This window comes from Tasmannia lanceolata, unplaced genomic scaffold (assembly GCF_043159265.1).
Source record: "Tasmannia lanceolata isolate RefF3 unplaced genomic scaffold, GAP_Taslan_0.1 ptg000019l, whole genome shotgun sequence".
Classification (NCBI taxonomy): Eukaryota; Viridiplantae; Streptophyta; class Magnoliopsida; order Canellales; family Winteraceae; genus Tasmannia; species Tasmannia lanceolata.
The window spans coordinates 6,313,471-6,443,397 of record NW_027518696.1 but is presented as its reverse complement, the minus strand read 5'-3'; the positions used below and the strand labels follow the sequence as shown (position 1 = coordinate 6,443,397).

The window sequence follows — 129,927 nt, the reverse complement described above, 5'->3', positions numbered from 1 at the left end:
TTAGTCGCAGCCAAAAACATGTTAGTCGAAGCAAAAAAACCAGATATTCGAAGCCTAAAAAAATTTAGTCGAAGCGAAAAACACAACGGTGAATGTTACAAGAAACACATTTTTCACTTCGACCATGTAAATTTTGGCTTAGAATATCCTGTTTTGGCTTCGAGTACCTGTTTTTGCGTTGAGAAGAAGAGGGGGAGATCTCGAAACCCTTCGACAAATTTTCTTTGGCTTCGACTAAATTTTTTAATTCCAGTAACATTCAGAACTCTTTTTGCCTTCGGTCAAGTAGACCTCGTTCAAATATCAGACGGTGATAAACATCACCTACCTTGGACCGACCACTCTAGCAATCAAAACAGGGTAGTTCTACAAATTCTAGCATAAAGATTTTGTCCTCTCTGAAAATAACTAATCATTTGATGTCTATTGGATAGCACGATAATGACAAACATATGACATTGCCATAGCATCTCTTTTACAAGTTTAGAAGTTAAGGGAGGTAGTGGAGTTTTCCATTAGCCACAGTAGCACAACAAAAAATTATAAAATGGGGTTTCTCAATATGTCCATAATCCAATTTCTCCTTCTCATCTTCCCATTCTATTTTATTCCTCTGCTCACATGACGATATAAACACTGATAGATCGGTGCTCTTGGCTTTCAAGAAAGGCATAGTTGTTGATCCTCAGAATCCCTCAGGACAAAGGAGCATCTGCTGCCAGAGAAATGAGATGTTTCGCCGGAGAAGAAGGCTTCTATCGCCTGGAAGTAAAAGAGTAAAACGGTAAAACCAAGAAGAGAAAGATTAAAGTAAGTTGAGAGTTATTTTCGTCCCTAGCAACATTTCTTTTAATAAAACAGCATTTCTTAGTGTTTTTTCAGAAAGCAACATTTTCTCTTCATTTTTTCAAATTTGCAGCATGTAACAGTAATTGATCCATAACATTATTACAATCTCTATTTTAGTCTTTTCTTCTTCTTAACCTTGTCTCCTCGATGGATTTGGTTTTCAGTACTTTTAAAGGTGAATCTTATTTGTTAAGATCTTTACTCTCTGAGAGTGTCAGACAATAATCTTCTTAATTAGATAAGTCAAATAAAAAGCCATTAATGGACCCACTTTTAGATTTTCGAGTGGGGAAGTGATATATTCGCCCCCACCCCACACACCCACCTTTCTTCCCGAGCCACCCACTCTAGTGCATTTATGACCACGGTTTTAAATTTCCACTCCTGAAGACCCATCACCATTTGACGGATTTATTTATACGTACGCTTCTTCTTCCATGGACAATTGATCTCTCCGTTCAAAGTTTTCACAGCAATCAATGAATCCGATTCAATCCTGGCCCCCGCCTAAAGTTTTTTGAGATGGCCAGAGTAAGCCCTTGATGGATAGCATCAATCTCCAACTCGTTGATTGGTGCAGGTGGAACATTTATGGAGAACAAGGCCAGAGCTACGCCTTCATAATTTCGTATGAGACCTCCAATGGCAGCCAATTCATTTGATAAGTAGCGTTTTCTTGTCAATTGAAGTAGTTTCCTAGTGCGGTGTCATTACCAAAATAGGGGGCAGCATGGGTGTCATTACTAATATAGAAAGAGGGAAGGGAGAGAAAGAAAATGATTTCTATACTTGTAGTTTCCTAATATGCCACATGGGCACACAAGGAAGACTAGAAGAGACAATGTGGTTGCAAGGCAAGTAGTCTTCTAATAGATTGAATTTAAACATGCAACCAAACACTATTAATAATGACGTGGGATTTCAATTTCAAACGTCTACTAAACCCTAGAAATTGTGCAACCAAACTGAACTGACCCAATGTGTTTCACCGCAATCTTTGTTGCAGGTGTTTCAATGTTGAGTGGCAGGTAGAGATTTCATTGCTTAGATTAGGCCACGTTTGGATACCCACAAGATTTAGATTTGGATTTCTCACATTTGGCAGTTGGGATTTGGATCCGGAACAAATCCTTAAATTTCCGAATCACCTACAACCGTGAAAAAAGATCTGATTTTCAAATCTATTCTGCAAGACATTATTTGGAAATCCATATTTTTGTCAAGTACCTTCACCCTCACTGCTCCTCGACCTTGCTGCAGCAGTAGCAAGACGTCCATCTCTCGTACAACATAAGCATGAAGATGAATGATGTATTTTGTATCCAAAATTAATCAAATCCAAATATAAATACAAAAACATGAGGGATCCAAATGTGGCCTTATTTCATTTAACAAAGCATTATTGGGCAAAAGTATCAGAGAAGGCTGCTTCTTCGATGATCTAGAACATATACTTCGTGTGTGTGTGTGTGTTTGTGTGTGTGTGTGAGAGAGAGAGAGAAGGCTGCTTCTTCGATGATCTAGAACATATACTTCGTGTGTGTGTGTGTGTTTGTGTGTGTGTGTGAGAGAGAGAGAGAGAGAGGTAAAAACTCGCACCATTAGCCAATCCTAACAGTCCGATTAAGAGAAACTTATGTCGATTCTTCTTTTAATTAAACTATGCATTTGTAGGCAATTAAGGGTTGGTGAACCATTGAGACATTTTGGATCATGATCGGGCCCATCAGAATCTGTAAACACCCATGCAAATAATGTCATGCAGATGTTTCTAGTTGTGGGTCCACCCTCTTAATGACAAAGCACATTCCAAATCCGACACAGTGGGTCCAGCTAACGCGTCACGCGTGGGTGACTACTGACTATTAGAAAATGCATTGCACGTAACTGGTGTGCTTTATGTTCAGACGTCTGTCGGTTGTGCAAACATTGGAAATGCTAAGCCTAGTCACAGGACAAAAATAAGTGCCATTATCAGATATTACATAATCGATTGGACCACTTCGATAGTGGGACACAATGATGGCATAATAATCAAGCGTGGTGTTCCATTGAAACACCTTTCTTTTTAATATGGTGAAAGAGCAAAACAAAGCAAAAAGAGTGTAATCACCCCTTTGACAAGGATAAGATTAAGATAATCTGCATGGATTTAACTAAGGATTCCAAGTAGGATCCCTCGTGCTAAAGAAGGAAGCATCAACCTTAGAATCAAGCAAATGAAGGGCGGATCCAGATTTGATGCATCTCGGCGTCTTATACTGGTTGATCGAACCCCCCTGCCCGATGCATAAATCCATCAATGCCTCAAACGTGCCCGGCCTCACCACCCGTATCTCTAGTGGCCCCACCGACTTATCATACGATCGACACCGTCTATATACGTAATCCAATGATTCCTCTACGGCCGAACAACACTCCTGTAGGACCCGCTCATCGAGTGGGGCCGCCACATCTACGGATGTGTACACAATCTCCCAGTAGAGTACGTAGTGACCCGGTACGGATGAAGTGTCCGCGTTGCTGGTGTATTCTACGAGTAGGGCATCGTGTGCTTCTAAGAGCTTCTTGGCTATGGTGACACTCTTATGGAGATCTTCCTCGTTCGTCTTGTCGGTGTCTATGCTGAGAATGACGTTCCGACGGCAGATGAATCGGAATTGTGGGGCCCGATTGTAGAATCCGACGACTTGGAGCACGTCCCCAATGCGATACCGATATAGGCCTGCATGGGAAATTTTTTTTTTAAATTTCCATGGATTTTTCATGAGGAAAAGAACCATATTTCCCTTCAATTTCTGATCTACTCTGCCTAAATTCATCCGATAAGAGCGCCCCCTTTCTTATTTTCATAATGAAAATTTCCTTAATTACCATTGAGTTTTCAAGATAATTAAAGAAGAAAAAAAGAATAGATGTTCTTATAAGAAAACATGTGATAGGTAACCGTTATTAGCTTTTGTAATTGAAAGCAATATGAAGACATGGGCTTAAATAAAACAAATGAAGACTCGCTTGTGTCACGGTTGTCCCAAACAGCCCTCCTAATATGACCACATGTACCAATGAAGAGGTGTATTTGTCATTTTAGGACACACGCGCGTCTTTCTAGCAGCTTTCTTTTTAATTATGCATGCAGCTACCTACAATGTAATCACCCACGTAGCGTAGGTTTACTAAACGCACCCCTCAAGACTCACATTAGACACTTACCAGCAAAGGTAGTAACCACAAGCTCGTAATAACAGCCGAGCTTAACGTTCACCAAGTCCAAAAGCTTATCCTTCGCCACATCTTCTTCCTCTCCTTCTTCCCCAACCTGCACCACGTTCTCCAACGGTATAAATTCAAAATACGCCATATTCGGAAGTATGGTGTATGCGACCTCATCTGGAGAACACAAAGGCTTCAAATTCAACCCAAAATAACATTCCGAAGAAGCATACATAGTGCACACTAGTGGCAGCTTTCGACCACTATAGAACTCTAATGAAGGAATATATTGTGCCATGGACCCCGTTACTACCACTTCAATGTACTTAGCCCTAGGCCACAAACGACCCAATATACCCTTCCATGACCCGCGGCCACCGCAGATGGTCTCGATCGCATCCGCAAGTTGTGGGTCCGGCGACGTTAAGATGTTCGAGATGGCGGTCCGGCAACCAGAATCCGTGATGTCCGAGCTGAGCTGGCCGGATCGGATATCGTCGCATAGGTGGGCCCAATTTCGCTCGAGAAAGGTGATGGCTCGGAGGAATGCGGATCCGAATACAGCACCAAGGCGGAGGACTTTGCTCCTGTTGTTGAAGTATAAATGATTAAATAACACCAACTCTAACAGTTTAAGCTTTTGGAGTAATTAGTTGTTTCACATGGTATCAGAGGTAAGGTCCTTTGTTCAAAACTCAAGAACTCCTTGAAGTTAGAAAAAAAAATTTCATGTGTGCAGCCAACCGAAAAGAGGGGCCACATGTGCCACGTGTTTGGCCAGCTCAAAAAAAAAAAAAGGAGGGGCCACACATGAGGGGGAGTGTTGAAGTATAAATGTTTAAATTACACCAACTCTAACAGCTTAAGCTTTTGGAGTAATTGGTTGTTTGACACCTGTGGATTAAGCCGGCAAGGAGTTGGCAATACATGCTTTGGCGGCTATCGAAGCAAAGAATTGCCTCAATGGGGCTTGTTAAGTCGTTGAAAGGGTCGTATGGGCGACACTTGAAGTGCTTGCTCTTGTAGTAGCTGGTGAGTACCGGACGGGCGGGCAAGCCCGAGGGGGTCGGCATCTCCGCCTTGGTGAAGTAGAGGTACATGGCCTTCCCCTCATCGAGGCCCGGAACATACCTGAAAAGAGATGAAAATATTACAACCCAATTCACCACTAGAATTAATGTAAGATCCCACATCGGAAAGGGAGAGAAAGTTTATGGGCTATAATTGCGGGCTCTTTCTCTGTGTAGACGCGTTTTCGGCATCCTCATGGGCGGGTCCTCCTACTTGGTGGATCGGCCACGGTAGTGCTTCTGGAGAACAAAACCGAGGCGGATAGAAGAACCAGAACCAAACATAATGAGGAATGATAAAGTTAAGGGTGCCCTTGCAAAAATTAGATAAAAGGTAGTCCCCATTGGTGGCATGTCACCAAAGTGCATGGACCTGATCAGCATAACTTACCCACTGATTTAATTATTGAATTCATTGAATCAATAAAACCCTTGGAAGATGGTGAGTTCTTGATCCAATTAAGTACACATCCCAACGCACTCAGCTGAGTCAACTCGGACTAGTCACAACTCATTAAGAGCTTGAGTCATGGCTCTTCATGTATTAAAATGGTTAACTCGCGCGTGGGGCAATAAGGGTGGGGACACAATCCCTCACAGGTGCATGCATGCCGACGTGTTATGTTCTTTTTAAGAAGATGCTCTACACGCCATCTTCCACCAACAGTGCATCCTTTTATTTCTCTTTCAGAAAATATCCAACTGGAAACCTTAAAGAGTGTGTGCAGCCGAAAGGTTGAGACTGAAAGTAGTGTGTGCTTTGTCACCTAGCTTTAGCAGGGCATGGGCATTTTGGTCATTTAACCTTTAGGGTTTGAGTTTCCAATACTACCCTTTATTGGATGAGCTTGTTACTTGTACATTACAAAATAAACAAGTACTCAAAAAACATATAGGAGTATCATAAAACCTCAACTTACTGATTCATTATTGGCATGATAAGGTTGTAGAGATAGGTCCGACGGTCGAGATCTTCCGCGATCGACGGCATCAACTTAGGCTCCCCACCTGAAGTCCCTGAGCTGTTGATTGGTACGCCGTTAGACTCCGAATTAATGAATGAATTGCATAGAAGATTTGTTAGTAGTAATATTAAGCCAAAATCAGTTTTGTAAGTAGTAATGTTAAGCCAAACTCACGGCATTCAAAAAATAATGTTAAGTCAAAGCTACGATGTGAAATAGGGGTGTTTTTGTCATTTCATGTATGCTGAGACAGCCGATATTTGCACTCCCTCATCTCTTTTTTTCATGATAGGTTATCTAAATTCGCATGTAGTAGCATTTGCCAACCATATCATTTATCATTTTATCTTATCTTATTTTCTTTGACTTTTGTAATGGCATTTCCCATTCTAACCTTCTTCTGTTGTTTAAGCTCGATGGTAGAGGGTGTGAATATTTTTCCACAAGAAAATGTTTCTTTCTTGGGATTGAGCCACTTGCTCAACGGTAAAGGCTTTGGCCTTCAACCTTGAGGTCGGAGGTTCGATCCCAGCTTACCTACCAGAAGAAGAAGAAGAAGAAGAAGGAGAAGAAGAAGAAGAAGGAGAAGTTTCTTTTGTGAAAAATATATTTCATAATACACTTGCCCAACAGGTCCTTCAGCCTAATTCTGTTTTTTGTGTATATAAATATTTAACAGCAATCAAGATCATTTCAGAACCTGATTCTTGATAGATTTATCTTGTGCTTTAAAAATAAAAAATAAAAATGGGAGAAAAGCAGATTTTTCACAAAAGAGTAAAAAATGTCGACATATACAAAAAAGGGTTGCCAAATCAGAAAAAGCTGCCCAAAAGAAGCAGAACCAAAATTAGATTTCTCAAGAAAAGCTTACAAAATAATCAAAAATCAGGAAAGGGTTAGTGAAGAAAAAGGCAGTTGCTTTTGCAGAAGAAAGAAAAAACTAGAAAGAGATTTTCTCTACAAATTCTTGCAAAACCTATCCCTAAAAACTAAATTCCAGAAAAATTTGTCTGAAGAGTATTACTAGAGGCAGCACAGCGAAAGAAATGTGAAACAACCAATTACTCCAAAAGCTTAAGGTGTTATAGTTAATCTTTTATATTTCAACACTCCCCCTCACATGTGACTCCTCTTTTTTGTGTTGGCGTGAGGCAAGCGCCCTGATACCATGTGAAAGAACCAATTTCTCCAAAAGCTTAAGCTTTTAGAGCTGGTGTTATTTAATCAATTATACTACATATAAATTATATGGTGAATGCGGACGTAGATGGGTATTGGTGGTACAACAGAAGTGCCACCCTTGATATTTGATCGAACAGCAGCACTTTAAAAAGTGCATTGTTGTTGGATCAAATATCAAGGGCAGTACTGCCAGTACTGATTTACATGCGCACCACCATGTAAAATCTCTATAATACAACAACAAACTTTGTCGTTAAGTTTTCAAAAAGTACAACCAGAAGCCATTACCGAAGTTTTAGTCACCATTTTACTAGGGGTTTAGAGAATAAAAGCAGGAATCACGAAAGAGAGAGAGAGAGAGAGAGAGAGAGAGGGAGAGGACCTGATTATCATTTCCGTAATGGGGTGGGCAGATATGAGTGAAGAATCCTCCCCATTGCCGATTCTTTGTATGTATGGACGGATTCCGGCATATGTTATCACCGGAATCTGATGCTTGAACGACGATATATCGGTGGACCCACCAAGATACTTGTTCAAGTACTCAGTTCCCCCATTCCTGGTCAAGATCTCCTTGAGAATCTTCTCTTGAACCTCATCAGCTTTCTCAGTCAACTTCTCAAGCTCCTTCAATGCCTCCTCTCCCTTATATTCTAGCTTCTTCCCATCCATACCCACCACAAAAATACCCAACTCTCTCTGCTCAAACAGAAGAAGAAGAAGAAGAGGACAGACAAAGAAACCCAACTGCTTGAATAGGTTTTGAGCCCCAGGTGGGTGTTTATATAAGAATGGCTGTGTATAGATAACTGGTGTCAAAAAAGAAGACTCCTTTGGACGTCATTTCTGCCGGGTTGGGGCCAACTGGAGGGACAACTTTTCACGATGCGACATTTGGACCTTGACCTTTTGGCTTCTTCCCCATATCTTAAATTATTCTTTTGCTTGCATATAATATGAGTAGATGTGATCTTTGTTCTTATGTTCCCAACCCTTTTCTATCACACACAGTTGGGTCGATCTCTAGTAATTACTACGGTTGGTACTTGGTAGCCACATTCTATATATATGTATTAGAAAATTAACTATCAGGTAGGTATTGTCTATCACCACTAGGGCTGCAACTCGGGTCGGGCGGGTCGGGTTTTGGAGAACGCAACCCTACCCGAGAAATATCTCGGGTCGGGTCGGGTTGGGTTTTTCTTTTTGGAAAACCCACGATTCCCAAACCCGGCCCTACCCATGATAAATCTCGGGTCGGGTCGGGTTTTTTCACGTTGACGCAATTTTTTAAGGAAAATTCTTGTTTGGCAAGGCAACTTAACTCATAGAAGTAGAAATTACACTCACAGTACACTTGAATCAAACAATGATGTAATTACACTCACATTATACTTGAATCAAATAATGCTGTAATCAAACAATGTTGTAATTACAATCAAACAATGCTGAGTCAAACACTTGAATCAACTCAACTCATAGAAGCAGAAATTACACTCACATACAATAACAGTGGTGCGTGGGCTTTCTCTTTTAACTTTTAACTAACAATAGAAAAAATGTACATACTATAACTTATGTAACTCGGGTCGGGTCGGGTCGGGCCCCTTCAAACCCGGCTCGACCCGAGATTCATGCGGGCTTTTGAATGCTGAACCCGGCTCGACCCGAAACCCATGAAACCTGAACCCAACCCAGGCTATTTTCGGGTCGGGTCAATGCGGGTCGGGTAAAACCCGGCTCGAGTTGCAGCCCTAATCACCACCCCTTACACCTAATTATGTAATACTTACTATCAGGTAGGAATTGTCTATCACCACCCCTTACCCCTAGTGATGTAATACTTCTTTTATGTAACTCTTTTGCCGCTGCCCACAATTTTGGTGCACCAGGTTTTGTAATTGTCTATCCGGCAAAAAAAACACCCGATAACCTCAATCATGCGGCCCACGGCCAGCAGATAGTAGTTTAGTGCTGCTATCATGCCCATTTGTCACTATTGTCACCACGCTAGTCTATAACTGTTGTGATCCCCACAACAAATTTCTTTGAAAAAGTTTTCTAGCATACAACATATGCTTTGAACAATATTATTGTTCACTTGTATGTACTTTAAAAAATGTTTCCTCGGAAGGTACTCTCTTTTATATTCTATCATTGAATTTTTGTGATTAGTATTAGAAATAGAAAAGCATAAATTATTAGCATTAGAACAGTATTAGTTCCTAGTCCGAGCAATAAGATAGAAGAGATTATAAACTTAAGCATTAATTATTAGAGCCCCAACTATAAAGAATTCGGCTTAGTAGCATACAATTAAGGGAAATGATATTTCTACCCCTTTCTATAGGTTTTGTCCAAAAATAACTGCATTTTCACCTCATTTGGTTTATTTTTTCTACCTTTTCAGGCAAAGTCAAACAAAAAGCGATGGAAATATCATTACTTGTGGGTGTGAATGGTTTTGTTACCTGTCTGCAGATAATACATTTTTAAGTGGTTGGGTGAAGCCCATGATTTTACTACAAACAAACTCTTTTTAGAGGCATTTTGCTAGTGGTTTACTTGAGGTTAAAATGTATGCCACCTGGGCTAGCTAGGTAAGTAGTCTTCTAGGAATTATCAGCTGTTGTTTGACAAGCAGAATCCCTCAGTAGCCGATGTAACAGCACTAAAACCAAGAATAATATGTGGTAAAGCCGAGCTCTTAAGCAACCAAACGGACGCCGATGGTTACTTGGTGGGAATTCTATGTAGTTTAAGTGGACACACGTTGTGGGGCCACACTATAATGGCTGTCCCCAAAACTCCAAATCATGTCAGCCTATCTAAGTAGAAAAGATAAGGGACTCTTATCTGCACCCTATTGGTTTATTAATGACACTGCTGCTTTCTGTAGAGCAATGCTTCATTAGGGAACATCCTCATTGCAATACAATGAGTGCCTATTATGTGGAAATATGAGGCCCACCTTTGATTTTTCTAAACCATCTACCTGATAGACCTTGCTTTCTATCTCCTAAGGTCAAAAAATCACGTCAATCATGTGATCCAATAGGATCAATTAATGTTACATGCTGCAAATTTGAAAAAATGACAAGAAAATGTTGCTTTTTGAAAAAACACTAAGAAATGTTGTTTTATTAAAAAAATGTTGCTAGGGATGAAAATACCCCTCAACTTACTTTAATCTTTCTCTTCTTGGTTTTATGGTTTTACTCTTTTACTTCCAGGCGATAGAAGCCTTCTTCTCCGGCGAAACATCTCATTTCTCTGGCAGCAGATGTTCCTTTGTCCTGAGGGATTCTAAGGATCAACAACTATGCCTTTCTTGAAAGCCAAGAGCACCGATCTATCAGTGTTTATATCGTCATGTGAGCAGAGGAATAAAATAGAATGGGAAGATGAGAATGAGAAATTGGATTATGGACATGTTGAGAAACCCCATTTGATAATTTTTTGTTGTGTTACTGTGGCTAATGGAAAACTCCACCACCTCTCTTAACTTCTAAACTTGTAAAAGAGATGCTATGGCAAAGTCATATGTTCATCATTTTCGTGCTATCCAATGGACATCAAATGATTAGTTATTTTCAGAGAGGACAAAATCTTTATGTTAGAATTTGTAGAACTACCCTGTTTTGATTACTAGAGTCGTCGGTCCAAGGTAGGTGATTACCACCGTCTGATATTTGAACGAGATCTACTTGACCGAAGGCAAAAAGAGTTCTGAATGTTACTGGAATTAAAAAATTTAGTCAAAGCCAAAGAAAATTTGTCGAAGGGTTTCGAGATCTCCCCCTCTTCTTCTCAACGCAAAAACAGGTACTCGAAGCCAAAACAGGATATTCGAAGCCAAAATTTAATTGGTCGGAGCCAAAAATTACTTGGTCAAAGTGAAAAATGTGTTTCCTGTAACATTCGCCGTTGTGTTTTTCGCTTCAACTAAATTTTTTTAGGCTTCGAATAACTAGTTTTTTTGCTTCGACTAACATGTTTTTGGCTGCGACTAAAACTTTTGAATTCCAGTAACATTTGGAACTTTTTTCGTCTTTAACTAATATATTTTAGCTTCGAGAAATATTTGTTGTCTTCAACTATCATTTTTGGCTTGGAGTAACTTTTTTTTTTTGCTTCAACTAACATTTTTTGGCCTTCGACTATCATTTTTGCCTAACTTACATTTTGCTTCGAGTGCCTTGCTTTTTATTTTGGCTTCGACTATCACTTTATGGGTTTGAGCTATCGATTTTTTATTCGAGTTACATTTTTTTAGCTTCAAGTAACCTATTTTTTGGCTATGAGTAACCCGTGCGAGTACCATTTTGGCTTACACTATCCTTTTGCCTAGTGAAAGCTCTTTGAGCAACTGATTTTGGCTACAGCCACTAGAAAAGGGAAAATACTTACAAAGATAATGAGATTTTGGATATTTGGAGGAGGAAAAAGAAAATGAGAAAGGGGCATCTCTAGAGAACTCTTTCTAACCTCTCAAGACAAATGAGCATATGCCGGAGAAATGAAGATGTTTCGCCGGAGAAGAAGGCTTCTATCACCGGAAAGATAAAGTGTAAAAACAAAGAAGAGAAAGATAAAGTAAGGTTAGGGGTATTTTCGTCCTAAAAAGTCATTTTTTAATAAAATAGCATTTCTTAGTGTTTTTTCAAAACTCAACATTTTCTCGTCATTTTTTCAATTGTCCAGCATGTAACAGTAATTGATCCTTATCTTTACTTCTGTTGTTAAAATGGACTGCCAAAAAGTACATATAGGCAACTGTTCAAATTGAACGACAAAGTATACACATTTGGCTCTTAGGAGTACATGATTGGCCTTTGGGCCATAGGACATTGAAAGCAAGGCCTGCCAAATGCATATATAGCTTCTCAGATCACCCACTATGTAGAAGTTTGTGGTAGGTGCACCTCGGAATACCGGATACCTCTTTCCCCTTGGCTATAATTGCTAGTCTATGCTTTGAATGCCTTAATATGGGTCTAGCCATCTTATGCTTCTGGAAAAAAAAAAAGAGTTTTGGGTTCAGGTAGTTGACCTCGCCATAACCTTTCTCCGTCGGTGATCGACGTAATCGGAAAGGTCACTTCGAAGTCCTCTGCTAGCCAAGAATACTTCTTAGTTGCCATCAGCTACTTCACCAAATGGGTAGAAACTTTTACAAACAAGCTAAAGTTTTCAAGCCTCTTAGTTTTATATATTGTTGGAGTTCTAATAATTAATAGTGCCGTTGGCCGCATTTTATATATGTTATTATAGAGAATTTTATATACGGTACTAGAGAGTATTAATTAATAGATATATGTGGTCTACAACCCCATACCCCTAGCCGCGTGACACTCTCTCTATCCAATTCTTTCTCCTTGCCCGGCCTCTGCTAAGGTTTTTGGTGCACTGGGTTTTATATCTGTCTATCTAGCATCAAGAAAACCATGCGACCTACTGTCACTACCAGGAGAGAGTCCGTTGTTGTTGCACTGCCAGCATCTGTCATTAGTGTCTCCACCATTGAAATGTGAGAAGTCATGGCTTCCACGATCACCACATTGGAATATTCCACTGAAGAAACATAAGAATCTTTCGGATCATATACCTACATATAGTATGTACTTAGCTACAATATGTATTTTGAAAAATACTAATGTTCAATTGTATGTACTTTGAACAATGTCTCCTAAGAAAGGACTCTCTTATATTGTATATGACAGGATACCTGTATTCACTAATAGATATAAGAGTTTAAATTACCAGCAGAGGAACCGTATTGGTAACTAGTCTGACAAAACGTATGGACCAATTATTATTCCCTCTATTATTAGTCCCAAATGTATATAGTTTCCACTTTGAGGTTATTCTTTACAAATACAAATCTATAATGTAACCTCATTTTTATAATGACCGTACACTGAGTTTTGGTGTAATCTCTGAAGTTGGGTGGTGCGATGACTTACAAGCCTTTAATTTACTTGCATCTCCTGATAGACCAACAAAGTTTTTATGGAGTTGGAGCTCTCAGGTCGCCACATCACCAATTATTAGATAAGAAGCAAAGAGACAATATTGCTTTCATTTCCAATAGTCGTACCAAATATTCTCCTTTTCTACGGAAAGATTGATAGTATCTGGTTCGACATCATGGATTTCTTAAGATATTGGGGCTATTTGGAGCTTTCTGCGAGTCCACTTTTCTTTGGGAATATCAAATGATATGTTCACTCTTTCTAAATTATCATATAGGCAGGAAAATATAAACACCCTCCAATGAAAATCAATCTCTTCTGTGTGATTTTTCTTTCTTTTTTGCATGTGGGTATTTGTTCTTCCTGTCCAAAATGAGAATAATGCAGATGATTGAGATGACATGTAGAAGAAATCCTTCATTCCTTCCTGATAACAAAGTAAATTTTGATGTTGTTAAGAACTTAATTAAGAAAAAACCACTGCACCAAGGCATCTCCCAGTCTAAACAAAGTTGGTAGTGTCAAAAGGTCACTTAAAAAAAGGAACCCATTACACATAAAAGTTATTCCAACTCCCATCTATAGTTGATACCCATTCTAAGACTACTAAACAAACAAGAAAAGGGATTTTTCTTTTGATAAAGTTAAAATTGTCGGATTGCCTCGATATTCTCGAGGAACGTGTATAGATGCACCCCTAAACCCAATTAGTGATCCATGTCAGAAGTCGCCTTCGCCATCTTTAACATGCGGCGCACCGGAGTAGGCCGATACTCGCCGCATCCCATTTAATCATTTTTTGGTAGTGCAACCTCCAAATGTCTGTACCCCCACATCCTATGGTGGTTCTAACAAGACATAGTGTTAGCACTTTAGTCACCATATACTACCCTTGTAAGGAATTTTCCTAATGCACGAGGAAAAAATGTGTGCCAGAGCTCCCCTTTCTCCCTTCCTCTGTGGTCCTAACATACCTTTTGCTTTCATCCCTATATGGAGCACGTTTGATTCCCCCTCCCACTTCAAAATAATGATGCCCTCTATCATCCACTTACTATCCACTTTAGGAGGTTGACACGTCAGCGCCCAAGTCGGTTGAGATAAGCACATGGACACTTGGCATCGATCGGAGCGACGAGAATCCGAGATCTTATCTACACAATATAGCAATTGGGTTTTCATGATCAATGTCTTCACAAGGTGTCAGGGCACTATCAAGTGCTCCATTTATCAAGCTTGACCATAGTGGTGACCTTTTTTTTCTGGTTTTGGCTTCAGGGTCTTACATGCTCAAGTGCCCTAACCCTAACTAGTCTCTGATAGCAACATTCTTAGGTGTGCTGCAAAAACAAAAAGAGCAAAGAGAGCTTTCAATAAAGGTAAGTGAGGGAGCATCATGGAGGCAAACCTTCGGACACAAGAGAGGAGAATTTCGCATATGATATGCTTCCCTTTCTCATAAAGTTGCTCTCTCTAGGCATGACTTGTACTGTCCCAAGTGCACTTTGGACTTTCTTCATTTATTAAGATTAACCTACCTTTGCCTGTCCTCTATGCTTTGCTTTTTATTTTCACGAATGGATACGTAGCGACATGCATTGAATTAGTGCATTACCCCATTGGTCCTAACTTCTCTATAGGGTCTCTCTCTCTCTCAAGCAAAATAAGTTTAGGATTGTGTCTCATCTTCCACTAGAGAGAAGTAGGGCCATCCCAATTTGATTAGGAGCTTCCTTTTTCTTTGGGGTTTCCTTATTTGACCTTAGCAATATAAGGTAAAGCTAGAACGTGCAATAAGCAAGAGTAATTTTTTTTATGTTGGTTGCTCTTGTGTTTCATCTTATAGATTATGAGCTTCGCGATTATTATCTCCTCATAATCTCTTGTACTTGTCGATTATAGTGGAATATGGTTTCTCTCCAGGGGATGCAGGGATTCTTGGCAAACCACATAAATGCGTACCTATACTTTTTTGAAAATGCGTACCTATACCGTGTGTAGCTTATAGTTTGGTTGTGTTTTTTTTCTTTTTTTTCACTCTTTCAATCGTGTAAGCATCGTGTAGAACATATTAGGCTTATCAAATTTCAACAGAGTGATCTTCATCAAAGAAAGATGAAAAGCGATGGAGTTGTAAAAGTTGGACGAAAATTCTAGTGGGAGGTAGAGTTTCATCACAAGGCAACCTTCTTTTAAAGTTGATTTTGATTTCAGAACTGCGAGGATAAGATCATAAGATATTTTGATTGATGAAGGGGAAAAACGAGTCGACTTTGGTTGAATTTTTTAACTATTTTTTCGTGTAAAAGGGTGATTGCCTAGTTCTAGAGGCTACCCACCCTTGTTGAGATAGATCAAATAAGAAAGGGGTGATTAACCTTGAGAAAAGGCAATCAAATTTTTTAACTATTTTTTCGTGTAAAGGGTGATCGCCTAGTTGTAGAGGCGACCACCCTCATTTGGTACTGCTGACTTTATTTAATAAACACGGGGCTGATTGGATGTTGATGGCCTTTAAATCTTTAATGAATTTCAACAGCCATGAACAAAATGTAGAAGTATTAAGAGTATGGTCATTAAAACAAGGGAGTGTGGATATCAATTCCCAAAATAAGTGGTTCATTTATCAGTAGGTAATGTGATGAACCTAGTTGTTTCTGCCATGAGAGTTACACCTCTGTAGACATCTCATAATTATTTATATTCATTCTCAGTGTATCATTCTCCTTACAATCGTTGTTGTAATTGAATGTGAAGAACAATGCCAATTTCTTCTCCTCCCATTCTCAAGAAGATGTCTATGGTCACTGATAGCAAAGATGAGGAAAAGGATTGTGAGCTTGAGCGTTGGAACATATTCGTGAGCTTGAGCTCAAAAACCATTGAGGCCCACATTGTTAGGATGATCCAAAGCATTCACTAGAAGAGGGCCTTACATAGATAGGGTGTGTACAAAAAATCAGCTCCATAGGATCATCCTAACCCATCCATTTGTGGAGGTCAAAATGGACAGACCACAAATCTGCCCATTTTTGCCCTCCACTTTTGGAGGGGTTAGGATGATTCAATGGAGCTGATTTTTGGCACACACCCTGTCTATGATAGGCCCTTGCAAATGAATGGTTTGGATCCTCACAGAAATTGTGGGACCCATGTGATTGGTGCACTCAAGCGCACCATTCCTTATTAGAGCTTGAGCGCACGAACATATTCTTCAGCAAAGATATAAATATAATTTTACTGATGCTAACAAGCAATACACAGAATTTTAGTCTAATTCAATTCATCTGGATTCCATGTTTAGAATAGTAGCAAGTATAATGACATCTGATTTTTTAAACCTCTTGTTTTGATAATTGCATTCATTAATTTATCTAACCACTCTGATTGTAACCCACACACCCTTTAAAGCCCAACCATAATGACATCCGATTTTTTAAAACTCTAGTTCTGATAATTGCACTCATTAATTTGTCTAACCACTCCTCCGATTGTGACCAACACACCCTTTAAAAGCCCAACCAAATCTATAGTTGTACAGTTTATTTCCAAGACGGCCTTCCCTAGACCTCAAAGTTAGAAGGATCAATCAGAGACTGGTGGACTTTACATGCCATTCACCATTTCATAGGGTTCAAAAGAGCTAAAAAGGTCTGGTCTTTAAATTTCCAAAACCTCTGATGTCCACACAACAGGCATGAAATCGTTGAAGAAACATGTTACTAAAATAATAAAGATGTTCAGAAAACTAAAGTAGATTTTTTGCTGAAGCAGAAACCAAAACAAAGTGGTAGACTACTGACGGATTTCGACTCTCTTCTTCTGCCAGAGACGATCGACGGCACTGTCAGCATCTCCCTGAAAAGCATATCAATATTTTGATCAGCATAAGCGTACTTAATGGATTTTGAATCAAATCTAATGAAGAATTAAGGAATCTAGGAAATGGAAGTAAAAACAGAAGCATATCACACTTAAGAAGATGAACGGAAGCATGATAACGGAACAGGTAAAATCCTCCAAATGCTTGCAGCAGCGGGAAGACATCTAGAAAAGTTAATCTGGATGCATAAATTATCTTATAGGGGCTACGCACCTCATTGCTACAATTTTTAGATGCACATATATCTTTGTTTTACAATAGTGTGTCAAAGACTGCTCAATTATTAACAGCACATACCGATATCTCTAGCTAAGTCTGCACATGGAAACAAGTTTGGTTTGTAATAACCATAATTTAAAACCAGATGAGGTTGTGAGCGTTATGCGTCACATGAGGCCCCTTGGTTGGGGAAAATTGAAAAGAACAACATCCAGCTAGGATTTCAAGTATATTAGCAAAGACGGAGGCACCCCGTCACCTCCTGTTGGTTTGATGACAGATTTCCTAGATGTGAATATGTGATCGAGAAGGATTCAAACCCCAGAGCGCAGATTGAGTATAATCTCAGAGATGTTTAGATTATTAGGTATTTTGTGCAAGGCTACTACTAGGATACCGTGGGGTGTAATCAGGGGCGGAGGCACATAGAGCTTGAGGGGGGCCATGGCCCCCCCATGACTTGCTAAATTCTTTTATATGGTGCATGACTATGCATGCATGCCAAGCTAGTTTAGTGGCCATGGCCCCCCCAATGACCAATGAAGACAAGTGTAAATTAATCCGGCCCCCCCAACTGTAAATTCCTGGCTCCGCCCCTGGGTGTAATGTTTTTTTTTTAGGGAGTTGCTAGGGACCATCGCAGAAGGCATTTCTCCGACCGGATGTTGCATGAGAGAGCAGCCACCTCAGATGAATCAAATAAACGAGACAAAATCTGAGCCCCATTCAAAAAAGAATCAAATGAACGAGACAAAATCTGACCCTATGTGGCTGCTCTCTCATGCAACAGGGGGTCCACGAAATGCCTTATGCGATGGTCCCTAGCAAATACCTTTTTTTTATGTCATATGTGCTTATTTATGTTGTTAGTTTGTAATACTGGATTGAGACAATTATAGGGTGTCATGTGTCTCTCTTTTAAAGGGAGAGTCCTACGTAGTTACATCTTACAAAAAACACCTTTTGTCATGTGTCATTCTCTCTTTTAAAGAGAGTCCCAAGTAGTGCCCCTAGTTATGCCCTACAAAAATCACCTTTGTCACATGTCATTATCTCTTTTAAAGAGTCCAAGTAGATGTCCTACTAAAACCACCCATAAACATGTGTCATTATTTGTTTTAAAGAGAGGGTCCTGGGTAGTTATGTAACTATCATAGCATCCCATATCCTAAAAGATAAAGGCTTGTACATTTCTTTGAAAGATGACAAATATTCATTGATACCATGAAAGTTACATTAGGGACCAGGAGTCCCAAGTATCATTACATAGCATCAGTTAAGGCAAATTCAGGGCATACCCTGGATCACCAAGAAACAGTGATATAGGTTATTGAATCCTACACATTCGTAGAGCATATCTAACTCTACAGTTTAACCAAGATATACTCTTCCCCAAGAGCACCCAGAGATCTATCCAGTACTACTACTGACTCTCCTTATCTCTATCATCAATTCTTCTCAAACGTCCAACCCCCAAGTATCCATATTATCATCTCCTCACTCCTTTAAACCTAGGAGAGTTATACGGTCCAGTTGCACCTGCTGTTTCACCCGCATATTTACATTACCATTTTGAACTATAAACAAACCTAGATTTGTATATACTATACTTCGACCACCATCCTTATCTTCCCAAAAGTCACATTCTTTTTCCAAAGAAACCAGAACTAACATTCCCCAAAAAGTCCCATCCATATATATTATTCCCCAAAAGTCACATTCTACTTCCTTACAATCTTAAACTTTCTCCAACCATCAAAAACTAAATTCAACCTTCCCAACAAGCCGTCTTTCAAAAACCTTTTTTTTTAAAAAAAAAACCGAACACCAAAACTAACTCTGGTTTGGAACTTTCACGCACACTTGCTCAACTCCATCAATAGGATCCCAATCTGTAATTCTAATTCCATATCTTTGGAGAAAAAGTCTAAGGCATACTGCGCATAAGGAACCTCTTCCATTGGATTCAACCGGATAGCTATCAGCTCTGATATCTTTTGAATGCAAAGAATTTGCTTCGCCTCCCATTCTAGCCGACGCAATTTATTTGCATTCTCCATACAACCACGGAAAAAACGAAGCTTGTAAACCTGGATTCAGATATCCTTTACGTTATAAGTACTTATTAAAGTTAAAGTGCTTCCGCGTTGAGCCTGTAATCCTCCTGGAATTACTTCCATTGCCGATTGATGATTCCTCTTACTAGTTCAGGTACGGTGGAAGCCATTGCCGATTGATGATTCCTCTTACTAGTTTAGGTACGGTGGGTGCTTCCACCGATGCTTTTGCAACATTGTATTTCAGGTTCCTAGCCCACCGGCGATGTTGAAACCATTCCGAACAATCGGGTACCTCCCTTCGTAATCTCTTATATGTTCAAATATTTGAAGAAGAAGGAGAAGAGGCCATTCTCTTAAACACAAACAGGAGTTTTTACTTGCCTTTTCCTGATGAATACCAACAGACTGGTTAATCTTGTCTTCATTACCCATTATTTATATATAATAGAGTGAAACCGCCCATAACTTCTTATACTTGGGCCCACAACCTAACCTCGAATGAAGCAGCAGTTATTAAGAGCTTGGATTTCTTTTCCAACAAGGCTAATCATAATAACGTCAGAAAAACAGGTGCCGTCACCAACCTGACCTTGCACTAGAAAGGCGCTAGTCATCCCAGGCACCAACCCCGAGGAGACTAGATTAATCTTTCCTTTCCTTCAGATATTCTTAGTTCTAAGATCTTTCCTTATCTTCCTTGAGCCAAGAGCTAACCAAAGAACATCCCTTTTTCCTTCCTCACTCTACTAGTAAATAAAAACAACAAACATAACCATATCTATAATCAGCACTTCATTGAAAACAAGTATTTGAAGCCCTCAGTACCGCACCTACTATTAACCCAAGAAGCCAAAAATTACAATCGTCCAGGGGTCAACTACTGGATTAACCATAAATAGGGCCTATCCTACCAGATTTGGAGTAGAATTTTAGGAGGTTCACCAATCTGCTTTTTTTCTTTGACCCTAAATTTGTAACTAAAATATTCTCCAATATATTCATAAGGACATTTTCTTGAGATCTTGGCCCCCTAGCCAAGGGAATTGACCCATCATAATATCCGCCAGGGGTTCGATAGTGAAAACTCTTCCTTGCTTTTGGGTGAAAGCCAAATGACTTAATAATTTTAGCGGGTGCACCCAGGCACGCCACTTTCGGCCTAGGTGCAAGGTATTTTGGCTTAGATGTTTCGGGCCTAGCAAACGGGAAGCCTGATTGATCGCTTTCAGGACCCACCACTCCTTTATCGAGGCGAGCCATCGGCACATCCTTGGGCGGCAAAACCAGAAGATTCGATTGGTTATATTTGAAATTTGAAATCCAAACGGGATCCAGAGACTCACCAGGAGACCGCCTCTAACTCGACGGCGGTTGATACGCCTGCGATTGAAAATCCGAACCTGGAAGGCCGAAGGAGGATGTGGGCATAGGAGACCTTTCTTCCCCCGGGAGCTCAACCCCAATAATATAGGCCTGGTCAAGAACTTTGATTTTAAAACAAGATCTAGGGAGATGCCAACGTGGGGCTAAGGTTTTGGCCGAGACATAACTCATACAGTTCTGGTGATTGCCTTCCATCTTGGTTTCTACAACCTTACCAAAGAGACCACCAATAGCCTCCACCGTTGAAATAGCCCAAGCGTGTAAAAGGATGCCATAAAAATGAACCCAGTGAGCTTCCTCACCTTGAATAAACTCCCTTTTCCATGGTGAGAGGGAGAGCAAATGATTGCCCAAGGCACCGGATCCCTTAGCAAGGATCTGTGAAGCCTGTGATTCTGTTTCAAACATAAAGAGAATTTCATTCTTCGCCAATATAGAAGGACAATGTAAAGATGGGATATCCCAAGACTTTTGTGCCCATTCCCTGAGCTCCTGCAAGGTCTCATTATGATCTTTCTTTTTTCCCTATTAGGCAAGCTCTTAGTAAACCCATTCGAGTGTCCACCTCCTTGCCCGAGACAAATAAAAATGGACTTCCTGAACTTCTGTGGTGATAAATATTGTCCGAATCAGGCCAACAATCATCCTCACCACCATTGGAATCTACCCTAAAAGGTGAGTTAGAACGAGGAACCCACTTCGAGGGGATTCTAGCCCAATGACACCAGCGACATTCATTCTGCCATCTGAAATTAAGATATTGACAGGGAGAGCAGAACCATACACCAAATTTGTTACCTTGATTGTAGCTTAGAAATCCCTGTAGGCCTTCTCCCACCGTCCAGAGGCGAACAAGGTGAAGGGGTCAATTTCGCTCTAACTTTCGAGCACCTCCTACATTTCTCCCGCCAGCCGAAGTTGTGGTAGAAACAATAGGGGCATTGCCAATCCTCCGCCTTTTTCATCGGAGAAAGTTCACCCATTGTTCCTGTAAGGCTTGTACATTTTGAAAGATCAAATAAATACAGAACTTTAGGTGTCTCCCACTTTCTTGCAGGGTATGACTCTTTGCGGAATCTTTGGTGTGAAATCAGGGATCCTTGGTGTGAGACTAAGGATTTTTTGCTTGAAGCAATATATTTTTCAATCACTTCTCTCTTTTCTTTTAATCTGCTTTCTCTTTCTTGAACTTTTAATTTTAAACTCACAACTTGATCAAAATCCATTCCAACATCCTTGAATCAGCTTTTTCTTCCTAATCTTCAGTCTCCCCTTTTTTCCAAAAAAAGACCAAAATGGCCTACTGCCCCAATTTGTCAAATCCACCCCAAAATGAAACTAGATTTAAAAATTAAAATTTCGACAGTCATTTTAGCCTTCTTAAAGGCTTATTGTTAATTTTAATTGATTGCATTAAGCTTAAATCCATAAAACCTCTCAAATTTAACGCGTTCCCTTTAATTTTCCTTTCAAAGGTCAAATCCTCCGTATCGGGGTGTTGATTGCACCCCATTTGAGGTTATGGACAACAAGCCTAATCTGGTTTAACTATTTAAAGGGAGGCAGTTATAGAACGGCAATGAAAATTCTAATCGATTTCTATTTGAGGCTTCTTTGCCTCTTTGATGCTCTTAAGGTGTCAATTTTAGATGTTAATTTTAATTGGTTCTTTTGTAACGATTAATTGCTTGTATGATTAAATTCTATGGTTCTAGCATGCTATTTGTGTATGATTATAATAGCTGCACTTGTTAGACATTCCTTTTAGGACCCTCAAACCATAAGATACAACCTTCTAAACATCAGTCCTACTCAGGCCCTCGGTGTCAAAAGTTCTAGGATTAGTCAATTTGTAACATGTCCTACATCATCTTTAGTATCTGAGATGCAGGTTTTTCCCGAGTTTAGGGTAACTACCTGCCCATCTTAAGACTCTATTTAGTACCCCACTTGCATGCCCACTCGTGATGGAACTCACTACCACATGTGATCACCATCAGGACCCCCAAAACCCGACCAATGGGTTGAGATCCTAGCTAGTATCAATGCTAAACTAGTCCATATGATCACGCCCCAAGAAAAATTTTGAGGCACGTGTAGTAGTGTTAGAGAATGGCGCCGACAGGGAAGCATGAGAATGCCAACAATGGCAGGTCCCCTAGTTTAGAGATCAAGAGGAGAAACTCAACCCAAAGGAATGAAATTCCACATTTTCCTTACCATTCATTTGAGCATGAGAAGTAGGCTAGACATCCCCGTCAGACCCGCTCCCCAGGGTTTCACAACCACCACTTCATGAGGAAGACGGCTGGGATGCACATAATCATGAGTTTGCGCGATCATGTGCGTGATATCACATGAAACGTTAAAGTTAATGCCCCTTCCTTTGATGGTAAACTTGACCCCAAGGTTTTCCTAGGTTGTATATTAGACATGTACAACCATTACTTTGAATGGTATGAAATAGCTGATACATACCTGGTGGATTAGGTTGATAACATGAAACTTACCGGTCATGGAAGACCTGAAGTTGACTCTGCCAAGGTTTCACACTAAGTTAGACCTGAGATTAGGAGAGATGATTCCCGATCTTGTAGAGTTGGTGGAGCAAGCTTTCCAATTGGCCTTAGAGTTAGAGCAATAACTGAAGCCCCCAACGGCCCAACTGTTAGAAAGTTTGACTCCCAAGCCAAGAGAGTTTTCAAGTAAGATTTTTCGAGGGCGACCAACAGCCCAAGTCTAACCCACTCCCACGCATCTAGAGCTAGTAATACTCCCCAATCCCAACAAAGAGACACCAAAGGGAAAGGAGTGGTTCCTGACAGGTCCAAGGGTAATAGCAAACAAGTGTGCTATAAGTGTGGAGACACTCTTTCTTCAAACTACTGTTGAATGAAGAAAGGGCTGCGAGAAGACAAATTTGGGAAGCTAATAAGGCGGTGGATATCCGGCTGGTGGAAGAACGGATTGCTAGCAGAAAAAACCCTGGATTTTTGGATCGGGTTTCGGAGGACCTCCTCATTGATATGCCGGATTTCCACATCCAGCATATTATGGAGGAGTTGGAAAAGTGTTCGGCATAGGCGAGTCTTCTAAAGGTACAAACTTACAAACTGAATGACTATCTAGATGGTGATGACAAGTCTGTTTTGATGGATGCCACGCTTTTCCCCGAAATGCAAAGTTGGGATCGGGACCTCAAGAAATAAAGGATCTTGCAAAGGCTTCTAAAGGTTTCAGAAGGGGATTGGTGCTAAGAGAAGACAATCTTTTTAAGGGTTTCATAAGGGAATTGAGTTTTTGATCTGAGTGTAGTGTAAGTTCTGCCCTTAGCATGGTGCGGGAAGAAAGGGCCTAGATTTCTTTGGTTTTTGTTCGACTTGTGGCTCAGGGTATGTCCTGGCCAGCTTTACCTGTTGCTATGTAATGGCAGGAGGGGACTCCTGGTCCCCAGTGCAATTTTTAGAGTATTAATGAAATTTCTTCATCTTTCAAAAAAAAAAAGTGTGGACACATTGGTCACTATGCTTGTCAGTGTCCTACCCGGAAGTAGTTTGCAAGAGTAGACAAAGATGAAGACGACAAAGAAGATGTTGAATAGATGGTCCATGACCCAGAAGAAGGGGCACATGATGCGGATACCCAGGAGTTGGATAAGAACACCCCTAAAATGAGAGTTGTGAGTTGTATGCTTTCTCAACCTAATAATGAGGATGATTGGAGAGGGACAATCATCTTCCATGCTTACACCAAGTGTGGAGATAAGTATTGCAGTGTCATCATTGACGACAGAAGTTGGATGAATATTGTGTCCCAACTCACTATCACAAGATTAAGACTCAAACCCAAGTCACATCCCCACTCTATAAGGTGCCGGGGTAGATAAGACAATCATACCAGTGTCACAAAGGCACCGTTTACCATTGCAATTTTCTATCTATAAGGACCTCATATGGTGTGATGTCTTACCAATGGCTGTAAGCATGCATCCTCCTTCTTAGGCCTTGGTTGTTTGATCTAGATGTCACATATTTTGGGAGATCAAACACAAATGTGTTTAAACATGATGGGAACATAATCAAGTTGAATTGCATTGATGTGATCCGGCCATGGCTACATGTTATTTTAGACTTTGCATTAACTTAGTTGCTATTTTGTCTCGAGGACTTTTTATTTGTCTTTTCCATGTCAACTAGAGCCAACACCACCTACCATTACCCTTGTCCCACTTATGCCGTACTTGTGATCCCCATAATCACAATATTAACCTTGAGTGACTGTTTTTACTTGACCCTTAAGTAAGGGCATTTAAGTCATTAGCTAATGACTTAAATGAATATAGCATATTCTCTAACAGGGAAGGATCATCAGCGACCCACTTAAATGCACTATAAAATGAGGCTTAAGGGGAGGGAGGCCCTAAATTTTTAGTGGGATTTTTGTGCAGCCCCCAAGGATGCAACCACAAGTGGAGTTTCTCCACCCCCTTGGACGCAAAAAGGAGAAAAATCTCTCATTTGCACAAGATATCCTTTCCCCTCCTGTTTGTCCTCTCATCTATCTCTTCCCATTTTCTTCTCCTACTACTCTTCTTTTTTTCCCTTCCTCCTCTTTACTTCCCCTCCAATCTCTCTGATTTTTCCCACCAAACCAATCCCTTGACTGTTTTTGTGCAACCGTCCCCTCCCCCCCCCCCTCCCCCCCCCCAACACACAACCACCACCACCCGGTTGCTGTCCTCTCCTTCCATATTGACCCAACAGTCCATAGAGCTATTTCAGGGACTGTTCGTCATAAAAGGTAACCCATCTTTTCATTGACTCCATTGTTTCCCCTTGACTTCCCCTACATCTATTTTCCTTCTAATGACTGTAACCTCGCTGACTACAATCCCAAGTTCCCAACCTCCTCTATTATCTCTTTTTCCTTGAATTTCCTGCACCTAACCTACACTTCACCAAACTATACGGGGGTTTGCACGAGCCTAACTACATCATATTTCCCCTCTTTGCCCGTACGATTAGTGGCGGTTGCAGTTTCTTGGACTATTCGACGTCTCGACTTTTCCACCACTCTTCGACCTCCGGCATACGAGAATTGGGCTGATGTGCTGACCTTTCCTGGCGAGATCTTTCTTACCACTTTTTTAGCCACATTTGGCCATATTTTGACCAACCGATACACTTAGGACTGTCATTTGTGCATATACGTCATCCTTGAGCCTGTCTTCTCTAGATTGGCGGTTATTTTGGGCCCTAGTTTTCCCCTTGATATTCAAATAATTGTATTCAGACCCTATATCTATTGCTACCCATATGTATATATCGATTTCTTTGGAGTGAGCTATTATTGCAAATGCACGCTTGGATAAGACTTTAATCTTATTGAAGATTATCTCAATGACAAACTCAAAGTCAACACCCTAACGTGTTTCGATTAACTCTTCAATGCATGAACTGATTTGTGGGAATGATTTGTGCTATTTCAATTTGAAGACTAACTCGATGAGCTTCATAATTCTCCGAAATCACCTTGCAAACCCAAGGTTTGCATTAGTTGGTATCAGAGCTCAGAGATTAGATCCATTGTAGGGTTCCGTCACTTTCAGCCCACCAAGTGCTCTGTGAAATTCACATTAGAGTTCCTCTTATTTGTTGGCTTTAGGTAGCTCGTCTATCGCACACCAAGAGTTCGGTTATATTTCCGTTAGAGTCTAGATTAGTCAATCTTGTCTATTAGGGCATCTTTAGGTGTTAGGGGAACTGTCCTAGGTCAGTTACGTGTCAATTTTGTAGTGTAGCATCGTCTTATTTCTTTTTTTGACGTCCTAGTACCTCTTATTCTCTGTAGGGATGTCTTGCACATTCTTGCACATACTTGCACATAGAGCATACACACCCAAGCTATTTCTTACCAGGCCAATGCTCCACATCAAGGCCAAGGTTGAGTCCAGCCTCGAGGGGCATGGCAACGAAACACTCAAGGTGCATTGAATGAACACTAGGATATGATAGCTGAAAGTAGTTACCCCAAATTGCATTAAAAACCATTTTGGACTTAAGGCTCCAAGCAATGCCATGACAGAAACCCTAACCATTTTGGGCTTAAGCCCCACTTGGATTCAGAAAAATACCAGATTTCGTTCGAAATTTTGGGATTTCACCCAAATTTTAGAAATTCCGTTAATGTTTCGGTTGCGAAACATGCAACTTTTCAAATAAAAAACAAAGTCTCTATCGAAATATCAACATTTCGACAAAAACCCTAACAAAAAATTAACTCCACTCACGAAAAAGAGGAGCAACAGGATTGCTTTATGACATTTTTTAAAAATGACATACGATAAAAAGAAAAACCAGTGGTGAATAATCTTACCTAGATTTTGGCTGTGATTTGTACCGAAATGTTTCCGTGATTTAACAAGATTTCGGCAGAAATTTCACCGAAACCGAAATGTTTCCCCATTTGGTTGATGACCAAAACCGAAACTGAAATTTAAAACATTGACCACATCAAACATGCTCACTCGCTTGCCATCGCTACCCCCCATCTAGTTTACCACATCTACCCCCACTCCCCAATAAAATAGAGTAAATTGAGGACATCCTTGATGAGCAAATATCCACCATCCGTGCTGGAGGTTATCGGAAATTCCTATTGAAGTGACATAAAAACGACTAGAGACAGTGCACTTGGATCGTGTAAGAGGAGCTTAAGCGGTTCAACCACAATTTGTACAAGCAATACAAGACTTTTACATCACCAGAGGCGAGTCTCTCCAAGCAGGGTAGAGTTGAAGGAGACTGGCAGCTAGTATTTCGAGTGTACCAACATAGATGGCAGTGCAAACAGCCAGTCATCACCTCCATTATGGGGGTGTCTGTCATGTGCCAATCTCTAATTTAAAGGGAGAGTCCCAAGTAGTTATGTCCTACCAAAACCACGTGTCATTCTCTCTTTTAAAGAGAGTCCCAAGTAATTACCAAAGAAGTTATGTCCTACAAAAACTACCATTTGGCATGGGTCACTCTCTTTTGAGTCCCAAGTACTTGCATCCTTAAAAAACCATCTTTTGTCATGTGTCATTTTCTCTTTCAAAAAGAGAGTCCCAAGTAGTTACCAAAGTAGTTATGTCCTACAAAACCACCTTTTATCATGTGTCATTATCTCTTTCAAAGAGATAATCCCAAGTAGTTACGCCCAACTAAAACCACCTATACCCTTTTGTCATTCTCAAAGAGAGGGTCCCAATAAGTTAAGTAACTACTAACTACCAGAGCCCCTCGTCTTTTAAAAGATAAAGCCTTGTACATTTTGGAAGGATCAAATGAATATCGTATTCTAGGTGTGCCTCACTTTAATGCAGTATGTGACTTTATATATTCTTCGGTGTGAAAATTAAGGACTCCTTGGAGTGAGATCAAGGATTTTTTGAACGAAGTAATGAACTTTTCAATCACTTCTCTCTTCCCTTTCATTCTGGTTTCTCTTTCTTGAACTTTTGATTTCAAACTCAAAACTTGATGAAAATCCATTCCCACACCCTTGAATATTGGTTTCCCAATCTTCTCAATCCTCCTTCCTTTTTTTAACAAAAAAAAAAAATTGTGCTCCAACCCTGATTTGTCCAATCCACCCTAAATTGAAACCAAATTTCAAAATTAAATTTTGGACTACTTTCTTAGTTTTCTTAAAGCCTGTTGCTATTTTTAATTGATTGTGTTAAAGCCTAAATCTCTAAAAACCAAATAATTTGACTTTGTTCCCTTGGAATTTGCTCGAAAAGATCAATCCTCCATATTGGGGTGTTGGCACCTCATTTGAGGTTCTGGACAGCAAGGCTAATCTGTCTTAACTATTTTAAGTGGCTGCACTTTTAGAATAGCAATGAAGGTTCCAATCTATTTCTATTTAAGCCTTCTTTGGTGCTCTTAAGGTGCCAATTGTTGGTGTTAATTTTCAGCAATTATTTTGCAATTATCAGTTGCTTGTTTGATTAAATTCAATAGTTCCAACATGTTATTTATGTATGATTATCATTGCCACACCTGTTAGACATTCCCTTCAGGAGCTTCAAACCAAAGATTGACCAATAGTAGACAAATGTCCAACTTAGGTTCTTAGAGTCAAAAACTGTAGGATTAGTGATGGGACTTGTCCTACGACAAAAATATTAGGGACCATTTGGATAACGTGGATTTTACAATCCAACTTCTAGCTTGAAAGTAATGTTTGGATAGCAAAAGCTTGAAAGTAGTGTTTGGATAGCTAAAATCCTGGATTTTATAATCAACCAACCTAGATTTTACGTAAGAAGTCCAGGTTTTAGAAATCTTTCTCCTAAAATATCCCCATGCCATTGAAAATGACAAAAAAAAATCCATATTTTATAAGGAATACCACACAATAACCCTATCTCCTAGAAAATGACAAAAATACAAGCATGTCATCAAAATAACAAAAATACCCATATGTCATAGAAAATGATACAGATACCTCTCCCTATTAGAAACTAACCAACATATCCCTCCTTACAAAAATGACCAAAATACCCTTATCTTCTGAAAAAATTGACTAAAAAAAAAAAACCCTACGTCATACAAAATGACCATAAATACCTTTACACAAAGTTCGTATCATGAGAAAGTTTTAGAAAAAAAAAGGAAAAAAGAGATAGGAAATTACCAAAATACTCGTCTCACAAAAATACCAAAATATAATTATCTAATAGAAAATTACCAAAATACTCTATCTCATGAAAAATGACCAAAATGCCCTAGCTCATCAAAAATGAAACATACCTATATACGTAGAAAATTATCAAATTACATATATCTTGTCAAAACTGACCAAAACACACACACACACACTATTTCATATGAATTTACCAAAATACCCATATATTTTAATAAATTACCAAAATACCGTCATCTTTTATTCAGCCATAGGAATTAGTGGTATTTTGGTAGATAAAGACATTTTCTTTGAGATAGGGGTATTTTGGTCATTGGAATTCCTAACTTTAATTAATAATGCTAATATTGTTTAAAAAATTAAAAATCAAAACCAATGTTTTTGAATCCAAGGTTGCATCCAAACAAAATAATATCGAAATAACCATATATTTTAATAAATTACCAGAATACCGTCATCTTTTATTCAACCATAGGAATTAGTGGTATTTTGGTAGACAAAGACATTTTCTTTGAGATAGGGGTCTTTTGGTCATTGGAATTCCTAACTAATGCTATTAATTAATAATGCTAATACTGTTTAAAAAATTAAAAATAAAACCAAGGTTGCATCCAAACAACATAATATCGAATCCTTGGGGTCTATTTGGAGGCACAATTTCTCAGCTTTACTAGACATGTCCGGTTTTGGGGGTGCAACGCCATCTACAAGTAGTGTGTGGTAGCATGTTGACATTTAAACTACTAGTCGACTACTTGGCTTGTCTCCTCCTTGTCTGCCCACGTGGCATACTAGCAAACTACTAGCAAAAAAACCACCAAGATGGTGAGTTTTTTGCTAGTAGGGTCAATTTGGTTTCACACACTTTCCTCGTAGAGTAGTGGAGAATTAGATTTAGGTAGTCAACATCAAGTAATCTCCTAGTAGAGTAGTGGTAAGTTGGTGTTAGGTTGTCAACTGAAGTAGTTATTTGGTGCAATGCCATTACCAAAATATAGGGACAGCAAGGGTGTCATTACCGATATAAAGAGAGGTGGGAGAGAGACCAGCAAAAAATACCTTTTGTTGGTTTTTGCTTGTAGTTTGCTAGTATGTCACATGGACAGACAAGGAGGAGACAAGTCAAGTAGTATCTAATAGTTTAAATGGTAAAATGCAACCAAACACTACTTGTAGATGATGTGACACTCCCAAAACTGGTCAAAATGCATAACAAATCTAGTACATTATGCAACCAACCAGACCCAGTCTCCCGGTCTCCGGATTTTAGCATCTCTCTCTCTCTCTCTCTCTCTCTCTCTCTCTCTCTCTCTCTCTCTCTCTCTATATATATATATATATATATATATATATATATATAGAGGAAAGTGTTGGTGAGCTTAACCGCCCCAATCACATGGGTCCCACACTTTCTGTGGTGATCCAAACCATTCATTTGCAAGGCCCTATCATAGATAGGGTGTGTACCAAAAATCAGCTCGATAGGATCATCCTAGCCCCTCCATTTGTGGAGGACAAAAATGGGCAGATTTGTGGACAAATAATGTCTGTCCATTTTGACCTCCACAAATGGATGGGTTAGGATGATCCTATGGAGCTGATTTTTGGTACACACCCCATCTATGTAAGGGCCTTTCAAATGAATGCTTTGGATCACACACACACACACACACACACACACACACACACACATATAATATGACACCCTACTGCCCCATTCTTTTGGTAATGACATTCTGCACCAGGAAACTACTTAAGTTGACAACCAAATACCTACCTACCAATACGAGGAACACGATTTCACTGGTATTGCACTTGATGACTAAAGTTCTAATTCACCACTGCTCCACGATGTAACTACATGGAACCAAACTCCAAACTGACCCTTGGAAATTACATGATGTTATCCAGACATTATGTTTTAAAATCAGGGATTTAATAATCAAGATTTCTTCAATTATAGATTTTGAAGAAATCCATGATTTTAAAATGATGCTATCTAGACGGACTCTCACATATTTTATAAGAATCGTCACCCATCTTTTTACAGGTGAACAACCCACGAGCACATGAAGCTCCTTCTTAGACTATTTTAACCATTGACTTTATAGATTCTCTTTGTAGAGAGCCAGAGATGTGGATCATGCCACAATTACGATTAGGAGGAGCCGAGGGGAGGTTAACACACCCTAACAGTCCCAGAAGTTTCTAAATGCACTTAGATGCTCAAATGGAACAAGAAAGAGGAAAAGAAGACGGAGCGGGACTTTTCTATTTTTTTAATGGACGGGAATTTTTTATTAAATGAAATAAAAAAATAAAAGAGAAATCCACTTGATTAGTTCTTGGCCACAAATGCAATCACCTCCATAAACTAACTTTGGCCCTTCAAGTTGGATGGTCATCATTTTTTTGTTATCTTTGATCTTCACTCTTCATCGTTGATGATTTGATCCCCTATGAAGGTTGATTTGCAAGCTCAATGTCCACATGGATAGATGGATTTGGTCTGGAAAACGGTGGAAGAGAAAGTGTGTACTTGCCAAACTAGAAGGTTGTTGCCTGATGTCCATACTCTCGAGTGACACATATATAATGATAATCCACTCAAATATGCTCAGTGCGCTCATGAAACACTAGAAGGGTGACAATCTTAACCATACTCCTATTATCTTCATAAAGAAATGCTGGCAGAGGAAGCAAAGCACCGGTAAAAGATGAGTGCTCAAAGCAAGACCACATCGTTAGATTTTGAGGACATGGATCATTGTTTTGCATCAACGAAATATTTAGAACCAACCTCTTCTTACAATTCCATAAGATTAGATAAGCACCCAATAACATGCAGCAACCAGCACTGCAACGTGTGTTTTGAAAGCCTACCCAACCAGCATCAACATAGGCAGTTAACTCAACCAGTGATTTTCCATTCATGAGCTCCTTTCGCACACTGTTTTGCTTTGAGTCGTAGCTTGGCTTGTTCCCGACAAAATGACTTTCCCTCACTCTTTCTTATCCTCTATTCAGTTGCATTCCTTGAGTTGGAATCCTTTGGAAAATGACGTGGCAAAAAGAAAAGAAAGTGGAAATGGAAAATTAATAAAAAATTGTTGTTTTGTTGTCAAGAAAAAAAAAAAGAATCAATGCTCAAAAGTTGTTGAAAATGAAATAAATAAAAAATTGTCGTTTTGTTATAAAGAAGAAGAAAAGAATCCAAGCCCAAAAGTAGTTTTCCTTTTTCCAAGCCAAAAACATATCTTCACATCCAGATTTTGAAAGCGAGAAAATGCGCCCAACAAAGAATCCACATGGCCCAACATTGCCGCCAAGTTATTTTCTCACTCCACTAAAGTGGCTCAACAAAACACCCGGATTTCTATCTTTTAGAGTGCGTTATGTGGTCCAACTTTGGTGGGAAAGGAAAGGGAAAGCACCTCTTTTATCCTAAAAGACAGAAATCAGGGTGTTTTGTTGAACCACTTTAATGGAGTGAGAAAATGACGCGACAACAATGTCGGCCCACGTGGATTCTTAGTCGAGCGCGTTTCTCGTTTTCAAAATTCGGCTAAGAAAAGAGGATTTTGGGCTTCAGTCTTAGGAAAAGGAAAACAACTTTTGCGCTTGGATTCTTTTCTTCTTCTTGACAACAAACGACATTTTTTTATTCATTTTCCATTTTCAACAACTTTTGGGCTTCAATTCTTTTCTTTTTCTTGACAACAAAACGACAGTTTTTTATTCATTTTCCATTTCCATTTTCTTTTCTTTTCTTTTCTTTTTTGCAACATCATTTTAAAAGGATTACAACCCAAGGAATGCAACTGAACAGGACGGAAAAAATATGTGCTTTCCCTTTCCTTTCCCACCAAAGTTGGACGATAGAACACTCTTAGTAGAAAAAGACATTCCTTATCATAAGAATTGCAAATGAACTTCCAATTCACCAAGTTAATGCATTCAATGGTATCATACCCCGATCAAAGCAATGGCAATTGCAATGGCTGCAAAAAGAATATACTCATCCCCAAATTGCCAAATAAACCAAATTGCCCACAAATTGTATATATACAATCAAAACATCAAGAAAGTGATTCACTCTTAAATCTTAAATTGTTGATATTTGACATTATGCTCATGGGGTGTGTGAACTGCATTCTCATTTGTCAGATAGGCAGGTGCAATTTAACCCTTTGTGTATATACTCTGACTCACAAGAATGCCTTTTTCCAGACCGTGATACTTCCAGTCCAAGAAAGAGGTGAAATGGCCCAAGTTTTTCATTCTAAAGGATTGCAGAAAAGATTTTAGATCGTACAATTCCTTTAGGATCATCACCAAAAATAAAAATATCATCAACTAGGCAATATAGTGATTCCAAATTTCCTAGCATCCCTCTCATGGATACACATTACCAAGTATGTGTGATATAGTTGCTCTTTATTGGCTTCCTTTAATTCTTTGTCTTTCTCCTCTCCTGGCTTCCTGTTCTCCTCAGTTCTCCAAAAGTGGGGTGATTGTGGGATTTTGTGGATATGGTATTGGTATGCGTTTTGGAAAAATGACTAAATCACTTTCAAGATTTTTTTTTAATGATAATCACTAGCAATGCTGACAACTAACATATGAGATTTGGAAACCATATATGGGGAGTTCAAGAATCTGAGGCCCCCGATTTTATGAGAGAAAATAAGTGTGGTCGTTAAAAGGTAAAATACCAACATGTTTATAAAGAATATAAGTACTTCAAGCCAAATCAAACAATAATACAAGTCATTTAAACAACATTAATTTAAAAGACATGCTTGTGTATGAGCGAACATGCATTAATTTTTGTCTGCATGGATGTTTGCATATGGGTGTGTGTATATATAGAAATCTAAAAGATACGCTTGTGAATAAGCAAAACATGCATTAATTGTTGGCTACTGGATGTTTGTAAATGGGGATGTGTGCCCATATATATTGCTACTATTTGAATGCCTAGGCATCCAAATATGCAATGAGGAGGTCAACTAATTGGGTGCCATCTAGTACCTTTGACTAAACGATCTTATCCTATGATACTCAGATCCTTCAAGCATTGGACTATTCGAGAATCCAATAAGAATAATCAGATAAAAGTACAGCTATCAGATTCATCATAAGAAATTAAGAATGTATTGTAAACCATACTTGGGGTGTCTACACACAATAGTATCAAACCAATGGAGAGTGAAAACTCTACGTATGGAAGGTCACATTATCAATTTTGGGATAACTGGGATGAAACAGACTCTAAAGAGACATAAGGATGCTAAAGCAACCCAAATTTTTTCAAACCCTGACTTCGTCTCTTAAAACATTCACTTATTTGCCACTAACAAGTGAATTAAAATAATGTTAAGATGCCGAATCACAAATTAACTGTACAGAATATGAGTAACACAAAATTAACATTTTTTACTTTACTTATCATTCGTAAAAAAAAACATATTAACCACTAAACAATTCAAATGCATCTCAAAACACAACAAATACTCAAATAGATAGAACAACATCAACTATCAGAGCATAAATCAATAGGTAAAACAAAGTAAAAAATGACAGAGAACAAAAATACCTGAGCTCGAACGAAGCCACAGAGGGCAAACGTCGTGAACTGCCCGGTGTACATTCCACTCTCATCGAAATGACCAACGTTTATCTGAACGGATGCGTGATCCTTCGAAGTAATGAGCCTGTTCGTCGCCGAACTGCCAAAAATATAAAAATCAGCCTCGATCAAAAGCCAAAAAATAAAAACATCAACCTATATCAAGTCAAAAGCAGTACTAAAAACAAGAACAAACTACAGCGTGTTAGATTGGATAATACCATTTCCTGGGGATGTATAAATCCATGTTCTGACCCTCCTCGTTCTGCATTTTGACAAGCGCTTAGATGGAAGAAGGTCAAACCAACTGAAAAACATGAACATTTCCCATCAAAGAGTGAAAAAAAAAAAAAATTTGTGTTAGAATAAGGGAAAAAAACGCCTCTTGAAATTAAGCACGGGAACGATTCAGAGAGAAAAACTGAATTTTCAGTAGAGGCATTCACTAGATCTAAGAACGAAATGCTCGCAGAGAGGAAAACACAGAACCCTAGCTGCGGTAGCAAATGGATAGAACCAGAGAAGGAAGAAACCCTAATTTCTTAAAGTTGGGTTTTTGAAAGGGGCGAAGAAACCCTAATTTCTCAATAGTGGAGCGAATGGAGTAAACAATTAATTAAATAAACAATTCAAAATACAGAAAGAGGGAAAATAAAAGAGAGAGAACCAGAAAAGGAAGCCGATCTTCCGATGAGAGAACCTTGCCAAAGGGGAACGAGATAAGGTTATGGGCTTTTAAAGACAAACCCTAAGATCGTGTGGTGGACTTTACACGTGCTGTATCATTGCATTACATGAGTTTTTTTGGGTATTGGCACGTATTTTTAAAAAAAAAATACAGTAGGGCCTACTTCATAGGACGATTTAAACCATTCATTTGTTGAGCCCCACCAGACATGCCCCAGAAATTATCTTCATATGATGATCTAACCCTTTGATCTGTAGAGGGACACGACACGTTAGAGAAGCCTCCAAAAAATAGAGGGTTAGGATCATCCTAACTTTGACCCCCAACAAAAGAATGGTTTGGATCATTGGTTTCCATCGTTCTATAAAGTGAGTCATGTATACATACCAAAGCTGTGACTTGTGAGAGATGGATAGGCAGTGGCAGAAGGATAGAGATTTGAGAGGGCATGGTTGATATAAGTCTGGGAAGCGGCTACAAATCAGGAAAAAGTCGATCATATCTTAAGTATAGTTTTTTTGTTTCCTAATCTGGATAATACACTGGTTTCTTGTATTTTTAGGCAATTCACCCTCATCTCCACTTGGAGACATAGTAATAAATAAATAAAATCACGGTAGCCAGAGGTGCTTGAAATGTAATATGATACAATATCAGTATCATTATCATATTGAAGCCAAACCATGAATATGATTGCCTTGATCAGTTGGAATATAATTGGACACAATTTTATCAAATTCTCATTCATATCCTATGAATGCAACATGGTATGTTTTGATGTTTTTTTAGTGAAATGATATATACATATAGGGGGCGAAGTTTCTGAGCTCTAACTCAGCTTGAACTAGAGCACTATAAATACACCATCGCTATGTTGTTTGACTCTTCAAATTCATTCATTCTATAGGATCTTACATAGATAGGGTGTTCTTAACAAACCATCTCCATACTATAATCTTAACCATTTGATCTATAGAAATCCATCTTCTAGCCATCCATTTTAAACCTCCACAAATCATAACCTATAATCCCAACCATAACCAGAATTCATAATCCTAATCATAACCTATCAAATGAATGGTTTGGATCACTCAAACAATATGCTTTCCACTGTATTTTAAGCTAGTGTGTAGATAACTTATCCACACTTGTGTGTAGAATCCGTTTTCTCATATATCTATATCTGGACTATCCAAATGAATACTTTGGATCATTCAAACAATGTAGGCTCATATGTTTTTTTGAGCTCTTCCTCAGATAACTTATCTGAGGTATCATGCAAAAACATTTTCTTATATATATATATATATATATATATATATATATATATATATATAGGAAAGTGAAGCTACACAGCCGGTGTAGCTAACTTAGCTACACCGTCGGCTTAAAATACAGTGGGCCCACATTATTTGGGTGATCCAAACCATTCATTTGATAGGACCTCACATAGATAGGGTGTCCACCAAAAATCAACTCCATAGGATCATCCCAACCCTACGATTTGTGGAGGCAAAAATGAACGTGTAAAAACCTTCACAAATTTGTCCATTTTTGCGTCCACAGTTTGAAGGGTTGGGATGATCCTATGGAGCTAATTTTTTGTGAACACCCTATCTATGTGAGGGCCAATCAAATGAATGGTTTGGATCACCAAAACAATGTGGGCCCATTGTATTTTAAGCTGGCAGTGTAGCTTCACTTTCCTCATATATATATATATATATATATATATATATATATATATATATATATATATATAGGAGAGAGAGAGAACATTTCCTACACACTTGTGTAGGTAAGTTACCTACACACTAGCTTAAAATACAGTGGGGGCCCACATTGTTTGGGTGATCCAAACCATTCATTTGAATGGTCCTCACATAGATAGGGTGTCCACAAAAAATCAGATCCATAGGATCATCCCAACCATTCAAACTATGGAGGCAAAAAATGGACTAATTTGTGAAGGTTTATACACGTCCATTTTACCTCCACAAATCGTAGGCTTGGGATGATCCTATGGATCTGACTTTTCGTGGACACCCTATCTCTGTGAGGACCATTCAAATGAATGGTTTGGATCACCCAAACAATGTGGGCCCCCACTGTATTTTAAGCTAGTGTGTAGGTAACTTACCTACTCAAGTGTGTAGGAAATGTTTTCTTATATATATATATATAGGGAAAGTGTTTCTAAGCACGTGTTTAGATAAGCTTATCTAAGCACGTGCTCAAAAACACATGTGGCCCACATTTTTTGGGGGATCCAAAGCATTCATTTGGAAGGCCCTTCCATGGATAGAGTGCGTACAAAAAATCAGCCCTATAAGATTATCCTAACCCCTGCCATTTGTGGAGGGGAAAATGGGCAGAAACATGGACACACAGTGTCTGTCCATTTTCCACTCCAACTTTGATTGGGTTAAGATGATCTTATAGGGCTGATTTTTGGTACACCCTATCCATGGAAGGGCCTTCCAAATGAATGCTTTGGACCCAAAAAAATGTGGGCCGCATGTGTTTTTTGAGCACGTGCTTAGATAAGCTTATCTAAGCAGCACGTGCTTATATCATTTATTTTGACGAGACAAGGTATCCCCACGCCATTTTGGGGCTTTTTGGAAACACAACACTAGCCTGTTTTTTATGACCCTAGAAAAGTACATTGATTGAAGGATTGGAACATTTGATCAACGAGATCTGTCTTTGATGACCCAACACGGTCTTTGACGGTCTGGATTTGATCAGCGATATCTGTTCTTATGACCTCCAAAAAAAGGATCAATTACCAATGGGAGACAAAAATTAGATGAAATTATCAACAGAACCCATGCTTTTCAGAAATTATCAACGAGGGACAAAATATGTCTTGTCATTAAAAGCTGGACGAAAATGCTCTTTTCTTAAGCAACACGTTTTGCTTTTCCACTTTTCCCTCTTCTCCCTTCTTTCCCTCTTTTTTTTTTCACTTTTTTCATTTTCAACTTTGTTTTTTTCTACATTACCAGTCATCTTCTTCATCATTCAGCCACCATTAGAGGTGGGAAAACTCAAAATTTTGAAATGTGAGTTCATTCTCATTTATCTTTCAATATCTAGGTTTTATTTTTCATTTATTTTAGGGTTTTGCATTTCTCCTTATCCCTTTCAATGGAGGATGAGGAAGATGAATCGTACGGTAGAAAGAAAAAAATGTGAAAATGAATGAGTGAAAAAAAAACAGGAAGTAAAAACGTGTTCATAAGGGACTTGATAAGCCCATTCGGAATTTGGTAACCCCATTTTAATACTGGATAACCCCAACCCCAGAGACTTGACAACCCCCTTCCAAAACTCCAGTGCCCTTGGGCAATTTTAAGGAACTTGATGAGCCCATTCGTAAATTGGTAACCCCATTTTGATACTAGATAACCCCAATCCCAAATACTTGAAAACCCCCTTCCAAAACTCTAGTACCCTCGGCCAATTTTCAGGGACTTGATAAGCCCATTCTGAAATTGGTAACCCCATTTTGATACCTGATAACCCCAATCCTAAAGACTTGAAAACCCCCTTCCAAAACTCCAGTACCCTCAGCCAATTTTCAAGGACTTGATAAGCCAACTCAGAAATTGGTAACCCCATTTTTATGCTAGATAACCCCAATCCTAGAGACTTGAAAACCCCATTCCAAAACTCTAGTACGCTTGGCCAATTTTTAGGGACTTGATCACCCCATTCGGAAATTGGTGACCCCATTTTTTATACTAGATAACTCCAATCCTAGAAACTTGAAAACCCTCTTCCAAAACTTTAGTACCCTCTGCCAATTTTCAAGCACTTGATAAGCCCATTTTGATACTAGATAACCTCAATCCCAAATACTTGAAAACCCCCTACCAAAACTCTAGTACCCTCGGCCAATTTTCAGGGACTTGATAAGCCCATTCTGAAATTGGTAACCCCATTTTGATACCTGATAACCCCAATCGTAGAGACTTGAAAACCCCCTTCCAAAGTCAAAACGTGTTGTATATGTTAAAGGGTATTTTCGTCTAGCTTTTACTGACAAGACCTCTTTTGTCGCCCGTTAGATAATTTTTGAAAAGCATAGGTCTGTTGATAATTTGCCTAATGTTTGTTCCCCATTGGTAATTGGTCCAAAAAAAAAAAAAAACACGGTATATCTAAAACACACACCTCACTACCTCAGACGCTCAGACTACCTCTGATTTTTTTCAATGGCCATCGCTCCTTTTGCACTCCATCATCAGTTGTTATGCTTCCCGAAGCCAACAGCATGGATTCCCAACAAAATTCATTTAAAATCTCAAAAAGGTCTTCGAATTTTTCTCACTTCTTCTTCATCACCTTCCCAATCAGAAACAGAGCCTCAAACTGCAGAATCATGCGTTAATTTGGGTCTCTCCCTCTTCTCCAAAGGAAGGGTAATTCAGCGTCTTCCATGTATAAAATTTTATTCTAATAGTTTATTTATTTTTCTATGCGATTCCTTCTGAAATTGATGCTTTCCTAATGTGTATATAATACTGTGCGTACGATTCCTATATTTAATCTATGTATTGTGAAATGGGTAGCCATGATCTTCTTTTTTTTGTCCATTTTTCCGTTCAAATTGTTCCTGGAATCAATGATTGATCAAATTGTGTGGTTAGAATTATCGCGTTTTTTTTTAATTTTTATATTGTTAATCAGTGGTATTCAATATTTATCAATTAGATAAGTCATGATGTTTACCATATGTTTTGGGTTTTCCATTCCAATTCTTTTAAATTAAGCTTCACAAAAATGGATGTTTAATATTCTTGCCGTCACGCCGATATTCTTGTTCATTACAGGAATTGTAGTTCCAACATTTAATTCATGTCCTATGAATGGGTGGCCATGATTTTTTTAAACGCCTAGGGATGAATTTTCGATTATTCAGTCCATCAAATCGTGTATCCACATCAGAATCACTTGATGATCTGTCAACGAGATCACGACGAGGAGAGCCCGATCCACTAGAGCGTGTAAGCTAGCTCAACATGAATGTTGTGACAGACCACATGGATAAACGCCGGGCTAAGGAGATGGGAATCATTTGGAAGAGGATAAAGAAGCAGAACCAGGGAGAAGTGGTCTTGGTGTTTCAAAGTAAGGACCAAATTGTGATGGAGTTTTGGGAGACAGGGGTAGAGAGATGGGTGGGTCTTATAGTCTATCACTAATAACCTTAGAAGCAGGAACCTTCTCTCGGGGTGCTGCTCCCACCTCGGAACCTCAATTCGGCGCTCCTTAGGAAGAGAGCTTCCAGGGAGCGCGACCCTAGAGAGACAGGAACCGCTCTAATGACGCTCCCATCCTGCTTCTATTACTCTATAGGTCCCACCATCACCAACTTCCTTACATGAAACTCCTCCAACTCTTCACAGTACTTCATTGGAGCAAGTACAAAGGCTTGTCCATCTTCGAAAGCACGAGGAGCGAGTGCACACAAATGAAGATGGTGAAGATGGTTAGAAATTAGCTTGTAGATGTACTTAAATTTTGAAAGATACATATGAAAATGGTTAGAAACTATTATTTTTTGATGTACTTGAATTTTGAAAGATATATAAAGAAAATATTACATACACGCTCCCACGGCGCTCCCAAACTTAGACTCTTCTAGACCCCACGCTTCCCCGCCCCCGCACCCGCTTCGTGGTTCTAAGCTAATAACTTCTATCTAATTAGCCTCTCATTTTTGCGTGGGTTTCTTCCCCTTAATTGATGTTGTTTACCATTTGGAGTGTTATTAACTATTAAGAGTACGCCACGACAAAAATACCCCAATAATCTCTACATCTAACAAAACTACAAAACATAATAGAACCCATTAATTCATTACATTACAAGTTTGCTACTTACTACTGAATTAATTAACATAGGGCTTAACTTGTATATATTTATGAAATTTTCTCTGTGTCAAATTTTTGGTTGTGACTAGTTAAATGATCATATCACCATTGTGCATTGCTGATTGGTTCAACAGTCAAACTGATTGTTTTTTTGAATGGAAACAGTCAAACTGATTGTTGTAACTACCTTTCTTTCATCTCATTTAATCCATATTCCATCCCACAAATACTATCATACGTCTCAGATCAAAGCTTGCAACATCTGAAAATCCACCTTTATTTGTTTGAGAATAACTATAGTACATCTTCATCTAACAAGTTAGAACATCCTTAATATTTACATGCCTTCCCTAGAGCTGCATGATTCATACGAGGTTGAGTAAATCCCGATCCTTTCATGAGCCATAGGTTTATTGCCTCCACTCTTCCTTGAATACACGTCCACTTTAGTAATACAGATACTTTCACATACTCGTCTTCATCAAGTAATATGCTACAAGTATAATTAAAGAACATTTGTCAAATAATTATATCAAACTGGATAATATGTTGCGGCAAATAAGTAGTTGTAATGCGTACATCATCTGTCAGTCAATGTCAAATTCCTATTGGAACAAGTGTAACTAATAGATCGCGATTTAGCATCTCAAGCTCTTCCCTCTTTGCATAAAAGCCACTTGGCATTACTGCATTAGTCTCTCTACCTTCTTAGTAATATCGCCTCCTGCTGCATAACTCATGACCATAGGATAGGACACTAAAGGAGAGATTGATAAATATTAACCTTGTAAGTCGTAACAAGATGGTGGTAATAAAGGCACCAAATGACTAGAGTCGCCAACAAAATTCTGTCGTCCTGTAATAGCAGGGATCTACCTTTTGTCTTCTGCTTGTAAGTAAGTTGACTCTAGAACACGTATTATGATACACAGGTCACAATGTCATAAGTAGACATGCCCATGCAACACCTCCCTACTAGAAATTTTATCGGATACTCCAAACTGCATAGGTTGTCGTCCAGTGACTTAATGAAAATTCGAGATATCCCCAGCCATCTTAAATAGTTCCATACTTCTGAGTCACTCATGAGTAAGGAAATGATGCCATAGGAGCAAAGTCACATCTCAAAACCTTAGGATTTGAGACGATCAACATTGCGTGAGAAGATGATTGTACTTGTTTGTGAATAACAACTCACGCACACATACAAAGATCATCACATATCCATAAATGTCCTAATACAAGCATGTTTTCGAATAGTAACAAAGCTTTATTAAGAAAGGAAAAAAAAACAGACTTCTGACCGAGAAGGTCATCAAAGGAACAACAAGCTACAAGAACAAGCTATATGGGAATCCCTAGAAAGATCATCTGTAAAGTCGGCCTCTTTCCAAACAGGGTGGAAAAAATGTGGAATGACAAGGCATTGGGGTTGGGCCTGTAGCGCAACGGTCTAGGCTTTGTACTTCAACCTTGAGGTCGCAGGTTCGATCTCAGGTTACCTACCGAAAAACTGACGAGGCGATGCCATTGGCTTTCTCAAGAATGTTGGCCACTCTCCAGGGAAAGGGGTGTTCACTGGAGGTCCACTTATTGACATTGCTTGAATCACCCTCCACCTTCAAAGAACCAAAGGTCATATCTTTAGCCAGCCTAAGACCTTGGAGAAGGGCAAGGTCTCCGCTTCACTGTGTCAAATTACTACCACAAAACACTCATAAAATTAAATGATCTCCTTGTTCACTGCTTGACCAAAGTGTGCACAAGCTCCTATTTATGAACCAAAGTAGACAAAACACAAAAACACAACTTGAACATAAGTACGTAATTCCAGTCAAGATATCTACTAAGATTTAAACTTTTAATTTTAAGAAATTAAAATAAACCGAACTAAAACTCAATTAAATATTCCACCAATCAGGCTGCATCACTTTGTTAGTGGTTTCTCTTTCGAGTAGTCAAGATGTTCATCTCTTGAACTAAGTACAGGACTGAACTGGAGTAGCAAGTCACGAGCAACCCGCATTATCTTTCTTTAGATATATTCCCGACATGAAAAGGAAAAAGGACAATCCATTAAAAAAGAGTGATATGTTGTATTAGTAGCCAACATGTTGGCAAATTATTTGAGTATTAATAGCCAACATGGTAGCATATTATTCGAGTAATGTAAGTGTTCAAGTTTCTTATGTCACTTGCTGTGGTTTTTGTTTTTCTACATCAGTAGCTTATTATTGAGGTCTGGGCTATATCCTTTTCTAGTTTTCCTGTGTTGTGAGGTGTAATGTCAGTTTCCATGTCCATATATCTCTCATTACAAGTTTAACATCCTTTCAAAACTTCCCATTCGAAACTCTTTTATAATTTCTTTAATCTCAGGAGTGAAAGTAATCTAAATCTTTGACTAGGTCAAGGGCTAAGCATGCTTAAATCAGCTTAAGAGACACTGCTAAAATTTGGGCATCTGTGGTTATGGGTTTCAATTAACATATTCATAACTATGAAACAAATTGATACAGGATTAGTGAAACAAATAACAGTGCTATTCACTCAATACAAGATTCTTTAGCTGTTTTTGTGGTTTCCTTCAATGCCAACTGATGTCCTGACAGCTTAGGGTGAGCCAAGCTATATCATGTCTTACACCCCATACATTTGGTTGTTTATTAATGATTATCATGTATAACCTTTTACCTTCCAGGTTCTTTGGCTATGTTCAATAACAGTTAGCAGTTCGATTTATGGACACCAGTTGTATTCAAAAATTTCCAATGAAGTTATCAACACGGATGACATGTTCTTCTTATAACTATCGTGTTCACTTGAAGTGATAATTATCCATGTTTATGAATGATCCAGGTAAAAGATGCTCTTACTCAGTTTGAAAGTGCTCTTGCTTTAGATCCAAATCCAATCGAAACCCAAGCTGCACTGTATAACAAAGCTTGCTGTCATGCATACCGGTAGGAACCATTTTCAAGCTATTGTTTGGTCTCTTTGCTGTTGTGGAAATTTTGTACAGCTCTACTTTGGCATATAACGATGGCTTCATGTTTCAACTTTATTTAAAAGACTATGAAAGTTTCACTTGTTTTTCAAAGTTAAGATTGTTTTGCTTTCAATCTTCACACCTAGGCTCAACTCAATTATGTGTCAGTTTTTTTGTTAGAATTCTTTTACCTAAATTTCTCAAGATAACCATTCTGTTCTTGTATTTTGAATTTGTGCTGTTGTCCATAAATTGTTTGCTTAAAAGACCAAAATCTGCTCGAGGTTGTGGATTCCCAGTAATAGTTGGGTGTGTGACCATGGAAATACAACTTTGCTTCTGATCGATAACTAGATTATCATAATTTGTGTGCTCAGTATACATCTTTGTTTAGGCTAACAAGTTCTCAGAAGCATGTAGATTATAGTATTTACTAAGTAGTTCCATACGTGTCTATTGGCCTTTTTTCTGCTTTTTTTTATGATGCTCTTATGCATCCTACATGCCTTATGATTTGATTTTCTTGGCACTACAGCCAAAGACTGAAATAATTTGACATTCTGTAGAGGAGTTTAATCACATCATTTTTTGTGTTCTCTTTTGAGTTAATTTTAGCAAAGGCGATACTTCGTTACCCTTCTTCATGTCAAGTAAATGGCTGGAAGAAGCAAATTGAACCTTTTGGCTTTAAGTTGGTTTTATCTGAATGATTTACATTTCTGTGTGAACATCAGCTCTGGATTTTTCGTGGGTATCAATCTGAGTGGAAGACACCATTACTTGGAACATTAGAGCTGTTAATAGAAATTGATGAATTTTCTTAATTTTTTCTTTTCACAGAGGGGAAGGAAAGAAAGCTGCAGAATGTTTACGGACTGCTCTGCGAGAGTATAATCTCAAATTTAGCACTATTCTTAATGATCCAGACTTAGCCTCCTTCAGAGCATTGCCAGAATTTAAAGAATTGCAAGAAGAGGTTAACTTCTGCTGCTTTCTATGTCATTAATTTTTGTCTTAATGGAGTCTCGAAGGATATTGAGTTTATTTAGTCAGACTTTTCTTCTGCAAGAGGCAATCCCATCTTCATTTGTGAAGTAGTTTTCTCCATTATTTAAAAACTCAGACATGGATAAAAAGTCAAAAAGGTAAAAAGGAGTCGACTTGGGCAAGTCAATAATTGATGCAGTCAATTTTTCATTAACTTGGACAAGTCAAAAGTGTTTTTGATTGACTTGGTAGGGCAAAACTAGGAAAGACCTCCGCCAAGGCGTGAAACCTACTCGCCTCGGACAAGTTGATGATTGACGCGGGGTGTTTTTAAACAGTGTCTCTCTCTCTCTCTCTCTCTCTCTTCTAAAATAGAAGAATTGAAACTTTATTTATCCGCTTTATTGATCTCTACTCTCATTAGCTTTGAGTTTATTTACTAACTCCAATCTTAATTTTCTTTCATGTCAAGCCTCAAATATTAAGTCTCATATCTAGTAACTTCTTTTACCATTCAAAAAACAAAATCTAGTAACTTCTTTTGCTTTGACAGGCAAGGCTGGGAGGTGAAGACATTGGATACAGTTTCAGGAGGGATCTCAAGCTCATTAGTGAAGTCCAAGCACCATTCCGTGGTGTCAGGAGATTCTTTTATGTGGCTTTTTCTGCAGCAGCAGGAATCTCAACCTTTTTTACCATACCCAGATTAGTACGTGCAGTTCAAGGTGGTGATGGTGCTCCTGACATCTGGGAGACTGCTGGAAATGCCGCCATCAACATTGGAGGTAAATGGGGAGATATACCATATAACTATTTTCAGCCACGTACTCTATCTACAACTTGACAAGTTAGTGAAGTTTTCTCTTATAACCAGATACTTAGTGGTACGGCCTTGAAAAGATAATGGGCACACTTAAAATGCTTAGCACATAAGCTAGATAATATGGGTTCTTGCTGGCTTATGCATTGCTTGTAAAATTGCTTATGAAGGGAATTTAATTTAAAAAGGAATATGTGATTTATCCCTTTTCTTTTTTATGGTAACATTTTCTGATTGAAATTGCTTTAACATTTCTCTGCATCTTGATTTTCTAAAGTCCACGTTATTCACCCTTATAGGTATTCAAAACCGATGCATGCAGCTGTGTTTATAGAAAGGCAATTGTCAGTTGACTATATTAAACTAATTTATCAAACCTGTTTGGTTAATTAAAAGTAACCAATGAGAACAATAACATCTGCTCCATATTTCATACAATGATTTTTTACTTAGTTGATGTCCTCCACACCATGGGATTAGCAAAAATAAAGCCATTAATTTTTGGTCAAATAACCTCTAAAACTGACCTTGACAGCAAAAATGTGTCGATCCCAAATTTGTCAATTTTCTTTTATGAAAGGCTAAACAACACGAGAGTTATATTTACCAGGTGCATCAATAAAAAAATTGTTTTGGTGTTTAGGGAACTCACATTTGTTCTTTATCTTTATCTCACCTCTTTAATATCTTTGTCAAGGATAGATGTTTTAGTTGTTGTGCAATTCTCAGTTTGTGAACTCTGTTTGGTGGCTGTTGTCCATATTGTCACCAGTTGTGTAGCTTTACCAGTTCATATTCAGATAAGAAATCAATTATAGAGAGAACAATGCTGTTGAGTGATCTACTACCGTAGAATGCTTGATCTTGCTTCTTGTGGTTATGATGAACCTAGAAAGCCATTATTTTCCTTTCCAAAAAAGTCATTTACTCATGAGCTATAGGTGGCCTTTGGCAGGAACGATCTACGACATGATCAATTTAATGCTGGTTGCTGGCATTGCCCACATGAGTGAAGGCATTCACTGATGCATATTGATTCACGAAACAAGGATTTATTGGAACTTGTGGAGCATATGAGAATTGAGGGAAAGCGCAGGAATTCCTAATAAGTTAAATCTCTATTACCACCATTTTCATATCAACTATCCTTGTTCATTTTGGCGGAAGCATCCCTTATAATTCCAAGAAACATAGAAAAGAACCCCCTTCATCTAAAACCAAAAGCATGAGTGATTGTTGTGTTACCTTGGTTTTAGCATTTAGGAACACAAGTTCGGACCAGAATTTGGCGACTGTAAATAGTAGTTGACTTGAGTGAGCCAATGATTGACATGGTCAATTTTTCATTATTCTGGTGAGTCCAAAGTTTTCGAGTGACTTGGTAGGGAAAAACTTGGAATTCGATAAGAATTAGGCTGAGTTGACTCGGGTTCATTGTTCTTAGAGACTGGTCTACCCCAGTCTGTAAGGTAAAGGACATTGCTAGACTGTGGAAGGAGAGGAATGCACATCTCTTTAAGAATGCATCCGGAAGTGCTAACCTCGTCTATATGAACATTGTATGTCTTGTCACCTCTTGGGCGAGAATCATTCCCTGCTTCAACTTGTATTCTAGTTCGGATATCCGGCACTGCTGGATGGAGTTATGCAACACTGGCAAAAGGGAGGCCCAAATGACCCCTAGATGGTCTTCCCCAGACCCGGGTTGGCTCAAGTTCAACTTTGACAGATCCAGTTTAAGCAATTTGGGCCCGGTTGGCATTGGAGGCCTCCTAAGAGACGATGAGGGAGGCACTAGATGAGCCTTTTCTAGTCCGATTTGGTTTAATGACTCCAATGAGGTGGAAGTGAGTGTGTTGGTTCATGGAGTCCGTATCTTTGAGAGAAACGAGGTTGAGCACCTTTTGATTGAGGGAGATTCCCTCAATGTCATCAGATGGCTGGATGGTTCTCTCCCTCCTCCATGGCGTTTTTCGGCCCTATTTGATGAGATCCATGATCGGCTAGCCGAATTCCTAGTTAATGCCCGCCATGTCAGAAGATCGGCTAATAGCAAGGCGGATCAGCTGGGGGACTACCCGTTCTACCCTAGAGTTGTTTGACTATCTCCCCTCGGCTGGGGGGCTACCCGTCCTACCCTGGAGTTGTTTGACTATCTCCCCCCTGATTCGGATTGCTTTATTTATATCTTCTCTCATTTTGATTGTATTTTTCCTTGTTATCTTTGTTCCGATCTCCTTGATCAGGCGTTTTCTCTTTTTATTAATAAAATATCACCATTAAAAATGGACATTGCTGGACTCCTTAGTGGGCTCTCATATCTAGTAGGTGACAAGATTAACACTAGTAGGCAATTAGGGATTGGAAAAAGTTGAAGGAAAGATCTTGAGAGTGTAATCCTCCCTCTCACATCTCTAATCTTTGCTCATGAGAGATACTATTACAAAACCACCCTTGGTTAGTCAACTCAAATAAAGGGTAATGAAGGTAAATACACATGAGCAAAAAAAGGTAAAACAAGAAACAAATAAATCTTGTACATCTATGCCCAACCATTCAACAATTAACAATGAAATAGGGATTGAGTTAAGGGCAAACTTGTATCGAGAGACTGGAGAGACGTGGCATGGAGCTCAGGCAATCATGGAGACAAAAGATAGAGAAGATGGGTCAGTCATCATCACGGGAAGCAAAGTGGAGGTAAGGGGTGACCTTAAGAGACAGAAACCCCCCATTGCAGCTTGGTTGTCCTCTCCAGTCCATGGGAAGAGATTATGGCAGGAGTTGTGGTCGCTGGCCTGCATCCCCAAGAGTGCCAAGAAGGGGGTTGATTTGAAGGGTACTGAAGGAATCTAAGCTCGCATCAATTGTAGTCACGGCGAGTGGTTTTGCAACTAATGCAGTGTAGAATCCCACATCGGAAAGGGAGAGTCAGTTCCTGGTCTATATATGTAGACCCTTTCTTTTCCTTTGTAGATGCGTTTTAAAACCCAGGAGGGTTTTGACCTAGAACCAGACAATATCTACACAGTGGCCGGGGCGTTACATGCGGCAGGTATCGTAGTTTTAGATTCATTCATCTTCTAGTTAAGTTTATCTAGAGAATTAAATGTTTGGTTTGGAAACCAGTCCTCCAGTTTGTACCAATGACCCATATAAGAGTTTTATCTATCTTTCATGTCCTTTCACATACTTTTCAAAGCATTGGAATCTGGTCTGCATGTTTATGGACCATTCTTTACTTTGCTTGTCTGGAAGTAAGTAGAGCTTTCATACAATGCTACTTTGGTTCGTTTAGATTTGTTCATAACTGATAAGAACAGAACAGGAAAGTGCATTGATGCTAGTAATTTGATTGTAAAACTGACAAAGATTTTGAATTAGCACTGTACAGGTTTTATTGTTCTCGTGGCATTATTTTTATGGGACAACAAGAAAGAAGAGGAACAACTTGGACAAATATCTCGGGACGAAATTCTGTCAAGGTTGCCTTTGCGCCTTTCTACCAATCGGATTGTCGAACTTGTTCAGCTGCGAGACACTGTTAGGCCAGTTAGTATCGTTGATTCTTCTCTTTTTATGCCTGCAAATTACTTTGTGATTTGGTTTTTCCTTTTTCTTGTACTTAATGGAGTTCGGAGTGATTCATTATTTGCAATGATACTAGGTTATTTACTTCTCTGACTCTTATTTACATCCATTATTCATCATTTGTATCATCTTGTTGTACATATTGCGGTTCTAATTGATGTTTTTAGGTTATTTTGGCTGGGAGAAAGGAGACTGTTTCTTTAGCTATTCAGAAGGCTGAAAGGTTCCGAACTGACCTCATTAAACGAGGCGTTCTTCTTATCCCTGTTGTCTTTGGTGAAGATAGAAGGCCGCCTATGGAGAAGAAAGGCTTTGGTGTCCCTGCAAAGGGAGCCTCATCTCTTCCTTCTATTGGGGTAAGATGTAAAGTTCCCATCTACATTATTACTGAAAGTCATCATCCGCAGCTAACAATAATTGTCATTGAACTTAATATCCACTGATGATGGCCAATTCATAGGGAATTAATGTGTTGTGTAGTCATATTTTCTATATAGGGCATAGATGCCTCATATTTTCTATCTAGGGCTATAAATTTTCAGAAGCTTTGTGATGCACAGTATAACCAATTCACATTGGTTGATTTTGTCAAAGAAACCGATTTCTTCCTTGAATTGCATTTTTTTTTGGTTTGTTCTTCAAATGACATTGCTTATCTATTGCTTCATTCCAAGCTTGTTTTCCTGACCTTATTGTGTCAACGTTGCAACTCTAGTTGACTGTTTTTAACTTTCTTCTTTCTTCATTTATTTGTATATGATGATCTTTATTCATTTCTTTATATATGATGATCTACGGTGCAACTTTCATAAAAGTATGAATAGATACTCTTCGGGTGGATGATAGCAGTCAGTGTTTCCTTTTGCATTTGCTGTTGAACCATCCTTTCTTGTATTCATCAATGCAATATTTCTAAACTTTTAATAGCACTCTAGTTTAACCTAAACTTTTTCCACTCTAATAGTCCTAGAGAAGCTTGCAATTAATATGTTTAAGTAAGAATATGTAAATTTTAACATGCTTTCACTGTTGAGAAAGAAAATTGTTAACATGCCTTGGACTTGAAATGGCCTGTTTGTTTGTTGAAGCTTTATTTTATGGCATCATGGACTTGAAATTTTATGTTTGTTTGTTGAAGCTTAATGTGATGGCATCATGGTAGGAAGATTTTGAGAAACGGACTCAGTCTATAACTGCAAAGTCACGCTTGAAAGCAGAGGTGCGGTCTAAGGCCGAGATTGTATCGCCTAATGAATGGGAAAGGTCGTGTCCTGTTTCACCTCATCTACATGTCCTTTAAAATGGTTGCTGTATCTTGCAGAAATTAGATTTTTCTTCTTATTACTGAGATCTTTTACATTCAATTCTAGTTATTTACTTGGCAAAAACTCAAAAGATGAAAAGAATTTCAACGGTATTTTTGTATCATACATTTTTCACTTTATTGTCGTTGGAAGGTGGTATTTTATAATATAAAAAATGTTTATGCATGCTCTATAGCTTTCCAACTTCTGGTGAAAACCAAAGGCATAAATATATTTCTCATCTTGTTACTCTGGTTGTATTTAATTTGTTTGAGCCCTTTTTATTTTTCTATGTGATTTTTTTAATGGTATTTTTCTATGTGATTGCATTTGAACTTTGAACATCTATATCACTTGGTGAATGACATGTCTTGATGGGCTGCAAGTAATACCATAAAGTAAATAAACATTAGTTGGATGATTGTAGCATTGCTCGCCTTTGGTTGAGTAGTTGAGAGTTGGAATTAACAACCAAAGAGTCGTCACCTAGGTTAGGGCGTTGGACCCAAAATTTGACTCTGATCACAATGGATTGATCTTTGATTCCGGAGGGGGTTTACAAATCAGGTTATGGCTTTGGAAGGTGTTAGACGCCATTCCCGTCCAATGGACGTCGGTCTTTACTAATATCTATAAGCTTCTTATGTGATCTTTAGCAAGCTTGATTAATTGGTAATGATTCTTTTAATTATCAAGTCATGCTGACGATGAAACCTAGGTCGTACTTCAATATTAAGGAACACACCATATAAATATATGTAAACATGTCTAATCATATGCATATATGATAGAAGAAACACTAAAGGATGAATGGGAACTGATATGAATGATCAATCCATCAAATTGACATGAATCGATAGACTAACATACGTTCTAACATGGGAATGGGGTAAAATGTATAAAACAGTCAAACAAACATGAAAATGGGGCCCATAAAGAAAACATGAAAATGGTGACTAATACATGGTGTTTCCATAGACTGCTTAGGAACAAAATCGATTGATGGTCATTCCTGTCAATTGATGTGTCAAATCATCGATCAACATGTCGGCCTTTTGATCAACTTTAGACACACAGTCAGCTCTTTTGTTTTTAGTATGGACACATTGATCGACAGGTCGGTCTGCTGATTGACAGACTGGTCCATCGATCAACTCCAGACATAGTCAAATCTGTCGTTTTTAATCCAGGATTTTAGAAGAAACCTTTTGAATGTAAATAAGTGATTTAAAGGGGCAAAGTTATGATATGTTCTTAAGAGATTTGAAATTTAAAAGGAAGTCGAATGGATATGCTAATGAAGCTAGCTCAAACTATATTGCATCATGTAGATTGAAAGAAACTAATCTGAAACATGAAAGGACATTAAACTATTGGAAAGAAACTAGGTACAGCCTAAGCATTCAAGAAAAATATCCATTGAAAAGACGTAAAACAAGAAATTATGAAACTAAAACATGAAATTACCAACTTGAATGAAGAAGGTGGTGGGGATGTGTATAGCGGTAGAGCCTCTTGCTGGGAAGTTTTAGAACTTGTCGTGAGCTTTAGTGAAGCTTTCCTGAAAGCTCTTGTACTCTCTTGGATGATTTTTGTGTTGTCCTTGAATAGAGCCTTATCACCCCTTTTACAGAATCTAGGGCTTAGGGAATTGACCTGAAGAAGCAATATGTGCATAGATTCATTTGGAAAAGTTTGGAAGTCGTTCGAGTGACTTTTGAGTTGTTTGGATGGTGGAGATTGAGTTTTATGGAAAAAAGATTGTATTGTTACTAAGTTTTGAATGATGAGGATCATAGCTAAGGTCTTGCATGAATTCTAGTCTTCCTAGAGGTTTATTTTCAACAGTAATTGTGTTTGGTAAGAATCCCATGTGGAAACAATGGCTTTGGAGGTGGTTTGAGGGTTTCTAAAACTGAGGTTCTGTAACTCACAAGCTCTGTCATCAATCGAGAGGTCAAATCATTCTTCGAGATGCAAGCCCATCGATTGATAAATGTGTCTTTCGATCGATTATTTGCCAATTTGACATCGTAGTTCTCATCCAGTTCTTTCAAGGACGTAAGAATCACCTCAATCCTAACCCTAAGTCTCTGGACACTTTTGGACTTAGATAAAAAGGAAAGGATTTTGCAAAGCACATTGAAATAACATATTTCAAAACTCCGTATAGCTTCTGGGAAAAGGTATTTGACACTATTAAAATATTTTGAAGAGTATTTCAAATCTTATTAACTAAACATCTTTAGGCTTGGATCTCTATGGTTGCTTTCAAAATAGCTATCCTTTTGGTATTTTGACTCTATTTAACAGATGTTTTGGCTCATTCAAAGAAACACAACAGATATTTATTGACATAAACGACCTTTGACTAATGTTAGGTTATGCAAAACAAAATGAGGTGTCTACAGTGATTTATAAACAAAGGCCAATTGTAACGGGTCATTCCAAGAGTATGGTGTCGACTAAAAGAGGAGTATTCTTCTATTTCTGAAATAAACAATGTACTCTCTTTGTGGTTGCGTATTCCAATTGGATGCAAGTATGTAACAAATGCAAATAAATTACAAGGAATCCTAGAAAAGTAGAAAACTTGTTAGATAATTGAATGAACACCACAAAGAAACATATAGATCTTTGCAAGGTATGCTAGAGATAGATCAGTAGATTTGATCAAAACATGATCAAAGTACTGCTAGACCAAAATCTACTGATAGATCAGTAGATTTTTTATTTTCCATTTCCAAAACGCAAATAGGCTTCTTTCCTGAGCACTGGGTGCACAAGATTGTTGGAAGCCATTATTCATGATTCTCTCGTGGCATACACTGCCTTATATTGGTGCTTTAGTTAAATCTGGATCTGTTTTCTGAAGGATGTTTAAAGAGGAAGACCTTTCAACGTTTAGCTGGGCTTTTGTACCTTATTCTGCTTCCAAAAATTTCTAGGCATATTTTCTCTCTCCAGAACCCAATATTATGTTATATGTTATTATGTTCCTTAAATTCTGTCAACTTGGAATAAAGCTTTTCTGGAGAGAAGCAGCAAACTTTTCTCCCTGCTTCAACGATAAGTTTTGTGATGGTTTACCCTCTCAGAGAAATTCCTCTTGTCAACTCTTTGTTATTTAACATAATGAGTTTCTTCAGGTATGGACTTTATTAAAAAAAATATTTGTTAGTACGATATCTTTGTCCTTACGTCTGAGTCTATACTCTTCACAACCTCACCTTAATAGCTTGACATGTATAATTGTCAGTACATATATTTTTGACATGCTTGCTGTTGCCATAAATGAGGGAAATTTTGATTTTAGAAGTTTCCAGTGTAATATAAAGTTAGAAATAATTGGCATATAAGTATAGAAATAATTGGCACTGTAGTAGGTAGCTTGGGATTCAAACTCCATAACCAGTTGGAAGTAAACTAGTCGCTTTCTTCAATTGATATAACCTTTAACCTTATGATAATGCTTTTCCATAGCCATAAATGGTTGCCACAATCACTTTATCATGGGGCCCAGCTTGCTTCACCATTCGCTGTGGTTTTTTCAGTTTTTGATGATTTTTTTTCAGGTGGATATATGATCAACAGAAGTCTGAAGGCGTCAATCCAGGTGAGGACGTGTACATAATATTGCGCTTGGATGGTCGTATCCGAAGATCAGGAAAGGTAAAAATAGGGAATTCCAAAAATAGGGAAGGAGTATCCACTATTTTTTAATTTTTATAGAGCATTTCCTTTCACTATTATTCATACACATTTCTTCTTTATAGGGGATGCCTGATTGGCAACAAATTATTAAGGAGTTGCCCCCAATGGATGCATTGCTCAGCAAGCTAGAAAAATAAACTTTAAAAACCTGCAGGGAAGGATGCTAATAGAACAAATGACAAAAAAAAGCTTCCGCAATTGTTGTAATATCTGTAAATTCATTTGAAGTTGGCAATGTAAGTAACATCTTCTTCTTTGTAGAACTCTTTGATTCCTCTTTTATGCAATCAATTTTGGGAAGGGTGTTTTTGGGTTCATGATACAGAACTCCCTGTCAAAACCATAAATGATCTTATTAAACAAGCAGATTCCACAAAATTTTCACTCAAACTAATTCCATTGTTATCACTAAAGTGAGAAATCCCAATTTCCATCTAGTGGGTAATCAAAGTGCAATATGTTTGAACAAGTGCATCCAAACATACCCAAGGTGATTTAGTAGAAAACCGTTAAAAACATAGAAGAATTGTGGCACTCTTCAGTACCCACATTTCATTGAATCAAACGTGCAAGGGTTAAAGATTGAAGAAGAAAAGAAGCCAATGAAGAACAATATAAAGGGGATTCGACCAGATTGATCTGCTTTCCAATCCTCTACGGAGGAATCTGCCAACAGTGAATGTGGATTGCTTGTGTTGCCTCTGTTATAATATCTTGAGAAGCTGTTTGGGTTGTGATCAATAGTTAATCTCTAATATCTTTTAAATAAAGAATAGTTTTTGGATGCTTAATACAGTATTAGATACTGGGATGTTGTAATTATCAAATTAAAGAGATGACCCTGGTCCAATTTTGATTAGACCCCTTGGGTTTCTAAGAGCCCAATAATCAACAGCTTAAACATCTTAAAAGACATCTTTCAAAAATTGCTTAGATAATCCCATTTCACTCCTCAACTCAACTCAACTCAACTAAGCCTTTGTCCCAAACAAGTTGGGGTCGGCTAATGAATCCTTTAGAAAATTTCCATGAAGAAGGTGAAAGAATCTATCGAGCTCAAATTAAATAAGTCTAATCCTGACACTAGGGTTCGTCTACATGGATCAAACAATTGGAAAGGAAATCAGTCGTTTTGAAGAAAAGAAGAACAAAAGGAGGTAAAAAAGCTTGGAAGGAGGGTGGAAATATCATGTCCCTTTTTTTAAAAGCTCTAATCACATCTTGATTAAGTCAAGAACTACAGACAAAATTTCACTCAACAATATGGTTTATTATATCAAACATTTGCAAATTCAATGGAGTGATTTCGGTTTGTTAGGTGATATGACGACTCATTGAGATCGTTTGGTAGAAGTCATCGGCTGTTGAACAAACTAAAGAAATTTTTGTGTTGATTTTTAGGGTCTGTTTTTCTATGCAAACCGATTGATTTTTTTATTGTGATTTGATTTGCAAACTTAGAATTTAAAATTTCTTTCGATCAAATGATTTGGACCCAAAATGCAATTGGGTTGTAGAATAGCCTAAAAATGCACCAACTGTATAATATCAGATAAATTTGCATAAACATTCCTTTGATTTAGCCATGAATTTGAAAAACAATTACCAAACACAGTTTCCTCTAAGATTATTGGCCAACAACTTATTCACATGGTTCAGGTTAAGACATTGTATAAATAATTAATTTAAAATTCCATTTCCAAATGGTATTGACTAACAAATGTCGTATTTTGCAGAAGGAAAATGATATGGTAACCGAGAGTAAGACCGATAGGAGAGACCAACAATGAGAATATGCCATGTGTGCCAAAAAAAAAAAAAAAAAAAAAAAAACTACTTTTGGTTGATTCTCCTATCATTATACTTTGCTAATTTTTTTTCATTTCTAAAAGCCAATCAAAGGAATTAATTTTTATCAAGTCCAGGTTGTTTCACATCCGCCGCGACTAACTTTGTCCCCCCAAAATTGAACTGCTTTTGGCTGAATGACAACAACTTCTTGGGTTTTTTTCTTATTTCCAAATCTACATGGGTTTCTCCTTATGTTAGTTGCGTGATGTAACCAAGGTTTAAAATTTCGGTTTCGGTACTGGTTTTGGACCCTGAAATTTCAAAATTTCGGTCGAAATCTGGTACAAAACCCGAAACCAATATTTTATTCAATATTAAATTTCGGTAATTTCGGTGAAATATTAAATTAATATTAAAAAAAAAACAGATTTTTTAGGTCAAATTTTGGAAATTCCAAAATTTCGGCCGAAATAAATGACCGTTTAGGTTTTGATCGATTTCGGTGTCGGTCTCCACCTAAATCCGAAATTTAAAACCATGGATGTAACTAGGATTTGTTGTGAAGCATAGTATCTAATTGGTCTAGAAGAGAGTTACTCTATGGGTCTCCTAGTTAGATTAATGTGGGAGGGGCATTTTTAATAGTTATTACGAAATTGACATTTACAAGATATTCAATACCGAACTGATATCCGCACTACCATATTTTGATAATGGTATTATTCATTTTGTTTTATACTTTTTTTTTAATTCGATTTTGACAGCTATTACAAAACTCAAGACTATCAACATCCAATAAAAAAAAAAGTGGGTTGTGCCATTATCAAAATATGGTAGTTTAGATATCAGTGGGCTATTTAATAATTAAAGAAAATTTCATATTTATAAAGTCTTATATAACCTCTGGGGCATCAGAATTCAGAAGTATTCCCAAAATACACATCAAATTCCTAAAACCTAAAGCTGTTGGCATGGTTTTGAAAAATGAAGAGTGATGATGTTTGGTTGGTATGAAAAATGAAGGGAATATGTGATTTTTTCTTTAAGAGTGGTTAGAACTGTTTTGAAATGGCCAAAGTGACTAAAAAAATGGGCTTCTTTTAGGAAATATAACTAAGAGATGCATTTTTTATTAATATACCTTTCTTGAGAGAGTGAATGAATGGGCATTGAAGCTGTTCTTATCTAGAAGCTGTGCTTTTATGAGGACTGTTTCGACATTTTAGAAATGAGAGGGGTATTTTCGTCCGTTGAGAGAGAATGTCTTTCCTTTAATTTGGTATCTTAGTAGAGAGACAGAGAGAGCTGGCATGAGGAAGGTTTTTCATTTTGGTGAGTAAGTGGGCCCTACGCCTCCGCTCGTAACGGTAACGTCCGTCTCTTGCTGACATGGCTAACGTCGTTAATTCCAAATTCCTGGCGCGAGCATCTATTGATGGGCGATGATAAATTCGCACCCCCTGTAAGATAATTCGCACCACTTTAAAGGAGCGTATGTGGCAGACTTTTTGGCGTCAATTCATGTTCATTCGAGCCCTTCACGATGACACTTTTCGAAGAAAGCTACTAGTATTTGGCACTACCATGTTTTAATAACTGCACAACTCAGTTTGTCTATTCTGTTTTAAGCTTTTAATTAGCTTCTGATAGCCTTTTGGGAATGTAAGCCTAACCAAACCCGCTTCTAAACTCTGAACCCTAGCCTACCTCACCACTTGAAGAAGCTAATTTATCATGAAAATAAATTCATGGTAGCCAAATGTGCCCTAAGATTTTAAAAATTGTAATAAAATTACAATTAAATTAGGGGAACATGGGTAGGGTCAGAGTGCCCAGGGCCTCGGCCCTAGCCCCAACCCAAAATTAAATCAAATTAGCTTTACCAATCCCAACTCAATCCAACACGAGTCAATTCCGACCCAAACCGACCCAAAATTGGGAGATAGAGTGATAAATTATAGGGATAAATACATTTACCTCCCCTCTAGTTTCTGACACATCCACTTCAACCCCTATGATTTAAAAATTGACAAAGACATCCTCTCTAGTTTCGTTTTGTTATAAGTATACCCCTTCCATCAACTGGCCGTTACGTTAACCCGACGGAACCGTAGAAAGTAATCAGGGTTAATATTTTATGGACCAATATACCCCTGTATCTGTGTTCTCTGAAACACCACCTCCTCCAAATCCTCCACCACCACCAACACCACCCCCGGCACCACCTCCTACACCACCACCCGCACCGAATCCGCCACTCTGTCCGGACCCACCACCACCTCCACCACTGCCCCTCCACCGCCACCCCCAATGCCTCCTCCTGCACCACCTCCTACACCACCACCCGCACCGAATCCTCCACCCTCGTCCTGCATCACCTCCTACACCACCACCCGCACCAAATCCTCCACCCTTGTCCTGCATCACCTCCTACACCACCACCCGCACCGAATCCACCACCGTGTCCTGACCCATCACCAACTCCACCACCACCACCACCTCCCAAACCACTGCCAGCACCACCCGCACCAAATCCAGTTCCGTCGAGTAAAAACCCAAAGATAAAAAACCCAACGGTTGTTTTCTTCATTTCCAGTCAACTTAAAACAGAGGGCAAATGGGTCATTTCACGAGCGCTGTTTGCACCGTCCAGTGAAAAAAACCCAACGAAACTAGAGTGGATGTCTTTGTCAATTTTTAAACCATAGGGGTTGAAGTGGATGTGTTAGAAACTAGAGGGGAGGTAAATGTATTTATCCCTAAATTATATGGTATAAATATTTGTTTTCTAAGAAAAGAAAGTGGTCCAATTAAACCGTTCATCTGGTGTGCCCTACAATAGATGGGCCACAGACAAAAAATCTTAGGCAGGTAACAATTCTAATCAAGCTATGGTCTAAGACTAGACCTTCTGGTACGGCCATGGTAGCTTTGAAGATCAACAATCATAATCAGAGTAGAGAATTTATATGATGCCCGACCGTCAAAATCAGACGGGGGCTAGGTGGCAAACCACCTGCCCTTGGATTTTGAAGGTCGGGCACCATATAAAAACTCATCAGAGTAATCATGTATCACATGTCTAGTTGGCCGTCGGTGCCAGATAAATCCTGGTCATTTGAAAATAACTAGCAACTAATATTTCGCTTTCTAGATGTCGCTTTGCCTAAACAAAAATTAGTAGGGACATGAGTTCAAAATTTTGAAATTAAACTAAAATTTTGATGGTTAAAAAAGCATATTAAAATGTCATGAAGGAATGAAAAAATCATTGGAGAGGAAGCAATAAAACGAGTAGGCAACATTGAAGTGATTTGAGTAGGGTTTAAATTTTACCAAAATTGAGCCTCTTGAATAGTCATAAATGAACCAAAATATGAAGGATTTTTTTTTTTTGGTACATTGGGAGTTTTTTATGACCTCGTCTGGGTCACTATCTGAAATAATTCCACGCCTTGAGAAATGGATCCAATGAATACATTCAGATCTAGTACGGGGCCCAAATTTTTCCCATTAATGTTGGGATTGGATCCATTAGAACGTCTGGATCCATTACAACCCTAGATTGGGAAGTGATACATTTGCCCCTTTTTTTACTCGGGAAACCCCTTATAGTGTATTTATGACCATGGTTTTAAATTTCGACCAAAATCCTAAATTTCGGTCCAAAATTCGGATTTTGGGTCAACACCGAAACCGAAACATTCCAAAACCGAAATCGCCGCAATGTACCAAATTTCGGGACAAAAAACCGACATTTCGTGAGCTTCTACCGAATTTCGGCTGGAATTTTGGTTTCGGTGAATACTGAAATTATACTTGAAACTGAAATTTGAAACCATATTTATGAATTATGACTACACTTTTACACTAGAGGTGGCTGTCCCAAGTAAAAAGAAGAGGTGAATATATCATTTCCCCCTAATTTTAGCCCCATTTTACTGCTGGGGATTAATACATGTACTAATAATGGCCCTTTTCACTTTGTTTTACAGTTTTTTAATGAGAAAATGACCAAATAGAAGGGGTTTCTACTGACTATGACATTTGAAGAGGGGTGTTTTGTAAATCACCAATCAAGAGTGCATATGACTAAAATGCCCTTGATTCTCTCTCTCTCTCCCCCTATCAAATCACCTTTTTGAAATGATTACATTTAGAATACAAATCCCAAAACCTACCTTTTTCTCTCTTCTTCTTCTTCCTCCCACCTACGTACGTATGAAAAATCCAAAAACCTCCATTTTTGAAACCCAAAAACCTCCATTGTTTGATGCCAAAAGCTCCATTCTATTGAAAACCTCATTTTTAGATGTCAAAGCCTCCCTAACCCTTCATTGCATTGGAAAACGCCTCCATTTACAACAACTATTGCAAAAAAATGTTATTAGATTTCAAAATCGCAAAAATCTTCATTAGAAACCATTATTCCATTGCACAAAGCCTCCATTCAATGGAAATGTGTGTATTTCTAGCCCTCCATTCTCTTTCAATTATAAGACATGTTTATAAACTTGAATGAAAGTTTTCCATGTTAAACTACTGTTTTCCACTTTATAATCATTGTTATTTTACTATAAACCACTAATTTCTTAAGTTAAACTACTATTTCACTACGATAAACCACTACTGAAGTGGGTGTTTATAAGTGGTTTATATAGCTTCTTTGGTTACGAATCCTCAGTAGTGGTTTATAATCATAAGTAGTGGTTTATTATGGCTTACCAGTGGTTTAGAGTTTTTATAATTGGTTTATAAGGATTAACAATGGTTTAAAGTGTTTATAAGTGATTTATACAGGGTGAGCAATAGTTTATAGTGTTTATAAGTGGTTTATACAGGCTTATCAGTGGTTTAGAGTGTTTACAACTGGTTTATATAGGGTAAATAGTGGTTTATATAAGCATATCAGTGATTTAGAGTGTTTATAAGTGGTTTATATAGGCTTATCAGTGGTTTAGAGTGTTTATACATGGTTTATACATGGTAAGAAGTAGTTTATAGTGTTTATAAGTGATTTATATAGGCTTATCAGTGGTTTAGAGTATTTACAACTCGTTTATATAGGGTAAACAGTGGTTTATCTAAGACTATCAGTGGTTTAGAGTGTTTATAAGTGGTTTATATTGGCTTATTAGTGGTTTAGAGTGTTTATACATGGTTTATATAGGGTAAGAAGTAGTTTATAGTGTTTATAAGTGGTTTATATAGGCTTATCAGTGGTTTAGAGTGTTTACAACTGGTTTATATAGGGTAAATAATGGTTTATATAAGCGTATCAGTGATTTAGAGTGTTTATAAGTGGTTTATATAGGTTTATCAGTGGTTTAGAGTGTTTATACATGGTTTATACAGGGTAAGAAGTAGTTTATAGTGTTTATAAGTGGTTAATATAGGCTTAGCAGTGGTTTATATAGGCTTATCAGTGGTTTAGAGTGTTTACAAGTGGTTTATATAGGGTAAACAGTGGTTTATCTAAGCCTATAAGTGGTTTAGAGTGTTTATAAGTGGTTTATATAGGCTTATCAGTGGTTTATAGGTTTATACATGGTTTATACAGGGTAAACAATGGTTTAGAGTGTTCATAAGTATTTTATATAAGCCTGACAGTGGTTTAGAGGATTTATAAGTGTATAATATATGGTAAACAATGGTTTAGAGTGTTTATAAGTTGTTTATATAAGCCTAACAGTGGTTTAGATTGTTTATAACTGGTTTATATAGGCTTAACAGTGGTTTAGAGTGTTTATAAGTTGTTTATACAGTATAAGCAGTGGTTTATATAGGGGTAAGCAATAGTTTAGAGTATTTACAAGTGGTTTATATAGGGTAAACAGTTGTTTAGAGTGTTTATAAGTTATTTATACAGTGTAAGCACTGTGTTAGAGTGTTTATAAGTGGTTCATGTAAGCCTAGCAGTGGTTTAGAGTGTTTATAAGTTGTTTATATAAGCCTAACAGTGGTTTATAGTGTTTATAAGTGGTTTATATAGGCTTAACAGTGGTTTAGAGTGTTTATAAGTTGTTTATACAGTGTAAGCAATGATTTAGTGTTTGTAAGTGGTTTATATAGGGGTAAGCAGTGGTTTAGAGTTTTTACAAGTGGTTCATATAGAGTAAACAATGGTTTAGAGTGTTTATAATTTGTTTATACAGTGTGAGCAATGATTTATATAGGGGTAAGCAGTGGTTTAGAGTATTTACAAGTGATTTATATAGGGTAAACAGTTGTTTAGAGTGTTTATAAGTTGTTTATACAGTGTAAGCAGTGGTTTAGAGTGTTTATAAATGGTTCATGTAAGCCTAACAGCAGTTTATAGTATTTATAAGTGGTTTATATAGGGTAAACAGTGGTTTGGAGTATTTACAAGTGGTTTATATAGGGTAAACAATGGTTTAGAGTGTTTATAAGTGTTTTATATAAGCCTATGAGTGGTTTAGTGTATTTACAAGTGTTTAATATAGGGTAATCAGGGGCTTAAAGTGTTTATAAGTGGTTTATATAAGCCTATCAGTGGTTTAGAGTGCTTATAAGTGGTTTATATAGACTTAGCAGTGGTTTTAGAGTGTTTATAAGTTGTTTATTTAGGATTACCAATGGTTTAAACAACTGAGAGGGAGAGACTACCAACCTGTGAGAGGAGGTTCATTCAGAATCAGAGGATACTGGAGAGAGGTACACGAACCTGCGGGGCATTGTGACCCTCTAATGGACGGTTGGGATCATCCCATGAGAGAAAGAGGGCATTGTGGCCCTCTAATGGACGGTTGTGATCATCCCATGAGAGAAAGAGGGCATTGTGGCCCTCTAATGGACGGTTGGGATCATCCCATGAGAGAGAAAGGGGCATTGTGGCCCTCTAATGGAAGGTTGGGATCATCCCATGAGAGAGAGGGGGGCATTGTGGCCCTTTAATGGACGGTTGGGATCATCCCATGAGAGATAGAGGGGGGCATTGGGGCCCTCTAATGGACGGTTGGGATCATTCCATGAGAGAGAAAGAGAGAGGAATTGTGGCCCTCTAATTGATGGTTGGGATCATCCCATGAGAGAGAGGGGGGCATTGTGGCCCTTTAATGGACGGTTGGGATCATCCCATGAGAGAGAGAGGGGGGCATTGGGGCCCTCTAATGGACGGTTGGGATCATCCCATGAGAGAGAAAGAGAGAGGAATTGTGGCCCTCTAATTGATGGTTGGGATCATCCCATGAGAGAGAGAGAGAGAGAGAGAGAGAGAGAGAGAGAGAGAGGTGACGGTATTTTAAAAATGAGGGTATTTTTGTCCTAAACCCTTGCAAACCAGTCACCATCACTCTAGATTGGTTATTTCCAAGTCTCCCCTCTTCAAATGTCATAGTCAGTAGAAAGCCCTTTCATTTGGTCATTTTCCCTTTTTTAATTGGATGATGAGTACTGTATCACATAATTAAAAAAAGTTTAAAACAAAGTGACGAGTGCCGTTATCAAAATATGAAAGTGCAGATTTAGTCCATTTTAACGGTGACGGGAGAGCGAAGGAAACGTGTTTGTTAACAGATTCTTTGACGGACTTGGGAACAGGTTCAAAGTTCAAACCCTAGTCCCTTTTTTTTATTTTTTATTCCCAAAAATTATTCAACCCAGTCAACTTGATGCCTCTTCAAACGAGCTTCCAAGCACCAATTCACCCACACTCTCAGTCTATATTACGAATTTGCCCTCTCTTGTCTAGAAAACTCAAAATCCCTATTAACATTAGAAAATTGAGTTTTGATTCAAGAAATGATATATTTGCTTCCTTTTCTTCTCTGTGTCATCCCCTCCAGTGTATTTATGACTACCTTTTACACCAAAATGTTGGGCTTTCCCAAGAGAAAAAAGGGGCTAATATATCATTTCCCTTACTAAATTATGCGCGGTAGATGAAAATTTGTGTGGAAATTCTAAATAAGAAGACATTGAACCACTTAATTGATCACAACTGTTCATTGTTTTTTTTTTCCTTTTTTTTATAGGAGTTTTAGGGTGCAGAAGATCCACTTGGGATTGGATCCACCAATATCTTTGGTCATGATCCATTCAAATCCCTTATCGGTCAGATATTTTTCGAAGTGCCTTTCGGATTGTACTTTTTGAATCTTGACTAGAACCCATTTTGAATTAGACGTCCATCAGAGTATACCTGGTCCTACTTACACCCGATTCGGATCTAGTTGTTGTGCCCAAATCCTATCCATTAACATTCGAATCCTTAGGATCCATCAGACCATTAGTCCATGGACATCTATAAATGCCTACATCAGCTTCTTGCTTAATTAAATATTTATCTTTTAACCCACTCTTAAACAAATGAAGTGGCTCTTTTGTAGTTTTCAAAAACCCCAAGGCTAGTTTCTTACACCCACGTGCCTTAAAACAGCCACCCCATTCTTCTCACTTCTAACATACCAGATAGAAGAACGAAAAAAGAAAACAAAAATGGGAACTCCATCTGGGTTTCTTTCATTAATCTTTCTCCTCTTCCTCATCGTCTCTTCCTCCGGCACTGTCCATTCCTCCGGCGCCAACCATCTGGGTTGGATCCCAACTCAATCCTCCTGCACCGGTCCATTCTCCGAGTGCCTCTCCGGCGAAGAATTCGCCATGGATTCCGAGATCAATCGTAGGGTTTTGGCCACAACCCAATACATAAGCTACCAAGCTCTGAGGGCCAACAGTGTACCATGCTCTCGTAGCGGGGCCTCCTACTACAATTGCCAGGCTGGAGCTCAGGCCAACCCTTATGGCCGAGGTTGTACTGCAATCACCCAGTGCCGGAGTAGTTAATTCTCTATCTCCTTTATTTTTTTTTCCTATATGATCTTCATTTTAGTTTTCTGTTCTTGTTTTTCATGTGGGTACGTTCTTGTTATACATGGAGGAGGTTGGGCTTTTTTCTTGCTTTGAACAAATGTTGGTTGGATACTTTGTTGTTGATGATTTAATTATTAATGGAGATTGGAGTTGTATTGTTTAAAACATTCATTTTTTACTACTAGATGTGTTTTTTGAGTTTTCTTTTTCTTTTTGGTGCTGATATTGGCACTACCATGTTTTGATAATTACACTAACTCTTCTTGTCTTTTATAGTTTAAACAGCTGTCAATGGTTATTATATTTCACAAAAAGCACTCAGTAGCCAATTTAAAAAGAAAAGACAAGCTGAGTTTGTGCAATTATTAAAACATGGTAGTACCGATATCACTAGCCTTTTTTTTTAATTTTTTTTTTTTTTGGAGTTTTGAAGTTGTTAATTGCTAATAACCTTGAATGTCTTTGTTGAGCTGTAAACTGTCATATTTTCAGCTATATTTTGAGCTTTCTTTTGGTTTTTTGTTGATGGGTTTCTTGGAATTTTCGTTATAGATCATATCCAGGCCCTTCTTTTTTTTTTTTTGAAGTGGTTGGAGATACTTTGCTCTGTCATTTTTCCTTTAATGGTTCTGAAATATATGAGTTTAGTGGTGGGAAATGTTAGATAGTGTATTAACAGGCGAATTTAGCATTATGTTAGTGATTATTTGGCTTAATCCTTGGTTTTTCATTCAAAATTATTGGTTGTAAGTCTTTGAATTAGTTTCAAATGGATGCCATGTTTTCAAGGAAAAGGCGAAAGGTGAAAGATTATGAAGAATGAAAAGAAAAGATGGGTATAGAAGGAAGCCCTGATGTGCAAAATTCCCTCAAATGTGATGACAATTTGCAATTTGTCAAAGTAGAAGAGTTCTTTTGCAAAAAAACCATAAGTAAATATTGCACCCATGTCTTCCTTTTTAATTTCAAATTTCTTGATTTTTAGTCTTTGAATTTCTTTGATTCAATTTCAAACTGATACCCTCTTTCCAAGGAAAAGGTGAAAGGAGATGGATTAAGAAGAAAGAAAAGAAGAAAAGATGGGTACAGAAGGAAGACTTGGGTGCACTTTACACTTTTGGGATTTTTGGAAATGAAGTCTTCTACTTTTGCTTGCAATTGAAAATAAAGGGAAAAACATATTTTCAAACTTTTATCTTTGTTACCATACAGTTTTTACTATGTTGTCTAATGTAAAAATTAAAAAAAGAGAACATTATAAGCCAAAAACTAGTTTTTAGCTGTGCTATTGTGGCCCGATGATCGAGACTGTTGATCTGGTGGGCCACACTAAAAAACCGTAGAAATTAGTCTGCTACTTTCACTATTTCAAAATTTAAGAGCAACTTGTTTGGAGAAATAAAAAAAAAATCAAGGAGTCATATTCAATAAAAAAAGAAGTTAATTAGCTAATTATTATAAAGACTAAAAGCAAAAAAAAAGTTTATAAAATAATAATAATTATAGGAAAATGCTATTTCAGTGCACCCACCATCTCGACTTTGTCGACAACATGGTTGGTGGTGCTGAATGATAAAATAAGTGGTGCTGAATGATAAAATAATAGGAAAAATGATATTTCCACCCTCTTATCTAACATTTCCTAATTGAAGAATTCATCATTGGGCTCTGATAATTTCACCCCCTTCTAGGATGAATTCACCTGTATTTTTCAAAATAGACTGTACAGCCCACACCGTCAGATAATCCAAACTGTCCATTTGATGGGCCACAATGTAAATAGGTTGTGCCCCAAAAATCACTTCCATAGGATGATCCCAACCATTCAATCTAAAGAGGTTTGATTATGGAGCTTCTCTATAGATCGGAGGGCTAAGATCATCCTATGGAAATGACTTTTTTGGGGCACAACCTATTTACGTTGTGGCCCATCAAATGACCAGTTTGGATCGTCCTATGATGTGGGCTGTACAGTTCATTTTGAAAAATACGGGGTGAATTCATCCTAGAAGGGGGTGAATTCATCACCGCCCTTCATCATATCCTACACTTATGTTTGAATCCAACTCCGTTCAGATTCGGACAATTCTCGGATCCTACCTTATGTTTGAATCCAACTCTGTTGGGATTCAGACAGTCCATCCAGGGGCGGAACTACGTATAGCTTTGGGGGGGCCACGGCCCCCCCAAAGATTTGCAAAATCATTAAAAAAATCAATTGTTTCCCACTTTCCCCATTTCCCTATGTTAAAAAAAATCCCAAGGGGTGAAAATATCAATTCCCCATCTCCCTGTGTTAAAAAAAATCATGTAGAAAGCTTCCTTTTTGGTTGGACGAAACCCTACCTGCAAAATATTTTTTTTTACAACTAGTCCGGCCCCCGGGTGTAAATTCCTGGTTCCGCCCCTGAGTCCATCAAACTTGTTCGTATCCAAGAATAAAAATAAAAGAGTAATTTACTATGAGAAAAGCGTTCCTGCACTGCAGCGAAGTTACGCTCCCTGCGCTTCAGTGGTTATAAAGCCTCCCATACGTCACTTCTTGTGGACCCGCTATTCGTTTCAAAGGGTACCTGCTATATGAACCAGTAGGAAATCTTATAAACTACACAATTAGTAAATGTATAGTACCACCTAGTGCAATGAATGAATATTTATAAGGATTGTCTGGGCAATTTCTCAAAAAGCCATTTCACACATCACTTTTTCAGTTGAGAACAGCCACCTCCTAAGAGATTTTGTCTTATTCATTTGATTCATCCGGGTGGACTGTTCTCTCCTGCTAAAGTGAGATATGAAATGGCTTTTTTGCAAAAAAGTTTTTAACAATCCCATATTTATATATTTGCTATAAAGAATTAGTAAAAAATCCTTATTATTTATACCATATTGTGTTATAAAAAACTACTAAACCAGCCTTGTAACATATAATAAAAAATATGTTAGGGTGTTTTTGCACCCCTATCCCAAATGTAATTTTTCATATCCTAATTGGATTTCAAAATATGGGTCCTTAAGGCCACGTTTGCATACCCACAAGATTTAGATTTGGATTTTTCAACTTTACAGCTGAGATTTGGAACTGGATCAGACCCTTAGATTTCCAAATCAGCTACAATTGTGAAAAAAAAAAAAAAAAAAAAAAAACCGATTTTCAAATCTGTTTGGAAATCAATATTTGTGGCAATTACCATTCACCCTCGCTGCTCATCGACCTTGCTGCAGTAGCAGCCCTCCCTCCCTCTCATACAACATGAGCATCAGGATGATTGATGTATTTTCTATCCAAAACTCAAATCCAAATACAAAAACCTGAGGTATCCAAACGTGGCCTAAAGGACCCATGGGACTAAAAGTAGTGTCCAAATCCATTTTAGTAGGATCAGATCTTGAAGGAGGGGGGGTGGGGGGGGGGGGGGGGGGGGCCCATTAGAATTCCTATTTTGTACAAACAAAGGGCTTTTATTACTAACCAGTGGCTTCAATGTTGTAAGGCCTGGAACTTAAAAGATCCAGAGCTTTTAGGGAACCATGTCATATCATTTATAAGATGCCATCTAATCAATGGTTGTGATTTCATTCAGAGGAGCGGATTTAAAAATCAATGGCATTAAATTTCATATGATTTAATGATATTAACACTTACATGTGGGTTGCACGTGCATTGCATGACACATAATGAGAGAGAAGAAAAGGTGCATTTATGCAAACTTCTGTTTCGTATTTCCTCCATGGGAAATGTTATCAGTATGGCCCGCCCCATAAGATGATCCAAACCGTCCATTAGATGGGCCACAGCCTAAATAGGTTGTGTGTCAAAAATTATCTCCATAGGTTGATACTAACCCTCCGATCTACTAACATTCAGATCGGAGGGTTAGGATCAACCTATGGAAATGATTTTTGAGGCACAACCTATTTAGGCTGTGACCCATCTAATGGACGATTTGGATCATCCTATAGTGCGGGCCATGCCTTATTTTTAATAAAGTGAGGAGTGCCCTCATCAAAATACAGTAGTGCTGATAACATTTCCCTTCCTCCATTTCTTTAAATGGTATTGGTAAATGGTAGTCATACACATATCACACACGCCTGGGTCCGCGGCAGAAGCTAACTAGGGATATTAATTAACCCAGACGGTCAGATGGATTCACAGGATCTGAACTGAATGGACAGGATTTGGATACAACAGCTAGATCTGAATCATGTCCATTGGATCTATACTGTAAGGTCTGAAATTATTTTCACTAAAATCCGATGGAGCATCCTAGATTCGAATGCAGGGCGCCAGTGTACAAAAAATACCCTCCATTTATGCATCTATGGATGGACAGTTTGATTCAGAATCTATCAGGATTGAGTTTCATAAATAAAGTAAGAAAGTAAAAGCACTCTCAAAATGATCCAACTGATGGGTATATGGATGGCCGTCGATCATGACCGTCCATGTGATATAGGCCCTACCTTTGATGACTCATGGCCCATTATTAGATGATTCAAAATGTATAATCAAGGGGAGCGTTAGCCCTTTCGGCCAAGTCGCCCCTTCCGCGACTAAACACGTGACATGGTGACTGTGACTAAACCCGGGACATGGTGACTGCTCTGAGACCAAATGTTAGGCACTTAACCAATGCGCCTTTCATCTTGGTTAATTTTCCAGGTAGCCCTTTCCACAAGTTGCCCCTTCTGTGGCTCAAACATGTGAAGTGGTGACTGCTCAGATACCAAATGTTAGGCACTTAATCAATACACCAAAAGCCCCAAGACTGCTGTTACACATTAGGCTAGACCCTTTAAACCTGTCCCTTAGTCCCGTACCTAGGCAGGACCCCACTTAGGACTGTAACATAGTCATGTTCAAAAATAGACATCTTCTTTTCAAATCGGATAACATCGCCCTGAGACCTGATTTTCAGAGCCTTCAAGACCCTTGTAAAACCATTGCACCAAGAAAAACCACAGGGTGCCAAGAACGAGAGAAATCAAAAGAAAGCCAGAGGAATCACTATGGGAAATTTACATGATTTCACTCATTTCCCTTGTGAAATATTAGATGTTTACCATCAGATATACAACAAAGATGAACAAATAATTCAGGCTCTAACTATTAGGAGATAACAAGATTAGTCCACTTTTGTTTGAGGTGGATTAGTTTCTACATAGGGGTATTCACAGGGGGCAGTCCAGAGCCCCCATAATATCGCTAGATGAATACAAAACAGCAAGCAAGATGAATAGAAATTTGAGGGATAGATGTTCCAACAAAATTCCACCCCTCCAAAGAGAATCAATCTGCATTGGGAAAATAAGTGAATGTGAAAAAAGAAGGATCACCTAAGCTGCATAAAAAATGTGAGTGCAAGAAATCTAAGAACTTGGTGCAAAAGGGGCGATGAGCAGCATACCGTAGTGGAGTAGGAAAAGAAGTCTTCCACAAAAGAAATGGTAAGCTGTAGAAAAACCTGCAACAGAACACACCCATAATAAAACAATATTTCTATCATCTTTAATGGAAACACCTAAATGATGTAGGATTGAGCCTCGAGCTCAAAGGTCAAGGCTTTGGCCCTCAACCTTAAGGTGGGAGGTTCAATCCCAGCTTACCTACGAAAAAAAACCCCAAAGGAAGCAAACAGAAATAATGTCAAGAAAAATTAGACATGGAAGTCTTCAAGGAATTAGTTTATCTCAACAAGATTTAAACACTAATAGTGTTTAGAAACTTGTAACAAATATGGCACTACTATACAGTAGACAGCTGTCATTAACAAAATATTGGCGATGAAGATTAGGGCATATCGATGCTTGTAGGGATAGGAAGGAGGCCAAATGAGGTACTGGATTTATATGGTGTCCGTTCGTTGTTGCACGTGACTCTTGATATTTGACCCTACAACAGCCTCTGAAAAAGTTGGCTGGGTGTCGTTAAATATCAAGGACGGCGACCTGATACAACACAATGCTGTTCGGACACAATATAAAGAACTCATATGGCTCATTTCAAGATCTCCAGATGTATAGAAATGAAGCAATAAAAAAGGTTTCATCTTGATTCCCATACCAATACAATGTCGAATGGCAATGTCAAACAAACAAATCGAGAGTGCATTAAGTACTGATATGCCTGTAAGTGCCTCAGAGATTGGAAGATGATTTCATGTGCTCCCTTTTTATGATGAAATCAAATTGGCATAGTTGAGTTCAGGTCAAGGCCTACTTTGACGTCAAAGATCATTTAAATATATAACCGTTAGATTCATGTGGATCACACACTATTAGAAATAGTGCAGAGCACATATGCTATTGAAACCCAACAAGACATCATTCCAAAAATCATGACATGCATTCTGACAAAACGCACTTATCAAATTGAAGTACTAGCAGAAACACAAAAAACAACAGTAGCATAACTGCACAAGTAAATGAGAAAATTGAAGTACTAGCAGAAAAAATAAAGAGGAAGCATTGATAGACATTATGTCCAAATGGGTCCTCTTTGTATTACTCATCGACGAATTATAGAAGCCCAAGAACGTGAATGCACTCGTCAAAGTAATCGTTCTACCTTTGGCTGTTCTTTTAGCAGTTAAGACTTAAGACTACTTCATTGATTAGCCAAAAAAAAAAAAAATCGTCTGCTAAATACATTAGTCATGAATCGCATCAGAGACCGCATGTGAATAAATCCGTGATGTATACACACAACTACTTAGTTCAAAAAGCGTACCATGAATAGAACTGATAATGCAGCGATCTGGCACATACGATTCCAATGAAGTTACCAACAAACATAGATGTTGCAATATCTGAGTTAATGCCAAAATCATATTAATCTTCAATTTAATGAGGAATAGGACATACAAAAAGTAACAGACAAAAGGACGGCAGACTTTCACAAATTAAACCTTGAATAGTTCAAACTTACGTTCTTTAGTGAGGATCTTAGAGGCTGAATCACAAATGAAAAATTGACGAAGAGAGAAGGATCTTGAAACGGTATTCCTCAGTTTCTCATAGGAAAATCTAGAACGCAAGAAGTGAACAAGTCCTCCTTCATGCCTGCAAACATATGACACTATGAGAAGAAAGTTTCATACCAAGGTTTAAAATTTAGGTTTTAGTTTCGGTTTCGGACATAGCCAAAACCGAAATTTGGTAAAAAAAACAAATTTCATTATTGTGCCGAAATTTCAGAAAAAAATTTAAAAAATACATTTTCCCGATATTTCAGCCGAAATTTTTGGATTCTGACCGAAATTTCGGTATTTCGGCTGAAATTTAAAACCATGTTTCATACTGGCCCAAATATCTTTTGGTGATGCATGCAGTAGTAGGATTGAAAACCCTCAATAAAAGCAAAAAGAAATCCCAACGAAATATTTCAGCATAAAAACATCAAGATAATTCTCTCCTTGACGAGCATCTTGCATCGTGACTACTCTAAATTATTTATACTACAGTAAACCATTTATTTTCAAGTCATTGGAGATAAGAAGTGATATAACAGCATTTATCAATATTGAAAAACTATATACGATGAAGGAACATAGGATAATTATCTGGAAAGAAAAAATTAATTATAAATAGAAACAAAATTTCCAAATACTCACTTGCACCACTTATAATGAGCAAAGACTGCTAGAAGAACAAGATGTACAACCAACAGAGTGCTAGCAAATCCTTTTGACACAAAAATCACTTCAGGAATGAATTTGAAGTTCACAGACCTGATACAGAAATGAGAAAATTAAATTTTATTTAAGAACTAAACAAAAAATGTTAGGCCAATGACCCTAGCATTTATGGTAACCTTGAGCCCACATGTATGCATGTCACATGTTGGCGGAAGGCCAGGCCCCATTGCATCAGACTGTCACAGTACGGCATGTAGGCCGGTGCTTAAATGCAAAGCTTGTTTGACTGAGATTAGGTAAAATTTCACACAACTGAAGAAATATACTAGTGGAAGAAAATAAAATAAACAGCATTGAAATAAAACATGGGGATACAACCTATACAAAAGAAAACAGCATACAGACCTGTACAAATGAAACAAGAAGCCAAAAGAAATGCATAATAAACCTCGAATTTGCAAAACAAATTTGAGCAAGGGAAACAACACCCAGAAAGGCTATTTAGTAAAAGAAAAGTTCAGCAAGAACTTGTTAGTTCTCTTGGACTGAGATTAGGTACAATTTCACACAACCGTAGCAATTTCCCTTTCACCTTCTTCAACTTCTTGTGGCGTACCATATAGATTGCCAACCTAAGCCATAACAATATTTTTTCTAGATTTTTTCTTTTGAATTCTTCTAAAAGTTTAAAAATTATCCATTTTACATTTGATGGAACCTTATTACATGTCGTTACTTTGCCTGGGACACCCACTAGATGTTCTCTTAATCAAGTAATACCTCCACCCCATATAAGTTTATTACAAAATATGCATACTATTTTATTCCGTTGAGCTGACACTAGTATACCATAAGCTCATGCCGTTTTGAAGAAAGGCAAGTAAAACATAAAATGTAGTATGTATAATGTATACAAGGTATATCTTTCAAATATAACATTTTGAAGAAATACATACTCCACTTCCAAACCTTCCCTTCATGCAGAAGTAGAATTAGAATCCTTTGGAAGAAAATACCATTTGGAAATAGAAGAAATGCCCTTTGGAATTAGAAGAAGCACTAATGGCTTGTTTGGTTGCTAGTAAAACATAGATTCCATTGGAATTTTGTGGAAAAAGGGAGGGGACAAGCATTTATTAAACAAGAGTGTCATTAGGAGTGGAGAGAGAGGGAAGAGAGAGATAGAGATAGAGATAGAGATAGAGCACAATTCCTTAGAAAAGTACATCAGAGACTTCCAAGGTAAAGCTGATGTCACCTCCCTTTTTCCACAAAAATCCAATGGATTTCTAGCAACCAAACGAAACATAAAGAATGCAAATAAACCCAATATAAGGACAATAGATAAATATCGGGTTCGAGGAATAAGTGACTCGTGCCAAGTTGATGGAGTAAAACGAGGTATGGGCGGGCCAACAACAACTTGGGTAGAAACAGTGAGGAAAGACTTGAGGGCTAGGAACATAACAGAGGACATGACCTTGGATAGGAGAGAATGGAGGAAAATGATCCATGTAGACGAACCCAACTAGTGTCAGGATTAGACTTAGTCAATTTGAGCGGGGTAGATCCTTTCACCTTCTTCATGAAAATTTTCTGAAGGATTCATTAGCCGACCCCAACTAGTTTGGGACAAAGGCCTAGTTGAGTTGAGCAGAAGGTTTGAGGAAGATAGAAGTGTTCAAGAAGTGAAGAAACTGTAGGATTTTGGAGGATTTGATGGGTTTTTATAACCCTCATCTGTTTAGGGAGGTAAAAAGACACAAAATTCCCTTCAAATGGCTATAAAATAGTCAAAACAAAGGGTAAGAAAAAAAAAAGAGCCGTTGGAGGATATTTTTTAGAAAATTTCAAAATTAATAAATAACTACGGTTCACCCTATTTCGCCATCTTTCATTTGGTATGGACGAATTGGAATGAAAGGGACCAATACAAAACAGATTTCTGACCGGAATCTATCATTCCTGCTTTCTTTACCGGTTTGTTTTGCATTTGGTACGGAATGTTTTGTTCATTCCGGACAAAATGGAATGGTATCAAGTATTAACGGCTATGAGTCCAGGTAACAAATGGATTTTTCCTGCAATTGAATTGCACGCCTCCAAACAACCCCAAAAATAAAAGCATCCATCATCTGTCCAAATGTCACAAAGCTGCAAGCATCCACCAAACTGCTAAAATATGCATATGGTGAAAATATGCATGTAGTGAAAATATGAAATCTAATTGTGGCATCCAAGTGATCCCTAAATAAAACAAGCACCCATCAGCCTTCCAGGTTGCCATAGCTGCAAGCATCCAAACTGCTAAACATATACTGAATCAACAATAATTAGGTAAGTTAAACATTCACTGGGAATGGAAAATAATTGGTCACAACAATAAATAGGTAAGTTGAACATTCATTGGGCATTGGAAAAATGTCAAGTCCCAAAAGAATTTTGTGGCAAAAAATATTTTTTTGTAAACACTGATATTAAATAGTGGGAAAGAGTAATCATCAGGACATATCACTCAGTATAAGATTGTATCCACACCAAAGAGGTCACCGATTCTTCTATCAAAAACAACAGTTGGTACTAAGCTAGAACGCACGTTTGACTTCACCCTTAATTTTAAATCCTTTTTGCTGATCTCAGACATTCACTCGCAGGGACAAAGAAGTGAGTTTGCAATTTTTGCTAGTTCAACAGGCAACCATTTATAATGTACTATGAAGTCCAGTGTTCACAGTGTCTGTATCAATGCATTTGAGATATAAAATAAGCAAAACTAGAATATTCCAAGCTTCTAAATGCCATAATGATCATTCCTTGAACAAAACAACTTCTTTTGAAAAAAAATTTATATCATGCCAAATATCCCTACATATTGAATCTGTTAGAGCTTTGAGTCAGAAGATTCACCAGAAGTGGATGAAGACGCGCCCAAGATTGAAAGCTCTTGATATATATCCAATTGGATGTGATAACAAAAAGGGTAAACCCAACAAGATCTGTGGAACATTTTTCCGAAATAAATAAGGATGCAAAGAATCAAGACGTACAAGTAACTCACTCCAGTCAAGTAACATTAATATTCTACTACTACAAAATAGAAATTAAATAAAAATCAATTTTCAACCTACAGAAAGAAAGGAAATGATGCATGCAGAAAACAAAGAGCCGTGTGCAGTTACAGATTGCTGAATATGTGGAAAGGAACCTTCTAACTTCTAAGACCATCTCAAGTAAGGATCTGAACCACTTATTTCTGTTATTTTTCAAAACAAAAAATTCAGAAAAAGTCCTTAATGCTTCAGTTACTGAGGGCAAGGTAACATTTATTTACAATAAGTCAATAACACAAACTACAAATAAAAAGCAATAAAAATTGCTTTGAAGTGCTGGTTTCAGAACTGGGTCAAGAACACTTCAGCGGGACCATCTATCCAGTATACACCAATGTTATCAAAGTCATAATGAATATGGAGTTTGGGTTCGCATCTCGTGTCATTGATAAACCAATGGCAGTTTCTTGATAGCAAATTTGAAATTTTAACGACTGATCTCAACATCATATGCTTGAGCTCATCACCATTAAAGCTAAGGCTAAGCATTACATCAAAACTGATTTCCCAGAAATACAACAATTAATTCCTTCTTTTTTTAATCTTTTGAGAGTTGACAAATTTTATTAAGAAAGCATTTAGAGTTGCATCACATTTGTCATTAAATAGTATATAGTTGTTGGAACAGTCAAAGGAGTTACAATGTACGTACCTGGAGTAATGCTGCACACGACAAAGCAGATAACACCCCACTTATACTCATACCCTACATCAGCAATTTTACAGAAACAATAATACAGGGCCGATTACATAAATCTGAGTTTTATAACCAAGAAACCAGACCAACTGAAGCGCCGGAGCAACAAAGCTTGAATAGCAACTGTAAAACTACAGGAACCAAGTTTACCTTCAACATGAGCAGTAATAGAGGCGGAGCATAAAGGAGCACATTCATCTTGATTGAAACTGCCCCACTATTTCCAGAAAAAAAAATGTCAAAACAAACTCTTGTTATAAAGCTTGAATTGTGGTTTGAAATTTCAGCCGACACCGAAAGTACATGAATCCAAAATTTCGGCGAAATTTCCACCGAAATCTTGTAAAAAACCGAAATTGTTTTCCGAAATTTTACAATATTTTGGCCGAAATTTCGTCCGAAACCGAAATTTAAAACCTTGGCTTGAATGTGCACCATGAGATTTGATTACCACCTGAAAATAATCAGTGCCAGATGCCATCTTTGATAAAGAAGTGATGCCATTGCAGCATGGAGCATGGTCATAGCTAAACAGTCATTAAAGAGACGAAGTACGAAGATGGAATGAACTCGTTTTGACAAACAAAGCAAGCAAAGTGCCCACCATGGAAGCTGCAAAACACTTCAAGATCAATGCATGCAAATGTAAAAAAGTGTGTCTTATTACTTTTCCATACTTTTTGTATCTACGAATTGGCCTTGGGTATGCCCATGCCTTTACTCTTTAATATTTTGTAAAGCAGGGTGGGATTCCTGGTCCCGAATGCCTTCTTAATATTAATGAAATATGTCATTTTTCAAAAAAATAAAATAAAAAAAAAAAATTTGTGTGCACATGTTGAAGCAAAGTGCTGGAAACATGATTCAAGTGTATCGAAAGGTGTGAACTTCCATGTGTAAGTGAAGACAATAGATAAGTTGAAGTATGATTCCCACAAGTCGTGTGTGATTCCCTCCTTGTTATAGTAAGCGATTTAATTTTCTACATCAAATGGACAGTAAAATGATGATAGAATTGTTGATGCAGGAGCACGAGAAGGTGCACTAACAGGCCAGCCCTGTTTTTCTTCTCGTTGTTTGGGTTGTAGCGACTTAAAATGGTGGGGACCATCAATTTAAGTCATAATTTCAATAGCTTAAGCAATAAGTCAATCTTTAATAACTTATGTGGTGGGGACCATCAACTTAAGCTCTTACTTTAGTAGTCCTTTATGTTATTCACTTAGGATTACTTAAAGTATAAAAGGTGTTATGGTTGTACTAGAGATTATAATTAGATATAAAAGAAAACGAGAAGGATCTCTCCACCAAACTGGTTGTACGACCAGCAAACACCACTTTTTGTATGGATATTGATCTTTTGCTCTCTTGGATTTTAGCGCCTTAATCTCTTACATTAGATCAGCTTGGATTTGATCCTTAACCTTTTGTTCAGACAAGCTGGCATTAGAGCTAAAGTAGATTTGAGATTTGCTGATGCAGGAGCAACTATTGCACACACGAAGAAGAAGCACTGCCTTCTTTTCATTGGGAAGAGGGAAAGAGAGTATTTGGGATTCTTTTTTATGCTTGTTGGATTCTGTTTTGTGCAAAGGGGTGGTTCATGGGATTTTAATGGCTTAAAATGGAGGGGACCATCAGCTCAAGTCATTACACGATAACTTAAAGTTAGTTTTAATCAAGGAAGCAGGATTCTTCCTTGGGAGTGGGGAACATCGATTCCCGGGATCTTGAATCCGAAACAGGAATCTTCTCGAATCCCCAAAAACTGGGAATCCAGGTTTAGATTCGCCGGAAACCCGATTCCCACTTTTGGGAATCGCAGTTTATGATTCCCCGGAAACCCGATTCCTACTTTTGGGAACCGCAGTTTAATGTTATTTGAAACGTGATTTCCTCGCGATTCCCCGGAGATTCCCTAGCGATGCCCAACTCCCCAGCAATTCCCCGCCGATTCCCCGACGACTCTCCGGTGACTTCACGATTCCCGCTTCCGACCATCCCGGGAGCCTTCGATTCCCGTTTCGATTCCCGCTCTGCCAACCTTGGTTTTAATTAGTAGTGGCGATGACTAGAGGACGAGCCTTTGCACAACGTTAAGGTTGCTCCATTGTGACCTGGTGGTCACGGGTTCGAGTCATGGAAACAGCCTCTCTGCAAAGCAGGGGTAAGGCTGCGTACATCTAGCCCTCCTACGCACTCCCCAGACCCCGCAATGGCAGGAGCCTCGTCCACTGGGCCGCCCATTTTTTGGTGGGGACTATCACCTAAGTTAGTGTCTTCTGTTATTCACATAAGAAAAGGGTTTTTATCGCTGTGATTAGATTAGTCTCAAGGGCCTAGATTTCTTTTAGAGTTATGAGTATGGCAAAGGGGATTATGTTGTAACCTAACGAAATGATTGAAGATTTTAGAATTTGTGAAGGGGTTTTCTCCCCTAAGAAGCAGTACAAACAGTAGCACTATCTTGGTTCTTTTCAATCTTATTTTGCTTTATTCTCTCTTGGATTTTCCACTGTTATTTCTTGTAGATCAGATCTGTACTTGTTCTTGCACTACATCATTCACGATGACAGACCGACATCTATGAGGTACAAAGGCAAACTAGGCCCAGCAAGGTGAGATATTGGATATGCGAAAAAAATGAGCAGCTCATGCGCAAGGTGCAGACTTTGTAGCCTAGGACCAAGCAAAAGCCCAAATGGAGGTCTCAGAAGGCGAACACACCCTTTGGACCTCCCATAAAGTGGATGTGAAGATGATTATGGTAATATGGAAGTTGAGAATCTGTTCCATGGTTTTGTTGTTCGTGATGAGCCCGGGTGAGGTGGATTAGGATTGTTTGGTGAGAACCCTTCGATCTAAATGCCCAAGGCAGTGTTTGGTTGCACATTGTCTCGGCAGCCGTTGACATTTTAAACAAATTTCAAATGTCATTCCTCGTTTGGTTGCCAACATTGTATAGAATTCCCAAGAGACTCCTAGACATTTTTCCTAGGTAATTATTGCATGTCTGCCCATGTGGCATTCATGTCTCCTCCTCCTCACTTTCGAACCAAATTCTACCAAAAAAGTAGAATTTTGGTCGAAAAATCTTGGGAATACTACTTTTTTTTCTCTCTTTCTCTCTTCAGTCTCTAAATTGGTAATGACACCCCTACTTATTCCCCTACTCTTCGAGTCTATGACGCACAACCATACACTACAAGTCTATTCCACTATTCTCCGAGGTAATTCTAGACAAATCCAATGCTTGTCTCCTCCCTTTTGACTTCTTATTCCACTACTCTCCGAGCCTATGCCGCGCATCCAAACAAACCTTAAGGAATTAAGATCGAGGTTGCTAGTTTTTATAGGAAGATGCATGTCAAATACTTCCTTGACTAGGAATTGAGTCCAAAATCTATTTTGAATGGAAATTAATGATAGAAGAAAGGAAGGTATTGTTTTTGAAACTGAAATTGAAAGGAGTTACACTTCAATGGTGGAGGAGTGTTGATGAGCGGCATATCAAACAATGGGAAGTGGGAACAAATAATCCTTACATGGGAAATAAGAAAACTAAAATAAGGAAGCACATTTTCTCCCTAGTATGGTGTTGTAAGCGTGAAATGAGAGTAGAAGAATGCATGTTCGATTTGATCAATCTGTACATACGAGTTGATCTCCAGGAAAGTGATGAACAACTTGTTGCTCGTTATTTATTGGTGCATGAACTTTCAATTCAAGATGAGATATGGCAATACAACTGGGTAAATGGGTTTTTCTAATAATATTATAAGTATATGCAATACAACTGTTCTATCGGATTCATGAAAAAGAAATCCACCACATGGGTTTTTCTAATAAATTATACGCATGTCAAAATACAAGCTGGGTATTATATTCATGAGAATAAATTTATTACAAGCACATGCACGTGCAATGGGAAACAATGAATGACCAATAACCCAGATGGATATGCATTCACCTAGTGCTGATAAACTCATAGTGATCTGAAATTCAGCATTTCAGAACCCACAAAATTAGACTAAGATGAAGAACTTGAGATCTAACATTCATAAAAAAATAATTCTTGCAGAAAATCTTGATCGGATTGTCATACCACATTGGTCTTTATGTAGATGAAAAAGATGATTCCCAGATTTATAATGTACAAAATGCCAAAGAGAACCTGCAAATATGAAGAACTAAAAGTCAAGAGATGGCTCAATAATGGAGATAAAAGTAGGCAAAATTTTGAAAAATCTTATGACCCTAAACTTTAAAGAATTTTTTTTTTTGATAGGTAAGCTGGGATCGAACCCCACGAACTCAGGGTGAAAGAATGTAGTCTTTACCAGCCGAGCTAGAGGCTCAACCCCAAAAGAGCAATTTTAAAGAATTTGAATAGGAAATCTTGACAATTCATTTATAAAACTTAATACCATGTAATCCACTTTGAAGACATGGAAGCTATCCTTCATAAATGTGAGCCACAAGAGAATGGAAGAGTGAAGAGAAGACAAGATAAAATCATTCATCAGGAAAACAAACTCAAGAAATGGCATTTTGAGTCACCTCAAACAACATGGAATCAGAACATATATTTCTATTATAAGCACTACCATTTGTGAAGGTGCAAACATTTGTTACAATTTCCCTATACCAAAACTTGATGTCATATATGTCGGAATAGGATTTCTGTGAGTCTTCTAAAGCTTCATGTTTTCAAAAATTTCTCTATTACAATGAATTAGTTAATGCACAGATAAGAGCAAGTATTTATATTTTGTGCTTTTCATATCTCTTACATACTAAATCCACTTATGCATCATCATGGATTTGTTAAAGAAAAACCACCAGCATCTGAATCATTTCACATTTACTGAGTACTTGTTATGGTGTAGATTGGAGCAAAGCTTACCAAACACAAATTGACCATGGCAATCATAGATTCAAATTTTGATGTTATTACTAAGTGGCCATATAAGGAAAATCATTGAGCACGCATGTTGAAAATGCCTCATCACATGTCATATTAACAACAAGATTCCATTTTGTGCTTTTCATATGTTTTACATGCTAATTTGACTTATCCTTCATCGTGGATCAATGTAAGAGAACAATCAGCATATGAATCATAACACTTTTACCGAGTACTTGTTACAGTGCTGCTTGGAAGAAACTTGCGTCAAAGATCCACTGACCAAAGCAGTGATGGGTTCCAATTTTGATGTTCTCACACATGGTCATTAACACGAAGGCATCAACAACATTAGTCACAATTTAGACCATGGCACAACACAAGTAATATTACAAATATACAACTAACTATGAAACTATCATTTGCTGAAAATAGACTAGACCAATAAGATTTTTAAGAACAAGCCAATGGTCTCTGATGACTCCAAACTTGCAAGGGCAACTCACTTGGTTACTCTTTCACGCTTCTACAGTCCAACTTCCTCTATACGCCCAGTCATCATAATTTACACCTTAGCAATAGCTTGTAACTAATTCTCTTACTATTTAGCATCACCCCAATTTGAGTTTCCTCTGTTATTTGCATAAGCGGTTTACTTTTTTCAAGCCAAAAAAAAAAAAAAAAAATCTTTCCAGAGAGCTAATCCTCACTTGCAAATCTTGTAAATCCAATGGAAAGATCAAGTACATGACAAATATTGAAACACTTCAAGCCCAAAGCCTCTCGCTGCTTGAGTTCCTTGAAGCTTATTCTTCAGTTGACACCATCAAACTTGCAACTCATTCTAAATAAAAAAAAGTTTAATTTAATATCACGAATGCCATATTTTCCTAATGTTCCGAATGGGTAGTCAAACAGCCTAAAATCCCACTCTTTGTGTCATCCTACTTCTTTCATCCCAAGAACATTGAATAGGAAACCATACATCAAATTACCTACAATGTAACTCTCTCAAAACAAATTCCACAACCAATCTATCTCAAGGTTCTCCATAAAACTAGGATGCATAAGTATAATTAGATTAAATGTTTCAAAAAATGCACGAAGTGCCAAGCTAGTTGAGCATTTCAAGTTAAATTTCAGTAGATTACATAAAATGCACTAACTCCCATATTTTTGCACAATGTTGAATTGCTCTGAAAGAGTAGCACATATTGCTCTTTTGCCTAATAAACCCACAGTCGACCAAAAATTGGATAACCCTTGCACGAATTAAAAACAACTCAAAAAGATACTTCCAACCAAAAACAGCAACAAGTTCAAAGATCAATTCCAAGAGCAAAAAGAAAGCAATAAATGAAAGATGAAAATAGAAAAACAGATACTATCAATGTTTGAGTAATTACTTGAGCTGGGTAGACCTCTCCTCCAGTAAGAAATTGAATAGCTGAGTAGGTATAGAGAAACCCAGCAGGATAAACTAAAGGCCCAGTGTCCCCTTTCAATTTCTCGTAACCCCTTTCTCCTTCTAGAAACCCACTTACCTGTATCTCTTCCAAAGCAATAAAACCTCACCCAAATCATTTCAAAGAAAAATAAATTCCACAACAGGCAGTGAAAGGAAAACAAGAACAACAAAGGCTGCTGATATTGGCACTAACTTGTTTTGATAACTGCACGGAATCATTTTGTCTTTTACTGTTTAAACAGCTATCAAAGGTTATTACAGGTCCCCAAAAGTTCTCAGAAGCTAATTATAAAAGATAAGACAAACTGAGCTTGTGCAATTATTAAAACATGGTAGTGCCAATATCAGTACCCATACAAAAACCTAAAATTGAAAGCACGGAGTTGTAAGATCCGTACCTGTGACATATATGCATCCCAATCAATTTTCGTATCTGAGATTAAAAACCCAATAAGGAAAAACCATCAAAAAGAGAAAGGTTTGAGAATTTTTGGAATAATCAGTAAGAATAGTGTGTAGAGAAGAGAAGGGTTTGATGGGTTGATCTTAGTATCTTACATGGGACATAAGCGATTATGAGGGCAACGAGGAGGGCATCTAGAATCAGCAACGCAGAAGCGAAGGCTACTACTTTTGAATTTTTATAGCCGTTGGGGATCGAAGGCTCTATAGCTGATTTGATGGCCATGCCTTTGGTGACGGAGTCTCTCCCTCCTCCTCCTACATAGCAAACAGATAATACAAAATATAAAGAGGGTTTGGGAATTGGGAGTAACTGAAATGTTCTTGAGGATTCTTATAGTGGGGCCCGCATTTGGTAGATCAGATCCGTCAATTGGGTCAGCAATTGTGCAAGGGAAATTGTATCAGCACTATTGTATTTTTTATGATTGCATACGGTATGGCCCGCACCATAGGATGATCTAAACCGTCCATTAGATGGGCCACAGCCTAAATGGGCTGTGCCCCAAAAATTATTTCCATGGGTTGATCCTAATCCTCCCATCTGTAGAGGGACTGAATGTTAGAGGGCTAACCCTGTGCTGATAACATTTCCCTTCTCTAATAAAACAATGTAATTCGACTTATGGTTAATGGGCCTTCTGATTTAGCGTATTTTTATGACTATTTACTTGGGGAAAATGATATTTCCACCCTCTGTCCCAGCATTTCCACCCTTTTTTTTGTCTTTTCTTGAAGATAACAATTTATTTGGATGACCAAACAAAACAGGTTGGAAATATAGATTTTATATGATGTGATGGTACAGCCCGCTCCATAGGACGATCCAAACCGTCCATTTGTTGGGCCACAGCCTAAAGACATTGTGCCCCAAAAATAATTTTCATAGGATCATTCCAACCCTTCGATCTATAGAAGTTTCAATAATGTGCACTCAGTCTATAGATTGGAGGGTTAGGAACATCAAATGGAAATGCTTTTGGGGCACAACCTATTTACGCTGTGGCCCAACAAATGGATGGTTTAGATCATCCTATGGAGTGGTTCGTACCATACCTTTTAAAAATACGGTTTACATGGTCACACATCATATAAAATCTTCCGAAATATCATGTCGATTTTCCTTGTTATAAAATTAAAACCATTATACAAGAGGGTCTCCTGAGGAAATTCCACAATCGTGTTTTAATAATTGCACACACACCAACACAACTTGTCTTTTGTTTTTTAATTGCCTTTTGGGAGCTTTTTTAGCACTGTAATAACTTTCTGACAAAAGATGGGCAAAAACATGGTTGTGCTGGCATCATGTGAGGCAACCAATCAGAGCCCAAGTGTTTCTTAGGATGCGTGGAAACTACTTTATGATAGAAATTAAATTTTGGGAAATGATATCTGCGCCAGAGTGCTTTGATAAACATGCGTACATTCCTTTAAATACTACACGACAGACAAGTGGAGCGTATGTTTATCAAAACACTCCGGCACAGATGTCATTTCCCTAAATTTTGCAACTCATTCTCCAGGAAACATTTTTCACAAAATTAAAATTTTAAACCCTAACATACACTAGATTTTTTTATTTTTTATTTTTCGGCACAGAATCCAGCAAGGCAAGAAAGATATTTTAAACCTACCAGACCACTCACTTTTTTCTACATAAGCCAACTTTCTTTCCATGCTCTCTTAGGAAAGTGAGGCAACCAAACAGGGCAATTGTTACACAGGATGCATGGAAACTATTTTTTGATAGAAAATAAATTTTGCAATTCATTTTCCATGAAGCATTTTTCACAAAATTATAATTTTAAACCTACTAGACCCTAGATTTTTTTTTTCTTTTTTTGCACGGAAACTTATTTTCCTTCAAAAGAAAATTATCCATAATTTTCCTAGATCCAAACACCCACTAAAAGGGTGAGTTTCAATAAAACTTCATAATTGCAAGTTATGCATTTAGATCGTTGTGCATCAAGAAAGGCACCAAATTGCATCAAATTGCAATTTTGAATTTCATTTTCAACACATCGCCAAATCTGATTTTAGTTGACTTTCGGTATTATTTTTCTACTTACCAATTTACCGTTAAGTAAATAAAAGGACAGCTTGCTGAAAACAGGATGTGCCTGTAATGGAGCCGGAGGTGAACTGAAACTGAGAATGGTCACCGGCGGCTGAGCCGCAACCAAGCGAAGGCCACAACTTGAGTTGCATCGGCTCAACTCAGGCCCGGGTTTATGCAGATTTTACAGGATTCAATCTATCCAACAAAGCTAACAAATCAGTGTTGCAAAAGGAGAAACAGATCATGTGTCCAAATGAGGTTGCAATCGCAACTGGCTACGCATGACTTCGGAATTTCGCCATTTAAAACCAAAGTGGCCATTGGAGCTTGAATCAACGCTTTTTTTTATCGGTACGCTGGGATCGAATCTGCGACCTCAAGGTTGTGGTCGAGATACAGAGCCTCAACCATTGAGCTACAGGCCCAACCCCAATTCGGATCAACTCTGTCACGAGTTTCCGGTTGGTTTTGTGTTGTAAAATGGTCATCCAGAATTGTAAAGATTTGAGAGATTCGTATTTTCATCTACCAAATTCTGATTGTTCTAAGCTTCATTTGTGATCTCAGATCCCCGGATCCAGACAACCAGATCCTCTACCTTTGAATTTTCCCAATTTACTCTTTCCAAAAAACTCTGCTCAGCTCCTGACATCTCTTTATTGCCTTCCAGTTTTTGCATTGTGGGGTTTGGTAATAAACAGGTATAAGGGTTTTGGAATTTGGAATAGCCCATTTAAGGCTTCAAATTGGTAGTCTGCCCTCCACCCTAACATGGCATAACTATGTTGATCAAACCTGTTCATCTAGAGGGCCAGTATGTTGATCAAAACTGTTCAATTGGTGGTTAAGTATGTTGATCAAAATGAGGTGGGTGACGCCAGAGGTGCAACTCTGGACAGAAATAATGAAAGAAAGCTTCCAGTTTTGGAGCTTCCATTAGAATGAAAAGAGCTAATTTCATTAGCCTGAATGATGCAGGCCAAAAGAAACCAGGAACATTATTCAGATTGAAACCCGTGCAGCATATGCATGGGCGTATCTTTGTTATGTAAATCGATTAAACTAGTCACGGACAACATACTGTTGATCAGTGATTTAACAAATTTGGTTATCGCAACAAACCAGATAAGCTCCCTCCACCCGGTAAGATGCAGGCCTAGTAATAAATAGTTATGAAATTATTAATGTACAATAGGTAGGCACGCCGGGTGGAGGAAAATAGTGTGTAAATAAAGCAGAGACTGGTGCAATACCCATATACCTGAGAGGACGCATATTATGTTACAGACAGACTGATTGAGCCTGCTTGCAAGTTGAGACGAATATTTTGCTACTGATTCAAATGAGTTCCTGGATTCTGTGATGGCTGCTGTATTAAGCCAGTTCCGTCCTGGGATTGAAGGGAAATTTCCTGTTCAAATTAAAATGGGTCATTCCAACTCTAGAACATTGAGGTACAACTATCAAAGACATCTGAGCAGCGAGAAAGAACACGGGGAAATAATGTTTACAGAGCAAATGGGTGGAATATTAGGATTGAGAATTTTAAAAAAAAAAATCAAAAGATCTAATGATGATTTTGAATCTCATTAAATTATTTGGAGTTGATAAGCAAATCTTATTATTAACTGCGGGGTCAAAATGACTACTGATAAATAAGGTACATGCATACATACGAAAGAGTAGGAAAGTTTTCTGGGATTTTCCAAGAAGAAGCTAGCCAATTATCATTTTTTTTTTTTTTTGAAAAGTAAATATGGTATAGGTAGAATACGGGATTACTATTTTACAAATATTTTAGTCAAGTTTCTAATTTCTATTTTTGTTGCTTTAGATAGAAGATTGAGAATAATTGTTAAGCAAGCTTTTAGGGTTTCTATTTTTGGTTTTGGCTATCTATATATAACAGGTGAGATCTTTGCAACCAATTATCTAGCAGGTGAGATCTCCATTCGACATAAGATTTAGACCCATAGTGTTGCCTGGTGGGGGCCTTCAGATCAACGGTTGTAATCAATGTGTCATGTAGAATGGGCCATACCTGTCCAACTTCATTTGGAGAGGTACTGCCCGGGTATTACTCACAGAACAAATAGGAGAAACATGGACAGTAAACAAGCTAACCACCATTCCTCTCTCTAATAGGTACAGTTAAATTTTGGAATCGGATTAGCAATAAAGCTATGCAGCAACCATATCTGTACTATATAGCACAAGGACATTCTTAACGGCAGTTTTGGCAACTAAAAACTAGAACTACAATGGCAAGAGAATCTACAGTTCACCCCCAGGAGATTATGGTGGTTTAGATGCCTAGATGATCACATTGCTGAAAACCACAAGTACTATACAATAAGGACGAGGGTGTGGAATACGTGTTGGATGTGGTTGATCCATACCCTCATTTTGGCACCTTTTTGCCTCTTTTGGTTAGGTGGGTGGTCTTCATGTATGGACAAAAGAAATATGACCTTTTGAGAAAATCTTCTATATTCTTCTATAATCATCATCATCATAGCATGCTAGAAGGGTGCTATGTGAAGTAGAAGAATAATAGAGTGCTTGAAGGCGTAGCAAAGTCCCCTCACTTTTTGTCTGTAAAAGTAATTGCCCTATCCATAACGTGGGCTTGAATTCTCGCATCCTTTAGATTTGTATCCGTCTCCGACTTGTGGGAGGACTGGAAGGTAATATGCAACAGCTTTGATCATCACAATGCTATTATGCAAAAATTGGATCCGCCGACTCAAGGGCTTCTAAAGATGAACTTTGATGGCTCAAGTTTGAGGAACCCGGGACCGGCAGGCATTGGAGGTGTCCTTAGAAACTTGAGGGGACAGGTCATTTTGGCCTTTGCAGGGCCAATTGGAAGCATAGATGCAAGTGGAGCAGAAGTTAGAACTGTCCATCAAGGGATAAAATGCTTAGAAAGAGAATGCATGGATCGGGTGATTGTGGAAAGGGATTCCCTAAATGTCATTCAATGGCAAAGGGGCTCATCTGTGCCTCCGTGGAGATTTGCTCACCATTTTGTCAAAGTCAAGGAAAAAAATCTAAAGGAGCTTCAATTACATTCATACATGTTAGGAGGTCGTACACGATTAATCATTTATACTTCAACACTCCCCCTCACGTGTGGCCCTTCTTTTTTTAGGTTGGCCGTACATGTGGAACATGTGGCCCCTTTTTTGGGTTGTCCGTAAAGGTGGATTTTTAATATCAAGGAGTAGCTGGGTTATGAACACAGGACTAGCCCTGACGCAACAGCTCTGATACCGTGTGGAACAACCAATCACTCCAAAAGCTTAAGCTGTTAGAGTTGGAGTTATTTAATCATTTATACTTCAACATTAAGTTTGATTGAAAAAATGTACATGATACAATTTTCAAAAAAGTTAAAATAGAACATGTGTTTTGAAAAAAATACGTGTCAAAAGGTGAACGTATTCACAAGGATTTCATAAGAAAACTATTGCACAACTTCTTAAATCTGGCAAGAGTAATATTTATGCACCAGAGAGGGGGAGTGTTGGAGAAAATGGTTGTGACATGGTATCGTAAGATTAGTTTCATCTAGTTCCCAATTAGATAGTCAATATAAATTATGTATCAAAGGACTGTAATTTTTTTATTTATTTTTTGAATGGCAGCTCATGCCATTGAAAAAAGAAGACCGAGATGGTCAATACAAGAAGCAAACAAACAGACAAAAAAGAAAGGCATACAAGAAAAAATAAAATAAAAGGATGCGACACAAGATCTTAAGGAGGAAGGGAATCAAATAAAGCTAATGATTCTTTGGACGCCCCTTTTCCTTAGCAAGACGATCGGCCACCTCATTAGCCGGCCTCTTAACGATAATGGAAGTGGAACCCATCCAGTCGGAAATCTCATCGAAATAACAATCAAATCTCTAATACCTATGAGGGAGATATTCATTTTTTTAATCCTCCTTATTCCTAAACCACCACATGACAGATTTACAAACATCATCCCATTTAACCAAAGCAATACCCCGCATGTCCTCATTACCACCACACAGGAACCTTCGCTGAATCTGCTCAATTCTATTTACCACACTCATGGGGCACTTGAAAAGAGATAGTTGGTAAATCGGGATATTCGTCAGGGCGGCCTTAATGGGAGAGATTCTGCCACCTATAGACACCAAATTTCTTTTCCAAGGCTCCAGCCCTTTTCTCCACCCTCCCGAAAAATATGATCCCAACAAATCTTCTTCGCTTGCCCAGGCCCAAGCGGAAGACCAAGATACGATGTAGGGAAAAAATCCACCTTACAATCTTCTTCTGCCACCTCTATCAAAGGACGGTCATGTTTGCACTTTAAGTGAGGTTATTTTTGTACTCATATAAGACAACCTCAATGGAAACCTTCTTCTGTTTTCTAAGTTTCCAAAAAGCACCCAAATACTACATAGATAAAGGCACAAAGAAATTCCAATAATTATATAAGAGCATCATGACCACTAGAGGGTTTGCAATTATGAAAAAAACTGTAAACCTAGGATCATGGTATTCAATCAACATATAGAATATGCCACGATCACATATGCAATCAATCTAATCAAATCATTACAGGCCTATTAATCTAAACGGATGTATGTTCTACTATCTCTCTGGTTTGCCCGATCTCTGCTGGAGGAGATCTCCTTTGGTTAGGTTAGATGGCAGCAGCTGAGATCAACCCCTTATTTATAGAAAAATATCTCTTAGAGTTCCACCCACAATTGAACTCCAATTCACTTAATCCATTTAACCAACTACACTATCCAGACATACCGATGTATTTGATTGGGCTACACTTATCATCCAAGTCTCAATAAGGATGAGATGTATCTCCAGTAATTTCACTCTCAATCTCATTCTTCAATCTAGATCGACGATCTAAGATCGTCGATCTTAGATCAATGATTGCCCACATAAGATCTTACGTAAAATTCACATGAAAACACTTGAAATGGAAGTAGAAGGGCAGAGCGGGTAGAAACGACCAGCTATAAGTGTAACAAGTAAACGTACATCACATTTATCTTTTTAGTCAGTAGCAGAGTGTGCCTCCTGCATCATCATCCATGTAAATACATATGAAAATTCTGGTGGCATACCTGCGACGGTATTAGCTGATGTGGCTGTTGATCTTGAGCCCATGCATAGGCCGGTGGTTGAGACATTCGGTAGTATGGTTCTTTTAGATCAAGCTTACATGATGATGTCTGAAGTATTCCTCCTTGTTCAGCACCAGCTCCCCACATTTTAGCTTTGACAAAGAATTTGCAACTTAGGATATGGAGCAACCTTCACCACTACCAGTACACATCAAACAACAAAAGAACGGTAATAATGCTAACCTGACATGGTTAAGTACATTGTATAGCTCTGAGCATTGTGGGCGACCATGTGGAGCCGTCCAGTAATTTCTTGTCCTGCCATGACATATAGCGGCTGAGAGAAAACACAGCGTAATTGGTACCAGTGAGTTGTAGGCGCGCCAGGGGCGGTAGAAAGCCAGCGTTGAACAGTGCTGCAGGCAGAATCATTTAAACATTGTTTTTCAAACATCGCAACCAAACCTTTTAAAGAAAACATACACCAACCATTCAAAAAAACAGAAAGAAAAGGAAAACATATGCCAGAAGAATCACAAATAAGCTGAGATCCAGATCATTAACAAATAACAGAAAACAGTGGGTTTAATAAAATTCAGTTGAAAGATAATGAAAAAAAGCATATGTTAATGAGTAAAATTAAAAGCATCTATGAATAATTGAAAATTGATACCGTCAAACAGGAAAAATATTCTCAACTAGTACTTTAATTCTGCACCTCCCATAGGACACCATAGTAATGTGAAGTGCCTCTTGTAATTTTAGGCTCAAGGTCATAAAAACATATGTATGAGCAAGCTAGATGCTGACCACCTTACCCTCGATTACAGATGCACATATAATTGACCACAATAAACAACATAAATGCGCATATTTGACAGCAATAGGTCATTTTGAGTGTCAACGAAAAAGGATAATACAAGCACCACATTTTTCAATCATTTCCTCAGGATCTTAGAAGTAAATGTGATAGAGTTGATTGTAAGTTGTAACATCAGTAAAACCTTTCTGTCAATCTGATGGGCATGCTACACCTGCTACCCAAGGCCGAAGAGCTAGAGAAGACATCTAAGACCAAATGAAAACAATTGCCAAACGACTTTTGAAATGAACCTTGTCAAGTAGTGATTCTCACTTCCATAAATCAACAGCTGGATCCCCTATTGCCTTGGCTTGCACAGACTGAGTATCCTAAGACCTGTACGGGTGTGGCTCGTTGGCTTAAAGTCATGGGTATGCTTCCCATTGACACGAGTTCGACTCTCCCCCCAGGCTTACCCAATACGTGTGGTTTATGGGTGATTGCGCTCATTCGTAGGGAACGAGACCGGAATTAGGATTCTATTCATAGATCAATGACTCTTTGTGCACGTTATGGAGTCTCCAATCCAACCCTAAGCCAATCCCCTAGCAGTCCTGCCACCACACCGCAGAATGGGAGCTCGTGTGGAACCTGGCATTTCTGGCAGAAATCAACAAATTTCTTGGCAATCCTACAAGATCAATTCGTTCTTTTTTCTCTGACAGTGAAAATGGAGAACTTCATTGTTGGAACTATTTAAACACGACGTTTCCTGGTAGGATTTCTTTCCGAAGTTTCCTCCCGGCGCCATTAATCATTGAATTAAGAGGGGCAACCCGGGCAGTGGTCCAATGAAAGGAGGGCGGGCGGATTGGATTCGTCGTGATCGGGCGGATTTATTCTGGGAAAAAAAGGGAACGGAGTCACCTGAGCTACGCGAAGGGAAGGAAGTCTGGCTACAGTATCCTAAGTAATGAATGGGTGTATTGTAATTTGCTTCCTCATTCAGTTGTACTTTTAATCATATTATAATTTTCCTTCTGTAGCCTGTTGCTAAGGCCTTCTAAGTGTATCATAATTACTCGAAATACTAATATAAGTATCAATGAGAATATTAATATCACATGGCACCTAGTGGCTTCAATGGGTATAACAATTCAATTTTTCCATTGATAAAATTTGCTAATATGACAATCAATATTTGAAAAAAAAAAACGAAAAACACAGAAATCGTGTGCTGCCATGTCATCCGAATATATAAAAAGGGCGGCCCAATGCAAGAGGCTCCCGCCATTGTGGGGTCTGGGGAGGGCTAGATATACGCAGCCTTACCCCTGCTCTGCAGAGAGGCTGTTTCCGTGACTCGAACCCGTGACCACCAGGTCACAATGGAGCAACCTTACCGTTGCGCCAAGGCTTGCCCTTATAGTTGGCATAATCTGTGTCATAAAAAATTTAGCAGCTCATAAATTTTGTCAATTATAGCCTTCATGATTCCCATCTGAGACGATAAAAGATTAGAGTGCTTAATTTTATCATTCTTTTTCAATAGTAGTTACTTTTCGTTCTTTGTGATGAAAAAATTATTTTGCTCACCTCTTTTCTTAGATTTTTAAAATTGGAAGTTAGTTAACCAAGTCAAATTAATTTTTCATGTCAACTGAATTGTGTTTAACGGTTGAATGAGTAGTGGGTCCAAACATGTTAAAGAAGAATAGTATGAAACAGATAAACTGAGAGATAATTTAATAGTGTTTCGAGTCCATGTTTTGAGTCCATGTATTTACCATAATGCATTCATGCATTCATGTTAATAAAGATACATAGCACAACTTAATTGACATCTTAGGCCAATTGTCTATAACAGTTTATCATTGCAACTACTCAAAATTTAAACAGAAACATCATAAAACAACTACACTAATATGCTTAGACAAGAGAACATTACACGAGCTAATAAGCCATACACAACACATCCAATGAAACATTGCTTATAATAAGAAAACGAGTATCAAGAGAAGTAAGAAGAAAATGATAAGTTAGACTAAGCTGTTAAAGGAAAAACACAATTAAAGATATATATTGCAGCTAGATGGTAACTACGAGAAGAGATATGGATCCATAAAAAAAACTAGTATTGTTGCTCTAAGTTTGATATTTACCTCCCATTAAACAACACATCAAACCAACAAGCTAGCCCATGCACCCTAGTGGCAACGGATGCTATGAAACTCAGTGGGATATCGAGTTCATATAGATCTTCTTCCTGAATGGAAAATAAAAGGCACAACTTGAACAGAATGAAATTTCGGAACGGTCCCTATAGGCAAGCTTGTTGATGAGGCTACGCATTTCTTGTCTGATGCTAACTGATCTCTTAGTTATATTGTTTGCTTTGGAAAATGAAAAAACTGAGGGCCTAGCACGGTAAGGTGTAACTACACAAAATATATTGTACAATTTTTTTAGGGAAACGATATCAGCACAACTATGTTTTGATATTTTTACTCATGCATCTTGTCTTTTAGTAATAAAAGAGCTGTCAAACGGTTATTACAGTTCCCAAAAAGCTCTCACAAGAAAAGAGAAGCTGGGTCTCTGCAATTGTTAAAACATGGTTGTGTTGATATCATTTCCCTTTTTATTAAAAATTTTATGCACAAAAAATGAATAAATAAAGCATGTATCTGCTGAAATTAGTTTGAGAAACTACTATCTTCCACAGAAAAATCACTAGAAGACAGTTAGCATGATACGACAGAAAATGGATTTATTCTAAATAAAACAATCATCTTTAATGTATGGATGCCATTATTGTACAACAACTCCTACTCAACTTGATATCCGCCCAGAATCCTGGGCGAGTCAACTTGTCTGTTTTTTTTTTTTTTTGAATAAAGTCAAGTTGTCTGAATTTGTTGAAGTATTCTAATTTATAGGTCAATGAGTTGGGTATTTATAGGTTTTGAGTTGTTAGATAGGAGAAATGGAAGATGTGTAAAAAAAAATGAGAGAAAGAGGAGTAAAATGAAAATAAAAATAATAATAGTGTGTTAAGGCATGTGGGGAAGCAAAAGGAATCTCAAAAAACAAATGACATTCCACTATAGCATTAAGCTTTTATGTGACAAAAATAACCATATTATATAACAAAGGAACAGTGACATAAAAAAGGTCATTTTCAATGCAAAAAGGTGAATGAAATGAATTAAAAGTTAGGGGGGAAATATGGCACCCACCAAAAGTTAACAAAGGCCAAAAGAAAGGGCGGAGGGCCAAACCTTTTTGCATATTTATAAATAATTATAATTCTAGCAAGCAAACGTTCTCTCTTTGAAGGATTAGTTTATACCTTTACACGAGTAAAGTCTAATGTGTGGAATATAGCCGGAGCCACCAATAACCTTGGATCAAACGCGTCGACCACGGGCTGTACACAATGCAATGGCCAATCCATAGTACCATTAGGAACAATATCCAATAATAGAAAAATTTTTAAAGGGAGGACAATTGCAGTGCAACTACTTTAGTATTAAATCAGAAGCACAAGGTTGTAAGAAGAATGTGAGTGGTGAATACTACCGTAAAATTATAGTTAACTTTATCTTTAATAGAATTTAAAAATAAGAACAATAGGATTGATAACAATTTAAGTTAAAAGAACATTAACAACACCACTAGTTAATTAATAAATAGCTCCAAGTAAAAATCCTTCATAAAACTAAGTCGACATACATCCGTTGTGAACATCAGATAACATCATCCTCACTTCACACAGAAATTATAATGGAATGATAAGATAACTTGTGACATGTTCTCTATTCTCATCAGAGTAGAAACTGACTAAATTGTTATCCACATCTTAAGTTTATTAAGAGATATAAGCAGAAAATAAAATATGCAAGATGCAAGATTTGAAACTTTGTTCATCAAACATTAACATTTTACAAGAAACAACTATTTCAAAAGTCACACTTTGGAAAGTTTATAGTTTTTTTAAAAGAGTATAGTTAGTTCACTTAATTGTACATTTCAGTGGTTAATTGTACATTTTGGTGACTCTTTCAAAACTCACACTTAATTTAAGTGATTAATTGTACATTTCAGTGAAAACTCGTCCATTTGTCACATTTTATTTCAGTGTAAATGTAATGTTGATGTGTATATGCAATCATGTCCAATTGACAAGAAAAATGAGGTTAGTTTCTTCATTTAAAAGACATGTAAATTTATCATGTTGGTTAGAATTTTGATTCATTTATGGTGGTTGGATTCGATTTGCTTATTGAAAACTTGAATTCACTGGCTTTTAAATTTTAGAAACATTGAAAATAGATTATTAAACTTATTTACAATTGTCACTAACTTTTTACAAGTTTTTTTTTTTTTTGGTATTTTTGACTAATTTTTCACTTCCCACAATTCTTGTCTGCTTCCTTCGCGCTTCCACGTTGCTTCGCTTGATGCTTCCCCAATCGTTCACGCTTTCCGCTTCCTCCCCGAGAATCCTCACTTTCGTTTTCACTTCCTACACTGGCAATTGTCCTTACTTCTATTGGTTGTTGTTTGCATTTTTATTTTTATTTTTTTGAAAGTTGACAAATGTATATTTATACTATGAGAATTACATTGGGGACCAGAGGTCCCAGCTTGCATTTACATAGCATATCTGGTCAAGAGCATACTCCTGAACCATAAGATAGAACAAAACTAGAATCTACTTAAAATTCCATCACAGTAAAGATAACTATTCAATCCTTCCATTTACACTGCAAAAACCATCTAAATAAACAAACCAACAAGCTGTCCAACAAACCATTAATCATTCCTTCATAACTCCAGACTCCCCGAGGAGAAGTAATGATCTCAACAAAAAGATGCCACCAAAAGCGAAAGGCCAAGGTCTCTCAAGCTGTTGGGGATCTACTTTGTTTCATATGCTCCACTGCTTCCATGATCAAATCAATGCCTCAATAAGCGAAGGCCAAAGTATTTGAAGCTTGGTGAAGATCTAGCTCGTTTCATGCACTCTCATACTTCCTCTGGAGAAATTCTGATAAATCAACCCAAACAGTCATTTCACCTAAGAGACTACCATTTATAAAATGCCTCAAAAAGCGAAAAACAAAAAGTCTCTCGCTTAAAGAGGATCTTCATCGTTTAATTCGCTCCCATGATCTCTCCTGGGAAATTTTAAAAACTCCATTAAAGAGACAACCTACCAATGAAACAACCGCCCTCCCATAATCCTTTGATCATCACCAACAAACCTCACCCAAACACCCAGAGACTACAGCCCTCCTAACAACCTATCCTGCTTAGAAAAACCGATAATAAAACCAAGATTGTCTACCGTCTAAACTCTAAAACCATACATTTAACCGCTAACAGCAGCAAGAGTCTTAATGCAATAGACTCAAAACATCCACTAACTATTAGTGGCAGATCTTGTTACCATACCAAAATTTCCACCTAAGACTGAAAAAGAAAAGAAAAGAAGCGACCCTAAAACAAAAACCCTAAACAAAGACTATGTACAGAAGGAGGACTGGACTACTACTTCTTGAGAGTATTCAACTCTCTCCCCCCTTCTCCATCCACTTTTTCTTTATCCCTTTTCTCCCGCAGGTCCCTTTCTTCTATACCAAGGAACATCTTCGTCGCATCTAAGTTTTCGTCATAACCAATCCCAAACACATCACCCATTGACAGCAACTCATCAAACTCATCTGACTCAACCCCCTTCTCCTTTTTTGAAGTTCTAGCCTCCTCTGAGGTCACCGCAACCTCCTTCCCTTTAGACTCTTCCTTCTGAGCAAGACACGTACGGACCAACTAACTAACCTCCACATTCAGAGAATCTCTGGAAACCTTTGACTCCTCATCTGGAGCAGGAGCAGGCAGTACCACTTCTAAGTCCTCGATCGCCATTTGCGCTTCCCGTCTCAGACACCTCTCTCTACGCTCCTTTTCCAGAGCCTCCTTGAAATGAGAGAGCTTGTAGACTGGAACACATATTTCTCTTACATCTATCGGTTGTTTGCATTTTTGAATGAATGTTGTTGTGATAAGACCCACTAATAGTCTCATCTAAATGTTTAGTCTCTCCATTGGAGGTATCTTTTTATTATTACGTTTCACTATTAGGAACCTCCTTGTTATTAAGTTTGGTCACCTAATAGTGACCTCTGTAATTTCAAATATAAGGAGGTATATTAATAAGACAGATTTCCGTGGGGTAAGAATCAACCGATACGAAAATTCTTCTCCCATGACTCACTCTTTCATTCCTCCTATTTCTAAACTTTTCTCCACAAATCCTAACCCTAATTTTCTGCTTGGTATCAGAGCTAGGAGACTTAGAAAAGGATTGATCGAGAGGGTATCTTCATCAACATTTATTTCCAGGTAAAAGCCCTTATTTGCTTCCTTCTTTTTTGTCCGAGGGTTAAGGGGGTTTTGCCCTTTTTCTGTTCATGCACTTTAATGGGTGTTTGAAGGAGCCCACTCCAGTTTAGACGGACGTTCTACTCCTTGGAGATGACAAGCTAGTTGTCCTAATACTGCAAGGGTGAATTTTGCAGAAGTTATGGTGCTAGTGTGGGGTTGTTTTTCCCTCCCTATTATATGTTCATTAGAATGAGATTTGTTTGTGGAAAAATTATCATGTAGACTGGTACTGGTGATGTTTCAACATCAAGGGTTAATAACAATAATGTTATTTTATTTTATTTTTTGAATGATTACAACAATAACGTATTGGTGGGTCTAATAACCCAATCATGGATTACCCTAGTCTACAGATTACCACCACAAAGTATATGGAAATGGTTTTTTTTTTTATGGGTGGTCACAGGCTGTAAAATGTATTTTGGAGGTCGTGAAAAGCTTGAATATCTCACATGAAAAGTTGTAAAGCCAGCGGAAGCTTATGTTATGCATGGTAAGTGGGAGCATAAAAATTTAACTATTATGTCATGGTTGCTCGGGATTCCTTGCAACCAGAAATCAAAAGGGTTTTCTTTTCTTGAAAACCGCAAGGGAAATATGGGAGGCTGCAGTTCAGATATGGTCCCAAGTGAAGAGCCCTTCTAATGCATATAAGCTAGTCAGGGGATTGCTCACCGTCGACAGAGGTAGAACTCATTAGCCAGCTACTTGCCTCCATTCAGAGTATGAGAGAAAGAGTTGGACAACTATGACACTTTACTTCTAGTATGTTGTGCCCACATTGCAGCCTACAGGAAGAAAGTGGAAAGAAATAGAACTTTTGGATTTCTTGGCAGCCTCAATCCTAAATTTGAAGGTATGCGAGTTCAACTTCTTTGCAAGGAACAACTCCCTTCTCTAATTACTGTGTATATCTATGTGAAAAGTGAAGAGAAGAGGCGTAACACCACACAACAATATGGTGGTGTTGAGTAATCATCCCTTGCTTCCATTGGGCGTATGATGTCTCAATTGGTAGTCCAGCCACATCTATTTCCTTCCTGCTCAATTTGCTCAGGTTGAGAAAAGGTTAGGGTATTTGACCATTGCCGAAAAAGGAAATATAAATGTCCTTCTTCAGTCATCGCGGTCTCTTGTATTGCATGTTACAAATCTCACATCTAACTTACAGTCAGTGAGCAGTCTCACAATCTTTGAATTGCAGAGCTACATTTTACCCTCCATATCGTGTTTTTCAGGATTTGTTGATGAGTAGGACGATTGGGCACGGTCGTTAGGCTGATGGATTATATAGGCTTGACCCTATTGTCCTTCCATAGCTGTGTACTAGTCAAGTGGTGTCCATGATGTCAATAAATACTAGCTGATGCGGGGCATTTTCATTTAGGACTAGGTCTTTTCAGTATTTAAAACGCGTTTTTCCAGCTTTGATGGGTCATTCAACCTCCTTTTTTTAATATTAATTGTGAAGTTCGCAAGATTGAAAACAATGCCGTGCATCTTATCAATTTAGTAATAAAAGTAATATTCCCTTCCCAATTGTACAATCAGATGTCATGGGATCCTTTGCTAATTGCCTCATTCTTTGGTTATCGTTCCTTAGTGACTTTTTGTGGATTATTGTACTCCTGGGACTGGTTTGCCTAATGAAAACCAAAGATGAAGTTTGCTCCACCTTTAAAATATTTCCATAAATTGGTCCTCGCAGAATTTGACAAACCTATCAAGTTCTTACGATCTAACAATGGGAGAGAGAACAACTTTTTCTGGTCTAGAATCCTACCTGATTGAACATGGGATCGAGCACCGGAATACACACACCACAACAAAATGGTGTGGTTGAAAAGAAGATTCAACATCTTGTAGTCGCCAGAACACTTCATTTCACCATGAGTGTCCCTAAAAACCTTTTGGTCTGATATTGTTCTTACTGCTGCCTATCGTATAAATCGCATGCTTTCACAGTTCAAGGCCCCTCTTGCGGAGCTTTGTTCGGATTGAGCATTATTCCCTATTCCCATAAAATATATATATATATATATATATATATATATAGGGAAAACTGTTTGTGAGCTTGAGCTCATATAGCTTATATGAGCTAGAGTGCCCAAACACATGGGTCCCACAGTTTTTGGGGTGATCCAAAGCAGTCATTTGGAAGGACTTTACATAGATAGGGTGTGTACCAAATATCGGGTCCATAGGATCATCCTAACCCATTCAAAAGTGGAGGGGGAATGAATAGACATTGTTCGTCGACAAATTTGCCCATTTTTGCCTCCACTTTTGGAGGGGTTAGGATGATCCAATGGACTTGTTTTTTGGTACACACCCTATCTATGATGGGGCCTTGCAAATGAATGGTTTGAATCACCACAAAAAATGTGGGACCCACTCAAGTTCATATAAGCTTATATGAGCTCAAGCTCATGAACAGTTTTCCCTATATATATATATATATATATATATATATGAGGAAAGTGTTTCTAGTCCGGCCGACTAGAGATCATTCTCTAGTCCGCCACCCAAAAACACATGGGTCCCACATATTTTGTGGTGATCTAAAGCATTCATTTGATAGGCCCTGACATAGAGACGGTGTCCACAAGAAATTAGCTTCATAGGATCATCCAAACCCTATGATTTGTGGAGCTTAAAATGGACGGCTATAAACCGCCACAAATCTGTCAATTTTTTAACTCCACAAATCAAAGGGTTAAGAAGATCCTATGAAGCTGAATTTTTGTGGACATCCTATCTATGATGAGGCCTATCAAATGAATGCTTTAGATCACCACAAAATATGTGGGACCCATGTGTTTTTGGGTGGCGGACTAGAGAATGATCTCTAGTCGGCCGGACTAGAAACACTTTCCTCTATATATATATATATATATATATGAGAAAAAGGTTCCTACACACTTGTGTTATCTACACACTAGCTTAAATTACAGTGGGGCCCACATTGTTTGGGTGATCCAAACCATTCATTTGAAAGGCCGTCACATAGATAGGATGTCCACAAAAAATCATATCCCAATCAAAGGTGGAGGGGGAAATGGACAGACAATGTGTGTCCATGTTTCTGCCCATTTTTTCCCTCCACAAATGGCAGGGTTAGGTTGATCCTATAGGGCTGATTTTTTGTTACACACCCTATCTTTGGAAGGGCCTTCCAAATGAATGCTTTGGATCCCCCAAAAATGAGGGGCCACATGTGTTTTTGAGCTATAGCTCAGATAAACCTCTCTCTCTCTCTCTCTCTCTCTCTCTCTCTCTCTCTCTCTCTCTCTATATATATATATATATATATATATATATATATATATAGAGGAAAGTGTTTCTAGTCGGCCGACTAGAGATCATTCTCTAGTCCGCCAACCAAAAACACATGGGTCCCACATTTTTTGTGGTGATCTAAAGCATTCATTTGATAGGCCTCATCATAGATAGAGTGTCCACAAAAAATCATCTTCATAGGATCATCTTAATCCTTCGATTTGTGGAGTTAAAAAATGGACAGATTTGTGGCGGTTTATAGCCGTCCATTTTAAGCTCCACAAATCATAGGGTTGGGATGATCCTATGTAGCTAATTTTTTGTGGACACCGTCTCTATGTCAGGGCCCATCAAATGAATGCTTTGCATCATCCAAAAAATGTGGGACCCATGTGTTTTTGGTCGGCGGTCTAGAGAATGATCTCTAGTCAGCCGACTAGAAACACTTTCCTCATATATATATATATATATAGAGGAAAGTTTCTCTAGTCGGCTGACTAGAGAAGCTTCTCTAGTCCGCCGACCAAAAACACAGTTGGCCCATGTGGTTTGGATCATCCAAAGCACTCATTTGATGGGCCCTATTATAGATAGGGTGTGCCCAAAAAATCAGCTCCATAGGATCATCCTAGCCCTTCGATTTGTGGAGGTTAAAAATGGACAGTGGAGAATAAAAACACAGTGACCCCACGTTGTTTTGATGATCCATGGCATTCATTTGATGGGCCCTGACATAGATAGGATGTGCCTAAAAAATCATCTCCATAGGATCATCCTAACCCTTCGATTTATGGAGGTTAAAATGGACGCGTATAAACTCCATAAATCTATCCATTTTTAACCTCCCCAAATTAAAGGTTTAGGATAATCCTATGTAGCTGATTTTTTGGGCACACTCAATCTATGATAGGGCCCATCAAATGAATGCTTTGGATCATCCAAACAACATGGGCCCACTGTGTTTTTGGTCGGCGGACTAGAGAAGCTTCTCTAGTCGGCTGACTAGAAAAACTTTTCTCATATATATATATATATATATATATATATATATATATATATATATATATATATATATATATATATATATATATATATATATATATGAGTTAAGTGAAGCTACACATACGTGTAGCTAACTTTGCTACACCGACGGCTTAAAATACAGTGGGCCCACATTATTTGGGTGATCCAAACCATTCATTTGATAGGCCCTCACATTGATAGGGTGTGCCCAAAAAATCAGCTCCATAGGATCATCCCAACCCTTCAAACTGTGAAGGCAAAAATTGATAGATTTGTGAAGGTTTTTACACGTCCAATTTTGCCTCCACAAATCGTAGGGTTGGGATGATCCTATGGAGCTGATTTTTTTGGCACACCCTATCTATGTGAGGGCCCATCAAATGAATGGTTTGCATCACCCAAACAATGTGGGGCCCATTGTATTTTAAGCCGTTGGTGTAGCTAAGTTAGCTACACGTATGTGTAGCTACACTTCTCTCTCTCTCTCTCTCTCTCTCTCTCTCTCTCTCTCTCTCTCTATATATATATATATATATATATATATATATATATATATATAGCAGAGGAGAAAAGGATAGAATTTTTCGATTTATTTGTAAATTATGTGGGTTTAACACGTCATAGTCCTTTATATTTACGGTTTAGTGCCCTCACAAGATCTCTTTATGTTTCTACAGGCGAGGGTAAAGTCGCCCTTTCCACTAATTTTGGATGGTCTTTGCAGCCTAAAAAAGAAAAAATCATATCTACTACTGCCAGCTGCTCCTATTTACACGGTTTTCACATGTATGTTTCACCTACTACAGATATTTATCTTCCTCTTGAGAAAAAGGTTTGACGGTTTTCTGCACTATTAAGAAAAAGGGTTTGTTTGCTTCTTGCTTTCTAATTTTTTTCTTCTTTTTAATCCATGCTCTCTACATAGTTTGAGCTGTGGTATTTTTCCATTTTTTTCATCTTTTCCTATTTTAGGGTTTGGCTCCATATTCTTCTTCTTTTCGATTCTAGGGTTTGGCTTCTGATGATAAAAAAAAATTTAATCTGCTGTATTTATTTTTACTATGAATACGCTTTTATTCCCTCCCTCTCTCCCTCTCTCTATTTGTCTTTCTCAGTCTCACTTTTTACTAGATTTTGTTTTATTCATCTGCTTTCATCTAAGATGACGGTTTTTGGCAGATTTTATAGGGCGATGATATATTCTCACACACTCTAGGATAATTCGCACCCTTGTGGTTCTCTGCTGCAAAAGTGAGCCACGAATGAAACAATTTTCTTTTCCAAACAATTCTTGCAATCCAAACAGGGCCTAAATTGGAATTACTTCTTCCCATGATTTATATAAAGGAATAGTGTGATTTTGGTTAATTTAGAGGGATTTTAGAATAAGTAAAATTTGAATAGGATTAATCCAGGTTTTTTTTTTCTTGGTTGATAAGCTGTATGTTGTTTTGCTGTTATTTAATTGCTCCCTCCAGTTCTTTGCATATCAGCACATGAAAAGGTTCCTCTTCATTTGACAGGATATTCAAACTGCAACTTGATGGTGGGTAAACCCATCAACTTTGTTTTTTTTTTTAAACTTTTCTAGGCATCTAAAGCACTTCTTTTCTAGGCATCTAAAGCACTTTTATGTTACAAAGCACACCATATTCCCGTCCTAAATACATTTAATTTTACATCTTTTGAAGAACTTCGAATATCTGCTATCCTCCATATATCTATGATCTTACTAAATTGCAAATATTCCAGGATCTTATTTATTAAGAAGGCTTTTTTGAATTTCTCTCATATCTATGTATGATTTGTTTTAGTTCATGCATCTCAGGATCACATATTTATGACCTTTTCTTCATCTTCTCAATTTAACTAATGTTAGGGGCCTTGATTTCAGGCCTTGCAAGGACAAGAAGATGCATGTCGCAATAGTAGTCGAAGGTAAAATATTTCCCATTTTCTTTTATCTTCTTCCAATTTTCTTTGTTTCTTTTTTTCAATTCATTATAACAGAACACCCATTTGGAAAAATATTGGATTTTTGGACTGGGTTGATTGGCCTTTGCTCAATTTATTGCTCAATTTTAGCAAAGTTCCTCATTACTTGGGGCACTTTTGTCTAATTTGATAACATTTCTGTTGCTTTCTTGGGATCTTCTCATTGCATTTTAGATCAAAGGGATCTTCAGATCCCAATTTCTCCGCTGAGATTGAGGTGGGGATTTTGTGTTCTCTCCATTTCTCCGCTCAGATCCCAATTTCTCCGCATCACTTACTGAAAAAACAAAAACATTATCATTTTTTGGAAACTTTCTTTTAAAGAATGATTATATCAACCTCACATTGAGGGTGTTTATCCGGCTTTCGAATCATAATACTTTCTAAGACAACTTAGACTGAAATGGATTTTCCTACTTTTTGCCTTTCAGTAGAATCTTTTTGAATAACTAACCATCGTTATAAAGCTTGAAGGTATGAGCTGAGTTTTAAGTTCATTTATTGTTTCTTAGTACATGCCTATATACCTTGCATTTTGTGTCAGTTCATGCATAAATTTCTTGCTGTATTGTTTGAGCTTTATTTTGGCCACTACACTCTATGTATGCTTCCATTGTGAGATTGACATGGAGCTCTTCCAGCATGATATATAAAAGAACTTCACCAGTATAAGTAGCCTACTTTCATCTTATTGGAAATGGGTTCCGTTGAAACTAGCCAAGAAACTTCCATTTAGTTTTTGTACATGGGTATCCCCAATGCCATTTAATTAATTGGTGATCATTGTTCTGCATGCTTTATAATCTTTTGGCTTTGGATCTCCACAAACAAGTCCACTCTTGATATAATTTGCCTTTTTCCATGTCTTTTGCTCTATTCAAACAAAAAACTCTGTTCAATTTACCATTGCTTTGGTTTTTGCATTATTGGATTGGAAGGAATCTTGATGTTCAACTCGCTCATGTTCCATTTCAGGAATCTACGAATGGCTGATTGGAGGGAACGTAGTGGGGCTTTATCGGATTCAAGATCTGGTTTAGCCAACGATGTGTGCTTCTTTCATTTGTTGCAATCATTCGATACTTATGGAACCTCTACTGTGTTATGTTATTTGCACCCATGCTTTTTTTGGCAATTATATAATACTGTTTTTCCTAAAAATAAATCTTTCTTTTCTTAATATACATTCTTCTAATGCTATCAACATCTTCCATAATCACCTGCCTTGATAACATTGACTCCAGAGGCAGGTTATCTTTAAGCTATTCACCCATCCTAAGGGAATGAAGTGCAGACTGCGGACCACAATATAAATGTTAGAATACGATACACCAAATTATGTATTGCCATTAATCATCATGTTCGCAGGTCTAACCTCATTGTATTTCCTACAACCCATTCATGCCTTTTCTTCATCGAGACCGATACTTTTTTACATTTCATTTTCCCATCTTTTTTCCCAATTCCAAGCCCTTCTCTGAAATAAAATCTACTACTTTTTTCAATCATATTTACCATTCAACCCACATATTTTCAATCCTACCCCCTCCTTTATGCTTTTTAACAAAGGCACCCACTAAAGCCACATAATTTCAATCTTACCCCGCTCCTTTATGGTTTTTTAATAAAAATCTATGGGTGATCTTAACCATCCGATTTAAGAGGAATTATGGAAACCTCTATAGATTGGAGGGCTTGGATCAGCTTATGGAAATGATTTTTGGGGCACAACGTATTTATGTTGTGTTCCATCACATCGACGGTTTGGATCAACCTATGATGTGGTTCGTCCAGTTCTTTGTTGGCCCGTGCATCGCACGGGGTTTTTTACTAGTATATATATATGAGGAAAGTGTTGGTGCGCTCGAGTGCCCAATCACATGTGGGCCCACTTTGTTAGGATGAACCAAAGCATTCATTTGAAAGGCCCTTACATAGATGGGGGTGTACCACAAATCAGCTCCATAGGATCATCCTAACCCATCCATTTGTGGAGGTCAAAATAGACAGACATTGTTTGTCCACAAATCTGCCCATTTTTGCCCTCCACTTTTGGAGGGGTTAGGATGATTCAATAGACCTGATTTTTGGTACACACCCTATCTAAGATAGGGCCTTGCAAATGAATGGTTTGGATCACCACAAAAAATGTGGGACCCATGTGATTGGGCACTCGAGCGCACCAACACTTTCCTCATATATATATATATATATATATATATATATAGAGGAAAGTGTCTCTAGTCTCTCCCCTAGATAAGCTTATCTACTCCTCCCTTTAAAAAAACACAGTGGGCCCACGCTGTTTGGATGATCCAAAGCATTCATTTGATAGGTCCTAACATAGATAGGGTGTGCCCAAAAAATCAGCACCAAAGGGTCATCCTAGAACTTCATTTTGTTGGGCACACCGTGTCCAAAATGGACGCATATAAACGTCGACGTTTATATGTGTCCATTCTGGGTACCACAAGGCACCACAAAATGAAGTTCTAGGATGACCCTTTGGTGCTGATTTTTTGGGCACACCCTATCTATGTTAGGACCTATCAAATGAATGCTTTGGATCATCCAAACAGCGTGGGCCCACTGTGTTTTTTTAAAGGGAGGAGTAGATAAGCTTATCTAGGGGAGAGACTAGAGACACTTTCCTCATATATATATATATATATATATATCTTTGGTTGAGTTATGTCCATGTAGTAAACTAGATCCAAAAGCGATCAAGTGCATTTACTTGCCAATCCATTATCTCAAAAGGGCCGCAAGTGTAATCATAACCAGTCACGTAAGAAATTTGTGTCTATGGATGTCACGTTTTTATAGCATATTCGTTTATTTTTGTCAAGTCGAACCTCTCTACAACTAGAGAATCTCACTCGAACCGGAGGTGAACAGATTCTTCCATCCTATAACTCTTTTCTATCACCTGGTCCGCTACCTAATCACCCATACCAACCCAAGCTTTTAAATTTCGGTTTCAGTTGGCACAGAAACGGAAACATTTCAATTTCGGTGGAAATCTTGTTAAATCACGGAAACATATGGAAACATATGGAAATGATGAAATTTTAAGATGAAAGCTTAGGAAATGCTAGAATAAGCACAAATACATACTTAGAAACCCTCACATAAACAAGAAAGCCATCCATAATGGCTTAACCAATGTGTTGTCGCACAAGTCGGGAACAGTAAAGTCAATAAAGAGGAACAATGAAATGAATTAAATTATAAGAAAGTATAACGGCCAGTCTCCCCTCAAGGACTCCAACTCTATGTCAATACCACATCGAGTTATGTGGTATTATCGGTCCCATGCCGATCTGACATCCCTTGCAAACTTTGTTGTGCAATTCAATGGTGCTGCCATCTTTCCATTCTCCGTCGTTCCGACCATTTCGGTCGAATTTCAGGAAATTTGGTCAGAAATAATCACGTGGAAGAAATATATTGAGATTTTGTTTCAGTGGGGATGGAAATGGAAGTTTCAGGGAAATTTCGGGAAAAAGTAAAACCATGTACCAACCTGGCCTTACCTCTTATTCAGGTTAGTCAATTGTTCATTCTCCTTTAGATCCCATAAATCCTACCATTGATGATTCTCATTTACCTATTGCTATTAGGAAATGATAGCGTGCTTACACTACACATCCTATCTCTAACTTTATTTTTTATGGGCCATTCTCTCCTTCCTATATGTCCTTTGCTTCTGCAATATCATCTGTTTTTGTACCTTCCAGTGTGTTTGAAGCCATGTCAAAAGCAGAATGGAGGGATGCAATGGCTGAGAAGTGAATGCATTAGAAAAAATGGGACTTGGTAACTAGCTTCTTCCACATGGGAAGAGAGTGGTGGGATGCAAATGGGTTTATAATGTAAAGGCTGGCACAATAATCTAGGAGTGATCCATTATTCAGTAGTGTTCATAGCACCTTGTATCTAGGAAGTGCTCCGTTATTCGGTGGTCTATTATTCTAATTTCAGCACAATGGAGACACATACAGAATATATCCTGATGTGACGTATGCATGCAATAACAGCACAAAGAAACAACATAATGCCGCAACTCAACACCAAGGAAAGGAACATCAAGATAAATATAACTTCTGAACCACAGAAAGCCCCTCCCACCTTAGCTAGCAACTCCACTTGCTATATTCACTCAGTTCATTTTGTTGGTAGAATCAAATCTTTGGCACCAAAGAAGTAAAAGGGCACAGAGAGAATGCTAATTGCCACTACGAATATATATTTATATAGATTTATATATATTTATATTTATATTTATATTTAAACAAGTAATATATTTATATATATATATATATAAATAAATTGATAATAAAAATACGAGCATGGACATCTGGGCAAACATTTGCAAAACAATATCTCAAAAATAGAAACATCTACAGCAATAGTGAGGCAACCCAACAGAAGTTTCGCAATGATACTTCTGAATGCTTCCTTCAAAATGGTAATTATTTTATTGACCAGCAGTATGTTATATTACTAATAAAATCTCAATCAGGCATTCTGTTCATTTCTAGAAGTTTCAGGCCAGTTCAGATGCCAATCTGAACTACATAGGAATGAGTGGTGATTTAGACATATTTCAGAAATGAGTAGCAAGACAGACCTGAGAAAAGTATCCCTGAAATGCAGATCCATATAAGGGAGTAAGATCAACCCCATAATAATTCTGTTGCTGCCAAAAGAGCGCCTAGGATAGAAAATCAATACAGTTAGGACAAACTATCTCACAGCAAGAAAGCCACATATATGTTTCAAATAAAATACCAGATTTAATACACACACACATGCATATACATATATGTGTACATGTATATGAGGAATGACCACATGCATCCTGGATGAATTTCACTACCATGTTTCCAAGTAATGTACATATGAGGCAGAGTAATTGATCTAACAGATTCATGTATTAGGCATAACCTTAGATGGTTAAATTCTCAAAAGTAATTATGATTGGGTGATTACAAATACCTGATCAAGATCCATAAAAAGACAATAAAAACCATGAATCTAAGAGATTCATGTAGTAGGCATAAACTTAGATGGTTAAATTCCCAAAAGTAATTATGACTGGGTGATCACAATTCACAAATATCTGATCAAGATCCATAAAAAAGAAAATAAAAACCATGAATACATAAAGGTCCAGATTCAGAGACCAATAGAGGCACTCAAGATATGCTTATAATGGTCGATTTTTTACCTGCAGGCAATCAGAGGTGAAAGCTGCCACGTGAATGGTTCATCTCAGTCAAGGTATGACCCTTGTCAAGAAAGGGCTAGGAAGCATGGCAATACAATGCATCCACTATGTCTTTGGTATGAGAGGAATGAAATCTTTCCACTTATGTCTTTTCCAAACTAGAGAGAATTGTATAAAAAAGGGCCATACCGCACTACCATTTCTTAAGGGAAAGCTTATGATAAACTTTTGAAGATTGGATGAGCTTATGGATAAACCATTGCCCTCAAGGTAGACTACAAGATGGATGTTCCACGCCCCAAACCCTTGCCAAGCCACTGAAGCTGCAGCAGCAATGACAACCCCACCTCACCTTCATCTTTTTACCTCTAAAGCCAACAAGCCCTAAACTTGAAAACTAGATTCTTCAAGTTTCTTATGCCTAGATTGGCAGAACCTCAGTTGGCTCCCAACAGAGCTCGGTATGCATGCTAGTGAGGTAGGCAAGCAAAATCAATCATGACATGCCCTCGCCTATCAGGAGATGGAGTGTGCAATTAGAGAGCTGTGGTAAATAGGTGAGGCTCAAAGGCATAAGAGGTGAATTTTGAAAAGGGTGCATTGGTAAGAAGAAGAGTAGAAGCAATTAAATTACATTAAAATTGCTTATAAAACTCATAGAGAGAATTTGAAAGAAGAAAGCACTATCGCACCACATATATCTTTCAAGATAATCTTGCAAGAATAAAGAGCAACATTCCACGGTAGAAATCTGCAATTATGGATATGGTACATAACTTCATCTACGTGCCGGTAGAACAAGCATTTCTACACTGATTCTAAACCCAAATGTCTGTATGCATATTTGCCTATCAAAAATCTGAAACGTGCAAAAATTTCACTTGCAAAGACAAATTTGTACTCAGAGAAACCACAACCAAACTCTACTCCGAAAGGAATGAAAACATTAAAACAATTAGCATACTAAATGACCTTTTTGGCGTAAGTAAGTTAGGATTGAACCTCTGACCTACTAGATGACATTGTACTAAAAGTTACTACAAAAGAAGACTTTATGATTCACTCCCCCCTTAGCCCTCTTTTTTTCTCTTGTTATTAATTTTTGTTTCTTCTTATCTGCTTTGTATCTTGACCACCTCAGTCTTTTTTTTTCAATAAAATCAGCTACCATTATAAAAAAATAAAAAAATAAAAAGATTTTATGATGCAGTTCCTAAACAGTATCAAATGGACAAAGCGTGGTTCTTAGAATTTGATTTTGACTTAAAGCATATGCTCTATAATAAAGGGTAAGGCATCCTCTGTACATTTACTCGAAAACTAATTCTTTTACATATCGTGAAACATTTACAAATGTAGCAATCATGTAATGTTGGACGATTTCAGGGGATTTGTTAGAAAAATAAAAGCAATAAAAATAAACAAGTCAACCTCCCAAAAGTACCTTATTTGCAATTTCAACAAACAAATATTCATCGCTGAAGGGCGCCATATGTATCCTATAAGAGTTACCAATTTAAGAAGTAAGAACCTGACTCTTGTCATAAAGCAAATAAAGGTCAAATGCAGAGCATAACTTTAGAACATCGATCATAAAAGCCAAACATACATACCAATTGGCATACATGCAACAAAGTTCATAAGAGCACTGGAAAAAACTTCAAACAGATATAAAAAAGAGGCGTCTAGAGTGAGTTAATCACATACTATGCATTTTTTTTAATGGTAATCACATACTATGCATAACAGTGGCAAAAAACCCCTAATTACAAAACAAAAACAAAGGAGAGAGAGAGACATATATTAGTGTTGTGCAGATGTCTTATATTCTGGTAGTGATTTATCACCCTAGCGGACTAATGGGTGTGGCGAACACGCAGGTTGAGAGGAGATCTATGATAGGCTATGTGTTGCCCAATTCTTAGAAGGCTTCACTTCAATCTACGAATACCTTGTATGTGACAGAGGCGAGCATATGGAGCCGACAACCATTATCTAATAGTCAATGGAATAGTACAGTAATTTATCTGTTTTCTTTCTTTTTTTCTAATTTTAGTAATCATTTCTATATCATTTTTCTCTCTAGAAATCTGCTATTCCAAGATAATAAATGAAATAATCAGGAAAAGGTCAAGGATGCATGAATAGAATAAACTTCCGAGTTCCACAACTGTGCATCCATCTATGGTTAGACAAATATTCTATGAACAAGCGGGTACAAGTAAAATACTGCCCAAGGACTGAAGCAAAAAATATGAAAGAAATAAAACAACATGGATGAAAAGAAAGATGAATGAAACAAATATATCAGCTTCCAAGAGGAATAGTACAGTAATTTGTCTGTTTTCTTTTTTTTTTAACTTATTAATCATTTCTATATCATTTTTCTCTCTAGTAATCTGCTATTCCAAGATAATAAATGAAATAATCAGGAAAAGGTCAAGGATGCATGAATAGAATAAACTTCCAAGTTCCACAACTGTGCATCCATCTTTTTTTGAATGGTAGCAGTTATATTAAAAGAAGACTGAGGGAGTCCCCCTTACAACACAGAGAATTAAGACAAAACTAAAGCAATACAATTATGGCGGGAGAGAATCATAGAGTTCTAAAGCCTGCAGCGATACTCCAACTTTTGCTAAATTATCTGCTACGTCATTAGCAGAGCGCCTCACATGGTTAAAAGTTACCGGCCGCCCCTGTAAGATATCTGTAATCTCGTCAAAGAATTTAAGAAAGCGCCACGGGGGAGTCCGAGGTCCCCTGAGCCATCTTATAACATTCAGCGAGTCACCCTCCACAACACAACTGTCTGATCTTTCCCTAACCAAGCTGACTATGCCTTGATGCGCTGCCCTTACCTCAGCCTCATTCGAATCCGCTATGCCGAGTGGCCCAGAATAAGCCTTCAGGACGACACCGTTGCTATCTCGTAATACTCCACCAATCCCTGCAGGGCCTGGGTTGCCCAAGCTTGAACCATCAAAATTTAATTTTAAGTGCCCTTCTTGAGGAGGGCTCCAATGCTGAAAGGGTACCTGCTGAACTTCCTTGCTATGGCACACTACCGTCCACCCTTCCCAGAGATCAAATGCCGAGACGAAACGGAATACCGGCAAGGCTCTAGCCCAGGAGATAGTAAGCGAAATTACCTTAATAAATAAAAAGAACGGAGATTTAGCTTTCCCATCAAAGATCCGAGAGTTCCTTTCTGTCCATATTACCCATAAAACCGCCATTAAGGATAGCCACCACAACCTCTTTCCCTTGCTTCCCCAAGGTATACATCCCCAGCCGGCAAACAAATCTTGCAAACATGAAGGGAACACCCATATGATGCCAAATCGACCTAGCAGCCTCCCCCAAATCTCCCTTACTACTCGACAGTGTATGAATATGTGATCAACCGACTCCCCTGATGCAAGGCATAAAGTACAGTGATCGACAATCAGCATGTGCCTTTGACGCAGGAAGTCCACTGTTTGTATTCGATTTCTTAACGCCGCCCACCCGAAGAAGCAGACTCTAGGGGGCGCCTTTGTTTTCCACACCTTTGCTATCAGATGATTAATCTCAAAAGGCACCAACCTATTATAAAAAGACTTTACCGAGAAACTGCCTGAAGACGTTGCGGCCCACAACCTTTTGTCTTTCCCAGAGACTCTCACATAATTCTGCTCCAGAATCTGAAATAAGTTCGTCACTGATGGTAATTCGCGGTCAAAGAAATTCCGACGGAAAGGAGGCTGCCATATAACTTTTCCTCCAACGTAATCAAAACAATCTTTCACGTAGAGATACTTATTCGCTGCCACTAGATAAAGATCCGGGAATAGGGCTTGGAGCGGTACAGCCGAACACCACCGCATGGGCCAGAACGATATCCGCTCGCCGGAGTACACACGATACGTTATTTCACGATCAAATAGCGGTAAGAGGCTGAGAATATCCCGCCAAATCGTCACCCCCGGTTTGTTGAATGTATTCAAGGAAGTCCATTCACCTGGAGCAACACCATATTTACCTGATATTACTCTAGCCCATAGTCTTGACTTCTCTTCACCAAACCTCCATAACCATTTACCCATCAATGCTTGATTGACCTGCTTGATCCTCCGAATACCTAGGCCTCCCCCTTGAAGGGGCATACATACTGATTCCCAACTCACTAGCGCCAGGACCCGCTTCGACGGTAAACCCCCCCACAAAAATCGTCGTTGAATCTGTTCAATGCGCTTGACCACAGACACCGGGCATTTGAATAATGATAGCTGATAAATGGGTATATTGGCCAAAGCAGCTTTGATCAAGGTTAACCTGCCACCTTTAGATAATAAGTTCCTCTTCCATGTATCCAGCCTTCGCTCAATTCGATCCACAATGTGATCCCATGCACTTTTTCGAGGTCGACCTATTCCCAGAGGCAATCCCAGGTAAGAAGCAGGCAAACTCTGCAAGGAACAACCCATAATCGTCGCTAGATCGGAAGCATCTTCGGCGGACATATTCAAAGCGTAAAGACGAGATTTTGAGAAGTTAGAACGAAGACCTGTCACTAACTCGTAGCACCGAAGAATAGCCTTAAGATTTAGAATCTTTAAGGCCTGGGAAGAACTAAAGAGTAAAGTATCGTCCGCGAATTGCAAATGCGAGACCTGAAACCCAGACTCACTACAATCTACCCCGGAAATCAACCCCTCCATTCGACCTTTCTTCAGCATCACGCTGAGGGCTTCCGCTATAATGACAAATAGAAAGGGAGAGAGAGGATCCCCCTGTCTTAATCCTCGAGACGATTGGAAAAAACCGTGTGCAGAGCCATTAATCAGAACTGAAAAGTGAGCTGAAGATAAACAAGTACGGATCCACCCACACCATGTTCTCCCGAAACCCATTCTTTGAAAGAGGTAGTCCAGACACTGCCAGTCCACCCTGTCATACGCTTTTTCCATGTCTAGCTTACAGATAATACCTTGCTTCCCTGACTTTGCCATGATATCCACCATTTCATTGGCTACCATCGAGCAGTCTAAAATTTGTCGTTGGGCAACAAAAGCACATTGATTCTCTGAGATGATAAGGGGGAGAACCCTCTTGAGCCGATCCGCCAACACTTTAGACAAGAGCTTATATAAACACCCTACCAAACTGATAGGCCTAAACTCGGAAATCTTCACTGCTCCCTTAACTTTGGGGATGAGAGCAAGAAAGGTGGCACCTGTCCCCCGATCCAGCTTCAACCCAGCATGGAACGCTTGAAAGAAGGCCATGACGTCTCCCTTTACGTACTCCCAACACTCCTGAAAAAAAGCAAGACAGAAACCGTCTGGCCCCGGCGCTTTATCACGATGCAAGGAGAACACCCCTTTCTCCACCTCTTCAGCCAAAAAAGGGCCTTCAAGCCCCGAGCGACTTAAAGCGTCAAGCGAGGTAAAGCTCACCGCATCTAATGTAGGTCGTAAAATATCTTCTGTTGAATATAACTGCCGGTAGTAATCTAAAATTTCCTTAGTAATCACCTCTTTACAATCCGAAAGTGTACCCTGCACTTCTAAAACCTCAATCCTATTATTCCGCCTCCGTGCACTGGCTATGTTGTGAAAGTAAGCAGTATTTTTATCTCCTTGCTTGAGCCAACTAACTCGGGATTTCTGTCTCCATAAAATTTGTTCCTGGAGGAGGCATCCTTTATGTTCCTCCTTAAGTTTTCCCAACTCATGCAACTCATCCTCTGTAGCTGACCGCGCTTCATCGGCCAATGATAAGACCCGCATCCGATTTTGTAGCCAAGATTGTCGCTCGCGGAGAGCCTCTTTTCTGAGAGAGTCCCACTCTATGAGTCTTTTTTTCACATAACGAAGTTTAGCCCCTATGACCCAATCGGCTGTCCCTTCCACTTTATGTGATTCCCACCATCCGCCCATCCGCTTGATCATGTGAGGAATTTCTAACCATCCTAACTGAAATCGAAAAGGTGATGGACCCCATGAATCCAGTCGTGGATCCAGAACTATCGGGCAATGATCAGACACTGAATGTACAATCGCCTTTTGACACACTGACGGGAACAAGGAAAGCCATCCGTTGCAGAACAAGAATCGATCTAAACGGCTCTTCTGGGAGTTTCTGGACCAAGAGAATTTAGCCCCCATTAGTGGAATATCGAGGAGTTCTGATTCAGCAATGAAATCGGAAAACTCTAACATATGTTGGGAAATTCTGCGACAGCCTTGTCTTTCTTCTACCCGTCTGACTATGGTGAGACAAATATTCTATGAACAAGCGGGTACAAGTAAAATATTGCTCAGGGACAGAAGCAAAAAATATGAAAGAAATAAAACAGCATGGATGAAAAGAAAGATGAACGAAACATCAGCTTCCAAGAGGCATTCAATTAAAACCTCATTGCTGGAAATATGACAAAGGCAATGAGTACAGGATAGCACGCCACATCAGTTGTAACCTTCTACGCTATGACTACATGCAGTTAAATCAAACTTGTTATTGTCAACTAGCCAGACTCTAGAAATGGAATGCTTGAGTTCATGTAGCAAAACTTGCGTAACTTAGATGAAAGTTGAAACAAAAAAAAATGAAAAGATTTATTCCGCGTCTACCAAAAGCTGCAACTGACTGTGTTGAAACTCATTCCCATGATCTTTCTACTCCGAAAAGGAGCATAAAGTTTTTCTAAGCCACTCAAACAAAATTATCTCGAGAATTAAACATGTTCGCATACCAGAAAACTCAGAAACTTTCATAACATCAACGCACCATCCATTTCATGAAATTTTTCACAAGAAAACTACAAAACTTTTACTTGCACTCCAGGATAAAAGGCCATAGACAAGCATAAGCAGAAACAAGCTAGCATTAATTGCACTGGAGATAGACCAATGCAAAGTCACATAAATATACTCCAAAAGCATATTAAAGGTCACTTTAATTGCAACACTCACCTCCCAGTCGTTGGAAACATCTTTCCATTTGGGACGAGGAACCGATCTCTTGCAATCACATAGGACTCCAGCATTCTTTCATTGACTAATAAGGTGCCTAAAATTGAGCAAGGAGTTAGATGTCAAAAATATGTAACAATACAAGTAGTTTTACACTATAAATAAAGCGAAAAGAAATGTAGTTCTTCAAGAGCCTAAAGCAAAACAATATGCAGACAAATAATAAAAGGGGCAAACAATAGAGTAACCAGTAAGCAGATGTCACCACAACCAGAAATAAAATTAATAGGAACTAATAGTAAAATGGAAAAAGCAAAATATGTAACACCAAGGAGGAAACGGAAGAAATAAAAAACAACAACCGATTGATCGGATTTACCAGGTGCTCAAACTGATAATCGAATCTGCAGGCTCCCCAAGTCAGCTATTTTTAACACATAAAGAAACATGGATTTTGACCAAGTGAACTAGTCCAACGCCAGCAAACTAACAACAAATTAGATGGACCAAAAATCACATTCACATCACCCTCAACAAATGTGTAAGTGTTTTTGCACTCATCATGGATAGTTTTTCAATCGTATTGCCATGCATGATTTTAAATTTCCCAAAAATTTCCCCGAAATGAACGAAAGGATTCCATTTCCATCCCCACCAAAACGAAATCTACATTATTCCATTTCCCTGAAATTTTGACTGAAATTCTTAAAATTCAACCTCAACTCAACAAAGCCTTTGTCCCAAACTAGTTGGGGTCGGCTAAATGAATCCTTTAGAAAAAAAATCATGAAGAAGGACGTTATTATCAGAACCACAAAAAATGGAACGACGTTATTATTTGCATTTCATTTCATTTCATTAATGTAGAGAATAATGTTTGGAAGGCAACATCATTGAACAGCACACTAAAGTAGTTGTATTTTATGCATGCAATGTCATATCAGCATGGGACCAATAATACCTCAACTGTATGAGGTATTGGCATCGAGTTGGAATCCATAGCGGGGTCAGCATGCGACCAATAATACCTCATAACTGTATGTAGTATTGGCATCAAGTTGGGGCCCATAGAGGGGAGACTATTCATTGTAGTTTCTTATACTTTACTACAATGTACTTCTTATTGACTTTACTGTTCTAGACATGCAGGACAATGCATGTCACTAGGTGTTCGATGTGATTAAGCCATTATGATGGTTTTGTTGCGTATGTGATGGTTTCTAAGTATGTATTTGTGCTTATTCTAACATTTTCCAAAGTTTCACCTTAAAATTTCATCATTTGCATATGTTTTTTAAAAATATCAAAATTTTCATCATTTGCATATGTTTCCATAATTTTACAAGATTTTCACTGGAATTTCCACTGAAACTGAAATGTCTCTGTTTATGTGCCAACCGAAACCGAAATTTAAAACTATGTACATGGATTTAAATTTCCCCGAAACGACAGAAATGTTTCCATTTCCATCCTCACCGAAACGAATTCTACATGATTTCCTTTTTACGTCATTATTTCTCTGATATTTTGACCGAAATTCATGAAAGTCGACCGAAATTCCCAAAATTCGATCAAAATTTCCAAAATTCACCCAAAATGGTCAGAACAAGGAAAAATGGAAAGATATTACATTAATGTAGAGACTGGCATTTGATAGGCAACATCATTGAAGTGAATAACAAAGTAACCGTATATTATGCATGGGATGTCAGTCGGCATGGGACCAATAATACCTCGTAACTCTGTAGTATTGACATAGAGTTGATGTCCTTAGGGGACTTTCTTATACTTCATTTCATTGTACTTCTTTAATGACTCAATTGTTCCAGACATGTGCGACAATGCATGTCACTAGGTGTTCGATATGCTTAAGCCACTAAGGATGACTTTCTTGCTTATGTAGTTATGTGATGGTTTAGTTGTGCTTATTCTAGCATTTCCCAAAGTTTCATCTTAAAATTTCATCATTTGTATATATTTCCATTTATTTCCATGATTTTACAAGATTTCCACCGAAACCGAAACTGAAATTTAAAACCTTGCGGCTTGCGTACATATAGAACAGTTAAAAACACATTGAATGCCCACTATATAGATAATTTCAAAACTATCCTTGGAGAAGCACACCAAAAATAAATTTGATAGCATTGCACACATTAGTCTGACCAGGTGATGAATTAAAGCCAAAATACAAGGCATTTGCACAACATTTTTCTTATTTTTCTGTGCTTTTTTATACTTTCAAAGCATTCTAAACGGTGTACTTGAAAGAGGTACCATATTTTATGTTTTATTTGTCGTTTTAGAGTTTATTCTGTAGTATTTTCATTTTTATATGTATTTTTTTTTTTTTAAATCATTTTTTTGTAATATTTACAGTTAGCATTCGGTACGATAAATGGTTGGTTTCATTGATGTATTGTACTAAATTTGATCTTAATTAGACCCATCAAGAGCGAATATCATGCTTAATGTAGATGTTTTAAATAGTACAATTCTCTTTTTGTTAAATCTAACTGATATAATAGTTTTTACAATGAAACAAAAGGATGAATTAACGGTTTCTTATATGTTTCTAACAAAATTTCACTTTTTTATTTTTTTCAAATTTTAACTAGTAAAAAAATATCCGATCGCAACATCTTTTTTACTAAATGAAACAACAGAATGGACTAAACACTAAACATCCTGTCCCACTGACCAAGAAGAAATGCCGAACAAAATGGTATTGAAAAGTTTGCAAATGAAACATTGTTACTACCCCAAATCTTAGACACTGGCTGGCTGCAAGTAATACGCCAAATAAAATTTAAACTAAACGGCACACCAAAGCAAGGTTTGTCACAAAAAGCATCACTAAGAAATGCTTTGGACCATAACATAACTTTCAATCCCATTGTCAAAATGGGAATATTTGGGCTAGCCTTAGCTTTTGCCAACCAATTTTAAATGGCTATTGAAAGATGTTGGCAACATTGAATTGTTCGATGACACCTAAAGGAGGTTTTAATATAGCTACCTTAGATTTTTCCTGAATTGAAAGAACAAGTTGGGTTTGTCGTCTTGAACATACTATTTATGGTCTCAGGTCTCAAATAGGCACCCCAGTCCGGGTTAGAACGGTTCCACTCAACGTTGCACTTGCACAACGATAAAACAAACATGAAATAGCTCTTTATTCGTGAAGAAATGACCGAATTAGAAAATGAACTTGAAGGACAGGCCATCAAGCATGTCAAGTAATTATGAATGCATTTGCTTAATCCTTCAAACCAGAGATCATCAGCATCAAACAGAAGAACGGGGCTTTGAACACCATTGGAAGGGCACAATAAGAAAAGGCAGTATGGAATGGATACTGTTAATCTTACACCCTTAACAAGATGTCATCCCTCCCTTCTACCAAAATCAGAAAAAACATGAGGTGGCAAGCTTACCCATTGGCTCAGAGATCAGGATATCTGCTTTTTCAGGCAACTCAACCTCCTCAATTTTACCTCTGACCACCTGTAGTTTAAAAGAAAAAAAAAAACTAGAGAGAATGAACAGAGTAAAAAGGTGAGTTTAGCGCAGAAATCAACCTATAACTGCATAATAAGGCACACCGTAATACGTTGCCCCAATGTTGGATTTCCAGAAATCAGTCTGCGTGCATATTCTGCCATTTCAGAGGCCTCCACAGCATAAACATGTTTTGCGCCAGCCTAAATGAAAGCATGGAACTCTAGAATCAATCAGTAAACTTCCCAATCCCAACATAGATGCATACATCCCTAAACACAGAAAAGGTTCTCAATGACAACAGCATACCTGGGCAGCGAATAATGAAAGAATTCCACTGCCAGCACCAACATCAACCACCACACGACCATGAAAATCTGCACGGTTCTCAATGACTGCGGCATAATACGTTCCTGAAATAAGAATGGCATTAGCATGTCAGAGACAAATTGGTTGATACATTGCCCATAAAGGTGGTCATAAATTAAAAAGATGAAATTATTGAAAGGCATTTGTGTCATTACTCATACAGAGGTGATGAGATTTCTTTAATTTTTTGTCTTTCATATTCATTGTAAGGAAATTTAAGTGATTCTGCACAACTTTCTATGTTGAACATGTTTATCAGCCCGATTAGTTCCTTAATGGGAGAGATTTTTATCCTCTCTCCAAAGAACTTTGATATTTCTATAAAATTGACTCCTGTTTAAACAATAGCAAGTCAATGCAATTTTTTAGAAGTAAAAGATTCGCTGTTAATTCAACAGATGAGCAGTTATTAGTCTTCGCTAAAGAAAATTCAAACACATTCCTCGGTAAGAGATGAAAGGTATGGTAAAAGCTGAAATAGAAACAACAAATCACCGAAAGATAATATAACCTGTCCTCACATAATCCTGTAACATATTTTGCTGATGTAGCAGCTGCCCATAATAATGGAAATACATTTTTGCAGATGCAGCCTCTATTTTGTCATCAAACTTGCTTTTAAGAGCTGGAACAGATCCATTTTCCAACCGCACTCCTGGAAATAAAATATGAAAAACAATCATAATCACTTATTTTCAATACAAGTAATAAGTCCAAACAGAAATTCCAGTAATCCATTTTGAGAATGTCTTACAACAATTACCAGTAGCAATAGAAAATTTGCTTTCACTCGTAGAACCACCCAAAAGAAATGTCAAAGACAATATCTTGTTTCTAAAGTAGCAATATTTACATGCACACCTCGGTGACCAAAGCTTGACATTTAACTCGGGCTAATACTGGCCATATAGATTATCCCAAATAAACCTTCTTTTCCCATCGGCATAAGCGGATCAACATTTTATCATTCAAAAAAAAAATATGTGAATCAACATGTCGTTGGTCATAAACTAAGGAACTAAAAGCACATAAAAAATGAATAGATATTCTCAAGAAAAAAGTAGCTGACAGCCATCCGCCCTCATAATGACTACCCCAAATGGCAACAAAACCAAAATCTCACCTTCTTACATTTATCAACTGATTTATCTAAGAAATTCTACATATGAAACATTGACATCTTTGCTCTGTTTCCTCTTCGAAATTCCCTTAAAACACAATCTTCCCTAATCTTAATCATCACATTGCATCGCATCATCTCCCTTAGTGCAGAGTAGAATAATCAGGAGATTTGTCATTTCCCAATCCATGTGGATTAGGCACATGCAATGGGCATCCTCTCATGTCAGTATTTTGAAAAGAACATGTCTAGAATAGACACTAACATGAGGCTTACATGGGGTTTATTTATCACAGGTCAATGCATGCCTCTTATCAAAGGGGAGGCTTTATGATGAAATTCAAAGCGGCAACAACGATTGCAATTATTCTACGGTTTCTATTATTTGGACTTTTGGCCTTGTCACTATCAAAACCTGTGCTGACAAAAAATGAAGGGACCGAAGAAGAGTGAAGCCCTCAATGCCCTCAATGCCCTCAATTCATTACCATTTTTTATTTTCTTCTATCAAAGACGAGAAATTTGTTAAAGACAATAGGAACAAAATGTAAAAAAACATACGCTCCCAAGAATCAATTCCCTTGAAGGGTGAAACCCTCAATTCGTGACAATTTTTATTTCCTCCTATCAAAGACGGGAAATTTAATAAGTATAAAAGGAACAGAACATACAAAACATATGCCTCCCAAGAATCAATTCTCACTCCCAAAGATACTATAAAAAATCAAGGGGAATTGAAACAACAAAAGTAGCACTAGCCAATACACTCATTTGGCTAACCAGCTTGAAGACTACGGCAAAGAAATTTGGCCCTTTATAAAAATACTAAACACTTAAAGATAAGCTACAACTAAGAAACAAGAAGCTCAAAATCATATGCCACAAAAACAATTGGAAAAAAAATCATATTAAAAATGGGAAGTAAACTATAATATTTCAAAGTTATGTACTTATCCCAGTTTTTGTCATGTAATTATGTATGAAGCATCTATTTTCCTTACCATAATACCTGACCATATGTTACATGATACCTGGTTTCGGAAGGAGAAATAACAGGGCTTGACAAATTTTGCTACCTTTCAGGCAAGGCCTTAGTTAAGGATTTTAAAGATACGCCCTGCCAAACTTCTGGGACAAAAATCGCATAAAATCCACAACTCCATCTAAGTTGAAGATTATGGGAAATAGTGACGTTCAAATGTGTCTCCTCAAAAAACATCCCACCAAAGAACTTCAGGAACATCACTACAATGTCTTCAGCAGTCCTTCACCATCCTCTATAGTATTACATGAACATCATTGTCTCCACCAATACTTTAGGTGACCAAGGGTAAAGATTTCAGCAAATGCTCCACCAAGAAATTTGGCGACTCTAACGAAAGCACCTTGGGAAGGAGAAATGATAGAGCCTAACAAATTACGCTACCTTACAGGCAAGGCCTTAGATAAGATTTTGATATGCCTTGCCAAACTTATGGGTCAAAAATCCCACAAATCCTTAACTCCATATAAGCGGAAGATTATGGAAATAAGTGTGGTTAAAATGTGACTACACAAAACACATCCCACCAAAGAACTTCAGGACGCAATTGGTTTCTAAGATCACTTCCAGCTCTTAACAAACATATTGAACTTCCTAATAAATAAATTTTCCCAGTGTATCAAAATGCAGAGGCAGGTCAAAAAGCGGCCGAAGAAAATCCTAGTCGACTCGGCATGATGCGGTCGAGTACTCGGTTGGGGCGTCTGACTACTCGGTTGATGTGGTCATAATTCGGGAGAGTCATAGGAGATTTTCTTGACCCTATAGGGCAAAATGCAGAACAAACGGCAGAACGCGGAATGCGGCCAAGGTAAAAGAGAGTCGATGGGAGTTTTAAAACTATGAATTTTCCTCTCGAACCCAAATCTTGAACATCTTTCAACTAGCCATTTTCTATTATTTTGAACATAGCCTAGAAAAAAAAATGTGCATCCATAAATTTCAGCTGTGATCAAAACTTGCAAGTTCTCTCTGGGACTGAATTGGATCTACCCGTGCTGATTATTGAGAAGCATTCACAGGCGCACTACAGCGAAATTGCTTCGAAGCCATGTGGCTGCAGGTTGAATTTTCGTAGCCAAGATATATGAGTAAAGAGTTAAAGGGATGAATTATGATAGTAATTTCTCTACTATCTTTATTCAATTGCTTTCTAGGAGCCATACAACAAATCTAAGACGGACAAACTTTAATTGTTTAAACCAAATCAGTTACACTTGCAACTTGAAAATGCATATCAGGTTGATCATACATAGGGGGGAAAGTAACAGTTGAAAAGTCGTGAAAAAGAATTATCTCCCAAGTCGGACTCCAGAAAGCTTTACATAATCGGAAGTGTACCATTAAAAAAAACAAAGAAGAAGAAGAGCAGTGAAAGCATATGGTAAAATAGGAAACATGTGACATGGTTATAGATTATGCCAGATAGTTATTAATTGCAGATCACATACCATCCCCTGCAACAATCACTTCACACTTTGCCTGTTCAAATGCATAATGGAAGGCTTTGCTGTCATCTTCTGTTCTAAATCCAATGGCAATTGTCCTTGAATAGGAGCTCTGGTTCAGAAAGAAAACAGTTAAAGAGAAACCATCAGGAAACTGTTTCATGAGACTTCTAATCACATAATTTTTGCTACCCTTGACAAGATCAACCAAAGTGTAGGGAGGAGAGACATACAGTCATATAAACCAATTAAAAAATAACTATTTCATAAACACAACACTAAATAACAATTAAAATTCTGTAAGATAACAAAGACCAAAAAAAATTATTCAAATTAAAGACCACTGACTTAACTGCTCTAGCAAAAGAAAACGCCCGCACATTTAGCAATTGCTGCCTACAATGAAAATAACAAAAAGAAAGGATTCCACAATAAATATACATGTTAGTACACAATTTTCCTTGGGAAAAAGACAAATATACCCCCTCAACTTTCTAACATTTTCAACGATAACCCTGACTTTTCGAAGTCATCAACGACACCCCTTTAGTTTTCAATAATGCTTGTTATGTGACGGGGTGGACGGGAACGAATAAATTGTCCGCCCGGGGGGTGTCCTTGATGAATTTTGAACTTTAGGGTGAAAAGTCAAGGGGTCTACTTCATGGACGGTGAGAAGTCAGGGGGTGTGGTAGATGACTTTGAAAAGTCAGGATTATCGTTGAAAATGTCAGAAAGTTGAGGGGTTGAATCTGTAATTTTTCCCATTTTCCTTTATGTTGGCCACAGAATAAGGTTCACGGTTCTTCCACCGAAGTGTAAAATGCAGAGATGAAAGGACAATAAGCATGTCTAGCTATTTGGAGACATAACTACGGAAGATGGCCTTGTTCATCATGTATGTATACCATGGACTGGTGTATAAAGTCGGGGAGTTTGGATCATTGTGTAAGACACATATACGGGTATGTGTATACAGAATTCACTTAGGTAATGTACCTTTTCTGCCCTTCGATGTTAGATATAATAAAAGGACATTTGGTATAATTTGGTTTGATTTAGTCATATAAATGAGAAGACCAGTCGTAAGGTTGACTTCAACTCCTTTCTCCAAAATTTCGTGTGCTTTGGCTTTGGGATTTTTCTTGAGCTATTTATTATTTCTGTTTCTCTTCTCTACTCAAATAAATCAAAAGAAAGTTGACATGGTATTAGAGAAAAAGATGGTATACGGGATGACTTTGCGAAGAGTGCAGGAAGAATATCTAGAAGAATTTTTTTGTGGAGAAGGAATCTTTAATCCATCTTGGCATGGAGCTTTTGATCTGAATTGATAGGTGCGCCTTTGACTCTCTTTGAACCTAGACTGGGAATTTGAGACCTAGATTGGGTTTTTTTTCCTTATCCATAGAGCAAGTTCATCTCTTTATGAGATTAGGATGAGAAAATCTTCATTCTTTTGAAGAAACCCTAATTTAGGGTTTCATTTTTCAATATCTTGCGATCGTAGGGCGGTTCTTCCATCTCTACATGATTCTTCAGTGAGAAACACTAATTCCCTTTGGGTCGATTAGAAACAGAAACACTAGTTTACTTCCCAGGGTCGGCTAGAAATTTGATTTCACAGATCCCAATTACCCTCGTTGTTTTTGTGCGTCCTAATCTAGATCTGAATCAATTTGTATGATTGAGATCTAGAGTGATCACCAAGATGTTTGGTATCTAACCAAATTCGTGGGTCAGGTTATGGTTAATGTGTGATGGGACATTATGATTGTAGATCTAATTATTGAGAATGATGAGATTCTATTATGTGGGTAGGTTATGTGACTAAGGAACCTTGATCATTTTTAAGAGTGTGCTTTGAAGGACCCCGCAGGTCTTTCTCTTTAAATCTCCATCTAATAATAGAACTCTCCATCACAACATCATAAATATATAACACATTAGTTTTGGATAATTGTATAGTGCTAGTAGCACAATTGAACCTCCTCGAAAAGAGGTGTGACAAAATCTTAGAAGGGTGTCTACTGGTGTGATTAACCCATTAAAATAAAAAAGATAAATCAAACTTTGTATTAATAATGCCATCAAAAAGAGACATCAGTAGCATCTAATTCGCCAGTGATACTTTGAAATTTGTATCTCGAAAATGAATTGCATTAGTTAGATTTAATCAGCATACCTCATCTGTCTTATTGGTTTCCGCATCCTCGCTTATACATGCAGATGTAGTCGGGCCTAATTTGAAAAGCTGGAGAACCAACCAGCTAATTAGTCAATGATATGCAATACTAATCGAGCAATGTATAAGATTAGGTTAACGATACAGGTAAATAAATAAACAAACAACAGCCAAAAAATTGAAAAAATAAAGTCACTACTTTATAATCTAGAAGTAAAAAGTTATAGCATTCCTATCCACCAGTCATTGAACAAAAATGGGCATGGATAGAACCAAAATAAAAAATCCATACATGTATTACTCAAAAGAAAAAACATCATCAGATTGGAAATGTAACATGATTCAATAAACTCGAAAGAAACAAAACAGCTGAAAATGTGCTGAAAATAAAACCTTAAGTCCCGAACTCGCATACAACAAATTGTTGAGATAATTGCACTTATAACGCAATGAAAATCGTTAAACCTGAGTATTTTGGAGATCGAATCGGATGACGGAAGAGCCAGACACCGTATTTTGGTGGAATCTTAGATGCGTGCCTTCGGAATCAGAGATGAAACGAGCTTTTGCGGTTCCAGATTCGTTGGAAGGTGGAGAAGAGCAGGGCGTTGGGAGAGATGAGAGTGGGACGATGGAGGCGCAGATGAACTCCTCTTGTTTGTGCTTTTTCCCTAGAGAAACAGCCATGGTTCTCTCTGCTAGGGTTTTCGGGTAAGGAAATTAGGGTTTCGGTGAAGAAAGCAAAAGCCGGAATAGCAATTTTTTGTTTATGTGGAATTTATATAGATAGTCGGCGAGGAAGGCTACAACAGAGTGCGTTGCTCGGCCCCGAACATAACTACGTTTTTGCTGGGCCCGTCCTTATAGAACGAACTGAACAAGCTCAGTTCGCTTCGTTATCAATATATGGTCGTGCGGATATCGCTTCACTATTTAAATTGGAAAACTACGGTTCTGTGGCCCTTAAGGTTATTTAAAACCTTATGAATGTAGAGTTTCCCTTGACTCATCGATATATCTTATAAATATAAATATCTTCATAAATATTAAAAGAGAAAATGGTTTGTAAGCAGCTGCACAGACAAGCTTGTCTTGTCTGAGCAGAGCTCCCAAACCATTGGGGGATCCACATTTTTGGGGGGTCCAAAGCATTCATTTGGAAGGCCCTTCCATGGATAGGGTGTGTACCAAAAATCACATCAATAGGATCATCCTAACACAATCAAATGTGGAGGGAAAATGGACAGACACCGTGTGTCCGTGTTTCTACCCATTTTTTCCCTCCACAAATGGCAGGGTTAAGATGATCCTATCGGGCTGATTTTTTGTACACACCCTATCCATGGAAGAACCTTCCAAATGAATGATTTGGACCCCCCCAAAAAAATGTAGGGCCACATGTGTTTGTCAGCTCTGCTCGGAGAAGCTTATCCAAGCAGCTACTCACAAACCATTTCCTCATAACTAAAACCAATATACTTATAAACTTCTCTTAGCTATTAAATATCATGTAAATATAAATATCTTTAGCTATTAATGAAACACATATTTTAGAATCTTGGATTTCCTCAAAATCCTAGTTGGGAGATGAGAAAAGAAGGAGATTGTCTGTCCTTTTCTGATTTCTTGCCTAAGAGAGTAGGAGATCATCCCATGTTTCAAGGTTTTAGAAATCTCATAATGGGAGATAGATTTCTAAAGCCTAAGAGAGAAGCAAAACCGACGGTCTCCTTCTTCTCTTGTCCCCCACCCTAGATTTTGAGGAAATCCAAGATTCTAAAATCCGGTACCCCTAAGGGGCCGTTTGGATATGTGAATTTTAGAATCTTAGATGTCATAAAAGTAATGAAAGGGAGAAGAGAAAAATGAGACCAGACGTCGTTTTCTAATTTCTCGCCCTTCTTTTCGACAGCAAGAGAGCAGGGCATCATCCTATGTTTCCATGTTATAGAAATCTCATAATAGATAAGAGATTTCTATAACCTGGATTTCTTACTTAAAATCCAGGAAACGCTATAAGGACATCATATCTTGTATTCTTATCCAATGGACTCTGAACTATACCCGATGGAAGTGATAAAGTCTTCAAACATGTAGATGGTGTTTCTACCCTTGTCGGGCCTCTTTCCTTCCGATGAAAACCCCCACCCACACATTACAGGAAGTTTCAAACCGCCTTCTCGAGATAGATAGTTGGTCATAGAACGAGAATGCAGCTTGATCTTGAACCCTCTTGTACACTGTTTTCAAACTAAAACCTGGATTATAAAATCCATGTATCCAAACGGCCCATAAATATATACATTTTAAGTATTAAACTTTGTTATAAAATTACTTATTATTTGAAGGATGATGTACACGCATTTTTTGCATAGATAACAATGTATGAGCATACTACATGCCATTTCTAGCAGGGTATTAACCATTTTTCCGTATAAGGCTATTTCCTTGATTTCGTTTGGATTTCTAATGGTCACATTGTCTCTAATGCCGGGGTCGATGAGTGAGAAGAGAACATCTCTCACTCTCAAGTCCAAGAGAAGACCTAAATTGAATGCTAACCTTTTTTAAAAAAATGACTTGCACGGGCCTTGGACCTTTTATAAGCATGAAAGATGACGAGTGCTTACCATTCTCCTATCTAAATCTTTTATTTAGATGCAAGAGGGACCATTCCACGCTTAAGACCCCCTGGTTCATTTAAAACGGTGGCTACCCCTGGAATAGCAAAGAGGGGCACCCCACTATGGTGGTCCACGTTTGACCCCACTTTTAGAAGGGGGAAATTGCACCCACTTGAAGTAACCACATGTAGAATCTTTGACCTGTGGGACTCGGAGTGAAGCCTTCTATCAATGTGTACCATCAACTGAAAATGCGATAGACCCCACAACTGGAAACCGCTTGATCGATACCAAGAGATTTATACGATGAATGCACACTTAGATCGCTATCGGCGGTGCCGCTCTTAATATTTGATCCAACAGCAGTGCACTTTTTAAGATGCTATTAGTTGCAGAACTGTGCGCTGCACGGGAGCGAAAAACAAAGAAAAACTCAACACCGTTTAATTGGTTTTATCCCATAGAGAGAGCCACATTTTTTGGGGGGATCCAAAGCTTATTTGGAAGGCCCTTCCATGAATAGGGTGTGTACCAAAAATCAGCCCTATAGGATCATCCCAACCCAATCAAAGTTAGAGGGGAAAATGGACAGACATTGTTTCTGCCCATTTTTTCCCTCCACAAATGGCAGGGTTAGGATGATACTAAAAGGCTAATTTTTGGTACACACCCTATCCATGGAAGGGTCTTCCAAA

General features: G+C 38.0%; 5 protein-coding genes across 9 annotated transcripts; 1 reads left to right on the top strand and 4 right to left on the bottom strand.

Annotated features, from left to right (window-relative positions):
• Nucleotides 1–2,872: 2,872 nt before the first annotated feature.
• On the bottom strand, nucleotides 2,873–8,034 carry GH3.9 (putative indole-3-acetic acid-amido synthetase GH3.9). Its single transcript, XM_077362024.1, has 5 exons — nucleotides 7,665–8,034; nucleotides 6,053–6,154; nucleotides 4,957–5,193; nucleotides 4,063–4,649; nucleotides 2,873–3,574 (listed from the first exon to the last, which is right to left on the bottom strand). The coding sequence occupies exons 1-5, from the start codon at nucleotides 7,952–7,954 to the stop codon at nucleotides 3,006–3,008; spliced, it is 1,785 nt and encodes a 594-aa protein (XP_077218139.1). The 5' UTR covers nucleotides 7,955–8,034; the 3' UTR covers nucleotides 2,873–3,005.
• Nucleotides 8,035–16,897: 8,863 nt separating this feature from the next.
• Nucleotides 16,898–35,915, bottom strand: LOC143853309 (small ribosomal subunit protein eS21y). Its single transcript, XM_077363027.1, has 4 exons — nucleotides 35,796–35,915; nucleotides 35,350–35,435; nucleotides 35,096–35,228; nucleotides 16,898–17,115 (listed from the first exon to the last, which is right to left on the bottom strand). The coding sequence occupies exons 2-4, from the start codon at nucleotides 35,397–35,399 to the stop codon at nucleotides 17,053–17,055; spliced, it is 246 nt and encodes an 81-aa protein (XP_077219142.1). The 5' UTR covers nucleotides 35,400–35,435; nucleotides 35,796–35,915; the 3' UTR covers nucleotides 16,898–17,052.
• Nucleotides 35,916–40,002: 4,087 nt separating this feature from the next.
• Nucleotides 40,003–55,406, top strand: LPA1 (tetratricopeptide repeat (TPR)-containing protein). Of its 3 annotated transcripts, XM_077362195.1 has the most exons (9): nucleotides 40,003–40,246; nucleotides 44,561–44,664; nucleotides 45,531–45,666; nucleotides 46,231–46,462; nucleotides 49,892–50,049; nucleotides 50,256–50,444; nucleotides 51,251–51,351; nucleotides 54,968–55,064; nucleotides 55,169–55,406. In XM_077362195.1, exons 1-9 carry the CDS (start codon nucleotides 40,040–40,042, stop codon nucleotides 55,241–55,243), a joined length of 1,299 nt encoding a protein of 432 aa, XP_077218310.1. In that variant the 5' UTR covers nucleotides 40,003–40,039; the 3' UTR covers nucleotides 55,244–55,406. The 3 variants fall into 3 exon arrangements, 1 of the variants encoding a protein (XP_077218310.1); XR_013236826.1 differs by lacking the exon at nucleotides 55,169–55,406 and having other exon boundaries at nucleotides 51,255–51,351; XR_013236827.1 differs by lacking the exon at nucleotides 55,169–55,406 and having other exon boundaries at nucleotides 51,227–51,351; nucleotides 54,968–55,015.
• Nucleotides 55,407–70,717: 15,311 nt separating this feature from the next.
• ALG3 (asparagine-linked glycosylation 3) lies at nucleotides 70,718–84,330 on the bottom strand. The gene is made up of 13 exons (XM_077362417.1): nucleotides 84,109–84,330; nucleotides 83,949–83,983; nucleotides 83,489–83,626; nucleotides 81,282–81,350; nucleotides 77,631–77,788; nucleotides 77,327–77,393; nucleotides 77,132–77,185; nucleotides 76,277–76,365; nucleotides 73,346–73,462; nucleotides 72,661–72,794; nucleotides 72,463–72,541; nucleotides 71,141–71,197; nucleotides 70,718–71,027 (listed from the first exon to the last, which is right to left on the bottom strand). Exons 1-13 carry the CDS (start codon nucleotides 84,236–84,238, stop codon nucleotides 70,859–70,861), a joined length of 1,296 nt encoding a protein of 431 aa, XP_077218532.1. The 5' UTR covers nucleotides 84,239–84,330; the 3' UTR covers nucleotides 70,718–70,858.
• Nucleotides 84,331–87,013: 2,683 nt separating this feature from the next.
• On the bottom strand, nucleotides 87,014–127,380 carry LOC143852943 (putative histone-arginine methyltransferase CARM1). Of its 3 annotated transcripts, XR_013236913.1 has the most exons (16): nucleotides 127,074–127,378; nucleotides 126,609–126,677; nucleotides 124,427–124,535; nucleotides 121,325–121,468; nucleotides 120,754–120,857; nucleotides 120,549–120,647; nucleotides 120,381–120,450; nucleotides 116,944–117,040; nucleotides 111,429–111,483; nucleotides 109,385–109,468; nucleotides 95,357–95,434; nucleotides 94,167–94,270; nucleotides 91,446–91,618; nucleotides 91,203–91,354; nucleotides 87,339–87,488; nucleotides 87,014–87,233 (listed from the first exon to the last, which is right to left on the bottom strand). XR_013236913.1 is itself a non-coding variant. In XM_077362611.1 (15 exons), the coding sequence occupies exons 1-15, from the start codon at nucleotides 127,293–127,295 to the stop codon at nucleotides 87,408–87,410; spliced, it is 1,641 nt and encodes a 546-aa protein (XP_077218726.1). In that variant the 5' UTR covers nucleotides 127,296–127,378; the 3' UTR covers nucleotides 87,014–87,407. The 3 variants fall into 3 exon arrangements, 2 of the variants coding, with proteins under 2 accessions (XP_077218726.1, XP_077218728.1); XM_077362611.1 differs by having other exon boundaries at nucleotides 87,014–87,488; XM_077362613.1 differs by lacking the exons at nucleotides 87,014–87,233; nucleotides 87,339–87,488; nucleotides 94,167–94,270 and having other exon boundaries at nucleotides 91,217–91,354; nucleotides 127,074–127,380.
• Between the last annotated feature and the right edge of the window lie 2,547 nt (nucleotides 127,381–129,927).

Bases quoted from the DNA above. Each gene is read 5' to 3' on its own strand.
- LPA1 (XM_077362195.1), top strand. From the start codon at position 40,040: ATGGCCATCGCTCCTTTTGCACTCCATCATCAGTTGTTATGCTTCCCG. The intron at 45,667-46,230 runs GTTAACTTCTGC...TTGCTTTGACAG, and splicing joins TTAAAGAATTGCAAGAAGAG to GCAAGGCTGGGAGGTGAAGA. The intron at 50,445-51,250 runs GTAAGATGTAAA...GCATCATGGTAG, and splicing joins CATCTCTTCCTTCTATTGGG to GAAGATTTTGAGAAACGGAC.
- LOC143853309 (XM_077363027.1), bottom strand. From the start codon at position 35,399: ATGCAGAACGAGGAGGGTCAGAACATGGATTTATACATCCCCAGGAAA. The intron at 35,229-35,349 runs GTATTATCCAAT...TATTTTTGGCAG, and splicing joins TTATACATCCCCAGGAAATG to TTCGGCGACGAACAGGCTCA. The intron at 17,116-35,095 runs GTATTTTTGTTC...TATGCTTTTCAG, and splicing joins GTGGCTTCGTTCGAGCTCAG to GGAGATGCTGACAGTGCCGT.
- ALG3 (XM_077362417.1), bottom strand. From the start codon at position 84,238: ATGGCCATCAAATCAGCTATAGAGCCTTCGATCCCCAACGGCTATAAA. The intron at 81,351-83,488 runs GTAATTACTCAA...TCATATTTGCAG, and splicing joins GAGAGGTCTACCCAGCTCAA to GTTCTCTTTGGCATTTTGTA. The intron at 71,028-71,140 runs GTATGCTGCTCA...TTCCCAATGCAG, and splicing joins TCTTTTCCTACTCCACTACG to ATTGATTCTCTTTGGAGGGG.
- LOC143852943 (XM_077362611.1), bottom strand. From the start codon at position 127,295: ATGGCTGTTTCTCTAGGGAAAAAGCACAAACAAGAGGAGTTCATCTGC. The intron at 126,678-127,073 runs GTTTAACGATTT...TTGGTTCTCCAG, and splicing joins TCGATCTCCAAAATACTCAG to CTTTTCAAATTAGGCCCGAC. The intron at 91,355-91,445 runs GTTAGCATTATT...TCTTTGTCAAAG, and splicing joins AATGTACTTAACCATGTCAG to CTAAAATGTGGGGAGCTGGT.
- GH3.9 (XM_077362024.1), bottom strand. From the start codon at position 7,954: ATGGATGGGAAGAAGCTAGAATATAAGGGAGAGGAGGCATTGAAGGAG. The intron at 6,155-7,664 runs GTCCTCTCCCTC...ACCAATCAACAG, and splicing joins ATTACGGAAATGATAATCAG to CTCAGGGACTTCAGGTGGGG. The intron at 4,650-4,956 runs GTGTCAAACAAC...CTTCAACAACAG, and splicing joins CTTGCCGGCTTAATCCACAG to GAGCAAAGTCCTCCGCCTTG.